The sequence below is a fragment of the Erinaceus europaeus genome, chromosome 16 (genome assembly GCF_950295315.1).
Source record: "Erinaceus europaeus chromosome 16, mEriEur2.1, whole genome shotgun sequence".
Taxonomy (NCBI): Eukaryota; Metazoa; Chordata; class Mammalia; order Eulipotyphla; family Erinaceidae; genus Erinaceus; species Erinaceus europaeus.
In genome coordinates, this window is record NC_080177.1 from 57,823,044 (window position 1) to 57,955,938 (window position 132,895).

General features: G+C 43.3%; 2 protein-coding genes, 1 long non-coding RNA gene and 7 other non-coding genes across 15 annotated transcripts; 4 read left to right on the plus strand and 6 right to left on the minus strand.

The window, feature by feature from the left end:
• The first annotated feature begins 5,688 nt into the window (after positions 1–5,688).
• LOC132533667 (U1 spliceosomal RNA) lies at positions 5,689–5,852 on the plus strand. The gene has a single exon (XR_009545517.1). It is a non-coding gene; the product is annotated as a U1 spliceosomal RNA (small nuclear RNA).
• Positions 5,853–8,550: 2,698 nt separating this feature from the next.
• Positions 8,551–8,714, plus strand: LOC132533668 (U1 spliceosomal RNA). The gene has a single exon (XR_009545518.1). It is a non-coding gene; the product is annotated as a U1 spliceosomal RNA (small nuclear RNA).
• A 9,500-nt stretch (positions 8,715–18,214) lies between these two features.
• LOC132533669 (U1 spliceosomal RNA) lies at positions 18,215–18,378 on the minus strand. The gene has a single exon (XR_009545519.1). It is a non-coding gene; the product is annotated as a U1 spliceosomal RNA (small nuclear RNA).
• Positions 18,379–23,219: 4,841 nt separating this feature from the next.
• On the plus strand, positions 23,220–23,383 carry LOC132533670 (U1 spliceosomal RNA). The gene has a single exon (XR_009545520.1). It is a non-coding gene; the product is annotated as a U1 spliceosomal RNA (small nuclear RNA).
• A 9,520-nt stretch (positions 23,384–32,903) lies between these two features.
• Positions 32,904–33,067, minus strand: LOC132533671 (U1 spliceosomal RNA). The gene has a single exon (XR_009545521.1). It is a non-coding gene; the product is annotated as a U1 spliceosomal RNA (small nuclear RNA).
• A 2,468-nt stretch (positions 33,068–35,535) lies between these two features.
• LOC132533383 (large ribosomal subunit protein eL39-like) lies at positions 35,536–42,610 on the minus strand. Its single transcript, XM_060174191.1, has 2 exons — positions 42,403–42,610; positions 35,536–35,546 (listed from the first exon to the last, which is right to left on the minus strand). Exons 1-2 carry the CDS (start codon positions 42,578–42,580, stop codon positions 35,536–35,538), a joined length of 189 nt encoding a protein of 62 aa, XP_060030174.1. The 5' UTR covers positions 42,581–42,610.
• Positions 35,766–35,929, minus strand: LOC132533672 (U1 spliceosomal RNA). The gene has a single exon (XR_009545522.1). It is a non-coding gene; the product is annotated as a U1 spliceosomal RNA (small nuclear RNA).
• A 3,667-nt stretch (positions 42,611–46,277) lies between the features above and the next one.
• LOC132533673 (U1 spliceosomal RNA) lies at positions 46,278–46,441 on the minus strand. The gene has a single exon (XR_009545523.1). It is a non-coding gene; the product is annotated as a U1 spliceosomal RNA (small nuclear RNA).
• Positions 46,442–51,902: 5,461 nt separating this feature from the next.
• Positions 51,903–87,194, plus strand: EAPP (E2F associated phosphoprotein). 6 transcript variants are annotated; one of them, XM_016194187.2, is made up of 7 exons: positions 51,903–52,124; positions 55,713–55,894; positions 57,424–57,519; positions 60,650–60,767; positions 78,931–79,041; positions 84,429–84,746; positions 86,452–87,194. In XM_016194187.2, exons 1-6 carry the CDS (start codon positions 52,051–52,053, stop codon positions 84,703–84,705), a joined length of 858 nt encoding a protein of 285 aa, XP_016049673.1. In that variant the 5' UTR covers positions 51,903–52,050; the 3' UTR covers positions 84,706–84,746; positions 86,452–87,194. The 6 variants fall into 6 exon arrangements, with proteins under 6 accessions (XP_016049673.1, XP_060031172.1, XP_060031173.1 ...); XM_060175189.1 differs by having other exon boundaries at positions 86,860–87,194; XM_060175190.1 differs by having other exon boundaries at positions 86,937–87,194.
• A 7,578-nt stretch (positions 87,195–94,772) lies between these two features.
• Positions 94,773–115,813, minus strand: LOC132533461 (uncharacterized). Its single transcript, XR_009545353.1, has 2 exons — positions 115,580–115,813; positions 94,773–95,007 (listed from the first exon to the last, which is right to left on the minus strand). It is a non-coding gene; the product is annotated as an uncharacterized LOC132533461 (long non-coding RNA).
• Between the last annotated feature and the right edge of the window lie 17,082 nt (positions 115,814–132,895).

Genomic DNA, 132,895 nt, shown 5'->3' on the forward strand with positions numbered 1-132,895 from the left:
TCCCCCATATCAAAGCTGCTCCATGTTTCACCCTTACCTAAAAAAAATTTAAAAGGTGGGGTGGGCGGTAGAGCAGTGGGTTAAGCTCACATGGCATGAAATACAAGGACCAGCATAAGGATCCCAGTTTGAGACCCACCTGCGGGGGGGGGGGGGGGGGGTCACTTCACAGGCACTGAAGCAGGTCTGCAGGTGTCTATCTTTCTCTCCCCCTCTCTGTCTTCACCTCCTCTCTCTATTTCTCTCTGTCCTATCCAACAACAGCAATAGCAAAAATAACAATAACAACAACAACAAGGACAAGGGCAACAAAAATGGAAAAAAAAAAAAATGGCCTCCAGGAGCAGTGGATTCATGACATAGGCACTGAGCCCCAGCAATAACCCTGAAGGCAAAACAAACAAACAAAAACACGGGGGTGGGGGCAGGTGGTGGCACACCTGGCTAAGCACTCACATTACAATGTGCAAGGACCCAGCTTCAAGCCCCTTTTTCCCCACCTGCAGGGGGAAAGCTTCATGAGTGGTGAAGCAGGGCTGCAGGTGTGTCTCTGTCTCTCTTCCTCTCTACTCCCCCTCCCCTCTCACTTTCTGTATCTATCTGACCAGAGAGATATCAAGTAGGTCCTGCCTGCCACACACATAGCCCACATTCAATTCCTGACACCACATAGGAAGTGCTGTAGCACAAGAGAAAGCTCAGGTGCTGGGGGGTCCCGCTGTCTATCTATCTGTGTCTATCTAAAGGAAACAGCCTGGAGCAGTAAAAAAAAAAAAAAGAAAAACAACCATGAAGAGGAGCCAAATCTGCTCAAATACAATTGTAAATACACACACACACACACACACACACACACACACACACACACACACACAGTAAAAAGAAATGGAGGGGGAGACGGGCTTTAGTGCAGAGGGATAAGCGCATGTGGCACAAAGCTCAAGGACCAGCTTAAGGATCCCGGTTCAAGCTCCGGGCTCCTCACCTGCAGGGGAGTCACTTCACAAGTATTGAAACAGGACTGCAGGTGTCTATCTTTCTCTCCTTCTCTCTGTCTTCCCCTCCTCTCTCCATTTCTCTCTGTCCTATCCAACAACAAGGACATCAATAACAACAATAATAATAACTAAAACAACAAGGGAAATAAAAAGTATCAAAAAAAGAAGAAGAAGAAGAAATGGAAGAAGGAGGGAAGGAAAGGGGCAGCATAGGTCATCTGGATGGTGTGTTACTCTGTCATGTGCAAGACTCAGGGTCTAGACTGACTCCCACTGCACTAAAGGAAGCTTCAGTGCACTGATTTCATTTGAGCTCTCTGTCTCTGGAAAGGAAGAAAGGAAGGGAGGAAGGAAGGGGAAGAAAGGAAGGAAGGAAGGCAGGCAGGCAGGCAGGCAGGCAGACAGTTGGAGGCTAGGTAGCATATTGGTTATGCAAACATACTCTCATACCTGAGGCTCCAAAGTCCCAGGTTCAGTCCCCGCACCACCATTAGCCAGAGCTGAACATTGCTCTGGTAAAAAAAAAAAAAAAAAAAAAGGGGGGGGGCCTCCGGGAGGTGGCACAGTGGTAAAGTTTTGGACTCTCAAGCATGAGGACCTGAGTTTGATCCCGGCAGCACATGTACCAGAGTGATGTCTGGTTCTTTCTCTCTCCTCCTATCTTTCTCATTAATAAATAATGGGCGGTGGGTAGATAGCATAATGGTTATGCAAACAGACTCTCATGCCTGAGTCTCCAGAGTCCCAGGTTCAATCCCCTGCACCACCATAAGCCAGAGCTAAGCAGTGCTCTGGTTAACAGATAAATAAATAAAAATATAAATAAATAAATAAATAAATAATAAATAAAATCTTTTTTAAAGAAGGGGGGGAGTCGGGTGGTAGTGCAGTGGGTTAAGCGCATGTGGCACAAAGCACTAGGACAGGCCTAAGGATCCCAGTTCGAGCCCCCAGCTCCCCACTTGCCGGGGAGTCGCTTCACAGGCGGTGAAGCAGGTGTGCAGGTGTCTGTCTTTCTCTCCCCCTCTCTGTCTTCCCCTCCCCTCTCCATTTCTCTCTGTCCTATCCAACAACGACGACATCAACAACAATAAAAACAACAAGGGCAACAAACAGGAAATAAATAAATAAATAAATACTGAAAAAAGGGGGGAGTGTGATAGATAATATAATGGTTATGCAAAGACACTCTAATGCCTGAGGCTCCAAAGTTCCAGGTTCAATTCCCCCACCTCACCATGAGCCAGAGCAAAATAAAATCAAAATAACAACATTAATAATAATAAAGGAAGAAAAAGTCGTTTATTAGATAGATACAGCCAGAAATCAAGAGAGAGAGGGAGATAGAGAAGAAGAAGGGGATGGGTGGTGGCACACCTAAGCACACATGTTACAGTGTGCATGGTGCTGGGTTCAAGCCCCCAGTCCCCACTGCAGAGGGAAAGCGTCACAAGTGGTGTCTCTCTGTCTCTCTCCCTATGTGGCGACCCCAGCAGGAGTTTGGGACTATTGGCATACAAATGCCCTCACCCTGAGGAGGTGCTTCAGAGAAGGGAATGTATAAAAGCAAGGGACTGTGAGCAAGCACATGAGCTCTCTTTGGCTGTGGCTTCTTCTCCTGGTCAGAAGCACCTCAGCAGAGGTGCTCCAAGCATCCATCCGCCGTGTCTACTGCTCCTGGGAACTGAACATGTGTGACTCTGCTAGCCGGTAAACTTTTAGACTCCTCTACAGCCATGAGCAACCTTTACCAGATCTAGTAATTGTTTATCTTGTGGGACTAAACCTTTGATAACTATATTTAGACCATATGGACCTGGCGTACTCTTAACCTTTGATGGTAAGTGCTTATTTTGCCTTTTACCTGTTTCACCCTGATAAACCTTGTATTGTTTAAACCAGTTCCCAGCTCCCGGCTGTGAGTCCTTGTACACGCCGCAAGCAGCCCCAACCCCCTTTTTAAGTTCATTTACAACATCCCTATATCCCCATTCCTCTCAATTTCTGGCTGTCTCTGTCCAATAAAAATAAAGATAATAAAAGAATTTTTTTTAAGAGAAGAAAAGAGACAGACAGACACCTGCATCCCTGCTTCACCACTCTTAAAGCATTCTCCCTGCAGGTGCGGGACCAGGGGATCAAACCTGGGTCCTTGAGACTTGCGACATGTGTGTGAGGGCCACTGTTACTCCATATTGTCTAAGGCAGCCAAGTAAAACCGCATAATCCAACAGCTGCAGTGCAGCTACACTTGACCCTTGAAAAACTAGTCTCAACGTTTTTACTTATCAGCAGTTGTTCTGTAGACGGAGGTCATGATAGCCCCGAAACCCAAAATTTGTTTAACCGACAAAAACTGCCAGGGACTGTGGTCAAAATTCCCTGACAAACAGGTCTGAACTTTAAGTGACTCCCCCCCACCACACCCCCCCCAAGTGTATAAAAAGAATCTGTCTGTGTCTCTTCGGAGCTCACAAGCCACTGTTGGGAAAGTGCTTGTAGCCCAGGCTTCAGCTTGTTTCAGTAAAGGCTCTTGTTTTTGCATGTGACTCTGGCCTCCTCTCTGAGGGAACAGGACCTAAAACCCCAGGCATAACAATGTGTACTTAAACAAATGTGCCAACACACACACACACACACACACACACACACACACACACACACACACACCAGAAAATGTGTAAAAATAAAAATTGATCTAAATTTTTAGATTCCCTTTTCAGTCTTCCACCACTGCCTTGTCAGCTAAAACTGCAGGCTCAGCCTCAATTAATCATTAACCATCTAGGGGCTGCCTGATGGCGCAATTGCTTGAGCACACACACATGACCATGCACAAGGACCCAGGTTCAAGTTCCCAACCCCCACGTGCAGGGGAGAAGCTTCCGGAGTGATGAAGCAGTGCTGCAGGCTCTTGTCTTTCTCTCTCCCCATCTCTCTCTCTCCTGCCATAGATAGATAGATAGATAGATAGATAGATAGATTAGATAGATAGATAGATAGATAGATAGATAGATAGATAGAATAAGAGAGGCCAGAGCATCAACTCTAGCTTAGGCAGTGCCAGGGATCAAAACCAGGACCACTTGTTTGGAAGTTCAGAGGATCCCAGGGACTTACTTACCTGCAGGAGTTCCAAACTCTTGAACAACTGGCATTGCTAATTTCTGCCCCTGCAGGGCTGGGGAGACATCATAATATATACATATATTCTGCCCCTGTCCGGCACTGTCCTGTTCCTTTGTCTCCTGCAAATATGTACTTGAACACCACCCTACTTTCTCCAGGCAGATCTCTTAAAAATAGGCATGAATCTCGGGGTGGGGCTGACACTTTGATGAGACCATTGTCTATAGTATGTAGAGAAAGTTGGCCTGGGAGAGGTGGTATTACACACACATGAGGCCCCAAGCCAGATTAAAGAAACAGCCATGTGAAAACACAGATTTAAGACAGCACAAATGGACAGACAATAAAGCATGGCATTGCTACAAATATGCCCAAGTATTGTATCATTTATTTATTACCACAGAAATACTCACCACTGTGTGTGGTGGTGGTGGTGATTAAAGCTGTGACTTCGGAGATGCAGGCAGAAAGCCTTTTGCAAAGCCTTTATGCTTATCACTCTGCACTTCAAGTATTTTTTTTATATAATACTTGGTTTACCGACACTAGATGCTAAACTCCACACCACTGCACAACTTGAGCAGTAAATGAAGTTCTAATTTGCCCCGATATTCTTCTAGGTTAGAATCTTGAATGTTGTTTGGCTTTGTCTTTCTTCCTTCCTTCCTTCCTTTCTTTCTTTCTTTCTTTCTTTCTTTCTTTCTTTCTTTCTTTCTTTCTTTCTTTCTTTCTTTCTTTCTTTCTTCATGATAACATTTGTGGAATACGTTGAGCCAGCTCGTGTGTGGATGAGGCTTTTGAAGCTCACTGTGATCTTCACACTTAACCGATTGTTATGCTGGCTGCGGGAAGTTTAGACTAAGGGAGATGGGAGATGGGAGGTGTGGCTTGCGGGATACCTCACCTGGATAACAGTGCACCTGCTTTAGCTTGGCAGGACCCTAGTTCCAGCCCCGTCCACACTGCGCGGGAGGAAGCTGCAGGATTGTTGGCCTGGATTGGTGGAGCCACAGAGACGAAAAATGAAAAAATGAATAAGGGGAAGGGGACCCCACCGTAATAACGTCCGACGAAATGAGTGAAAAGTGGGCTATTTTCCACTTCCCGAGAAGATGACCTCAAAGTCAAACCACTGCTCTGCGGTGTAGAGGGCTAGACTCAGGCGCCCCAAAACATCTGATCCGTTCAGACTCCTCGCTGCATCGCCTCAAAACCAACCGCTCTGCGCCGCTTGGGACACTTAGGGATGAGTAGTGAGATTTAGGCTTAGTGCTCCAGAGAGACTGAGACCTGGACAAGAGAAACACGATGACGTCCTGGAGGCGGGGCGTATGCAGATGACAGCGCCGCAGAGGAGGCTGGTCGGGCTAATCTCGGGGGTGCAGGGTGGACACGTGGGGAGAGAGAGGAATCGGCGTGAGTGGGATCCCAGCAGGAAGAGTGTGTGGGGAGCGGGCACTGGTGGGGAGGAGGGTGAAGACGGTGGGTGGCTGAGCAAAGTGAGCGTTTGTTGAGAGTGAGGCGGCGGTGCTGTGGTGTTTGCGGGCGGGCTGCGCAACTCATACTTACCTGGCAGGGGAGATACCATGATCACGAAGGTGGTTTTCCCAGGGCGAGGCTTATCCATTGCACTCCGGATGTGCTGACCCCTGCGATTTCCCCAAATGTGGGAAACTCGACTGCATAATTTGTGGTAGTGGGGGACTGCGTTCGCGCTCTCCCCTGGGGACTGTTGGTCAAAGGGAGAAAAAGTTTTTCGTTTGCATAGGCTCTACTGTGAAATACAGCGCAAGGCGGCTTATTACATTTTACTACCTATAAGAAACACAGCTCCCCTGTGGTTCTGCAGCAAGAATTTTTCTAAGTTTGCTTTGCTTTTTATGGCAACTGTAAAAACATTGTTGAAAGTCTTACAAAGGTGTAATTCCGCTTCCTGATTTACAGATCGAAACTAAACTCCTTGCAACTTAACTATCCCATTAAGGGATGTTTTGGTTTCCCCTCTCTCTTTACCATTGTGATGGAGTCAAGAGATTAAACATATATGAAGCGGGGAGACTGGCATATTGCCCACTGGAATACTGTGCACTGTGGGCCTTACTTAGTAAAGTGGTCACTGCTAATAGTCACCTGGAGAGAGGTTTGCCATGTGCACAGAACACAAGTGATTCTAGGTTGCCCGCAAGCAGCAGAACCTAATGTGAAAAAGCACAGGCCTGAGGGCTCCGCAAATAACAAAGCCAAATGATAGGCACTTGCTTTCACCTCCAATTATGTCAGCGGGTGCTGGGAGGAGGAGCTGAGGAGGGGCTAAGGGGGCCGGCGAGGCTTCAAGAGTGACAGGGCAGCAACGCCATGTCACTACCTACATTAGCTCTCTCCCTTAAAAAAAAAAAAAAAAAAATTAGATATGGGGGGGGGTGTCGGGAGGTACCGCAGAGGGTTAAGCGCACATGGCACAAAGCACAAGGACCGGCGTAAGGATCCGGGTTGGAGCCCCCGGCTCCCCACCTGCAAGGGAGTCGCTTCACAGGCGGTGAAGCAGGTCTGCAGGTGTCTCTCTTTCTCTCCCCCTCTCTGTCTTCCCCTTCTCTCTCCATTTCTCTCTGTCCTATCCAACAAAGAATGACATCATCAACAACAATAATAACCACAGCAAGGCTACGACAACAAGGGCAACAAGAGGGGGTGGGGGGATGGCCTCCAGGAGCAGTGGATTCACGGTGTAGGCACTGAGCCCCAGCAATAACCCTGGAGGCCAAAGGGGGGAAAAAATAGATACGGGAGTCGGAAGATAGCGCAGCGGGTTAAGCGCAGGTGGCACAAAGCTCAAGGACCGGCGTAAGGTTCCCAGTTTGAGCCCCCAGCTCCCCACCTGCAGGGGAGTCGCTTCACAAGCGGTGAAGCAGGTGTGCAGGTATTTCTCTCCCTCACTCTTGTCTTCCCTTCCTACTCCATTTCTCCCTGTCCTATCCAACAACCACCACAACAATAATAACTACAACAATAAAATACCAGGGGCAACAAAAGGGGATATTATTAAAAATTAGATATATCATAGTTATATAACATGATTTATATAACTATGATATATCTATATATCTATATAGATATATATCTATATAGATATATATATCTATATATATATATATCATAGATATATATCATATATCTATGATGTATCATAATACATAACTATATATCATCTATATTAAGGATTTATTTATTCATTAAGGGGGGGGCAGGGAACCAGAGCATCACTCTAGTAAATGCCATTGTCCAAGTCAGGACTTCATGCTCGAGTCCAATGTACAGCCTCCCAGGTCATGTTTGTTTATTTTCATATTTATTCACTAATGAGAGAGAAAAAGAGGAAAGCAGAATATCACTCTGGTACAGGTGATGTTGAGATCAAATCAAACTCAGGACCTTCTTCTTCTTCTAGCGTTTGCCCTTCTTCTGTAGCCAGTCAACAGCGTCAGGTTGAAAGCTGTCAGGAGCTGCTTGTTGCTGGCTTTGAAAGTGACTGGGATCCATGTGGATTCAGTCGGCTAGGAAGGATCCTCAGTTTCCCCAATGAATGGGTACTCACGGGATGCACCACGAGAAGGTCGATCCAATGCATCCCACTCAGGACCCGATCCTTGGGAATTCAGTACTGTCTATTTCCAACCTCAAAGACTGTCCCTTCTTTCAACCTGTAACAACAAGACTGCCCTGGGTAGAGGAATCCTGCCGGAATGAAATCTTAGGGAAGCCTTGCTAGAGAAGGGGGAAAAGGGGCTGGGTGGTGGCACACCGGTTACAATGCTCAAGGACTCAGGTTCAAGCTCCCAGTCCCACAGCTGCAGGGGGAAAGCTTTGCAAGTGGTGAAGCAGTGCTGCAGGTGTCTCTCTTTCTGCCCCCCTCTCTATCTCGCCCTTATCTCTTGATTTCTGGCTATCTCTGTCCAATAAATAGAGATGATAATAATAATAATGTCACAATTGGAGAGTCCTCATGTAACCCCCAGGGTCCTCAATAACTGGTCGCCCCTTGCGACGGAGCCGTGAACGTGCCCAGGTTCTAGTGATACTAGAAACCCGGGGGTTGACAGTGGAAGAGATTCCATAAGGAGATCAGTGAGGAGGAGAATGGGTGAGTGACGATGGAGGAACTGGGACACCACAGCGTCATCTGAAAGGCGGGGTCTAGGCAGACGAGGGCGCCGCAGAGGAGGCTGGTCGGGCTAATCTCGGGAGTGCAGGGTGGGCACGTGGGGAGAGAGAGGAATCAGCGTGGGTGGGATCCCAGCAGGAAGAGTGTGTGGGGAGTGGGTACTTGTGGGGAGGAGGGTGAAGACGGTGGGTGGCTGAGCAAAGTGAGCGTTTGTTGAGAGTGAGGCGGCGGTGCTGTGGTGTTTGCGGGCGGGCTGCGCAACTCATACTTACCTGGCAGGGGAGATACCATGATCACGAAGGTGGTTTTCCCAGGGCGAGGCTTATCCATTGCACTCCGGATGTGCTGACCCCTGCGATTTCCCCAAATGTGGGAAACTCGACTGCATAATTTGTGGTAGTGGGGGACTGCGTTCGCGCTCTCCCCTGTTTAACTAGTTCACAAAGACAGGGTGTCTTTTAAGTTCTTCTGTTAGTGGTGCACATTTCCAGCGTTGGTGGTTGGCTTTACAATGTCTGAGCAGGCAAGAAGTGACTTCTTCTTCTAGCGTTTGCCCTTCTTCTAGCGTTAGCCAGTCAACAGCATCAGATTGAGCCTGATGTAAAGTTTCGAGACCTCCTTTGAATCTGGACAGGTGGCAGTCGTTGACTATGTGGGTCATAGTCTGTCTGGAGCCGCAGGGCCAGTTCGGGTCGTCTCTGGCTCCCCAGCCATGGAACATAGCGGCACACCGGCCATGGCCTGTTCCATAGCGATTGAGGAGGGCCCAATCATAACGTGCTAGGTCAAAGCCAGGTTGACGCTTGCTTGCAGGGGTCTGTGATGAGGTGTTTGTTCTTTACCTCAGCTGACTGCCAACTCTGTTTCCAAGAGACTGGAACAGAGAAGTTCAGTGTAGGCGTAGGGGACCAGATTGGGTGACGAGACGTCAAGCGTTGGGCAGGGTGGGCAAAGATATCCGCGTATATTGGCAGGTCCGGTCGAGCGTAGACGTGGGAAATGAACTTAGATGATGCCGCATCCCGACGAATATCTGGCGGGGCGATGTTGCGAAGAACTGGCAGCCATGGAACTGGGGTGGAACGGATGGTTCCAGAAATTATCCTCATGCAGGAATATAATTTGGAATCGACCAAGTGGACATGGGGGCTACGGAACCATACTGGGGCACAGTATTCTGCAGTGGAATAGCGTAATGCCAGAGATGATGATCGCAGTGTGGAAGCGCTCGCGCCCCATGAGGAGCTGGCCAGTCTTGCAATGATGTGATTCCTCGCGCCCACCTTTGCTGCAGTTTTTATGAGATGTTTGTGAAATGACAGAGTGTGATCGAGAGTAACGCCAAGATAGACTGGCTGGGCTTCATGCCGGATTCTCGTATCGCCAAGCTGCACATTAAGCTCACGTGAGGCCAAGCAAGGCATGGTGTAGATGGAAAACAGATGATACCGTTTTTGCAGTGCTAGGGATTAGTCGCCATTTTTTACAGTAATCAGATATCAGAGACATGTCTTTCGTGAGTGTTTCCTCGAGGATGTCGAACTTGGATGCCTGAGTTGCACAGCAGATGTCATCGGCGTAGATGAACTTCCTTGAAGAAGTTTCTGGGAGGTCATTGATGTAAATATTAAATAGCGTAGGAGCCAGAACAGAGCCCTGGGGGAGGCCACTTGAGACAAGTCTCCATCTGCTAGACTTGTCACCCAGATGCACCCGGAATCTTCTGTTTTGGAGAAGAAACGATATAGTGTTGGCCACCCATGGAGGCAGGCATCTTGAGATCTTGACTAGGAGACCACGGTGCCAGACCGTGTCATAGGCTGCTGTGAGATCAACAAAGACAGCACCCGTCTTTAAATTCTTCTGGAATCCATTTTCAATGTAAGTTGAGAGGGCCAGGGCTTGTTCGCAGGTAGATCTTCCTGGGCGGAAACCAGCCTGGGCGGGTGATAGGAATTTCTCTGTAAGATGAGAAATACGTGAAGAAGTGACTGTTACATATCATTCATGTTTTTCCTGCCGTTCTTGCCTCTCTACACCTCAATTCAGTCTGCACCTACAGTTTGTTGGCTGTGAGGTTTTTCCTCTTTTTGCTCTGTATAACCTTTGTTGTTCATAGTCGGTTACGTGATTATTATAAGGCTCCAATGTACAGGACCGTTTCTGCCTCTCTACACCTCAATTCAGTCTGCACCTACACTGTTTGTTGGCTGTGAGGTTTTTCCTCTTTTTGCTCTGTATAACCTTTGTTGTTCATAGTCGGTTACGTGATTATTATAAGACTCCAATGTACAGTACCGTGGTTGACTTTTTTTTTTTTTCAGTCGTATACTAAATTCACTATATTTCACATATGAGTGAAACCCTTTCTACCACTGTTGTTATATATTGAGGGCAATGTCCTGTAGAGCCATACGGGCTTTTATGATGTTGTTCCTGATGGATATGCCCCAGTGATGGAGAGAGCAATCTGCTAGAGGTCTAGGCCCGATCTCTATGTGAGGATCCAAGGATTACCTGACTAGGGGCCCCGATGATGGAGTGGCCTGGTGGCCATCACTACCAGGGCCATTATTAAAGTTTGCTAGTCTCAAGGCAAGTATAAACCTATGGGACTACATCAAATTAAAAAGCTTCTTCACAGCAAAAGAAACCACTACCCAAACCAAGAGACCCCTCACAGAATGGGAGAAGATCTTTACATGCCATACATCAGATAAGAGTTTAATAACCAACATATATAAAGAGCTTGTCAGACTCAACAACAAGACAACAAATAACCCCATCCAAAAATGGGGGGAAGACTTGGACAGAATATTCACCACAGAAGAGATCCAAAAGGCCGAGAAACACATGAAAAAAAAAAAAATGCTCCAAGTCTCTGATTGTCAGAGAAATGCAAATAAAGACAACAATGAGATATCACTTCATTCCTGTGAGAATGTCATACATCAGAAAAGGTAATAGCAGCAAATGCTGGAGAGGGTGTGGGGTCAAAGGAACCCTCCTGCACTGCTGGTGGGAATGTCAATTGGTCCAACCTCTGTGGAGAACAGTCTGGAGAACTCTCCGAAGGCTAGAAATGGACCTACCCTATGACCCTGCAATTCCTCTCCTGGGGATATATCCTAAGGAACCCAACACATCCATCCAAAAAAGATCTGTGTACACATATGTTCTTGGCAGCACAATTTGTAATAGCCAAAACCTGGAAGCAACCCAGGTGTCCAACAACAGATGAGTTGCTGAGCAAGTTGTGGTCCATATACACAATGGAATACTAACTCAGCTGTACAAAATGGTGACTTCACCATTTTCAGCTGGTCTTGGATGGACCTTGAAAAAATCATGTTGAGTGAAATAAGTCAGAAACAGAAGGATGAATACGGGATGATCTCACTCTCAGGCCGAAGTTGAAAAACAAGATTAGAAAAGAAAACACAAGTCGAACCTGAAATGGAATTGGAGTATTACACCAAAGTAAAAGACTCTGGGGTGGGTGGGTGGGTGGGTGGGGAGAATACAGGTCCATGAAAAATGATGAATGAAATAGTGGGGGTTGTATTGCTAAATGGGAATCTGGGGAATGTTATGCATGTAAAAAAAAAAAAAAAAAAGAAGTAGAAACGCAAAGCAGAAATTGACTGAGTTTGGAGTATGGCACCAAAGTAAGAAAGCAGAAGTATACTAGAGTTAGCAGTGAGTACCTCCCTAATACTTCCTCTCCACTTTTCCAAGCTTTGGGTCCATGATTGCTCAACAATTTGTTTGGCTTTGTATGTTAACTCTCTTTTCAGTCACCAGGTTCCAGGTGTCATCAGGATGCCGGCCAGACTTCCCTGGATTGAAGACACCACCAATGTGTCCTGGAGCTCAGCTTCCCCAGAGACCCATCCTACTAGGGAAAGAGAGAGGCAGACTGGGAGTATGGACCGACCAGTCAACACCCATGTTCAGCGAGGAAGCAATTACAGAAGCGAGACCTTCTACCTTCTGCAACCCTCAATGACCCTGGGTCCATGCTCCCAGAGGGATAGAGAATGGGAAAGCTATCGGGGGAGGGGGTGGGATATGGAGATTGGGTGGTGGGAATTGTGTGGAGTTGTACCCCTCCTACCCTATGGTTTTGTTAATTAATCCTTTCTTAAATAAAAATAAATAAATAAATAAATAAAAGAATTATAAAAAAAAAAAAGAAAGAAAAGAAAACACAAGTCGAACCTGAAATGGAATTGGAGTATTACACCAAAGTAAAAGACTCTGGGGTGGGTGGGTGGGTGGGGAGAATACAGGTCCATGAAAAATGATGAATGAAATAGTGGGGGTTGTATTGTTAAATGGGAATCTGGGGAATGTTATGCATGTAAAAAAAAAAAAAAAAGAAGAAGAAGAAGTAGAAACGCAAAGCAGAAATTGACTGAGTTTGGAGTATGGCACCAAAGTAAGAAAGCAGAAGTACACTAGAGTTTGCAGTGAGTACCTCCCTAATACTTCCTCTCCACTTTTCCAAGCTTTGGGTCCATGATTGCTCAACAATTTGTTTGGCTTTGTATGTTAACTCTCTTTTCAGTCACCAGGTTCCAGGTGTCATCAGGATGCCGGCCAGATTTCCCTGGATTGAAGACCCCACCAATATGTCCTGGAGCTCAGCTTCCCCAGAGACCCACCCTACTAGGGAAAGAGAGAGGCAGACTGGGAGTATGGACCGACCAGTCAACGCCCATGTTCAGCGGGGAAACAATTACAGAAGCCAGACCTTCTACCTTCTGCAACCCACAATGACCCTGGGTCCATGCTCCCAGAGGGATAGAGAATGGGAAAGCTATCGGGGGAGGGGTGGGATATGGAGATTGGGCGGTGGGAATTGTGTGGAGTTGTACCCCCTCCTACCCTATGGTTTTGTTAATTAATCCTTTCTTAAATAAAAAAATATATAAAAAAAAAAGAAACAGAAGGATGAATATGGGATGATCTCACTCTCAAGCTGAAGTTGAAAAACAAGATCAGAAAAGAAAACACAAGTAGAACCTGAAATGGAATTGGCGTTACTGCACCAAAGTAAAAGACTCTGGGGTGGGGAGAATACAGGTCCATGAAGGATGATAAATGACATAGTGGGGGTTGTATTGTTAAATGGGAATCTGGGGAATGTTATGCATGTACAAACTATTGTATTTACTGTTGAATGTAAAACATTAATTCCCCAATAAAGAAATAAATTTAAAAAAAAAAGTTTGCTAGTCTCTTGCCCTTATCCAGCTTTTCTAGTCCTTACTGTATCTGACACGGTTAGACTGAGAGTAATTGAGGGAAGTGGCATAGAGAGCAGGTGAAGAGGGTATCTAGGTTTAAGTAGAAAATATTTGATTAAGTACCTTATGGTGTCTTTTTTAGGTCTTTCTACTTGATTGCTGCACTTACTGAGTCACTGTAGACTATGCACACTTTCACTTTAAGATTATATATATATATATGTGTGTAAACATATATAATATATATTATATATAAGTATAGAAATTATATATATATATATATATATATATATATATATATATATATATATATATATATATATGGCTTACCCCCAACTTATGGATACATGCCAACACCAATTGTTAGAGAAACTTTCTTATCCCCATGAGCGGTGTTAGCCCCTTTACTGTATGCAATGAGCCTGTACATGTGTGGGTTTCGTTCTGGGCTCTCTATCCTGTTCCATTGGTCCATGTGTTCATTTTTGTTCCAATTATCACACTGTTTTACCTACGATTGCTTTGTAATATAAACTGAAGTCAGGATTTTTTTTTTTTTTTCTTTTTTTACCAGAGCAGTGCTCAGCTCTGCCTTATGGTGGTGCACGGGATTGATTGAACCTAGGAATTTGGAGCCTCAGGCATGAGAGACTCTTTGCATAACCATTATGCTATCTATCCTCTGCCCTGAAGTCAGGAATTGTGATGCCTCTCTCCATTGTTCTTTTTCCTCAGGAGAGCTTTTGCTATTCGTGTTTGTTTTAGTTCCATATGAATATTTTGAGGGGAATCTGTAGGTAGCGCAGTGGGCTAAAGCGCATGTGGCGCAAAGTGCAAGGACCAGCCTAAGGATCCCAGTTCGAGCCCCCGGCTCCCCACCTGCAGGGGGGGGGGTCGATTCACAGGTGGTGAAGCAGGTCTGCAGGTGTCTTTCTCTCCCCCCTCTCTCTGTCTTCCCCTCTTCTCTCCATTTCTTTCTGTCCCATCTGACGACAGCATCAATAACAATAATAACTACAACAAGATTTTTTAAAAAAAGGGCAACAAAAAGGAATATATATAAAGAGATAGATAGGGAATATTTTGGGTAAATTGTTGAATTTCCTTGAAATATGTCATTGGGATTTTAATAGGGATTGCATTGAATCTATGATGGCTTTGGGCAGGATTGCCATTTTAAGGATATTTATTCTTCCAACCCACAACCCAGGAACAGGGGTATTTTGTTTGTTGCTTTTTGTTTTTACCAGAGCACTGCTCAGCTGTGGTTTAGGGTGGTGCAGGGGAGGGAACCTGGGATTTTGGAGCCTCAGGCACTGGAGTCTCTGTATAACCATAATGCTATCTACCCCCACCCCATGTGCTTCCATTTCTTTGCATCATCCTCTCTTTCTTTTAACAATGTCTGATAGTTTTCATTGAAAGGGTCCTTCACCTCCTTTGTTAGATTTACTCCTAGGTATTTTATCTTTTGGGATTTAACTGTAAATGGGATTGCTTCCTTGAGTCCTTGAGTTCCCTTTCTTCTAGCCCATCTTTTTTTTTTAATATATATAAAGAAAATGTCACAGAGGGGCCAGGTAGCGGTGCACAAGATTAAGCGCACACATTACAGTGTGCAAGGACATGGGTTCAAGGCCCTTGTCCCCACCCGCAGGGGGAAAGCTTCACGAGTGGTGAAGCAGGACTGCAGCTGTTTACTCTGTCTCCTTTCTCTCTCTCTCTCTCTCTCTCTCTCTGTCTCTCTCTCTGTCTCTCTTCCCCTCCCCTCTCAATTTCTGTCTCTGATCCAATAATAAATAAATAAATAATTTAAAAATGTTAAAAAAGAAAGAAAGAAATGCCACAGATACATGTGGGTATAGATTTTGTAACCTGCTACTTTACTGAATGTATGGATGATTTTTTTCTTTTTTGGACAGTTTCTGGGGGTCCTCAAGGTATAACAGCATATATCATCTACCAATAATGATAATTTAACTCCATCCTTTCCCATCTGAATTCCTGTAAGATCTCTTTCTTGCCTGATTGCGATGGTGAGGACTTCCAGGACTACACTGAATTGAAGTGAGAGGCTTGACCTTTGTATTCCCAGGGAGCTGTCCTCCCAGCTACTTACTATGCCTCACTGGACAGAGCTGTGCTGTGTGGCCACCTCTAGCTGCCCAGAAAATGGCCTGTTTTAGCTGAGCGTGTGGGAACTCTGGACAAAAGCAGCTTCTGTTAGAAAGGAGTGGCTGCTGGACACTGAGCGATCTGTGGAAACCTCCTTCCAGACTGCATGAGGACTGAGACCTTGAGAATGAGTACAGCCCACGCCAGAAGCCCTGCAGCCCCTCATCACCAGCCAGGGCTGGAGATGAGCTTGCCTGGGACTTACTGAGACCTTTGTTTTTCCCATCGCAAAGTGAATACAATGAGGGGGCCGCAGGCTGAGGAGAGTCCTAACAGACAGATAGGAACAGGTGTAGGAGGGTGGTGATCAATGACCATCCCTGAGTGATCAATGACCATCCCTGAGTCAGTGAACTTGGGAGACCTCGATAATAGACAGATACTCAGCATGGTGAAACGCAGTATCATCAGTGAAGGAAAGGCCCTTGCTGGCATGCTGGCCTCTATTTAGTCATTATCATTATTGCTGTTAAACACAGGATCAGGAACAAGGAGAGAGAACCAGAGCATCCCTTGACAAGTGTGATGCAGGGAATCAGTCAGGTCCTCTAGCTTTTCAGTGCCAAACTCAAGCCACCACACAGCAGGAGGCAGCCCCTGTCCCTGGTCTTAAAATATATGGCAGAGCGAACCTCTTGTGTATTCCTTGGGACTATTCCTGTAGGCCATGAGAGCCAGCGTCGTGATTGCTGACCCTAAGTCCTTTAGAGGACAAGAGTTGATGGGGCCAGGCGGTGGTGCAACTGGTTAAGCACACCCATGACAGTGTGCAAAGATCCAGGTTCAAGCCCCTGGTCCCCACACTGCAGGGGGGGGAATGCTTCACAAGTGCTGAAGCAGGGATGCAGGCCGTCCTCTCTCACTCTGAATTTCTCTCTGTCCATATCCAATAATAAATAGGGACGGGGGGAAGAAAAGGAAACTTTAATGTTTGAGGAGAGCCTTATGGCAGCCTGGCCTTCACTGTATGCGTAGTGGGAAGCCAAACCCATGCCAGAAACAGTGCTTCTGCAGCGGGTTGTAGCAAGTGGACTAACCCATATTGGTGGTATGGTATGGTATGGTATGGTATGGTATGGTATGGTATGGTATGGTACCTACATGTCTCTGTCTGTCCTGAAATCTCTTCAATTTCACAGCTGAGAGCCTCTAAAACACACTCAGCCGCTCCCAGCTGCTTCTAAAGTCGCCAAGCTATCGACATTACAGCTCAACACGCTAACAGTCCTTGTGCTAGAGCCCAGCACAAAGCACGATGCAGAAACGGATTCTCTTTTTTTTTTTTTCAAATTTTTTTTTTCAAAAAATTTTTTTTTTAATTTAAGAAAGGATTAATTAACAAAACCATAGGGTAGGAGGGGTACAACTCCACACAATTCCCACCGCCCAATCTCCATATCCCACCCCCTCCCCCGATAGCTTTCCCATTCTCTATCCCTCTGGGAGCATGGACCCAGGGTCATTGTGGGTTGCAGAAGGTAGAAGGTCTCGCTTCTGTAATTGCTTCTTCGCTGAACATGGGCGTTGACTGGTCGGTCCATACTCCCAGTCTGCCTCTCTCTTTCCCTAGTAGGATGGGTCTCTGGGGAAGCTGAGCTCCAGGACACATTGGTGGTGTCTTCAATCCAGGGAAGTCTGGAGTATTACACCAAAGTAAAAGACTCTGGGGTGGGTGGGTGGGTGGGGAGAATACAGGTCCATGAAAAATGATGAATGAAATAGTGGGGGTTGTATTGCTAAATGGGAATCTGGGGAATGTTATGCATGTAAAAAAAAAAAAAAAAAAAAAAAAGAAGTAGAAACGCAAAGCAGAAATTGACTGAGTTTGGAGTATGGCACCAAAGTAAGAAAGCAGAAGTATACTAGAGTTAGCAGTGAGTACCTCCCTAATACTTCCTCTCCACTTTTCCAAGCTTTGGGTCCATGATTGCTCAACAATTTGTTTGGCTTTGTATGTTAACTCTCTTTTCAGTCACCAGGTTCCAGGTGTCATCAGGATGCCGGCCAGACTTCCCTGGATTGAAGACACCACCAATGTGTCCTGGAGCTCAGCTTCCCCAGAGACCCATCCTACTAGGGAAAGAGAGAGGCAGACTGGGAGGACCGACCAGTCAACGCCCATGTTCAGCGAGGAAGCAATTACAGAAGCGAGACCTTCTACCTTCTGCAACCCACAATGACCCTGGGTCCATGCTCCCAGAGGGATAGAGAATGGGAAAGCTATCGGGGGAGGGGGTGGGATATGGAGATTGGGTGGTGGGAATTGTGTGGAATTGTACCTTCCTACCCTATGGTTTTGTTAATTAATCCTTTCTTAAATAAAAATAAATAAATAAATAAAAAGAAAAAGGAGGGGAAAACAGGGGGAGAGAAAAAAAAAATAAAAAATTTGTTTGGCTTTGTATGTTAACTCTCTTTTCAGTCACCAGGTGTCATTCAGGATGCCGGCCAGACTTCCCTGGATTGAAGACGGATTCTCTTTTCTTTGAGAACAAGCTTATCAGGGGAGAGCGCGAACGCAGTCCCCCACTACCACAAATTATGCAGTCGAGTTTCCCACATTTGGGGAAATCGCAGGGGTCAGCACATCCGGAGTGCAATGGATAAGCCTCGCCCTGGGAAAACCACCTTCGTGATCATGGTATCTCCCCTGCCAGGTAAGTATGAGTTGCACAGCCCGCCCGCAAACACCACAGCACCGCCGCCTCACTCTCAACAAACGCTCACTTTGCTCAGCCACCGTCTCACCCTCCTCCCCACCAGTGCCCGCTCCCCACACACTCTGCGTAGGAGGCCTTTGTCGCCCGGGGGATGCTCCCGTCTCCACGTGCACGCACCACACCGCCCCCTACCCCCGTGGAGCTGGACCAGCCTCCTCTGCGCGCCTTCATCTGCATAAGGACGCGCCTCCCCCCCCACCCCCAACCCCCGACAACCGGGTGCTCCAGCCTTTCTGCCTCGGCCCACACCGGCGCGCTGATAGCAAAGCCTCCCAGCGCGCCGCCCCTGGTGCGGCCTCCGGGCTACTGCAAGCCGGCAACTGAGTGCCTGTCCTGCTCCCCAGCAGTAGATTCAGGACTGCTGCTGCTTCCTCCTCACTGAATAATCTCAATGCACTGTTACTGGAGGAGGGAGGGAAAAAGCACCGAGAAACCGAACGCACACTGACAGCATCTGCCTCACCAGTTGTCATCGACAACAGCTGTTTGAACAACTTGTGTCCTTTCCTCTTTTTCAAATTGATTTTCTATTTTAAAGATCTATTTTAAAGATCCTGTGTGCAAGGACCCAGGCTCAAGCCCTTGGTCCTCATCTGCAGGGAAAAAGCTTCATAAGTGGTGAAGCACGGCTGCAGGTTACCAGCCACTTCATCTATCCTTAGGCTCCTCTCTGTCCATGAGCCACACATGTTTGCACTTACCAGTATTTCAGTGGGTTCCTGAAGTCTTTCCAGTCCTGCCTTGTAGCATCCCAAGTGATCTCCTTTGGTATTCCTAGTTGACCCAGGAGAGGAGAGGATAGGAGAGAAATACAGCTGCTGCTGCTCCGTAGCCCTGCTCTGGAAGTCTAAATAAATCTTTATAAGAAAAAAAGTGGGGGGAGTTGGGCGGTTAAGCGCAGGTGGCGCAAAGTCCAAGGACTGGCATAAAGGAACCGGTTCAGGCCCCTGGCTCCTCTGTCTTCCCCTCCTCTCTCCATTTCTCTCTGTCTTATCCAACAACAACGATATCAATAACAACAACAATAAAACAAGGGCAACAAAAGGGTATATAAATAAATAAATAAATATTAAAAAGTAAGTAAATAAAGAAAAAAAGTGGGGTAGGTCATGGTGCACCTGGTTAAGTGTACACATTACAGTGTGAAAGGATGCAGGTATAAGCAACTGGTCCTCGTGTGTAGGAGGAAATCTTCCTGAGAAGTGAAGATGAGTCTGAGAAGATAGTGAAGTCTATGTATAGGAAACCTATAGCCAACATCATACTCAATGGTGAAAAACTGGAAGCATTTCCCCTCATATCAGGTACTAGACAAGGCTGCCCACTGTCACCATTACTATTCAACATAGTGTTGGAAGTTCTTGCCATAGCAATCAGGCAAGAGCAAGGAATTAAAGGGATACAGATTGGAAGAGAAGAAGTCAAACTCTCCCTATTTGCAGATGACATGATAGTATACATAGAAAAAAACTAAAGAATCCAACAAGAAGCTTTTGGAAATCATCAGGAAATACAGTAAGGTGTCAGGCTACAAATTTAACATTCAAAAGTCAGTGGCATTCCTCTATGCAAACACTAAGAAGAACATGAAATCCAGAAATCAATTCCTTTTTACTATAGCAACAAGAACAATAAAATATCTAGGAATAAACCTAACCAAACAAGTGCAAGACTTGTATACTGAAACTTATAAGTCATGACTCAAGGAAATAGAAAAAGACACAAAGAAGTGGAAAGATATTCCATGTTTGTTGTTTTTGACAGGCTGGCTTCAGGGGCGGGTAACAGATGACCTGGGACTCATGGCTGGGTTGTATGCAGTATCTCTTTATTCATGCAGGACGCAGCGCAATCTAAGCCGAGCTAAGCTAAACTAAAAACTACAATCTTGTCCTTATAAATATACTAACCCAGTAGGGTGGGAAAAGGATGTGACGCAGAGAGGGTGGAGAGAAAAGTGACTGGTGAAAATCAGGGTATGACAAGGAGAGGGGGCGGAGCAGGCAAGAATTCTACCACTAAACCACCAATGTCCTGGAGGGAGTGTGGTGCTTGTTAACAGTGGTTATGTAAATAGAATGAAGTGGTTATGTAAATAGAATAGTGTTAAGCAGGGGGGATTAAACTAATGAAACAGAAGGGGTTTTTAGAAGCATACCAACAATTCCCCCTTTCTTTTTAACTAATGGCCATAGTATCAGGATTGTGGGGTGAACAGAAACCTATATCATACAGGCGTTTTCAAAAGAACTGGCATAAGACATGGAAAACAAAATAGGCGAGCAGCAATAACCAGTGTGATGCCAAGGGGAATGTTTCTTGCCTCAAAGGGCAAGGCCTAGCAGGCGAAAGGGCATTTCTTGCCTCTGAGAGCGCTTCATGCCTCTGGGGGCATCTTTTGCCTCAAAGGGCGTTTCCTGCCTCTGTGGGCATAACCTAATTAAGAGGGGGAGTTTTCTACCTCTGGGGACAGAGCCTGCAGGCAAGGGGACATGGTCTATAAAGTCTCAAGGCAATTGGCTGAAGTTAGTCTTTGAGAAACACAGCAGCGTGTACCAGTAAGTCCGATGGAGGTGTCAGTCCAAAGTAGATGACCATGGAGGAAAATGCCAAGGGATGAAACGCTGCATGTCTGTCTCGATGGGGAATGTCAGCCACCAGAATTCTGCTTTTCTGTAGAGAGTGGTCTTTGGAGTCTGTGAATCTGTTTCTTCAGGTCGTGTCAGGTCACATCATTGGTTTCTGGGGGTGTGTTGTAGTCATTCCATCTTGTGGGCAATGTCAGAGAACAGGATCCAAATGGATTTCCAGGAATTCCATTTGAGTAGATGCTTTTTCATGTGAAGGCTTGACAGCTGAAATTCACTTACTTGTCAAACAAAACTTGTAGCAGATTAGAAGTTTACTATAATTGATAACTCCATTATAATTGGAAGTCCTTTCTAGTATGATTTTAAGGTTGTTTAAACAGTTTAAACTCAATAAAATGTGGAAAGGTAAACAGAAGAATCAAGGTTAAAAGCCTCAGGCATGAGAATAATTAACATAATCATTGCACTATCTGCCCCGCCCATAACTCATACCATTTCAGGATTAAACGTTTCAGATTTATGCCAAGACAAAAAAGAAATCAAAGGAGGGAAAAAACAATTTTTTGGATTGTTTCTGGATGTCTCTAGAAATCATGGCTGTGTCCAGCATTTTTTTTTTAAGTCAATGTCAAACAAAATTTAGTAATTTAAATCACTCTCTTACGAAACAGATCTCACCAAGTAGTATCATGAGTCCCCGGAGGGCGTCCTAGTCCAAAAAGCTCTTCAAAATTCCATTTAGGGTGCTTCTGACTGTTCATGCTGTATTGCTATGGCAAGAACTTCCAACACTATGTTGAATAGTAATGGTGACAGTGGGCAGCCTTGTCTAGTACCTGATATGAGGGGAAATGCTTCCAGTTTTTCACCATTGAGTATGATGTTGGCTATAGGTTTCCTATACATAGACTTCACTATCTTCTCAGACTCATCTTCACTTCTCAGGAAGATTTCCTCCTACACACGAGGACCAGTTGCTTATACCTGCATCCTTTCACACTGTAATGTGTACACTTAACCAGGTGCACCATGACCTACCCCACTTTTTTTCTTTATTTACTTACTTTTTAATATTTATTTATTTATTTATATACCCTTTTGTTGCCCTTGTTTTATTGTTGTTGTTATTGATATCGTTGTTGTTGGATAAGACAGAGAGAAATGGAGAGAGGAGGGGAAGACAGAGGAGCCAGGGGCCTGAACCGGTTCCTTTATGCCAGTCCTTGGACTTTGCGCCACCTGCGCTTAACCGCCCAACTCCCCCCACTTTTTTTCTTATAAAGATTTATTTAGACTTCCAGAGCAGGGCTACGGAGCAGCAGCAGCTGTATTTCTCTCCTATCCTCTCCTCTCCTGGGTCAACTAGGAATACCAAAGGAGATCACTTGGGATGCTACAAGGCAGGACTGGAAAGACTTCAGGAACCCACTGAAATACTGGTAAGTGCAAACATGTGTGGCTCATGGACAGAGAGGAGCCTAAGGATAGATGAAGTGGCTGGTAACCTGCAGCCGTGCTTCACCACTTATGAAGCTTTTTCCCTGCAGATGAGGACCAAGGGCTTGAGCCTGGGTCCTTGCACACAGGATCTTTAAAATAGATCTTTAAAATAGAAAATCAATTTGAAAAAGAGGAAAGGACACAAGTTGTTCAAACAGCTGTTGTCGATGACAACTGGTGAGGCAGATGCTGTCAGTGTGCGTTCGGTTTCTCGGTGCTTTTTCCCTCCCTCCTCCAGTAACAGTGCATTGAGATTATTCAGTGAGGAGGAAGCAGCAGCAGTCCTGAATCTACTGCTGGGGAGCAGGACAGGCACTCAGTTGCCGGCTTGCAGTAGCCCGGAGGCCGCACCAGGGGCGGCGCGCTGGGAGGCTTTGCTATCAGCGCGCCGGTGTGGGCCGAGGCAGAAAGGCTGGAGCACCCGGTTGTCGGGGGTTGGGGGTGGGGGGGGAGGCGCGTCCTTATGCAGATGAAGGCGCGCAGAGGAGGCTGGTCCAGCTCCACGGGGGTAGGGGGCGGTGTGGTGCGTGCACGTGGAGACGGGAGCATCCCCCGGGCGACAAAGGCCTCCTACGCAGAGTGTGTGGGGAGCGGGCACTGGTGGGGAGGAGGGTGAGACGGTGGCTGAGCAAAGTGAGCGTTTGTTGAGAGTGAGGCGGCGGTGCTGTGGTGTTTGCGGGCGGGCTGTGCAACTCATACTTACCTGGCAGGGGAGATACCATGATCACGAAGGTGGTTTTCCCAGGGCGAGGCTTATCCATTGCACTCCGGATGTGCTGACCCCTGCGATTTCCCCAAATGTGGGAAACTCGACTGCATAATTTGTGGTAGTGGGGGACTGCGTTCGCGCTCTCCCCTGATAAGCTTGTTCTCAAAGAAAAGAGAATCCGTCTTCAATCCAGGGAAGTCTGGCCGGCATCCTGATGACACCTGGTGACTGAAAAGAGAGTTAACATACAAAGCCAAACAAATTTTTTATTTTTTTTTTCTCTCCCCCTGTTTTCCCCTCCTTTTTCTTTTTATTTATTTATTTATTTTTATTTAAGAAAGGATTAATTAACAAAACCATAGGGTAGGAAGGTACAATTCCACACAATTCCCACCACCCAATCTCCATATCCCACCCCCTCCCCCGATAGCTTTCCCATTCTCTATCCCTCTGGGAGCATGGACCCAGGGTCATTGTGGGTTGCAGAAGGTAGAAGGTCTCGCTTCTGTAATTGCTTCCTCGCTGAACATGGGCGTTGACTGGTCGGTCCTCCCAGTCTGCCTCTCTCTTTCCCTAGTAGGATGGGTCTCTGGGGAAGCTGAGCTCCAGGACACATTGGTGGTGTCTTCAATCCAGGGAAGTCTGGCCGGCATCCTGATGACACCTGGAACCTGGTGACTGAAAAGAGAGTTAACATACAAAGCCAAACAAATTGTTGAGCAATCATGGACCCAAAGCTTGGAAAAGTGGAGAGGAAGTATTAGGGAGGTACTCACTGCTAACTCTAGTATACTTCTGCTTTCTTACTTTGGTGCCATACTCCAAACTCAGTCAATTTCTGCTTTGCGTTTCTACTTCTTTTTTTTTTTTTTTTTTTTTTTACATGCATAACATTCCCCAGATTCCCATTTAGCAATACAACCCCCACTATTTCATTCATCATTTTTCATGGACCTGTATTCTCCCCACCCACCCACCCACCCCAGAGTCTTTTACTTTGGTGTAATACTCCAGACTTCCCTGGATTGAAGACACCACCAATGTGTCCTGGAGCTCAGCTTCCCCAGAGACCCATCCTACTAGGGAAAGAGAGAGGCAGACTGGGAGTATGGACCGACCAGTCAACGCCCATGTTCAGCGAAGAAGCAATTACAGAAGCGAGACCTTCTACCTTCTGCAACCCACAATGACCCTGGGTCCATGCTCCCAGAGGGATAGAGAATGGGAAAGCTATCGGGGGAGGGGGTGGGATATGGAGATTGGGCGGTGGGAATTGTGTGGAGTTGTACCCCTCCTACCCTATGGTTTTGTTAATTAATCCTTTCTTAAATTAAAAAAAAAATTTTTTGAAAAAAAAAATTTGAAAAAAAAAAAAAGAGAATCCGTTTCTGCATCGTGCTTTGTGCTGGGCTCTAGCACAAGGACTGTTAGCGTGTTGAGCTGTAATGTCGATAGCTTGGCGACTTTAGAAGCAGCTGGGAGCGGCTGAGTGTGTTTTAGAGGCTCTCAGCTGTGAAATTGAAGAGATTTCAGGACAGACAGAGACATGTAGGTACCATACCATACCATACCATACCATACCATACCATACCATACCATACCATACCATACCATACCATACCACCAATATGGGTTAGTCCACTTGCTACAACCCGCTGCAGAAGCACTGTTTCTGGCATGGGTTTGGCTTCCCACTACGCATACAGTGAAGGCCAGGCTGCCATAAGGCTCTCCTCAAACATTAAAGTTTCCTTTTCTTCCCCCCGTCCCTATTTATTATTGGATATGGACAGAGAGAAATTCAGAGTGAGAGAGGACGGCCTGCATCCCTGCTTCAGCACTTGTGAAGCATTCCCCCCCCTGCAGTGTGGGGACCAGGGGCTTGAACCTGGATCTTTGCACACTGTCATGGGTGTGCTTAACCAGTTGCACCACCGCCTGGCCCCATCAACTCTTGTCCTCTAAAGGACTTAGGGTCAGCAATCACGACGCTGGCTCTCATGGCCTACAGGAATAGTCCCAAGGAATACACAAGAGGTTCGCTCTGCCATATATTTTAAGACCAGGGACAGGGGCTGCCTCCTGCTGTGTGGTGGCTTGAGTTTGGCACTGAAAAGCTAGAGGACCTGACTGATTCCCTGCATCACACTTGTCAAGGGATGCTCTGGTTCTCTCTCCTTGTTCCTGATCCTGTGTTTAACAGCAATAATGATAATGACTAAATAGAGGCCAGCATGCCAGCAAGGGCCTTTCCTTCACTGATGATACTGCGTTTCACCATGCTGAGTATCTGTCTATTATCGAGGTCTCCCAAGTTCACTGACTCAGGGATGGTCATTGATCACTCAGGGATGGTCATTGATCACCACCCTCCTACACCTGTTCCTATCTGTCTGTTAGGACTCTCCTCAGCCTGCGGCCCCCTCATTGTATTCACTTTGCGATGGGAAAAACAAAGGTCTCAGTAAGTCCCAGGCAAGCTCATCTCCAGCCCTGGCTGGTGATGAGGGGCTGCAGGGCTTCTGGCGTGGGCTGTACTCATTCTCAAGGTCTCAGTCCTCATGCAGTCTGGAAGGAGGTTTCCACAGATCGCTCAGTGTCCAGCAGCCACTCCTTTCTAACAGAAGCTGCTTTTGTCCAGAGTTCCCACACGCTCAGCTAAAACAGGCCATTTTCTGGGCAGCTAGAGGTGGCCACACAGCACAGCTCTGTCCAGTGAGGCATAGTAAGTAGCTGGGAGGACAGCTCCCTGGGAATACAAAGGTCAAGCCTCTCACTTCAATTCAGTGTAGTCCTGGAAGTCCTCACCATCGCAATCAGGCAAGAAAGAGATCTTACAGGAATTCAGATGGGAAAGGATGGAGTTAAATTATCATTATTGGTAGATGATATATGCTGTTATACCTTGAGGACCCCCAGAAACTGTCCAAAAAAGAAAAAAATCATCCATACATTCAGTAAAGTAGCAGGTTACAAAATCTATACCCACATGTATCTGTGGCATTTCTTTCTTTCTTTTTTAACATTTTTAAATTATTTATTTATTTATTATTGGATCAGAGACAGAAATTGAGAGGGGAGGGGAAGAGAGACAGAGAGAGAGACAGAGAGAGAGAGAGAGAGAGAGAGAGAAAGGAGACAGAGTAAACAGCTGCAGTCCTGCTTCACCACTCGTGAAGCTTTCCCCCTGCGGGTGGGGACAAGGGCCTTGAACCCATGTCCTTGCACACTGTAATGTGTGCGCTTAATCTTGTGCACCGCTACCTGGCCCCTCTGTGACATTTTCTTTATATATATTAAAAAAAAAAGATGGGCTAGAAGAAAGGGAACTCAAGGACTCAAGGAAGCAATCCCATTTACAGTTAAATCCCAAAAGATAAAATACCTAGGAGTAAATCTAACAAAGGAGGTGAAGGACCCTTTCAATGAAAACTATCAGACATTGTTAAAAGAAAGAGAGGATGATGCAAAGAAATGGAAGCACATGGGGTGGGGGTAGATAGCATTATGGTTATACAGAGACTCCAGTGCCTGAGGCTCCAAAATCCCAGGTTCCCTCCCCTGCACCACCCTAAACCACAGCTGAGCAGTGCTCTGGTAAAAACAAAAAGCAACAAACAAAATACCCCTGTTCCTGGGTTGTGGGTTGGAAGAATAAATATCCTTAAAATGGCAATCCTGCCCAAAGCCATCATAGATTCAATGCAATCCCTATTAAAATCCCAATGACATATTTCAAGGAAATTCAACAATTTACCCAAAATATTCCCTATCTATCTCTTTATATATATTCCTTTTTGTTGCCCTTTTTTTAAAAAATCTTGTTGTAGTTATTATTGTTATTGATGCTGTCGTCAGATGGGACAGAAAGAAATGGAGAGAAGAGGGGAAGACAGAGAGAGGGGGGAGAGAAAGACACCTGCAGACCTGCTTCACCACCTGTGAATCGACCCCCCCCCCTGCAGGTGGGGAGCCGGGGGCTCGAACTGGGATCCTTAGGCCGGTCCTTGCACTTTGCGCCACATGCGCTTTAGCCCACTGCGCTACCTACAGATTCCCCTCAAAATATTCATATGGAACTAAAACAAACACGAATAGCAAAAGCTCTCCTGAGGAAAAAGAACAATGGAGAGAGGCATCACAATTCCTGACTTCAGGGCAGAGGATAGATAGCATAATGGTTATGCAAAGAGTCTCTCATGCCTGAGGCTCCAAATTCCTAGGTTCAATCAATCCCGTGCACCACCATAAGGCAGAGCTGAGCACTGCTCTGGTAAAAAAAGAAAAAAAAAAAAAAATCCTGACTTCAGTTTATATTACAAAGCAATCGTAGGTAAAACAGTGTGATAATTGGAACAAAAATGAACACATGGACCAATGGAACAGGATAGAGAGCCCAGAACGAAACCCACACATGTACAGGCTCATTGCATACAGTAAAGGGGCTAACACCGCTCATGGGGATAAGAAAGTTTCTCTAACAATTGGTGTTGGCATGTATCCATAAGTTGGGGGTAAGCCATATATATATATATATATATATATATATATATATATATATATATATATATATATAATTTCTATACTTATATATAATATATATTATATATGTTTACACACATATATATATATATAATCTTAAAGTGAAAGTGTGCATAGTCTACAGTGACTCAGTAAGTGCAGCAATCAAGTAGAAAGACCTAAAAAAGACACCATAAGGTACTTAATCAAATATTTTCTACTTAAACCTAGATACCCTCTTCACCTGCTCTCTATGCCACTTCCCTCAATTACTCTCAGTCTAACCGTGTCAGATACAGTAAGGACTAGAAAAGCTGGATAAGGGCAAGAGACTAGCAAACTTTTTTTTTTAAATTTATTTCTTTATTGGGGAATTAATGTTTTACATTCAACAGTAAATACAATAGTTTGTACATGCATAACATTCCCCAGATTCCCATTTAACAATACAACCCCCACTATGTCATTTATCATCCTTCATGGACCTGTATTCTCCCCACCCCAGAGTCTTTTACTTTGGTGCAGTAACGCCAATTCCATTTCAGGTTCTACTTGTGTTTTCTTTTCTGATCTTGTTTTTCAACTTCAGCTTGAGAGTGAGATCATCCCATATTCATCCTTCTGTTTCTTTTTTTTTTATATATTTTTTTATTTAAGAAAGGATTAATTAACAAAACCATAGGGTAGGAGGGGGTACAACTCCACACAATTCCCACCGCCCAATCTCCATATCCCACCCCTCCCCCGATAGCTTTCCCATTCTCTATCCCTCTGGGAGCATGGACCCAGGGTCATTGTGGGTTGCAGAAGGTAGAAGGTCTGGCTTCTGTAATTGTTTCCCCGCTGAACATGGGCGTTGACTGGTCGGTCCATACTCCCAGTCTGCCTCTCTCTTTCCCTAGTAGGGTGGGTCTCTGGGGAAGCTGAGCTCCAGGACATATTGGTGGGGTCTTCAATCCAGGGAAATCTGGCCGGCATCCTGATGACACCTGGAACCTGGTGACTGAAAAGAGAGTTAACATACAAAGCCAAACAAATTGTTGAGCAATCATGGACCCAAAGCTTGGAAAAGTGGAGAGGAAGTATTAGGGAGGTACTCACTGCAAACTCTAGTGTACTTCTGCTTTCTTACTTTGGTGCCATACTCCAAACTCAGTCAATTTCTGCTTTGCGTTTCTACTTCTTCTTCTTCTTTTTTTTTTTTTTTTACATGCATAACATTCCCCAGATTCCCATTTAACAATACAACCCCCACTATTTCATTCATCATTTTTCATGGACCTGTATTCTCCCCACCCACCCACCCACCCCAGAGTCTTTTACTTTGGTGTAATACTCCAATTCCATTTCAGGTTCGACTTGTGTTTTCTTTTCTTTCTTTTTTTTTTTTATAATTCTTTTATTTATTTATTTATTTATTTATTTTTATTTAAGAAAGGATTAATTAACAAAACCATAGGGTAGGAGGGGTACAACTCCACACAATTCCCACCACCCAATCTCCATATCCCACCCCCTCCCCCGATAGCTTTCCCATTCTCTATCCCTCTGGGAGCATGGACCCAGGGTCATTGAGGGTTGCAGAAGGTAGAAGGTCTCGCTTCTGTAATTGCTTCCTCGCTGAACATGGGTGTTGACTGGTCGGTCCATACTCCCAGTCTGCCTCTCTCTTTCCCTAGTAGGATGGGTCTCTGGGGAAGCTGAGCTCCAGGACACATTGGTGGTGTCTTCAATCCAGGGAAGTCTGGCCGGCATCCTGATGACACCTGGAACCTGGTGACTGAAAAGAGAGTTAACATACAAAGCCAAACAAATTGTTGAGCAATCATGGACCCAAAGCTTGGAAAAGTGGAGAGGAAGTATTAGGGAGGTACTCACTGCTAACTCTAGTATACTTCTGCTTTCTTACTTTGGTGCCATACTCCAAACTCAGTCAATTTCTGCTTTGCGTTTCTACTTCTTTTTTTTTTTTTTTTTTACATGCATAACATTCCCCAGATTCCCATTTAGCAATACAACCCCCACTATTTCATTCATCATTTTTCATGGACCTGTATTCTCCCCACCCACCCACCCACCCACCCCAGAGTCTTTTACTTTGGTGTAATACTCCAATTCCATTTCAGGTTCGACTTGTGTTTTCTTTTCTAATCTTGTTTTTCAACTTCGGCCTGAGAGTGAGATCATCCCGTATTCATCCTTCTGTTTCTGACTTATTTCACTCAACATGATTTTTTCAAGGTCCATCCAAGACCAGCTGAAAATGGTGAAGTCACCATTTTGTACAGCTGAGTTAGTATTCCATTGTGTATATGGACCACAACTTGCTCAGCAACTCATCTGTTGTTGGACACCTGGGTTGCTTCCAGGTTTTGGCTATTACAAATTGTGCTGCCAAGAACATATGTGTACACAGATCTTTTTTGGATGGATGTGTTGGGTTCCTTAGGATATATCCCCAGGAGAGGAATTGCAGGGTCATAGGGTAGGTCCATTTCTAGCCTTCGGAGAGTTCTCCAGACTGTTCTCCACAGAGGTTGGACCAATTGACATTCCCACCAGCAGTGCAGGAGGGTTCCTTTGACCCCACACCCTCTCCAGCATTTGCTGCTATTACCTTTTCTGATGTATGACATTCTCACAGGAATGAAGTGATATCTCATTGTTGTCTTTATTTGCATTTCTCTGACAATCAGAGACTTGGAGCATTTTTTTTTTTTTCATGTGTTTCTCGGCCTTTTGGATCTCTTCTGTGGTGAATATTCTGTCCAAGTCTTCCCCCCATTTTTGGATGGGGTTATTTGTTGTCTTGTTGTTGAGTCTGACAAGCTCTTTATATATGTTGGTTATTAAACTCTTATCTGATGTATGGCATGTAAAGATCTTCTCCCATTCTGTGAGGGGTCTCTTGGTTTGGGTAGTGGTTTCTTTTGCTGTGAAGAAGCTTTTTAATTTGATGTAGTCCCATAGGTTTATACTTGCCTTGAGACTAGCAAACTTTAATAATGGCCCTGGTAGTGATGGCCACCAGGCCACTCCATCATCGGGGCCCCTAGTCAGGTAATCCTTGGATCCTCACATAGAGATCGGGCCTAGACCTCTAGCAGATTGCTCTCTCCATCACTGGGGCATATCCATCAGGAACAACATCATAAAAGCCCGTATGGCTCTACAGGACATTGCCCTCAATATATAACAACAGTGGTAGAAAGGGTTTCACTCATATGTGAAATATAGTGAATTTAGTATACGACTGAAAAAAAAAAAAAGTCAACCACGGTACTGTACATTGGAGTCTTATAATAATCACGTAACCGACTATGAACAACAAAGGTTATACAGAGCAAAAAGAGGAAAAACCTCACAGCCAACAAACAGTGTAGGTGCAGACTGAATTGAGGTGTAGAGAGGCAGAAACGGTCCTGTACATTGGAGCCTTATAATAATCACGTAACCGACTATGAACAACAAAGGTTATACAGAGCAAAAAGAGGAAAAACCTCACAGCCAACAAACTGTAGGTGCAGACTGAATTGAGGTGTAGAGAGGCAAGAACGGCAGGAAAAACATGAATGATATGTAACAGTCACTTCTTCACGTATTTCTCATCTTACAGAGAAATTCCTATCACCCGCCCAGGCTGGTTTCCGCCCAGGAAGATCTACCTGCGAACAAGCCCTGGCCCTCTCAACTTACATTGAAAATGGATTCCAGAAGAATTTAAAGACGGGTGCTGTCTTTGTTGATCTCACAGCAGCCTATGACACGGTCTGGCACCGTGGTCTCCTAGTCAAGATCTCAAGATGCCTGCCTCCATGGGTGGCCAACACTATATCGTTTCTTCTCCAAAACAGAAGATTCCGGGTGCATCTGGGTGACAAGTCTAGCAGATGGAGACTTGTCTCAAGTGGCCTCCCCCAGGGCTCTGTTCTGGCTCCTACGCTATTTAATATTTACATCAATGACCTCCCAGAAACTTCTTCAAGGAAGTTCATCTACGCCGATGACATCTGCTGTGCAACTCAGGCATCCAAGTTCGACATCCTCGAGGAAACACTCACGAAAGACATGTCTCTGATATCTGATTACTGTAAAAAATGGCGACTAATCCCTAGCACTGCAAAAACGGTATCATCTGTTTTCCATCTACACCATGCCTTGCTTGGCCTCACGTGAGCTTAATGTGCAGCTTGGCGATACGAGAATCCGGCATGAAGCCCAGCCAGTCTATCTTGGCGTTACTCTCGATCACACTCTGTCATTTCACAAACATCTCATAAAAACTGCAGCAAAGGTGGGCGCGAGGAATCACATCATTGCAAGACTGGCCAGCTCCTCATGGGGCGCGAGCGCTTCCACACTGCGATCATCATCTCTGGCATTACGCTATTCCACTGCAGAATACTGTGCCCCAGTATGGTTCCGTAGCCCCCATGTCCACTTGGTCGATTCCAAATTATATTCCTGCATGAGGATAATTTCTGGAACCATCCGTTCCACCCCAGTTCCATGGCTGCCAGTTCTTCGCAACATCGCCCCGCCAGATATTCGTCGGGATGCGGCATCATCTAAGTTCATTTCCCACGTCTACGCTCGACCGGACCTGCCAATATACGCGGATATCTTTGCCCACCCTGCCCAACGCTTGACGTCTCGTCACCCAATCTGGTCCCCTACGCCTACACTGAACTTCTCTGTTCCAGTCTCTTGGAAACAGAGTTGGCAGTCAGCTGAGGTAAAGAACAAACACCTCATCACAGACCCCTGCAAGCAAGCGTCAACCTGGCTTTGACCTAGCACGTTATGATTGGGCCCTCCTCAATCGCTATGGAACAGGCCATGGCCGGTGTGCCGCTATGTTCCATGGCTGGGGAGCCAGAGACGACCCGAACTGGCCCTGCGGCTCCAGACAGACTATGACCCACATAGTCAACGACTGCCACCTGTCCAGATTCAAAGGAGGTCTCGAAACTTTACATCAGGCTCAACCTGATGCTGTTGACTGGCTAACGCTAGAAGAAGGGCAAACGCTAGAAGAAGAAGTCACTTCTTGCCTGCTCAGACATTGTAAAGCCAACCACCAACGCTGGAAATGTGCACCACTAACAGAAGAACTTAAAAGACACCCTGTCTTTGTGAACTAGTTAAACAGGGGAGAGCGCGAACGCAGTCCCCCACTACCACAAATTATGCAGTCGAGTTTCCCACATTTGGGGAAATCGCAGGGGTCAGCACATCCGGAGTGCAATGGATAAGCCTCGCCCTGGGAAAACCACCTTCGTGATCATGGTATCTCCCCTGCCAGGTAAGTATGAGTTGCGCAGCCCGCCCGCAAACACCACAGCACCGCCGCCTCACTCTCAACAAACGCTCACTTTGCTCAGCCACCCACCGTCTTCACCCTCCTCCCCACAAGTACCCACTCCCCACACACTCTTCCTGCTGGGATCCCACCCACGCTGATTCCTCTCTCTCCCCACGTGCCCACCCTGCACTCCCGAGATTAGCCCGACCAGCCTCCTCTGCGGCGCCCTCGTCTGCCTAGACCCCGCCTTTCAGATGACGCTGTGGTGTCCCAGTTCCTCCATCGTCACTCACCCATTCTCCTCCTCACTGATCTCCTTATGGAATCTCTTCCACTGTCAACCCCCGGGTTTCTAGTATCACTAGAACCTGGGCACGTTCACGGCTCCGTCGCAAGGGGCGACCAGTTATTGAGGACCCTGGGGGTTACATGAGGACTCTCCAATTGTGACATTATTATTATTATCATCTCTATTTATTGGACAGAGATAGCCAGAAATCAAGAGATAAGGGCGAGATAGAGAGGGGGGCAGAAAGAGAGACACCTGCAGCACTGCTTCACCACTTGCAAAGCTTTCCCCCTGCAGCTGTGGGACTGGGAGCTTGAACCTGAGTCCTTGAGCATTGTAACCGGTGTGCCACCACCCAGCCCCTTTTCCCCCTTCTCTAGCAAGGCTTCCCTAAGATTTCATTCCGGCAGGATTCCTCTACCCAGGGCAGTCTTGTTGTTACAGGTTGAAAGAAGGGACAGTCTTTGAGGTTGGAAATAGACAGTACTGAATTCCCAAGGATCGGGTCCTGAGTGGGATGCATTGGATCGACCTTCTCGTGGTGCATCCCGTGAGTACCCATTCATTGGGGAAACTGAGGATCCTTCCTAGCCGACTGAATCCACATGGATCCCAGTCACTTTCAAAGCCAGCAACAAGCAGCTCCTGACAGCTTTCAACCTGACGCTGTTGACTGGCTACAGAAGAAGGGCAAACGCTAGAAGAAGAAGAAGGTCCTGAGTTTGATTTGATCTCAACATCACCTGTACCAGAGTGATATTCTGCTTTCCTCTTTTTCTCTCTCATTAGTGAATAAATATGAAAATAAACAAACATGACCTGGGAGGCTGTACATTGGACTCGAGCATGAAGTCCTGACTTGGACAATGGCATTTACTAGAGTGATGCTCTGGTTCCCTGCCCCCCCCTTAATGAATAAATAAATCCTTAATATAGATGATATATAGTTATGTATTATGATACATCATAGATATATGATATATATCTATGATATATATATATATAGATATATATATCTATATAGATATATATCTATATAGATATATAGATATATCATAGTTATATAAATCATGTTATATAACTATGATATATCTAATTTTTAATAATATCCCCTTTTGTTGCCCCTGGTATTTTATTGTTGTAGTTATTATTGTTGTGGTGGTTGTTGGATAGGACAGGGAGAAATGGAGTAGGAAGGGAAGACAAGAGTGAGGGAGAGAAATACCTGCACACCTGCTTCACCGCTTGTGAAGCGACTCCCCTGCAGGTGGGGAGCTGGGGGCTCAAACTGGGAACCTTACGCCGGTCCTTGAGCTTTGTGCCACCTGCGCTTAACCCGCTGCGCTATCTTCCGACTCCCGTATCTATTTTTTCCCCCCTTTGGCCTCCAGGGTTATTGCTGGGGCTCAGTGCCTACACCGTGAATCCACTGCTCCTGGAGGCCATCCCCCCACCCCCTCTTGTTGCCCTTGTTGTCGTAGCCTTGCTGTGGTTATTATTGTTGTTGATGATGTCATTCTTTGTTGGATAGGACAGAGAGAAATGGAGAGAGAAGGGGAAGACAGAGAGGGGGAGAGAAAGAGAGACACCTGCAGACCTGCTTCACCGCCTGTGAAGCGACTCCCTTGCAGGTGGGGAGCCGGGGGCTCCAACCCGGATCCTTACGCCGGTCCTTGTGCTTTGTGCCATGTGCGCTTAACCCTCTGCGGTACCTCCCGACACCCCCCCCCATATCTAATTTTTTTTTTTTTTTTTTTAAGGGAGAGAGCTAATGTAGGTAGTGACATGGCGTTGCTGCCCTGTCACTCTTGAAGCCTCGCCGGCCCCCTTAGCCCCTCCTCAGCTCCTCCTCCCAGCACCCGCTGACATAATTGGAGGTGAAAGCAAGTGCCTATCATTTGGCTTTGTTATTTGCGGAGCCCTCAGGCCTGTGCTTTTTCACATTAGGTTCTGCTGCTTGCGGGCAACCTAGAATCACTTGTGTTCTGTGCACATGGCAAACCTCTCTCCAGGTGACTATTAGCAGTGACCACTTTACTAAGTAAGGCCCACAGTGCACAGTATTCCAGTGGGCAATATGCCAGTCTCCCCGCTTCATATATGTTTAATCTCTTGACTCCATCACAATGGTAAAGAGAGAGGGGAAACCAAAACATCCCTTAATGGGATAGTTAAGTTGCAAGGAGTTTAGTTTCGATCTGTAAATCAGGAAGCGGAATTACACCTTTGTAAGACTTTCAACAATGTTTTTACAGTTGCCATAAAAAGCAAAGCAAACTTAGAAAAATTCTTGCTGCAGAACCACAGGGGAGCTGTGTTTCTTATAGGTAGTAAAATGTAATAAGCCGCCTTGCGCTGTATTTCACAGTAGAGCCTATGCAAACGAAAAACTTTTTCTCCCTTTGACCAACAGTCCCCAGGGGAGAGCGCGAACGCAGTCCCCCACTACCACAAATTATGCAGTCGAGTTTCCCACATTTGGGGAAATCGCAGGGGTCAGCACATCCGGAGTGCAATGGATAAGCCTCGCCCTGGGAAAACCACCTTCGTGATCATGGTATCTCCCCTGCCAGGTAAGTATGAGTTGCGCAGCCCGCCCGCAAACACCACAGCACCGCCGCCTCACTCTCAACAAACGCTCACTTTGCTCAGCCACCCACCGTCTTCACCCTCCTCCCCACCAGTGCCCGCTCCCCACACACTCTTCCTGCTGGGATCCCACTCACGCCGATTCCTCTCTCTCCCCACGTGTCCACCCTGCACCCCCGAGATTAGCCCGACCAGCCTCCTCTGCGGCGCTGTCATCTGCATACGCCCCGCCTCCAGGACGTCATCGTGTTTCTCTTGTCCAGGTCTCAGTCTCTCTGGAGCACTAAGCCTAAATCTCACTACTCATCCCTAAGTGTCCCAAGCGGCGCAGAGCGGTTGGTTTTGAGGCGATGCAGCGAGGAGTCTGAACGGATCAGATGTTTTGGGGCGCCTGAGTCTAGCCCTCTACACCGCAGAGCAGTGGTTTGACTTTGAGGTCATCTTCTCGGGAAGTGGAAAATAGCCCACTTTTCACTCATTTCGTCGGACGTTATTACGGTGGGGTCCCCTTCCCCTTATTCATTTTTTCATTTTTCGTCTCTGTGGCTCCACCAATCCAGGCCAACAATCCTGCAGCTTCCTCCCGCGCAGTGTGGACGGGGCTGGAACTAGGGTCCTGCCAAGCTAAAGCAGGTGCACTGTTATCCAGGTGAGGTATCCCGCAAGCCACACCTCCCATCTCCCATCTCCCTTAGTCTAAACTTCCCGCAGCCAGCATAACAATCGGTTAAGTGTGAAGATCACAGTGAGCTTCAAAAGCCTCATCCACACACGAGCTGGCTCAACGTATTCCACAAATGTTATCATGAAGAAAGAAAGAAAGAAAGAAAGAAAGAAAGAAAGAAAGAAAGAAAGAAAGAAAGAAAGAAAGAAAGAAAGAAAGAAGAAGAAGAAGGAAGGAAGGAAGGAAGAGCAAAGCCAAACAACATTCAAGATTCTAACCTAGAAGAATATCGGGGCAAATTAGAACTTCATTTACTGCTCAAGTTGTGCAGTGGTGTGGAGTTTAGCATCTAGTGTCGGTAAACCAAGTATTATATAAAAAAAATACTTGAAGTGCAGAGTGATAAGCATAAAGGCTTTGCAAAAGGCTTTCTGCCTGCATCTCCGAAGTCACAGCTTTAATCACCACCACCACCACACACAGTGGTGAGTATTTCTGTGGTAATAAATAAATGATACAATACTTGGGCATATTTGTAGCAATGCCATGCTTTATTGTCTGTCCATTTGTGCTGTCTTAAATCTGTGTTTTCACATGGCTGTTTCTTTAATCTGGCTTGGGGCCTCATGTGTGTGTAATACCACCTCTCCCAGGCCAACTTTCTCTACATACTATAGACAATGGTCTCATCAAAGTGTCAGCCCCACCCCGAGATTCATGCCTATTTTTAAGAGATCTGCCTGGAGAAAGTAGGGTGGTGTTCAAGTACATATTTGCAGGAGACAAAGGAACAGGACAGTGCCGGACAGGGGCAGAATATATGTATATATTATGATGTCTCCCCAGCCCTGCAGGGGCAGAAATTAGCAATGCCAGTTGTTCAAGAGTTTGGAACTCCTGCAGGTAAGTAAGTCCCTGGGATCCTCTGAACTTCCAAACAAGTGGTCCTGGTTTTGATCCCTGGCACTGCCTAAGCTAGAGTTGATGCTCTGGCCTCTCTTATTCTATTATCTATCTATCTATCTATCTATCTATCTATCTATCTAATCTATCTATCTATCTATCTATCTATCTATCTATGGCAGGAGAGAGAGAGATGGGGAGAGAGAAAGACAAGAGCCTGCAGCACTGCTTCATCACTCCGGAAGCTTCTCCCCTGCACGTGGGGGTTGGGAACTTGAACCTGGGTCCTTGTGCATGGTCATGTGTGTGTGCTCAAGCAATTGCGCCATCAGGCAGCCCCTAGATGGTTAATGATTAATTGAGGCTGAGCCTGCAGTTTTAGCTGACAAGGCAGTGGTGGAAGACTGAAAAGGGAATCTAAAAATTTAGATCAATTTTTATTTTTACACATTTTCTGGTGTGTGTGTGTGTGTGTGTGTGTGTGTGTGTGTGTGTGTGTGTGTGTTGGCACATTTGTTTAAGTACACATTGTTATGCCTGGGGTTTTAGGTCCTGTTCCCTCAGAGAGGAGGCCAGAGTCACATGCAAAAACAAGAGCCTTTACTGAAACAAGCTGAAGCCTGGGCTACAAGCACTTTCCCAACAGTGGCTTGTGAGCTCCGAAGAGACACAGACAGATTCTTTTTATACACTTGGGGGGGGTGTGGTGGGGGGGAGTCACTTAAAGTTCAGACCTGTTTGTCAGGGAATTTTGACCACAGTCCCTGGCAGTTTTTGTCGGTTAAACAAATTTTGGGTTTCGGGGCTATCATGACCTCCGTCTACAGAACAACTGCTGATAAGTAAAAACGTTGAGACTAGTTTTTCAAGGGTCAAGTGTAGCTGCACTGCAGCTGTTGGATTATGCGGTTTTACTTGGCTGCCTTAGACAATATGGAGTAACAGTGGCCCTCACACACATGTCGCAAGTCTCAAGGACCCAGGTTTGATCCCCTGGTCCCGCACCTGCAGGGAGAATGCTTTAAGAGTGGTGAAGCAGGGATGCAGGTGTCTGTCTGTCTCTTTTCTTCTCTTAAAAAAAATTCTTTTATTATCTTTATTTTTATTGGACAGAGACAGCCAGAAATTGAGAGGAATGGGGATATAGGGATGTTGTAAATGAACTTAAAAAGGGGGTTGGGGCTGCTTGCGGCGTGTACAAGGACTCACAGCCGGGAGCTGGGAACTGGTTTAAACAATACAAGGTTTATCAGGGTGAAACAGGTAAAAGGCAAAATAAGCACTTACCATCAAAGGTTAAGAGTACGCCAGGTCCATATGGTCTAAATATAGTTATCAAAGGTTTAGTCCCACAAGATAAACAATTACTAGATCTGGTAAAGGTTGCTCATGGCTGTAGAGGAGTCTAAAAGTTTACCGGCTAGCAGAGTCACACATGTTCAGTTCCCAGGAGCAGTAGACACGGCGGATGGATGCTTGGAGCACCTCTGCTGAGGTGCTTCTGACCAGGAGAAGAAGCCACAGCCAAAGAGAGCTCATGTGCTTGCTCACAGTCCCTTGCTTTTATACATTCCCTTCTCTGAAGCACCTCCTCAGGGTGAGGGCATTTGTATGCCAATAGTCCCAAACTCCTGCTGGGGTCGCCACATAGGGAGAGAGACAGAGAGACACCACTTGTGACGCTTTCCCTCTGCAGTGGGGACTGGGGGCTTGAACCCAGCACCATGCACACTGTAACATGTGTGCTTAGGTGTGCCACCACCCATCCCCTTCTTCTTCTCTATCTCCCTCTCTCTCTTGATTTCTGGCTGTATCTATCTAATAAACGACTTTTTCTTCCTTTATTATTATTAATGTTGTTATTTTGATTTTATTTTGCTCTGGCTCATGGTGAGGTGGGGGAATTGAACCTGGAACTTTGGAGCCTCAGGCATTAGAGTGTCTTTGCATAACCATTATATTATCTATCACACTCCCCCCTTTTTTCAGTATTTATTTATTTATTTATTTCCTGTTTGTTGCCCTTGTTGTTTTTATTGTTGTTGATGTCGTCGTTGTTGGATAGGACAGAGAGAAATGGAGAGGGGAGGGGAAGACAGAGAGGGGGAGAGAAAGACAGACACCTGCACACCTGCTTCACCGCCTGTGAAGCGACTCCCCGGCAAGTGGGGAGCTGGGGGCTCGAACTGGGATCCTTAGGCCTGTCCTAGTGCTTTGTGCCACATGCGCTTAACCCACTGCACTACCACCCGACTCCCCCCCTTCTTTAAAAAAGATTTTATTTATTATTTATTTATTTATTTATTTATATTTTTATTTATTTATCTGTTAACCAGAGCACTGCTTAGCTCTGGCTTATGGTGGTGCAGGGGATTGAACCTGGGACTCTGGAGACTCAGGCATGAGAGTCTGTTTGCATAACCATTATGCTATCTACCCACCGCCCATTATTTATTAATGAGAAAGATAGGAGGAGAGAGAAAGAACCAGACATCACTCTGGTACATGTGCTGCCGGGATCAAACTCAGGTCCTCATGCTTGAGAGTCCAAAACTTTACCACTGTGCCACCTCCCGGAGGCCCCCCCCCTTTTTTTTTTTTTTTTTTTTTACCAGAGCAATGTTCAGCTCTGGCTAATGGTGGTGCGGGGACTGAACCTGGGACTTTGGAGCCTCAGGTATGAGAGTATGTTTGCATAACCAATATGCTACCTAGCCTCCAACTGTCTGCCTGCCTGCCTGCCTGCCTGCCTTCCTTCCTTCCTTTCTTCCCCTTCCTTCCTCCCTTCCTTTCTTCCTTTCCAGAGACAGAGAGCTCAAATGAAATCAGTGCACTGAAGCTTCCTTTAGTGCAGTGGGAGTCAGTCTAGACCCTGAGTCTTGCACATGACAGAGTAACACACCATCCAGATGACCTATGCTGCCCCTTTCCTTCCCTCCTTCTTCCATTTCTTCTTCTTCTTCTTTTTTTGATACTTTTTATTTCCCTTGTTGTTTTAGTTATTATTATTGTTGTTATTGATGTCCTTGTTGTTGGATAGGACAGAGAGAAATGGAGAGAGGAGGGGAAGACAGAGAGAAGGAGAGAAAGATAGACACCTGCAGTCCTGTTTCAATACTTGTGAAGTGACTCCCCTGCAGGTGAGGAGCCCGGAGCTTGAACCGGGATCCTTAAGCTGGTCCTTGAGCTTTGTGCCACATGCGCTTATCCCTCTGCACTAAAGCCCGTCTCCCCCTCCATTTCTTTTTACTGTGTGTGTGTGTGTGTGTGTGTGTGTGTGTGTGTGTGTGTGTGTGTGTATTTACAATTGTATTTGAGCAGATTTGGCTCCTCTTCATGGTTGTTTTTCTTTTTTTTTTTTTTACTGCTCCAGGCTGTTTCCTTTAGATAGACACAGATAGATAGACAGCGGGACCCCCCAGCACCTGAGCTTTCTCTTGTGCTACAGCACTTCCTATGTGGTGTCAGGAATTGAATGTGGGCTATGTGTGTGGCAGGCAGGACCTACTTGATATCTCTCTGGTCAGATAGATACAGAAAGTGAGAGGGGAGGGGGAGTAGAGAGGAAGAGAGACAGAGACACACCTGCAGCCCTGCTTCACCACTCATGAAGCTTTCCCCCTGCAGGTGGGGAAAAAGGGGCTTGAAGCTGGGTCCTTGCACATTGTAATGTGAGTGCTTAGCCAGGTGTGCCACCACCTGCCCCCACCCCCGTGTTTTTGTTTGTTTGTTTTGCCTTCAGGGTTATTGCTGGGGCTCAGTGCCTATGTCATGAATCCACTGCTCCTGGAGGCCATTTTTTTTTTTTTCCATTTTTGTTGCCCTTGTCCTTGTTGTTGTTGTTATTGTTATTTTTGCTATTGCTGTTGTTGGATAGGACAGAGAGAAATAGAGAGAGGAGGTGAAGACAGAGAGGGGGAGAGAAAGATAGACACCTGCAGACCTGCTTCAGTGCCTGTGAAGTGACCCCCCCCCCCCCCCCCCGCAGGTGGGTCTCAAACTGGGATCCTTATGCTGGTCCTTGTATTTCATGCCATGTGAGCTTAACCCACTGCTCTACCGCCCACCCCACCTTTTAAATTTTTTTTAGGTAAGGGTGAAACATGGAGCAGCTTTGATATGGGGGAGTGGACAGTACTGGATTCTCAAGCATGAGGTCCTGAGTGTGATTTGATCCAACATCACTTGTACCAGAGTGATATTCCACTTTCTCTTTAATTAGTAAATAAATAAATTTACTTCATTTAGTTTTTTTTTTTTAAGATTTTATTTATTTATGAGAAAGATAGTAGGAGGAGAGAGAAAGAACCAGACATCACTCTGGCACATGTGCTGCCAGGGGTCGAACTTGGGACCTCATGCTTGAAAGTCCAAAACGTTACCATTGTGCCACTTCCCGGACCACTAATTATTATTTTTTTTCAAATAGCTCACATATTTATTGTTCTTGAGTCAGGTAACAGGAAGAGCTACAAGGCCGAGTGGGGTCCTAATCAAGTGTGCAAGACAACAGTGCTTCACTCAAAATACTAGCAGTCTATTCCAGCATAAACATGTGTGCATCCTAGAGGAATCTTTTTTTTTTAAAAGAAGTATTAATTTATTCCCTTTTGTTGCCCTTGTTTTTTTTTTAAATTAATTTCTTTATTGGGGACCGTTGTTTTTTATTGTTGTAGTTATTATTATTGTTGTTATTGATGTTGTCATTGTTGGATAGGACAGAGAGAAATGGAGAGAGGAGGGGAAGACAGAGAGGAGGAGAGAAAGAGAGACACCTGCAGACCTGCTTCAGCGGTTGTGAAGCGACTCCCCTGCAGGTGGGGAGCTGGGGGCTCCAACCGGGATCCTTATGCCGGTCCTTGCGCTTCACACCAAGTGCACTTAACCTGTCGCGCTACCGCCCGACTCCCAGAGAAATCTTTGTAGACCCAGCTTTGTTCTTCTCCAGTGTCCTCTCTTGGAGTTGTACCTGATTTTATTACCAGTTTTCATCCAAATCCACTGAGGAACAGGGCGGTTCTGCTTTTGCTTCTTAGCCAGGAAGCGCTTGATTCTGAAAGTCTTGTGGGAAGACATGGCAAGGTCAAGTCAGCCCGCCACCACGATGGTGGAAAAAAGGAGAGAAAAAGCAATAAATAAATTTATAAACAAAGAAACAAACATGTCCTGGGATACTGTACACTGAATGAAACATTGGACTCTTGAGCATGTAGTCCTGAGTTGGATTCTGGCATCAAATGTGCTAGAGTCATGCTCTGGTGTTGTCCCTCCACTCCACTCACTAATGAATAAATACATCCTTACAAAAAGAAATACCTTGGGGAGAATACAGATCCAAGAAGGATGACAGAGGACCTAATGGGGGTTGTATTGTTATAATGGAAAACTGGGAGATGTTATGCATGTATAAACTATTGTATTTACTGTTGAATGTAAAACATTAATTCCCCAATAAAGAAATTAAAGAGAGAAAAAACAAACAAACAAACAAAAAGAAATACCTATAACATTTGGGGAGAAAAGACATTGTTTTCTGAGGGGCCAGGCAGTAGCAAACATGGGAAAACTTATGTATCACAGTGCACAAGGCTCCATGTTCAAGCTCCTGATCCTCACCCGCAAGGGGGAAGCTTCACAAGTGGTGAAAGAATGTTGTGGGAGTGTGTTTTTCTCTCTCTCTCTCTCTCTCTCTCCATTCCTTCTCAACTTCTCTGTCTCTACCAAAAATAAATGAATAAATGAACTAAAGTAAATAAATAAATAAAATTCTAAAAAGAGGAAAAAAAATACATCTTTTTTTTTTTTTTTTTAGAGGTAGGGAGTGAGCAGACTTTTTTTTTTTTTGTATCTCTGTCTAACCCTCTATTAAATTTAAAAAAGGCTGCTGGGAGCTGTAGCGTCATCATGCAAGCACTGAACCCCAGGAATAACCTGGTGGTAAAAAAAAAAAAAAAAGGAGGAGGGAGGATAAGGAGGAGGAGGAGGAGGAGGAGGAGGAGGAGGAGGAGGGCAATGATGATGACAAAGTGGAAAGAGGAGGAAAAGGGAAGAAGGAGAAGGAAGAGATAAATTAGTTCTCCTCCCCACAGGAAGCCAAAGAATTAGGAGAGTGGTTTAAGTACAAACTGGCCAAGTGTTGGCCACTTAACCTCTTTCAGACTGACACAACCAATGATAACACTATTAATAAGAGCCATTTTATAGATAAGAAAATTGAGACTCAATTGTACAAAGTTTGTTAAATCTGTGGGAGTGAGCAGACTTTTAAAGCTACTCCCATGCAGTTGAGTAGTTGGGTGGAGTAATCTTTCTACTTGGGTTCATCTGATTTATTCTTAATTTTAATTTTGTCATTTCCTTCACTTCACTGCTCTGAATTGACTTTATGTATTTTAATTTAAAAAAATTATTTTTATTTGATAGAGACAGCCAGATATTGAGAGGGAAGGGGGTGACAGAGAGGGAGGGGGACAGAGAGATACCTGCAACACTGCTTCACCACTTGCAAAGCTTCCCCCTGCAGGTGGGGACCAAGGCCTCAAACCTCAGTCCTTGTGCTTTGTAATATGTGTGCTATCCAGCCCCTGAATTGACTTTAATTATTTATTTTGAGAGAGAGATAGAGAGTGGTGTATTGCACCAATGTAAAAGACTCTGGGGTGGGTGGGGGTGGGGAGAGTACAGGTCCAAAATGGATGACAGAGGATCTGGTGGGGGTTGAATTGTCATGTGGAAAAGTGAGAAATGTTATGCATGTACAAACTATTGTATTTACTGTTGAATGTAAAACATTAATCCCCCAAGAAAGAAATTTAAGAAAATTAAAAGAGAGAGAGAGAGAGAGAGACAGACAGACAGACCAGACAGAGATATACAGAGAAAAAGCCAAAGCTGAGCAGTGCTCTGGCACTGCTCAGCTCTGGCTTATGGTGGTGTTAGGGATTGAACCTGGGACCTCAGAATTTCAAGCATTAGAGTCTTTTGCATAACCATTATGCTGCCTTTCCTGCGCAGAATCAACTTTTATCACATAGAAAGAGAGAGCCAGAGGGAAAGACACCACAGCACCAAATCTTCCTCCAATGAAGTGTGGGCTGGAACTTGGGTCACACACATAGCAAAGCAGGCACACTATACAGGTGAGCTATCTCGCCACCCCATGGAGTCATCTACACAGGGGGGAAAAAAAAGGCACACAGAAGTATCAATGAAACAGAAATATGAATGCCATCATTTTATCATGAGTTGCACAAAAAAAACTGTTTTAATCTTTCCTAATTTACATTAGTCATTTAAACTTGCTGTCTCACAGTCCCAAATTTCTTTTTTTTTTTAAATTTTTTAAAAAAACTTGTTATTGGATAGAGACAGGGAGAAATTGAGAGAAGGGGGAGATAGAGAGGAAGAGAGAGAGAGAGAGAAGCCTGCAGACCTGCTTCACCGCCTGTGAAGTGATTCCCCTGCAGGTGGGGAGCCAGGGGCTCAAACCGGGATCCTAACAGGTCCTTGCGCTTTGCGCCACGTGCACTTAACCCACTGCGCTACCGCCCAACTCCCTTAGTCTCAAATTTCTCTCTGCAGTTAGAATGAGGGCCACAGGGCAGCACGGTGGACTGCAAGAGCTTACACCTAACATGCAGAACCAAGAAGGAGAGTCTCCAGTTGATAGCTGCATTCCCCCTCCAAGCCTCCACTGACATTCCCTGGACGTGAGACATAATGAAGGCAGTGGTCATCAGGTTTTGTTTTTTGCAGAGTCCTCAAGTCTGTGCCTTTTCGAAATTCAGACAGATGGAGAGTGTGACAGAAGGCATTTACTCTTCGGTGGGCCCACAGCACCTGTTGGCTGGAACTCAGACCTGACTTTGCACATGGCAAGCCTCTCCATGTGGTTATTAGCAGCAATAAACTTTTAAGACGTGCATTGTACAGTGTTAAAGTGGAAGGTAGGCCATCCACTTGCATATTATATAGATTTCTTGTTATGTTTCTTAAAGAGCCACCAAACTATGAAGGAGGTTGGAAAGGGAGAGATCATTTCAGTACTGTTATATCCTTATCGGTAACAAAACAAGCTAATAAAAGAATGTACATTTGGGGGTTGGGCGCACTGCGGGTTAAGAGCACATGGCAGGAAGTGCAAGGACCTGCATAAGGATGGAAGGACCTGCATGAAGATCCAGGTTCGAGCCCCCAGCTCTTCACCTTCAGAGGTATAGCTTCAGGAGTTGTGAAACGTCTTCAGGTATTTACCTTTCTCTCCCTTTCCTTTCTACTTTTCTCTGTCCTAGCCAACAAAAATGACATAAGCAACCATAGTAAACCACAGCGCCAATAAAAGAGCAAGGGCAACGGTAGGACAGTTAGTTTATGGTACAAGCGATACTACGGTAAGGGAAATAAGATGTAAGCTTTCACATGTAACAAGATCTAACATGAATAGGCTAAAATTTGCTAGGAAGAGCGCAGCGCGGTCAACCTAGGATCACTTGCGTTCTGTGCACATGGCAAGTCTCTAGGTGATACTTACGCGAGGCCCACAGTACATAAGTTTTCCAGTGGGCTGTATGTCAATTTAATGTGACAAGCAAGGACTTTAGTTGGCAGCTGTATGTTAAAGACAGAAAACATCTTGTAAAACTTCATAAATGACTTGTTAGGAAAACACAGCATCTAACCTCATAAAGCAAGGTTAGAAAAGCTTACACCTTACAGAGTTTTGGGACCTGTAGCTATATTTAAGAGCTCCTCTACTATTTGACAGGTAACATATCAGGGGAGAGCGCGAACGCAGTCCCCCACTACCACAAATTATGCAGTCGAGTTTCCCACATTTGGGGAAATCGCAGGGGTCAGCACATCCGGAGTGCAATGGATAAGCCTCGCCCTGGGAAAACCACCTTCGTGATCATGGTATCTCCCCTGCCAGGTAAGTATGGGTTGCGCAGCCCGCCCGCAAACACCACAGCACCGCCGCCTCACTCTCAACAAACGCTCACTTTGCTCAGCCACCTTCTCACCCTCCTCCCCACCAGTGCCCGCTCCTCACGCACTCTGCGTAGGAGGCCTTTGCCTCCCCGGGGAAGCTCCCGTCTCCACGTGCACACACCACACCGCCCCCTACCCCCGTGGAGCTGGACCAGCCTCCTCTGCGCGCCCTCATCTGCCTAGACCCCGCCTTTCAGATGACGCTATGGTGTCCCATTTCCTACATCGTCACTATCTCCATCCTCACTCTTCCGCATATAGTCACTTCATTGTCAACAGGTGTCTAGGCTACCACTGGCACCTGGGACATGTCCGCGTCCTGGTGGAGAAAGGTTCCTAATTGCTGAGGACCCTGGGGGTTGCATCCGGACTATGGGATTATGACACTTTGTTTAGTTTTTGTTTTTTTGCACCAAGCTTTTCCCAGGGGCTTCATTCTGGCACGATTCCTCTATCCCAACCCCACCTCACACAGGTTTTTTTTTTTTTTTTTTTTTTCCTTAATTCGGTATTATCTTTATTTATTTATTGGGTAAGTGTAGCCAGAAATCAAGAGGGAAGAGGGTGATGAAGAGGGAGAGAGACAGAGAGACACTTCTTCTCTCCTGCACGTGGAGGTTGGGAACTTGAACCTGGGTCCTTGTGCATGGTCATGTGTGTGTGCTCAAGCAATTGTGCCATCAGGCAGCCCCTAGACGGTTCATGATTAATTGAGGCTGAGCCTGCAGTTTTAGCTGGCAAGGCAGTGGTGGAAGACTGCGAAGTGAATCTAAAAATTTTAGATCAAATTTTATTTTAGATTTTTTTGTGTGTGTGCGTGTGTGGTGGCTTATTTAAGCACGCATGTCGCAAGCCTCAAGGACCCAGGTCGATCCCTTGGTCCCCACCTGCAGGGGGAAAGCTTTGAGAGTGGTGAAGCAGAGCTGCAGGTATCTCTCTTTTCTTCTCTTTAAAATATATATTTTTTATGATATTTATTTTTATTGGATAGAGACAGCTAGAAATGGAGAGGAATGGGGATATAGGGAGAGAGACAGAGAGACACCACTTGTGACGCTTTCCCTCTGCAGTGGGGACTGGGGGCTTGAACCCAGCACCATGCACACTGTAACATGTGTGCTTAGCCAGGTGTGCCACCACCCATCCCCTTCTTCTTCTCTATCTCCCTCTCTCTCTTGATTTCTGGCTGTATCTATCTAATAAACGACTTTTTCTTCCTTCCTTTATTATTATTATTGTTATTTTAATTTTATTTATTTTTAATTTTTTAAAAACTATTTATTTCCTTTGTTGCCCATGTTGTTTTATTGTTGTAGTTATTATTGTTGTTGATGTCGTCATTGTTGTTGGATAGGACAGAGAGAAATGGAGAGAGGAGGGGAGACAGTGGGGGAGAGAATGACAGACACCTGCAGACCTGCTTCACTGCTTGTGAAGCGACTCCCCTGCAGTTGGGGAGCCGGGGGTTTGAACTGTGATCCTTATATTGGTCCTTGGGCTTTGTGCCACCTGTGCTTAACCTGCTGTGCTACCGCCCAACTCCCTATTTAAAAATTTGTATTGTCTTTATTTATTGGATAGAGACAGCCAGAAATCAAGAGGGAAGGGGGTGATTGAGATGGAGAGAGACAGAGAGACTCCTGCAGCCCTGCTTCACCACTCGTAAAGCTTTCCTACTGCAGGTGGGGGACAGGGGCTTGAACCCAGGTCCTTGTGCATTGTAATACATGTGCTTAACCAGGTGTGCCACTACTCAGCCCCTTTAATTTTATTTTTACCAGAGCACTGCTCAACTCTGGCTTATTATGGGGTGGGCAATTAAACCTGGGGACTTTGGAGCCTCAGGCATTAGAATGTTTTTGCATAATCATTATGGTATCTACCGTACTTCCCCCTCCTTTCTTTTCTTTTCTTTCTTTTTTTTTTTTTTTTTTTTACCAGAGCACTGTTCAGCTCTGGCTAACGGTGGTTCGGGGAATTGAACCTGGGACTTTGGAGCCTCAGGTATGAAAGTATGTTTACATAACCATTATGCTACCTACCCTCTGACTGCCTTCCTTCCTTCCTTTTTTTCTTTTCTTCCTTTCTTTCCTTCTTTCCTTTCTTCCTTCCTTCCTTTCCAGAGACAGAGAGCTCAAATGAAATCACAGCACTGAAGCTTCCTTCAGTTTAGTGGGAGTCAGTCTAGACCCTGAGTCTTGCACATGACAGAGTAACACACCGTCCAGATGACCTATGCTGCCCCTTTCCTTCCCTCCTTCATTTCTTTTTACTTTGTGTGTGTGTGTGTGTGTGTGTGTGTGTGTGTGTGCATGTGTGTGTTTACAATTGTATTTGAACAGATTTGGCTGCTCTTCATGGTTGTTTTATTTTTTTTACTCGTGTTTTTATTTTTTTAATATAGATTTTTAAAATATTTATTTTATTTATTTATTCCCTTTTGTTGCCCTTGTTGTTTTATTGTTGTAGTTATTGTTGTCACTGTTGGATAGGACAGAGAGAAGTGGAGAGAGGAGGGGAAGACAGAGAGGGGGAGAGAAAGACAGACATCTGCAGACCTGCTTCACCGCCTGTGAAACGACTCCCCTGCAGGTGGGGAGCCGGGGTTCGAACCGGGATCCTTATGCCGGTCCTTGTGCTTTGCGCCACCTGCGCTTAACCCGCTGTGCTACAGCCCGACTCCCTTATTATTATTTTTTTTGACTGCTCCAGGCTGTTTCCTTCAGATAGACACAGGGAGTAAGACAGCGGGACATCACAGCACCTGAGCTTTCTTTCGTGCTATAGCACTTCCTGTGGTGTCAGGAAATGAATCTGGGCTATGTGTGTGGCAAGATCTACTTGATATCTCTCTGGTCTGAGTTTCTATTTTTAATTAAATAATTGTTATCATCATCATCATCATCATCATTATTCCAAGAGCATTGCTCATCTCTGGTTCATAGTGGTGCAGGGTTGAACCTGGGACCTGGAGCCTCAGGCCTATGAATCTGTTTGAATAACCATTATTCTATCTCCCCTACCCCTGAATTCTTATATTTTTAAATTTTTCCTTTTTAAATTTATATTTATTTATTATCAGATAGATACAGAATTGAGAGGGGAGGTGAGATAGAGACAAGAGACTGAGACACACCTGCAGCCCTACTTTACCACTCATTAAGCTTTCCCCCGCAGGTGGGGAAAAAGGGTCTTGAACTTGGGTCCTTGCACATTGTAATGTGAGTGTTTAACCAAGTGTGCCACCACCTAGCCCCCCTGTGTTCTTATTTTTTAAAAAAAGATTTATTTATTAACATAGGCAACAAAGAGTATGAGAGAGAACTATTGTGTCACCCTGGTATATATGATGCTGGAGATCAAACTAGGAAGTGTCTCAGTCTTCCAAGGCCAATGCTTTAGCCACAGCAAAATGTTCTAGCCACCCAAATGTTCACTTCTTTTTTTTTTTTTTTTTTTTTTAAGATTTTATTTATTTTATGAGAAAGATAGGAAGAGAGAGAGAGAACCAGACATCACTCTGACACATGTGCTGCTGGGGATTGAACTTGGAACCTCATGCTTGAGAGTCCATAGCTTTATCACTGCGCCACTTTCCGGACCACAAATGTTCACTTCTTGACAACTATATGACTTATCTCCTGTTTTCCTTCCTAACCTAACTTTGCCTGCCTCATAATTAACCTTCAGGTATGCACCTGTATAAAAATCTCTTCAACAAGACTCAGGATGAAACCACATGAGCTTTCATTTGCCCAGTACTGCCTAGTACTACAGAAAGCCAACTATTTTTTTCACATCATCTTTTTCTTTCAAGAGATTTGTTTATTTAGTGGCCCAGCATGTGGCACAGTGGATCACCCAGCTCAAACCTGGGACCTCATGCTTGAAGCTTCAACACTTTGTCCTCTGTGACACTTTCCAGGCCACTGTCACCCCATCTTTAGCATGAAAGGAGAAATGCTTGGTTATTGCTGCTTGACTTGCAGGAGAGTCTGTCTCTTCTTTTGGGGTACATTTATACAGTTAGAAGGGTGAGGGGGAAGTTTGGGAAACCAGGATCTGGGGTTCAGGGTCGTCAGGGTGAACTTGAACCTGGGTCCATCAAATCTCTGTGCCTCCTGAATGATGCAGATCTTCTAAGAATTTCTCCTAAAACATATATTTTTTTAACTTTATTTTTCCCTTCCCCCCCTCCCCCAGTTTCCCATATAACAATACAACCCCCACTAGGTCCTCTGAATCCTTCTTGGACCTAAAACAGATCTTGTAACGGATATTAGCTGTTCTTCATTATTTTGAAAGGGCAAGGGAGCAAGAACTACGTGAGGGATGTGAGTCCTTGATATTGTTTTACTTTATTTGAGATAGAACTAGAGCATCATTCTGACAAATTTTCTGCTAGGGATCAAACTCAAGACTTCATGCTTGAGGGTCCAACATGACCAAGAGGGGGAGAGAGGGAGAAAGGGAGAGAGGGAGAAAATGAGAGAGAGATCACAGCACTGAAGCTTCCTTCAATGTATGGAAGGACAAGCTCAAACCTGGGTCAAGCATGTAGGAAAGCTTCACATTATCCAAGTGAACTATTTAGCAGGTTTTATTTATTTTAAAAGTTGTGTTTATATATTTATTTAGGAAAGAGGAGAGTGAAACAAGTCACTCTGGCAAATTCAATGCAGGGCAGTGAGCACTTAAAGCCCATTATGCTTTAAGGTCCAACACTTGATCCACTGCACCACCTACTGGGCCACCAGCAGGTGCTTTGTTCCCGAATTCTGTGTTATCACACAAAGTACTAGCAGAAGATGGAGAGTTACCATCTTCCTTCATCCCAATTTGTCACACCTCAGGTCACCCTTTCCCCCTAGGCTCAGACATAACTGTCCTTCTAGGGCTGTGGTTTCAAAAGCTATCTTCCCAGAGCAATCTGGCGAGTGTCCCAGGGTTCCTACTGGGTTAGGGCTTGATTATTTGACTCAAACCTGAAATTTGTGCCTCTCTCGTCTCAGTCAACACTTAAGACTGAGAAGAGACCAGAAAAATGAAAATAGCGACTTTGCAGTGGATCCGGGGTTAGAGGTCTGACCAGAGTAGAAAGAGTGAAGGGGGTAGTCAGGTGGTAAAAGGAGTCAGAGGACCTGAGGGGTGGAGACTGGGGGACGCTGGTGCCTGGCTCCCACCGCCGGGCTCTCATCCGACCCGCGCTCCAGAATCATGTTTACTTCTTCATATCACTTAGGTGACAAGAGACAAATGACTTAGAGAGACAGCCACTAAATAAAAGACAGCCTGCTACTATTTCGGAAATAAGGCGGAGGAGTCTAAGTAAACGGAAGTTACGGAAGGCAGGGGCGGGACCCTGGAGATCGGCCCCTTCTGCCAGTTCCCCTCCCACCGCACCCCGGAAGATCTTCGCGGCTGTGCTGGGAATGGGCGAGGTGCGGGCGGAAGTGGAGCAGGGGAGTCTTTTAGGCGACCGACCAGCAGCGTAAACACACCAGCGTCTAGACAGATGTCCTCCGGGCGGTAGGCGCTGTCGCAGCCTCTCGGCCACCATGAATCCTCTGCAGAATGACGATGACCCCTATGCAGTTGAAGAGCCTAGCGACGAGGAGCCGGCTCTGAGCAGGTGAGCCCCAGAGTCCTCCTGAGCCTGGAGGCCTTGCCTCCTGAGCTCTCCGCTGCCTTGTCGGCCTTAGGGGCCGCCGCGGCCCGCCGCCTCGGGAGAGGGACTTCCGGGGAGGCGGGGTCTGGGGGCGGGGCCACACCTGCGGGGAAGGCGGTGTTTTGGGGTCCCCAGCAAATTTTCTTTCTTTTTCTTTTATTGGGGATTTAATGGTTTACAGTCCAATAGGTTGTACATGCGTAACATTTCTCAGTTTTCCACATAACAGCTCAACCCCCACTAGGTCCTCCTCTGCCATCATGTTCCAGGACCTGAGTCTTTTAATTTGGTGTAATACACCAAACCCAGTCCAAGTTCTGCTTAGTGTTTTCCCTTCTGTTATTTCTCAACTTCTGTGAGTGGGATCTTCCCATATCCAGCCTTCTCTTTCTGACTTATCTCACATAAAATGATTCCTTCAAGTTTCATCCAAGATGAGGTGAAGAAGGTGAATTTTCAAACACCTAGAGCTCAAATTGCGCCTTTGCTTAGCAGTGGCCAAAGGTGAGTCGTGTGTCCTGGGTTCTGTGTAGAAAGGAGATCTGTTGCGATCTGTTGGAAGTCTGCTCTCAGCACTGGGCTCCTCTCTTGTCCCTGCCTCCTCCCCTCCTTAGGGGATGCGAGCGCTTGGCGGTCCAGTGGTGCTTGAGTGCTTCACAGATTATTATTATTTTCTTTGGTTATTATTATTATTAAAAAATTTTATTCCCTTTTGTTGCCCTTGTTGTTTTGATTGTTGTGTAGTTATTATTGTTGTTGTTATTGTTGTCGTCATTGTTGGATAGGGCAGAGAGAAATGGAGAGAGGAGGGGAAGACAGAGGGGGAGAGAAAGACACCTGCAGACCTGCTTCACCGCCTGTGAAGCGACTCCCCTGCAGGTGGGGAGCCAGGGGCTCGAACCGGGATCTTTAAGCCGGTCCTGGGCTTTGCCACCTGCGCTACTGCCCGACTCCCAGATTATTATTATTTTTAAAAAATAAATGTAAGTACCATGTCGGGAGATTCACAGAACATACTATGAAATGACAGTCTTGAACACTTAACTATCATAATCAGAAAGAACGTATCATTTAACTTTTTTTTTTCTTCAGAGAGGAGACACCATAACAGGGAAACCCAAAGCTTCCTCCAGTGCCCTGTGGGCTAGACTGGAACCTATGTCCCTCACATAGCAAAGCAACAAATTGAGGGAGCTGTTTTGCTACTAGTCCAACAGATTTTTAAAAAATCTTGTTATATATTATGTCTAGACTAAAGAGGCTGATTTTTAAATTTTCTTTTAGCAGTTTACAAAAATTATAAAATAACAGGGTTACAATTCCACACCAGTCTCACCACCAGAGATCTGTGTCCCCACTCCCTCCACTGGAAACTGCAGTGGTTCTCCCAAGACCATAGATATGGGTTAACTATGGTTTCTATGTCTGTTTGTCTTATCTAATTTTTGGCCATTTTTTCTATGGTCCTGCCCTCTCTTCGTAAGTCACATCTACACTTATTTCTACTTCTGAATGCCCTTCCTCTTCCTCTTCCTCCTCTCTCTGGGTTCTTATGGAGTTGGAGTTCAAAGCCCTCTGGTCATCTTCCCCTAACATTTCTCCCCCTCTGAGGGTATGGACCAGAATTCTTTTTGGGATGCAGAAGGTAGGAGTTCTGACTTTTGTATTTACTTCTCCACTGCACATGGGCATTGGCAGGTTGATCCATACCCTCAGCCTATTTCTGTCTTTCCCTAGCAGGGTAGGGCTCTGGAGTGGTGAGGTTCCAGGAAGCATTGGTGAGGTCTTCTGCCCAGGGAGGTCAGGATGGAATTGTAGTAGCATCTATAACTTGATGGCTTAAAGGGAGGACAAAATGTTTAATAAAGAGAAATCCAAAAGTAGGAAGAGAACAGATGAGAATAGGGACTTTAGATTGTAAGAAGCTAGGAAGTCTTATTTTAGGTATGTACCGAGGGCCCGTGACTTCAGTCACTTTTACTTGAGCTTGATAGCTAACATGGAGGTGGACTAGAAAATATTGTCAGAGCTGGGAATAAAACCAGAAAGCTGGATTAGTGCAGAGAGTAGCTCTGAAATTTGAAGAAAATATATAATTACAATGAACTGTTTACCACATCAATCTGACTCAGGACCCATATATATATATTCATATTTAGCACAGGAGCCTATATAGCCCTCTTAGTCTGAGCTCTGAGTCCATGGTCACAGCTGGAAACATTCTAGGCTGTACTCATTTCGAGAACCATCTTCCTTGAGTGGTAGAGTAGGATGACCCAGCCTCCCTTTGGAAAGTAGGGCAATCCGTGTTGTTGCTACTTTATAGTGAGGGCAAGGTCCTGGAGAAGCCCATATAGGGCTTATGATGATATTCCTGATGGAAGTGACCAGTGATGGTGAAGAGAGGGATCTATTAGAAGTCTAGGCCCATCATATCTATGTGGGAATCCAAGGATTCCCTGACTAGAGCCCCAGATGATGGGGTAGCCTGGTAGTGACCAAAAAGGCCATCATTAAGTGAGCACTTTCTTTATCTGATAAGCTTGGACTTTCAGTTAAAATGTTGAGTGTCATTTGTTGTATAATTTTATTTTCTTTTTAAAATCTTTTTTTTTAAATTTTATTTATTTATTCCCTTTTGTTGCCCTTGTTGTTTTATTGTTGTAGTTATTGTTGTTGTCATTGTTGGATAGGACAGAGAGAAATGGAGAGAGGAGGGGAAGACAGAGAGGAGGAGAGAAAGATAGACACCTGCAGACCTGCTTCACCACCTGTGAAGTGACTCCCCTGCAGGTGGGGAGCCGGGGTTCCAACCGGGACCCTTATGCCGGTCCTTGTGCTTTGTGCCACCTGCGCTTAACCCGCTGCGCTACAGCCCGACTCCCTAAAATCTTTTATTTACAGGAGTCAGGCTGTAGCGCAGCGGGTTAAACGCAGGTGGTGCAAAGCGCAAGGACCTGTGCAAGGATCCTGGTTCAAGCCCCCAGCTCCCCACCTGTAGGGGAGTCACTTCACAAGCGGTGAAGCAGGTCTGCAGGTGTCTCTCTTTCTCTCCCCCTCTCTGTCTTCCCCTCCCCTCTCCATTTCTCTCTGTCCTATCCAACAACAACGACATCAATGATGACTACAACAATAAAACAGCAAGGGCAACAAAAGGGAGTAAATAAATAATAATAAAAAATATTTTTAAAAATCTTTTATTTACTTATTTTTGGATAGAGATAGAGAAAAACAGAGGGGAGGGGGAGCTAGGGAAAGAGACAGAGATACCTGCAGCCCTATTTTACCACTCATGAAGCTTTCACCCTGCAGGTGGGACTAGGGGCTTCCTGAGTCTGGGTCCTTGTGTATTGTAATGTGTGCACTTAATCAGGTGCACCACTGCCTGTCCCCCTATGATTTTATTTTTTACGAGAGCACTGCACAACTCTGATTTAGGATAGTGCTGGGGATTGGACCTGGGCAATTAGCCTCAGGCATGAAAGTCTGTTGCATAACTACTGTGATATCTCCCTGGCCCAGTATTCATAGTCTTTATGATTTATTTACTAGTTCTGAAGATGAAGTGGATATACTTCTACATGGAACACCTGACCAAAAACGAAAACTAATTAGGGAATGTCTTACTGGTGAAAGTGAATCATCTAGTGAAGATGAGTTTGAAAAAGAGATGGAAGCTGAATTAAACTCTACTATAAAAACAATGGAAAACAAGTTAACCTCTCTGAAAACAGGTAAACTTTAATTTTTAAGTTAATTGGACAAAAACGTTATTTGTGCTTTCTTTTTTCCCTGCATTTTCACTCGTTGCCTCATAAACATTTATTAAATGTTTGGAAGCCTGAGCCATACTATTATTGTTATCTCTGGGGCTTTACCTTTCTTGGCTAATATTTTCAGATAGAGAGGGAGGAAGAGACAATAGCACCAAAGCTGAGTATTTTGGATAACCACCAAGTTATTTTCATGTCCCTCCTTCCCTGCATGCTTATAGTATTATTTTTAATTAATTAGTTAATTTATTTTCCCTTCTGTTTCCCTTGTTTTTTATTGTTGTTGTAGTTATTGTTGTTGTTATTGATGTTGTCGTTGTTTGATAGGACTGAGAGAAATGGAGGGAGGAGGGGAAGACAGAGAGGGGGAGAGAAAGATAGACACCTGCAGACCTGCTTCACTGCCTATGAAGTGACTCCCCTGCAGGTGGGGAGCCGGAGCTCTAACCGGGATCCTTACGCAGGTCCTTTTGCCACATGTGCTTAACCTGCTGTGCTACCACCGGATGCCCAGTCTTTTCTTTCTTTTTTTCAATTTAACAGAGCATTGTTTAGCTCTGGTGTATAGTCCTGCTAGGGAATGAACCTTGGACTCTGGAGCCTCAGGCATGAGAGTCTCTGTGTTTTTTTTTTTTGCCTCCAGGGTTATTGCTGGGGCTTGGTGCCTGCACTACGAATCCACTGCTCCTGGAGGCCATTTTTTCCCTTTTTTTTTTTTTTTTTTGCCCTTGTTGTTTTATCTTAGTTGTGGTTATTATTGTTGTTATTGATGTTGTTGTTTTTTGATAGAACAGAGAGAAATGGAGAGAGGAAGGGAAGACAGAGAGTGGGTGAGAAAGACACCTGCAGACCTGCTTTACCTCCTGTGAAGTGACTTCCCTATGGGTGGGGAGCCAGGAGCTCTAACCAGTATCCTTGTTCTGGTCCTTGTGCTGCGTGCCATGTGCACTTAACCCTCTGCGCTACCGCCCGACTACCTGTATATAGTTTTCTTATCCTCTTTTCTATAAAGTCCCTTAACACTAAATACTTATTTCATTTAGCCACGGTATTTGGAGCATAGTATTACATATATTGGTGGTTATTTAGTTAGATTTGTGGGAAGGTAGAGAGACTAATTTAGTTTTTTTTTTTTAAGAGTTTATTTATTAATGAGAAAGGAGGAGGGAGAGAAAGAACCAGATATCACTCTGGCACATTTGCTGCCAGGGATTGAACTTGGGACCTCTTGCTTTTAGTGTCCAATGCTTTATCCACTGCACCATTTCCCAGACCACAGAGACTTAATTTCATTTTGTCATGAATTAGAATATTTGATCAAAGAAGGACAGGAGGGTACAGAAATCCAGTAAGTCATTGATATGAAATATTTTTCTATAGATATCAGAAATGAGTTGATATTATTTCAGAGTGATAATAGAGTATCTGAGAGTTTTTCCTCTTGTGATTTATGTGTGATTTTAATCAGTAGACTTTTATGCTACAAATAGGATCTTCCTCTGGAAGTGGAAAAGTTGGAACAGCTCTGACAAAGTACTATGATGATATATATTTTGATTCTGATTCTGAAGATGAAGACAAAGCAAGTAAGTATCTTGTTCATCAGGGTCCGTAGTTACATTTTATGAAAAGGGATTACCTAGAAAGTATTTTGATTTAGTATTTCTTTTTTTTATTATTTTTTTATTTTTTTTTTATTTAAGAAAGGATTAATTAACAAAACCATAGGGTAGGAGGGGTACAACTCCACACAATTCCCACCACCCAATATCCATATCCCACCCCCTCCCCTGATAGCTTTCCCATTCTCTATCCCTCTGGGAGCATGGACCCAGGGTCATTGTGGGTTGCAGAAGGTAGAAGGTCTGGCTTCTGTAATTGCTTCCCCGTAGTATTTCTTTTATGAGTTTTATTCTATTTATTTATTTTATTTTTCCCTTTTGTTGCCCTTGTTGTTTTTCTTTTATTGTTGTTGATGATGTCGTTATTAGGACAGAATGAAATGGAGAGAGAGAGAAAGATAGACACCTGAAGACCTGCTTCACCACCTGTGAAGTGATTCCCCTGCAGGTGGGGAGCTGGGGGCTCCAACCGGGATCCTTATTCTGGTCCTTGCGCTTTGCACCATGTGCGCTTAACCCGCTGCGCTACCTCCCGACTCCCGAGTTTTATTCTTTAAAGAATTGCAGGCTAGTGATATGAAAACAAAGGCAAGATTGCTGAGCTGAAATAGATGGGAATTAGTATCTTGTGTTTGAGGCTCTGAGATCCCAGATGTGACCCTTGGTATTACCATAAGCCAGTGCTGGTGAGAAGAAAAATGATGAGGGTGTGCACGTAGAAAGTTGTGTGGCCTCTAGCTGGACAGGAGAGGCATACCTAGAGTGAGGAGAATCTGTGTAGCTCAGCACCTCCTTCCTCAGGGCTTCTGACTTTCCCCCTTTTCCAGAAATCTTAGAGCAGCACCGGCAGATACTTTCTTTTTTTTCCCTTTTATTTATTTATTTATTTATTTATTTATTTATTTATTTATTTTTAATATTTATTTAATTTATTTATTTCCTTTTGTTGCCCTTGTTGTTTTATTGTTGTAGTTATTATTGTTGTTGTCGTTGTAGGATAGGACAGAGAGAAATGGAGGGAGGAGGGGAAGACAGAGAGGAGGAGAGAAAGATAGACACCTGCAGACCTGCTTCACCGCCTGTGAAGCGACTGCCCTGCAGGTGGGGAGCCGGGGTTTGAACCGGGATCCTTATGCCGGTCCTTGTGCTTTGCGCCACCTGCGCTTAACCCACTGCGCTACAGCCCGATTCCCAGGCAGATACTTTCTATGTCTTCATCTTTCTGCAGACTTTTCCCTAACTTTAAAAAAAAAATTAAAATATTTATTTTCCTTTTTGTTGCCCTTGTTTTTTTTATTGTTGTTGTAGTTATTGTTATTGTTGTCATTATTGATGTCATCATTGTTGGATAGGACAGAGAGAAATGGAGAGAGGAGGGGAAGACAGAGACGGGGAGAGAAAGATAGACACCTGCAGACCTGCTTCACCGCCTGGGAAGCGACTCCCCTGCAGGTGGGAAGCTGGGGGCTCGAACCCGGATCCTTATGCTGGTCCTTGAGCTTTGTGCCATGTTCGATTAAACCGCTGTGCTACAGCCCGATTCCCTTAACTTTTTTCCCTCAGCTTTTCTGTTCTTTAGAATTCATTTTATAACATAAAAAGTATAAAATATGGGCAAAGGTAAACATGACAATAGTTGAAACTAATTTAATTCACTTCATAATTAGACTAAACTACATGTGGAATTTATGTAGAGAAAAAATTTCATATTTTTATATGTTATTACTTAAGTATTGACCTACTCAAGTATATTAAAAAAAAAGTCTAGTGTGGGGGCTGGGCAGTGACCTTGTTGAGTGTACACATTATAGTGTACAAGGATCAGGATCAAGCCCCTTCTCCCTCCCTACCTGTACAGAGGACACTTCACAGCAATGAAGCAAGTCTGCAGGTGTCCGTTTTTTTCTCCCTTCTCTCTAACTCCTTCTCTTTGTCCTATCAAAATGAAATAAAAAAAAAAAAAAGGTCTTGGGAGTGATAGATTCATAATGTTGGCATTGAGCCTTGGTGATAATCCAGGTGACAATAAAAACAAACAAATATATAAGCAAAAAAATAAATGGGAGCTTAAGGGAGAATTTAGAAATCAGAATAGTTCTTAACTTGCTTAGTGAGACTTAATTCTCACTAAGTTGTTAAGCTACCCATTGCTAGTGAAGAAATAAGTTTTTAAAATTATTTTTTAACTTTATTTATTTATTATTGGATAGAGACAGAGAGAAATTGAGGGGAAGGGAAGATAGAGAGGGAGAGAGACAGAGAGATACCTGCAGCCCTGCTTCACCACTCGTGAAGCTTTCCCCCTGCAGGTGGGGACCAGGGGCTTGAACCTGGGTCTTTGCGCACTGTAGTGTGTGTGTGCTTAACCAGGTGTGCCACCTCTTGGCCCCTGAAGAAATAATTTTTGATTCCTCTGTCATCTTTATTTCATTTTATTTTTTTGTTAATTGGATAAGAACTTTTATTTGGATGACTAGTTAAAACATTTTAAAATTATTTTAAATAGAGCACTGTTCTTCTCTGGCTTATGGTGCTATTAAGGATTGAACCTGGGATATGGGAGCCTCAGGCATGAAAGTCTTTTTGTATTACCATTTTGCTATCTCCCTAACACCAAGTTAAGCATTTTTAAAGGGAAAAAACAGAAAAAAATATGAGACTTAGGAGTGGGCTTCTTCACTGTGTATATATATATATATGTATATATATATATATATATATATATATAGTTTTTTAAAATATTTATTTCCTTTTTGTTGCCCTTGTTGTTTTTATTGTTGTTGTAGTTACTATTGTTGTTGATGTCATTGTTGTTGGATAGGACAGAGAGATACGGAGAGAGGAGGGGAAGACAGAGAGGGGGAGAGAAAGATAGACACCAGCAGACCTGCTTTACCGCCTGTGAAGCGACTCCCCTGTAGGTGGGGAGCTGGGGGCTTGAACTGGGATCCTTATGCCTGTCCCTGTCCCTGCACTTTGCACCTCATGCGCTTAATCCACTGCGCTACCGCCCGACTCCTTCTTCACTGTATATTAAGAAAATGTGAAGTTAACATGTGATGCTTGACCATATCTTTAACATTTTTAAAATTAGCAAAGGTGACCAAGAAAAAAAAGAAGCAGCAACGCAGGATTCCAACAAATGATGAATTATTATATGATCCTGAAAAGGATAACAGAGATCAGGCCTGGGTTGATGCACAGAGAAGAGGGTAAGAGCTTTACTTTTAATACTTCTTTTTGTTTGTTTGTGTCGGGTTGTGTCCTGGGGGAGAGAACTCGACCGAGCCAACCTGGGCTGTTGCTTACTCAGGGACGACACAGGAGAGGAACCAGGAATTTGTGGCTGAGTGGGAACGCAATGCCTCTATTGATCAGAGAAAAATGCCTTTATATCTTCTGAAACGGAAGTGGCAGGTTGGAAAAGGAAATGGCTAGGAGAGTGGGTGGAGAGAAAAAAATGAGCAAAGGTAGCAAGCTTCCATCTAACCAGTTAGAGATTAAACCAATGCCCTGCAGGCAGGGCGGGTCTCAGGCAAAACAATGATTATGTAAATAGACCACAGCATCGAGCAATGCAGCATGGAGCAGGGGGGAGCTGGCGTAATGCCCAACAGTTTGTTTTTATTTATTTATTATTGGACAGAAACAGAGAGGGATTGAGAGGGAAGGGGAGACAGAGAGGGAGAGAGACAGAGATACCTGCAGCCCAGCTCTACTGCTCTTGAAGCTGTCCCTTTTGCAGGTGGGGACCAGGAGCTTGAACACTGCAGTGTGTGCACTTAACAAGGTATGCCACTGCCTGGCCCCAGTACTTCTTTTTTAATATGACATATATTTATTGGCTAGAGACAGGGAAATTATGAGGGAAAGGGGAGATAGAGATGGAGAAAGGAAAGAGAGGCACCTGCACCATTACTTCACTGCTTGTGTAGCTTTCCCCCTGTAGGTGCAGACCAAAGACTTGAACCTGGAAGTTTGGGCATTATAACATGTCTGCTCTACTGCATGCACTACCACCTTGCCCTTGAATTTTACTATTTTAAATCTTTAGAAAATAAAGATTTAGAAAATAAAGGGCTGGGGGGAGTCGGGCTGTAGCGCAGCGGGATAAGCGCAGGTGGCGCAAAGCACAAGGACCGGCATAAGGATCCCGGTTCAAACCCCGGCTCCCCACCTGCAGGGCAGTCGCTTCACAAGCGATGAAGCAGGTCTGCAGGTGTCTATCTTTCTCTCCTCCTCTCTGTCTTCCCCTCCTCTCTCCATTTCTCTCTGTCCTATCCTACAACGACAACAACAATAATAACTACAACAATAAAACAACAAGGGCAACAAAAGGGAATAAATAAATAAAATAAATATTAAAAAAAAAAGAAAATAGGGCTGGGGAGACAGCATAACGGTTATGCAAAGGAATTTCATGCCTGCAGCTTCATGTTCTTCAAATCCCCAGTGCCACCATAAGCCAGAGCTGAGCAGTACTCTAGTGTTTCTGTGTCTTTCTCTCTGTACCTACTCATTAAAATAAAATAAATAAAAATATATTTTAAAAAATCTTTAGAAAATAATGACTAAAAGGTGATTTTAAATACGTTTTATATTTTGTATACCCGTTGAATAGTTTACTTAGAAAATAAGCAAATTTAAGTCAGAAAATTACTTGATAAAAACAAAAAGGGAGTTGGGTGGTAGCGCAATTGGTTAAGCGTGCGTGACGCGAAGCACAGGGACCAATGTAAGGATCCTGGTTCAAGCTTCTGGCTCCCCACCTGCAGGGCAGTTGCTTCATAGGCGGTGAAGCAGGTCTGCAGGTGTCTGTCTTTCTCCCCCTCTCTGTCTTCCCCTCCTCTCTCCATTTCTCTCTGTCCTATCCAACAATAACAACAATAATAACTACAACAATAAAACAACAAGGGCAACAAAAGGGAATAAATAAATATAAAAAAAATTTTAAAAAAAAAGAGGGAGAAATAGGCAAATGCAGCACTGCTTCACCACTCATGAAGTTTCCTCCCTGTGGGTGGGGACCAGGCTTGTGTTCTTGAGCATGGTAACACGTGCATTCAAGCAGGTATGCCACCACCCACCCCTACTGTTATTCCTTTAAAGACAGAGACTGAAAAGGCAGAGAGAATGAGAAAGAGATCACAGCACCAAAGCTGCCTTCAATATGATAGGGGAAGGCTTAAACTAAATCTTGAAAATAGCTGATTTTAGAGCCAGAAAGATAGTTCATCAGATAAGGTTCATGTTTTTGTCACACATACAGCCCAGGTTTGAGCCCTGGCACCACATGGCTGTGCTACAGCAGCAAAGGAAGCTTGCTGAGCTCTCTCTACCATATGTACCAGCTCTCTCTGACATATACGTACACACACACTCACTCCCTCACTCACTCATGCTCCCTCCCCTCTCTGTTATATATGGGCACTATATATAATACCTATTCTTTATCTTCATGAATGCTTCTTCTGAAATTAATTTAAAACTATGCTTATTTGAGTGGGGGCTAGATAGCATAATGGTTATGGAAAGAAACTCTCAGGCCTGATGCTCCAAGGTCCCAGGTTCAGTCCCCTGTACCACCATAAACCAGAGCTGAGCAGTGCTCTGGGAATGGGGGGAGGTGGGATATATAAACATATACACATACACATACATATACATACACAGAGAGACATATATATGCTTATTTGAGAAAAGTCATTTTTGTTCCTGAAATTGAAATTTTGACAAAAGAAGCTTGTATTTAAAAGGTTTTTTTTATCTTTTTATTTATTTTCCCTTTTGTTGCCCTTGTTTTTTATTGTTGTTGTAGTTATTTTTGTTGTTGTTATTGATGTCGTTGTTGTCGTTAGAGAGAAATGGAGAGAGATGGGGAAGGCAGAGAGGGAGAGAGAAAGATATATACCTGCAGACCTGCTTCATCGCCTGTGAAGCGACTTCCCTGCAGGTGGGGAGCCAGAGACTTGAACCAGGATCCTTATGCCGGTCCTTGTGCTTTGTGCCACCTGCTCTTAACCCACTGCGCTACTGCCTGACTCCCTTCTCCCTCTTTTTATCCCCACTCTCCCACCTTAATTTCTCTGTGTCTTATCAGATAAAAAAGAGAGAAAGAGAAATGGCTACTGGGAGTGGTGGATTCATCCGGCAGATACCAAGTCCTGGTGATAACCTAGGTGCCAAATAGACAAACAAAAACAACAAAAATAAAGATTTATTTAAGACTGGTGAGGTAGCACCATTTCTTTCAGTTTACTGTTGGATTTCTTTATTTATATTCTTGTCACCAGTGTTATCGCTGGGTCTCAGTGCCTACACAGTGAATCCCCTGCTTCTGGCAACCATTTCCCCCCCTCCCTTCCCCTCTCCTTTTCTCTTTCTTTTTTACTTGCTAAGGCATAGAAGAATTGAGAGAATATAGTGAGATGGAGAGGGAGAGAAAAAGACACCTGCAGACCTACTTCACTGCTTATGAAACTTCCCTCCAGTCTGTGGGGAGCAGGGGCTTGAACCCAGATCTGCTTAATTGGTTGTACCACTGCCTGGCCTCCCACTATTGGATTTAATTTAATTTATTTTTTTTTTTGTTTAGCCACTAGGGTGCCACCATTTCTTCCAAGATCAGACATGTTCATGGTGGTTTGGCTGTAGACGAGTCCACCATTTCTGTTGGATTTTTTTTTTTTCTTTTAAGATAGAATGAGAGGAGAGGGGAGGAGGGGGAGAGAGAGGGGGAGATAGAGGAGAGGAGAGAGAGATTGAGAGATCGAGAGAGAGATCTGTAGCACTTCACCACTAGTGAAATTTCTCCCCTGCAGGTAGGGTCCTCATGCCTGGTAATGTGTGTGCCACTGTCCAGCCCTGACTGTTGGACTCCTTTTTTCTTTTAATTATGTATTAATTTAATTTGATAGAACAGAAATTGAGACTAGAAGAGGACACACACACACACACACACACACACACACACACACTATTTCACTACTAGTTAAGCTTTCCTTCTGCAAGTGGGGACTGGGTGCTTGAACCTGGGTCCTTGTGTACGGTAATGTGTGCATAGCCAACTGCGATATCACTCAGTCTGCTGGATTTCTTTTTCTTTTTTTTCCCCTAGTACACTACTCAGTTTACGAAGGTGCAGATTAAAACTGAAAGCTCGGGAGTCGGGGGGTAGCGCAGCGGGTTAAGCGCACGTGGCACAAACACAAGGACCGCACAAGGATTTCAGTTTGAGCCCCCGGCTCCCCACCTGCAGCGCAGTCATTTCACAGTTGGTGAAGCAGGTCTGCAGGTGTCTATCTTTCTTTCCCCCTTTCTGTCTTCCCCTCCTCTCTCCATTTCTCTCTGTCCTGTCTAACACCGACGGCATCAGTAACAACAATAACTACAACAATAAAACAAACGCAATAGAAAGGAATAAATAAATAAATAAAACTGAAAGCTCAGAGCCTTAGGCATTACAGTGATTCTGTGTATCCAGTATGCTGTCTCCCCAGCCCATAGACTGTTGAATTTCTTTAATAAAAATTTTCTGATAAATTATTCAATATGAAGTGAGCATTTTCAGTGATATTGGAATAGTTCAAGGATTTTATAATATTTTGATTTTGGTAACAAAGTTTGTTAATAAAGTCAGTTAAATTTTTTTATTTACTTATTTATTTTATCAAAGCACTGCTCAGTTCTAGTTTATGGTAGTGCTGAGAATTGAATTTGGGACTTTGAAGCTTCAGGCATGAGAGTCCTTTTGCATAACCATTATGCTATCTTCCTTGCCTTCAGATGAATGTATTTTTATTGTTGCATAATTTTGAAAAAAGTAACATTTAGTGACTTACATTCCTGTATAAGTACCGCGTGCTAACCGATTGTGCCACTGGAGCTCCATGACTCCGCGTGCTAACCGATTGCACCACTGGAGCTCCATGACTTACATTCCTATATAAAACAGTAATTGCATTTTTTCTTCTTAGATATTCAATACTTACTGCATGTTAAAAGAATAAAACTCCAGATACATTGAGTTAAATAAGATGTTATTAAAATAAAAATAAATATGGGGCCAGGTGGTGGCACACCCAGTTGAGTGCACGTTACAGAGTGCAATGACCTTGGGTTCAAACCCTCAGTCCCTGCCTACATGCAGGGGAAAAGCTTCACAAGTGGTGAAGCAGTGCTATAGGGGTCTCTCTCTCTCTTTAATTTTATTAGTAATTTTACATTAATTTACAAAATTACATGTCAACAGGGGTATAATTATACACTATTTCCACCACAAGAGTTCTGAATCTCCAGTCCTTCCATTGCATGCCACAGCAGTTCTCCTAAGGTTGCAGATATGAGTTAACTATCATCTCTACAGCAGTCTACATTTGTACGTAATTGCCCCCTTTTCCATCCAGGCCCAGTCCTCTTCCCCTCCATGTCACTCATGATCCTAGCATTATATCCAAATGTCCTTCCCTTCTTCCTCCTTTCTCTCTGGGTGCTGATGGAGCTGGAGTTCAGAACCCTCTTACCCTCTTCCTCCTATCACTTTTGCCTCACTGGAAGTATGGATCAAAATTGTTTTGGGGTTGCAGAGGGTAGGAGTTCTGGCTTCTGTAATTGCTTCTGTACTGGACATGGGATTTGGCAAGTCAATCCATACCTCCAGTCTGTTTCTCTCTTTTCCTAGTGGGGTAGAGCTCAGGAGAGGTCAGGTTCCAGGACACATTGGTTATTGCATGAACACGTAGACCCATTTAATTTAAGATTAAACCAATAAGGGATTTATTTAGAAAGTCACAATAATCATGAATAAATGATTCTAGTGGAGCTCCAGTAACGCAATCGGTTAGCGTGCGGTACTTATACAGAAATGATTCTAGTTAAGATAACAGGCAGTCTAAAATCTGCAATCAAATCACCCAAGACCACCCTGTGTGAGGATAAGTCCGAAATCCACACCAACAGGAGCGTGCTGTGGTGAAGGTGACTCAGCCAAGAGGTGCTGCACGCTGCTCTGAGCCCCTCCTTTTATGCATTCCCCTCATTGTGTCCTCCTCAGGCTGATGGTGCGTCACTCATATGCTAATAGTCCCAAACTCCTGTTGGGGTCACAACAATTGGTGAGGTTGTCTGCCCAGAGAAGTCAGGGTGGAATCATGGTCATGTCTGCAACTTGGTGTCTGAAAGGCGGCAGGACATAAAGTAAGACAAAATGGTTAATGAACAGGAACCAAAAAATAGGATCAGAACAGCTGATAAAGATTAGGGATCTTAGGGTGGAAGAAAGCTCGGAAATCAATTTTTGGTATGTTTCTAGGGGTCTATGACTATGGTAGTTTTTGGTTGAGTTTGATAGCTAAGATGAAGTTGGATAAAAATATTGTCTGAGAAAATGGTGTCAGAGTACAGAAAAGAGCTAGAAAGTTGGACTAGGACAGAGAGTAGCTTCCATTCTTGAAAAAATTTTATGGATAAAATTAACGATCTACGTCTATCTGACCCAGGGCATATATATATATATACATACACGTGGAGCAAAGCACAAGGACTGGCGTAAGGATCCCAGTTTGAGCCCCTGGCTCCCCACCTCACAAGTGGTGAAACAGGTCTGCAGGCGTCTATCTTTCTCTCCCCCTCTCTATCTTCCCCTCCTCTCGCCATTTCTCTCTGTCCTATTCAACAATGACGACATTAGTAACTACAACAATAAAACAACAAGGACAACAAAAGGGAATAAATATTTTTTAAAAAAGATTAAGAACTATATTCATCTATATATTTCTTAATTAAAGAAAGCCACCATGTCAATCTGGCATATGTTAAGCTGGGGAGCAAGTTCTGCATTATACCAGAGTCATCTTTGCGGGGGCCCAGCCCCAGCCAAGTTATTAGGGTCCCTGAAGGAGAGGGGAGTCAGCGGATGAATCAAGTGAGTGACATGTCAGCTGCTTCAAGTGCAGGAGAGAAGTGTCTCTGGTTTTCTTTTTTTTTTTTTTTTTGGAGTTTTAAAAAGTATTTTATTTATGTATTTATTTATTTATTAGCTAGATATAAAGAGAAATAAAGAGGGAAGGAAGAGATAGAAAGGGATAGAGAAAGAGAGACACCTGCTGTACTGCTTCACCACTTGTGAAAATTTCCCTCTACAGGTGGAGACCAGGAGCTCTGGTTTTCTTTCTGCAAAGATTTAAACACTTCTCACCTGGATACAATTGACATTATGCAAGACTATTTTTATTAACATTAAAAGTAACTCCAGGGGCCGGGTGGTGGCATACCTGATTGAGTGCACCTGTTACAATGCACAAGGACCCAGGTTCAAGCCCCCGGTCCCCACATGCAGAGGGAGAGCTTCACAAGTGGTGAAGTAATGCTGCAGGTGTCTCTCTGTCTCTCTCCCTATCTCCCCCTTCCCTCTCAAATTATGACGGTCTCTATCAAATAAATAAATAAATAAAGATAATTAAAACATTAAAAAAATAACTCCAGACATTATTATCATTATAGGCATGTTCTCCTTGAAAGTTCCCTTGGTCTGAGACAGCCTGCCCTCCCTTAGGTTTTGACCATCTGTGTGGCCTTGGTGTGGCTAAAATAACTTCAAACATTACCTTCTTTGTTTTGGCTGTCTGTGTTAGGTTAGCATATCTTTTCTGGAGCTCAATTTAATAGCTTTTCTTCTTAACCCATTCTTGGATGGGTCTAACTAACACTTTTATTATCTAGCAAATTGTCTACCTAAAGAAATCTTCTGTTGTAAAGTAAGCACACACCATGGGGGTTCTCTTCTGGATAACTTTTGTATGTATGAGAGTTTACTAACTTTTACCCACATGAAAGTTTACTAACTTTTACCCATTTATCTTTATATTAGCTATTTAACTACATAACCTCTCTCTCTCTTTCTCCATATATATATATCATAGATACCTGTAAGGGAAGGGGGGGATCTGTAGGTGGAGGTAATTGGTAATCGGTAGGGCCTTTTTATATTTAGGTGGAAACCACAGTCTGCCACTTATTCTATAAGCCACCCATAGTTCTGGCTTTTGGACTGAGTCCAGCTAATTGAGAAGCTGTAGGGGTGACAAATCGCTTTTTTTCTGAAAGCCTTTTAATGGGTAAAGCAGCTTCTGCTCCTAGGCCATTTTTAGTCTTGTTACACTCACTGCCATAATTGTTGTTACTGTGTACTTCCCCTGGGGATCTCTTTTTATTGTCCCCAGGTAATATTTGTGCATTTTCTTTCTTTTTTTAAAATTTATTTTGTATTATCTTCATTTATTTTTTATTTATTTTTTTCATTTTTTATTTCTTTATTGGGGAATTAATGTTTTACATTCAACAGTAAATACAATAGTTTGTACATGCATAACATTCCCCAGTTTCCCATATAACAATACAACCCCACTAGGTCCTCTCTCATCCTACTTGAATCTGTATTCTACCCACCCACCCCCATCCCAGAGTCTTACTTTGGTGCGATAACGCCAATTCCATTTCAGGTTCTACTTGTGTTTTCTTTTCTGATCTTGTTTTTCAACTTCTGCCTGAGGGTGAGATCATCCTATATTCATCCTTCTGTTCTGACTTATTTCACTCAACATGATTTTTTCAAGGTCCATCCAAGATCGGCTGAAAACGGTGAAGTCACCATTTTTTACAGCTGAGTAGTATTCCTTTTTTTTTTTTTTTTATTTAAGAAAGGATTAATTAACAAAACCATAGGGTAGGAGGGGTACAATTCCACACAATTCCCACCACCCAATCTCCATATCCCACCCCCTCCCCAGTAGCTTTCCCATTCTCTATCCCTCTGGGAGCATGGACCCAGGGTCATTGAGGGTTGCAGAAGGTAGATGGTCTAGCTTCTGTAATTGCTTCCTTGCTGAACATGGGCGTTGACTGGTCGGTCCATACTCCCAGCCTGCCTCTCTCTTTCCCTAGTAGGGTGGGTCTCTGGGGAAGTGGAGCTCCAGGACACATTGGTGGGGTCTTCAGTCCAGGGAAGCCTGGCCGGCATCCTGATGACACCTGGAACCTGGTGACTGAAAAGAGAGTTAACATACAAAGCCAAACAAATTGTTGAGCAATCATGGACCCAAAGCTTGGAATAGTGGAGAGGAAGTGTTAGGGAGGGTACTCACTGCAAACTCTAGTGTATTACTTTCTTACTTTGGTGCCATACTCCAAATTCAGTCAATTTCTGCTTTGCGTTCCTACTTCTTTTTTTTTTTTACATGCATAACATTCCTCAGATTCCCATTTAACAATACAACCCCCACTATTTCATTCATCATTTTTCTTTTTTTTTTTTTTTCTTTTTTATTTAAGAAAGGATTAATTAACAAAACTATAGGGTAGGAGGGGTACAACTCCACACAATTCCCACCCCCCGATCTCCATATCCCACCCCCTCCCCCGATAGCTTTCCCATTCTCTATCCCTCTGGGAGCATGGACCCAGGGTCATTGAGGGTTGCAGAAGGTAGAAGGTCTGGCTTCTGTAATTGCTTCCTCGCTGAACATGGGCGTTGACTGGTCGGTCCATACTCCCAGTCTGCCTCTCTCTTTCCCTAGTAGGGTGGGTCTCTGGGGAAGCTGAGCTCCAGGACACATTGGTGGTGTCTTCAATCCAGGGAAGTCTGGCCGGCATCCTGATGACACCTGGAACCTGGTGACTGAAAGGAGAGTTAACATACAAAGCCAAACAAATTGTTGAGCAATCATGGACCCAAAGCTTGGAAAAGTGGAGAGGAAGTATTAGGGAGGTACTCACTGCAGACTCTAGTATACTTCTGCTTTCTTACTTTGGTGCCATACTCCAAACTCAGTCAATTTCTGCTTTGCGTTTCTACTTCTTTTTTTTTTTTTTTTTACATGCATAACATTCCCCAGATTCCCATTTAGCAATACAACCCCCACTATTTCATTCATCATTTTTCATGGACCTGTATTCTCCCCACCCACCCACCAACCCCAGAGTCTTTTACTTTGGTGTAATACGCCAATTCCATTTCAGGTTCGACTTGTGTTTTCTTTTCTAATCTTGTTTTTCAACTTCGGCCTGAGAGTGAGATCATCCCATATTCATCCTTCTGTTTCTGACTTATTTCACTCAACATGATTTTTTCAAGGTCCATCCAAGATCGGCTGAAAACAGTGAAGTCACCATTTTTTACAGCTGAGTAGTATTCCACTGTGTATATATACCACAACTTGCTCAGCCACTCATCTGTTGTTGGACACCTGGGTTGCTTCCAGGTTTTGGCTATTACAAATTGTGCTGCTAAGAACATATGTGTACACAAATCTTTTTGGATGGATATGTTGGGTTCCTTAGGATATATCCCCAGGAGAGGAATTGCAGGATCATAGGGTAGGTCCATTTGTAGCCTTCTGAGAATTCTCCAGACTGCTCTTCACAGAGGCTGGACCAATTCCCACCAGCAGTGTAGGAGGGTTCCTTTGACCCCACACCATCTCCAGCATTTGCTGCTGTTACCTTTTCTGATGTATGACATTCTCACAGGAGTGAAGTGGTATCTCGTTGTTGTCTTGATTTGCATTTCTCTGACAATCAGAGACTTGGAGCATTTTTTCATGTGTTTCTCGGCCTTTTGGATCTCTTCTGTGGTGAATATTCTGTCCATGTCCTCCCTCCATTTTTGGATTGGGTTATTTGTTGTCTTGTTGTGCATTTTCAATATAGCCAGTAAGTCCTCAGATTACCAATGTAATTGAAAACAAAAGGATGAATAGGTTCAGTTTAGTCTAGGACTTCCCACTTTGCAGTTGGCCCTGGCCTGCTCTGTACTTTGTCAGCCGGCAGACTTGACTTCACCTTCGCCACATCTCCCCAGCTCTTCCTGTTTTATTTATTTTCTTATTATTGCATAGAGACAGAGAAATTGAGAGGGGAGAGGGAAAGAGACAGAAAAACCTGCAGCCTTGCTTATAACTTAAGAAGCCTTATGGGTTTGAAGCTGGGCCCTTATGCCTCATATATGTAATATGTGTTTAACTGTGTGCATCACTGCCTGGCCCCCCACAAGCTCTTCTTAAGAATGTGTACTGTGGTGGGTGGAGTGGTAGCGCGGGGCAGTAGCACAGTGCTTCAAGCGCACATGGCATGAAGCTCAAGGACCAGCATAAGAAACCTGGTTTGAGCCCCCAGCTGCCCACCTGCAGGAGGGTCGCTTCACAAGTGGTGAAACAACTCTGTAGGTGTCTGTCTTTCTCTCTTCCTCTCTGTCTTCCTCTCCTCTCTCCATTTCTCTCTGTCCTATCCAACAACAACAACATCAGTAACAACAACAGTAAAACAACAGCAAGGGCAACAAACAGGGAAAATAAAAAGCCTCCAGGAGCAGTGGCATTTGGCGCAGGCGCTGAGCCCCAGCAAGAACCCTGGAGGCAAAAAAGAAAAAAAAGAATGTGTACTTTGGAGTTCCAAGTGGTGGTGCACCTGGTTGAGTGCACATTACAATGTGCCAGGACCCAGGCTTGAGTCTCTAGTCTCCACCTGCAGGGGGAAAACTTTGCAGGTGGAGACTACTCTGCAGGGTTGCAGGTATCTTTGTCTCATTTCCTCTTTATCTCCCCTTTCCCTCTGATTTCTGGCTGTCTCTATCCAATAAATAAATAAAGATAAGTTTTTTTTTAAAAGAATGTGTACTTTTGAAAAAAAAAAAAGAATATATACTTTGGGTCAACAAGATAAGCTCACCTGGTTAGTGCACATTTGTTTATGTGCATGGCTCCGGTTCAAGCCCAGTCACCACTGCACTGAGGGAAGCTTCAGTACTGTGATGTCTTTCTTTCTTCTCCCTTTGTCTCTCTGAAAAAGTTCAGCCCACAGCCAGTGAAATAGTTCACTTGCACTTTGACGTGCATGCAACCCAGGTTCAAGGAAGCTTCAGTGTTGTGATCTCTCTTTCACACAGACACTCTCTCTGGCTTCCTGCCCGACCCCCTCTTTAAATCAGCCTAAAGTGGGAAAGCCCCAGAAATGAAAGAAGAAAAAGTACTTTCAGTGGTCGGTAACACAGTCGCTAGTGTTGGATGTACAAGCTTGAGGTCCCAAGTTCAATCCCTATCATTGCATATGCCAGAGCAATGTTCTGGGTCCTTATCTTTCTCTCTGTTTTTAGAAATAAGTGAATTGTGGCCTGGGAAATGCTCTTTCTTTAGTAAATAAATAGATATTTTTTAAAAAGTAATTAAAAAAGGGGGGCTAGGTGGTGGTGCACCTGGTTGAGCACACATGTTATAATGCGCAAGGACCCAGGTTCAAGTTCCCGGTCCCTACCTGCAGGGGGAAAGCTTTGCGAATGGTGAAGCAGTGCTTGTAGGTGTCTCTCTTTCTCTTTCCCTCTCTACTTCCCCCATCCTTCTTTATTTATGGCTGTCTCTATCCAATAAAGGTAATAAAAAAATTGTTAAAAAAGGGAGTCGGGCAGTAGCGCAGCGGGTTAAGCGTGGCTGGCGCAAAGCGCGAGGACCGGCTATAGGATCCCGGTTCAAGTGGTGAAGCAGGTCTGCAGGTGTCTATCTTTCTCTCCCCCTCTCTGTCTTCCCCTCCTCTCTCCATTTCTCTCTGTCCTATCCAACAACAATGACATCAGTACCAACAACAAATAATAACTGCAACAATAAAACAAGGGCAACAAAAGGGAATAAATAAATATAATAATAATAATAATAATAATAATAAAAAGAAAGCCTGGAGTTAACCATATAACCCAGCTAAAAAACAATTATTTAAAAAAGGGAATATGTACTTCCATATTTCAGTGCTTTCATACTATTTTCTTTATTTCAGTCAATTTATACTTATTGAACACTTTTTAAAATTAATTTATTGGCTAATGACAGAGAAACAGAAGTGGGGAGAGACAAGGAGAGAGAAAGGACAGCTGCAGCACTGCTTCACCACTTGTGAAGCTCACCCCCTGCAGGTATGAATCTGGGACTTGAACCCAGGTCTTTGAGCATGGTGGCATGTGTGCTGAACTCAATGCACCTTCCTCACCCCCTTATTGAGCACTTATTAATATGCTAGACACTCTTCTAGATCATTGAAACATGGTGTGGAAGGGGGGTTGCCTGCAAGGGAGGGGGTCGCCTCAGGTGTCTTTCTTCCTCTCCCCCTCTCTGTCTTCCCCTCTTCTCACCATTTCTCTCTGTCCTATCTGACGTCGGCATCAATAACAACAACAATAATAACTACAACAACAATTTTAAATAAAACAAAGGGCAACAAAAGGGGAAAAGGTAGCCTCTAGGAGCAGTGGATTTGTGTTGCAGTGATAACCCTCGAGGCACAAAAAAAGAAGAAGAAGAAGAAGAAATATAGTATGAAACAAACAAAATAAGCAAAAATGTTTAGTCATTAAAGATTGTATTTTAAATGCAGTTCCACTGTGAATAGGGGGTAGTTTTATTTATTTATTGAAAGACATCATTATTTATTTATTTATTTCTGGGACTTAGCAACTGAATGATTCTATCACTCCTGGTAGACTTTTTGTTGTTGTTGTTGTTCTTCAGATAGAGAGTGAGAGGCAGAAGAAGAGAGAATGAAGGAGAGCTGCTACGGCTGCTGCACCACTTATAGCTCCCATTTGTTTGCTGCTCACACGGTGTAGCTGGAGGCTCAAACTAAGGTTCTCAAATATGGTAAAGTGTGTGCTTTACCTGGTGAGCTCTCTCCAGGTCCTGATAGAATTTGTCTTTTAAAACAATGTATTTTTCAATTTTCATGTATTTTTTAAAATTGATGATTTGATAGTGGTATACACGATTATAAGATTATAGGATATGGTTTCACAATGCCCCCACCACTAGAGTTCTGTTCCCCCACCCAGCCAGTGAGATTAGAACAGTTTGAGATCTACAGAAAAAATTGCACAGGTAAGCTTCCATATAGCCACACCCCTCAAAACACACACACAGTTTACCCTTTTGTTAACATATTAGTATGGTAATTTTGTCACAGTTAGTGAGCCAGTGTTAATATATAATTGTTAAAAATATATAATTGTATAAAAGTTCATAGTTTATTCCGATTTTCTTTTTTTTTTTAGTTAATTAATTAATTTTAAAGATTTTTTTTTATTTTATTAGAAAGGAGGAATATTCGCTGCCGGGGATTGAACTCAGGACTTCATGGTTGAGAGTCCAATGCTTTATCCACTGTGCCACCTCCCGGATCACAATTGATTTATTTATTATAGTTGGATAGAAACAGGGAAATTGAGAGAGGAGAGAGAAACACCTGCAGCCCAGCTTTACCACTCATGAAGCTTTCCCCCTATAGGTGGGGACCAGGGGCTTGAACCCAGGTCCTTGCTCACTGAAATGTGTGCGCTTAACCAGGTGTGCCACTGCCTGGCCCCTTGGATTTTCTTAGTTTTAACTTAATGCCCATTTAACCTAAGAGCCCATCCAGGATAGCATTTCAACTTTAGTCATAGTATCTTCCCTGTATCTATGTATCTATTTTTTAAAAATATTTATTTTATTTTTTAAACTTGTTTTTTTATTTTTAAGTATTTTATTTATTTATTTATTTATTTAATTTTATTTTTGCGATAGATGAAGAGAGAAAGACAGAGAGAAACACCAGAGCACTGCTCAGCTCTGGCTTATGGTGGTGCAGGGGATTAAACCTGGGGCTTCGGAGTCTCAAGCATGAGAGTCTCGTTGCATAGCCAGTAAGCTATCTACCCCCGCCCATCTGTTTGGTTTTTTGTTTTTTTTTCCTCTGATAGAGACAGGCAGAAAGAAATAGGGAAAACAGCACCAAAACTTCCTTCACCATGGTGGGTTGAAACCTGGGTTTCACAGATGAGGGTTGTTGGAAAAACTACCATGTGTTTTTCTTTTTCTTTTCTTTCTTTCTTTCTTTCTTTCTTTTTTTTTTTCTTTTTGCCTCCAGGGTTATTGCTGGGGCTCGGTGCCTGCATCATGAATCCACTGCTCCTGGAGGCCCTTTTTTTTTTTTCTTTTTTGCGCTTGCTGGTTTATTGTTTTTTTGTGGTTATTATTATTGTTGTTGTTATCGATATCATTGTCGTTGGATAGGACAGAGAGAAATGGAGAGAGGAGGGGAAGACAGAGAGGGGGAGCGAAAGACAGACACCTGCAGACCTGCTTCACTGCTTGTGAAGTGACCCCCTGCAGGTGGGGATCCAGGGGATCGAACCAGGATCCTTATGCTGGTCCTTGCACTTTGTGCTATGTGCGCTTAACCCACTGCACTACCACCCGGCCCACAACCTTATTTAAAAAAAAAAAAAATTCATCTCCCCCCTCAAAGCCCATTTATTTATTTATTTATTTTTTCCTCCTCCAGGGTTATTGCTGGGCTCGGTGCCTGCACCATGAATCCACTGCTCCTGGAGGCCATTTCCCCCCCCCCTTTTGTTGCCCTTGTTGTAGCTTCGTTGTGGTTATTATTATTGCCCTTGTTGACGCAATTCGTTGTTGGATAGGACAGAGAGAAATGGAGAGAGGAGGGGAAGACAGAGAGGGGGAGAGAAAGACAGACACCTGCAGACCTGCTTCACCGCCTGTGAAGCGACTCCCCTGCAGGTGGGGAGCCGGGGGCTTGAACCGGGATCCTTACTGGGGTCTTTGTGCTTTGCGCCATGTGCACTTAACCCACTACTACTGCCCAGCTTCCTTCTTATTTTTGCCTCCACTGTTATCTCTGGGGCTTGATACCTGCACTACAAATCCACTGCTCCAGGAGTCCATTTTTTCACATTTTGTTGCCCTTGTTATTGTTACCATTGATGTTGTTATTGTTGGATAGGACAGAGAGAAATCGAGAAGGAGGAGAGGCAGAGGGGGAGAGAAAAATAGACACCTGTAGACTTGCTTCACTGCTTGTGAAGGGACCCCCCCCTGCAGATGGGGAGCCGAGGGCTCGAACAGAGATCCTTAGCTCTGGTCCTTGCACTTTGCACCATGTGCAGTTACTTAACCCACTGCACTACTGCCTGACACCCCCCATACATTTTTCTGTGCAAAAATATGTCAGTTTTTTTTGATAGCCTAGTATTTGCTGGTCCCTTAGTTTCTTTCTTTTTTATTTTATATATAAAAAGGAAACACTGACAAAACCATAGGATAAGAGGGTTACAACTCCACACAATTCCCACTACCAGAATTCCTTAACAGCTTTCCCATTCTCTATCCCTCTGGGAGCATGGACCCAGGGTCGTTGTGGGTGCAGAAGGTGTAAGGTCTGGCTTCTGGAATTGCTTCCCCGCTGAACATGGGCATTGAGGTCCCTTAGTTTCTTTTTGACTAGGATGATTTCTTAGATTTTTCTTTATTTCAATGACATTAGCAGTTTTGAGGAACACTGGTCAGATATATTGTAATTGGCCCCCTATTGGAACAGACATCTTTTCTTTTTAATAAGAATTAAAAAAATTATTTTACTTTCTCTTAATGAGAAAGATACAGAGAAAGGAAAAGAGAGGCAGACAGACAGGCAGACACACAAGAGCACTGCTCAGTTCTGGCTTATGGTGGTGCTGGAGATTGACTCTGGGACCCTAGAGCTTCAGGCATGAGAGTCTTTATTTGCGTGACCATTATGCTATTTCCCCAGCCCTGACTTATGTTATCATTAGAGTAGGATTATAGATTTTTGGGAGGAAGACCACAGAGTTAAAGCGCCATTTTTACCACGTGTTGAGGGCATATACTGTCAACAAAATTCTGACTGCTCGTGTTGACTTCAAGCATCTGACTGGGATAGTATTTGTCAGGATTCTCTGCTGAGACATTACTCTCATCCCTCCCACTTACCATCCACCTCCTTCCATGCTGTCATCTTTGGAAGGAGGTCACTATGTATAGCCAACACATAGTGTAAGGGGTTACTTATTTTATTTTTTTTAAATATTAATTTATTCCCTTTTGTTGCTCTTGTTGTTTTATTGTTGTAGTTATTATTATTGTTGTCGTTGTTGTTGGATAGGACAGAGAGAAATGGAGAGAGATGGGGGAAGACAAAGAGGGTGGGAGAAAGATAGACACCTGCAGACCTGCTTCACCGCTTGTGAAGCCACTCCCCTGCAGGTGGGGAGCCAGGGCTCAAACCGGGATTCTTAAGCCGGTCCTTGCATTTTGCGCCACCTGTGCTTACCCCGCTGGACTACAGCCTGACTCCCACTTATTTCTTTGTTTTACTAGAGCTTATGGTAGTGTGGGGAAATTGAACCTAGGACCCCAGAGCCTTAGGCATGAGAGTCTTTTTGCATAACCATTATACTGTCAACTCCACCCCAAGTAGGGAATTTTTATATGTTCATCTTTTTGGTATGAGAATATCTTCACAAATTATTTCTAGTTCTCTGGTATTTGTTGTTTGGTATTTATTTATTTTTCTTAGCATTTACTCATAAGTATTTTATACTTTAAATTGTAATCCAATGCAATTTTGTCTTGTTGCTTAAGTTGTTTGAACCCAGGCCATTAGGAGCTTTTTCAGTCAGTTTCATTACTTCTTTGATACACCTAATTTATTTATTTATTTATTTATTTTTTAATTTTTATATTTATTTTTCCTTTTGTTGCCCTTGTTGTAGTCATTATTGTTGTTGTTACTGATGTCACCGTTGTTGGATAGGACAGAGAGAAATGGAGAGAAGAGGGGAAGACAGAGAGGGGGAGAGAAAGATAGACACCTGCAGACCTGCTTCACTGCTTGTGAAGCGACTCCCCTGCAAGTGGGGAGCCGGGGCTCGAACCGGGATCCATAAACCTGTCCTTGTGCTTCACGCCACATGCGCTTAACTCACTGCACTACTGCCCGACTCCCCGACCTAATTTATTTTTTAAAAAATGTTTTTGAGCACATCTTTACTTTCTGACACGGTAGGGTGTTCTGAGGATTTATATATTTTTGTTTTATGATTATAATTTTACCAGAGCATTGCTCAGTTCTGGCTTATGGTGGTGGTTGGGGGTGGGAGGAGGTTGAACCTGGGACTTTGGAGCCTCAGGGATGAGTCTCTTTGCATCACCATTGTGCTGTTTCTCCCACACTCTGAGGACATCTGGTTGCTTTTATAGTAGAAAGGCATTCGAAGCCAAGATCATGGGGCCAGGTGGTGGCACACCTGTGTGAGTGCGCACATTACAATGTATAAGGATTTGGTTCAAACCCCTGGTCCCTACCTGCGGGGGAGAAGCTTCACAGCTGGTAGAGCAGTGCTGCAAGTCTCTCTCTTTTTTTCTCTCCCTCTCACTCTCCTTCCTCCTCTCCTTCTCTGCCTCCCCCTTAACTCTCAGTTTCTCTCTGAAGAAACCAAGATCTGACTTTAATATATTCACCCCCCCTTTTCTCTTTCTATTATAGATATCATAATATTGGAATACAGAGGCCACATCAACAACAGCCTGTTCCAAATAGTGATGCTGTCTTGAATTGCCCTGCCTGCATGACCACACTGTGTCTTGACTGCCAAAGGTAATAAAGGGTAACAGCATGCATGCACACACACTCGTGTTTTTCACCTGAGCACTGATCAGCTCTGGTTCATGGTAGTGTGAGGGATTGAACCTGGGACTTTGGAGTCTCAAGCATGAGAGTCTCTTTGCATAACTAATATGCTATCTACCCCTGCCCCTTGCACACACACACTTTATCTGGGACTTTGTGCCTATCTGATTCCACTGCTCCCAGAGGAATTCCCCACCCCCACCCCCCAGATAAAGGGTGAAAGCAGAGGGAGAGAAGGAAGAAGAGCTATCATAGCATTGTTTTGCTGCTCATAAAATTACCCCTCTTACGTGGTGCTTCTATGTTGTCTCAAACCCATATATATACTCATGGTAAAGTGACTTCTCTACCTGGTTAGCTATTTTCTGGTCCCAGCATCCTATATATATATATATATATACTAAAAAAAATTTTATCTTTATTTATTGGATAGAGACAGCCAGAAATCGAGAGGATAGGGATAGAGAAGGAGAGAGACAGAGAAACACCTGTAGCCTTACTTCACCACTTGCAAAACTGTCCTCCTGCAGGTGGGGATGGGGGGCTTGAACTGGGGTCCTTGAACAATGTAGCATGCACTCAACCAGCTGTTCCACCACCTGGCCCTTTGCTTTTTTAAGAATGTATATATTTTTATTTTTTATTTTTTTAATTAAAAATTTTTAAAAATTTATTCATTCCCTTTTGTTGCTCTTGTTGTTTTATTGTTGTAGTTATTGTTGTTGTTGATGTCGTCGTTGTTAGATAGGACAGAGAGAAATGGAGAGAGGAGGGGAAGACAGAGAGGGGGAGAGAAAGATAGACACCTGCAGTCCTGCTTCACCGCCTGTGAAGCGATTCCCCTGTAGGTGGGGAGCCGGGGGCTCAAACCAGCATCCTTACACAGGTCCTTGGGCTTTGCGCCACCTGTGCTTAACCTGCTGTGCTACCGCCCGGCTCCCATATTTTTATTTTTTAAGATGTATTTATTTATTTGGGGAGAGAGGGAGGAAGAGAGAGAATTAGAACATCATTCTGGCACATGAGTTGCCAGGGATTGACCATAGGAAATCATGCCTAAGAGGTCAACACTTTATCAATTGCACCACCTCTCCAGCCAGTATTTTCTTGTGTTTATTCTTTTAACTACCTGTTCATGACACAGGTCATTACCTATCTTGGTCTTTTATTAAATTGATTATTTTAAAATCTTTTTTTAATATTTATTTATCCCCTTTTGTTGCCCTTGTTTTATTGTTGTAGTTATTGTTGTTGTCGTTGGATAGGACAGAGAGAAATGGAGAGAGGAGGGGAAGACAGGGGGAGAGAAAGATAGACACCTGCAGACCTGCTTCACCGCCTGTGAAGAGACTCCCCTGCAGGTGGGGAGCTAGGGGCTTGAACCGGGATCCTTACGCCGGTCCTTGTGTTTTGCACCACCTGCGCTTAACCCGCTGTGCTACCACCCGACTCCCTTAAATTGATTAAAAAAAAAAAAATTGGGTAGAGACAGAAATCAAGACGGGAGTGAGGAGATAGAGAGAGAGAGACAGAGAGATACCTGCAGCCCTGCTTTATCACTTGTGAAGCTTTTCACCTACAGGTGGGGCCCAGGGGCTTGAACCTGGGTCCTTGGGCATTGTAGCATGTGCACTCAACCAAGTGCACCACCACCTGGCCCCTAAATTTAATTTTTTTAGTACCACCAGGTTTGGTGCCTACAAGACAGACCTGCCATTCCTGACAGCCTCTTTCTTTCTTCTTTTTGATAGAGACTGAGATAAATTGAGAGGGAGTGGGGAGATATAGAGGGGGTGAGAAGCAAAGACACCTGCAGCACTGTTACACTATTTGTAAAGCTTTCCTCCTATAGGTAGAGACTGGAGACTTAAACCCAGGTCCTTGCATATGGTAATGTGTGTGTACTCTACTGGGTGAACTACTGTCTGGCTCTGCCATCTTGACCTTTTTTTTTCCCCCTTTTGTTGCCCTTGTTGTTTGGCCTTTTTTTTTTTTTTTTTAATAATAATAATATTGCAGTAGTTTTTTGTGTGTGAGTCCACAGAGTTGAAGTGCCATATCATCCATCACACATGTCAAGGGCACAAATTGTAAACATGCTTCATACTGTAATGTTGACCCTGATCATCTGATTTAGGAGTAGGTGCAGAAATCTCTCTGATACAGTGACTTTATTCCCTCAGATATATCCAGAAGTAGGATTGCTGGACTATATGATAGTTCTAGTTATAATTTTCTGAGGAACCTCTATACTGTTTTTTTAAAATATTTATTTATTTAATTTTTTCCCTTTTATTGTCCTTGTTGTTTTATTGTTGTTGTTGTTGTTGTTGTCATCGTTGTTGGATAGGATGGAGAGAAATGGAGAGAGCAGGGGAAGACAGAGGGGGAGAGAAAGATAGACACCTGCAGACCTGATTCACCTGCCTGTGAAGTGACTCCCCTGCAGTTGGGGAGCCGGGGGCTTGAACCGGGATCCTTAAGCCATTCCTTGCGCTTTGTGCCACACACACTTAGCCTGCTGCGCTACTGCCTGACTCCCTCTATACTGTTTTTTATAGAGGCTGTACTGATTTAGTTTTTTCATTAATAATGTGGAAGACTTCAAGTTTTTTAACTTTTTTTGCCACAAAGGTTATAGCTGGGATTCAGTATCTATACATTAATTCCATGATACCTAGTGGCTATTTATTTGATGTAAGGGTGAGACAGAGTTAGAAAAGGAGAGATAGTGAAAAGTTGGGGGGGGTATAGAGGAGAGATACCTGCAGCTCTTGTCCACCACTGGTGAAGTTTCCACAGATAGGCAAGGCCCCCCCCACCCTACTCAGTGAGTTGTCTCTCTCTGGTTTTGTGTTGAAGGGGAGAGGGAAGAAGGACTTACACATTTAATTTTTATTACTGAGACCAGAGCACCATTCAGCTTAGGCACATGCAGTGATAAAACCTGGGGCGTGAATCTGTGACCTCATGCATGCGCTCCCATGATGGGTGTACTGTTACTCCATCTCTTGAATCTTTGGTGCCCTTGTTTTTATTGTTGTTTTAGTTATTGTTGTTGTTGATGTCGTCGTTGTTAGGTAGAACAGAGAGAGATGGAGAGAGGAGGGGAAGACAGAGAGAGGGAGAGAAAGATAGACACCTGCAGACCTGCTTCACCACCTGTGAAGCAACTCTCCTGCAGGTGGGGAGCCGGGGGCTCGAACCAGGATCCTTAATGCCAGTCTTTGCACTTTGTGTCATGTGCGTTTAACCTGCTGCGCTACCGCCCGACCCTCCTCTAGAATCTTCGTTTTGTTTTTGTATCCTACAATTTTTCTGAATTGCTTTATTTATTTTGCAAACAGAATATTGAAGCATTTATTACTAGAAAAAAAGTTCAGTGCATTCTGCTCAATGAACATGTTTATTCTTTTTAAAAAATAATTTATTTTCCATTTGTTGCCCTTGTTGCTTTTTTATTGTTGTTATTAATGTCGTTTTTGTTGGATAGGGCAGAGAGAAATGGAGAGAGGAAGGGAAGACAGAGAGGGGAAGAGAGAGACAGACACCTGCAGACCTGCTTCACTACCTGTGAAGCGACTCCCTTGCAGATGGGGAGCCTGGGGCTCGAACCAGGATCCTTACGCCAGTGTGTGCGCTTTGTGCTATGTGCGCTTAACCCACTGTACTACCGCCCGACTCCCAGACATTTTTATTGTTATAGATACCTAAAGCTAATTCTCCATGAATACTTTACTAATAGTTTTTTGTTTGTGTCTGTGTAATCTTTAGAACTTTCATGTAGAGGACTGTGTCATCTGTAAACAAAGATCATTTTACTTTTTTCTAGTTTGGACAATGGTTCTGATTTCAGTTTTTGACATTACATATGCCAAATTGATGCTATGATTCTCTGTCTCAAATAAGTTTTTAAAAAGAAACCTGAGGGCCAACAAAATAGACTACTGGAATAGTGTTCATTTTGCCAGCTGCAACCGTGGTTCAAACCTGACCCTACAGCACTGAAGGAAGCTTCAGTGCTATGGTTTCTCAGCTCTCACCCTCCCTACAATCCCCTACTAGCTCTTTCTGTTTGAAAATGTAAGCCTAGAGTGGTGAAGCTCTGGAGAGCAAAACAAAAGGATTGGGAGGTAGTATTGATATAATGATTGTGCAAAAGACTTTCATGCCTGAGGCTCCTATATCCCAGGTTCAATCTTTGGCACTACCATAAATCAGAGCCAGAGCACTGCTCTGGTAAAAAGCAAAACAAAAGGTCTGCTAAATTAGTTCTCAGTCGTCATTTGTTATGTATGATGTGGGCAGAGATCAACCTTTGGGACTAATGAGGACATAACTTGAGTTGATTGCTCTTTGTCTATTTTTTGCCGGAGTACTGCTTAGCTCTGGTTTAAGATGGTCCAGGGGATTGAGTTTGGGAGCCTCAGGCATGAAGTCTGTTTGCATAATCATTATGCTATCTCCCTGTCTGAGTTCATTGCTTTTTTTTTTTTAATATTTATTTATTTATTCCCTTTTGTTGCCCTTGGTTTATTGTTGTAGTTATTATTGTTGTTGTTATTGATGTCATCATTGTTCTTGGATAGGACAGAGAGAAATGAAGAGAGGAGGAGAAGACAGAGAGGGGGAGAGATAGACACTTGCAGACCTGCTTCACTGCCTGTGAAGTGACTCCCCTGCAGGTGGGGAGCCGGGGTGGGGGTGGGGGGTTGAACTGGGATCCTTATGCGGGTCCTTGTGCTTTGTGCCACCTACGCTTAATCCACTGTGCTACTGTCCGACTCCAGTTCATTGCTTTTAACCTGATTGATTCCCTCTCTCCCTCTCTTCCTCTCTCCCTTCCTTCCTTCCTTCCTTCCTTCCTTCCTTCCTTCCTTCCTTCCTTCCTTCCTTCTTTCCTACTCTTCTGGTCGTTTTTGGTTTATAGTGGTCTCAGGCAGGTGGCCCACTATAGTTATGCTTTTTACTATTACAAATTCCCTTTGTAATTGAAATGTACCCATGCTGTAAAATCCGATAATGCTGGGGGGTCATTCCTTTGTTCGAGGAAGAGAACTTCCTGGAGCTATCCTGATCTCTTGCCCATCGGTGTATTAAAACTCCTCTTTTCACCACACCTGGCTCTGGTCTTGTGTTTGGGGATAATTTCTACAATACCTCTAGTCTCTCTTTGTCTCTATGTATCTCTCATAAAAATAAGTAAATATTTAAAAAAAAACAACTAAAGTTTTCCTGTTTCCTTCTTATGTATTTACTTTGGTTAGTATTTCAGTAAGTGTTTGGTGTTCTCAAATTTAAAGAGGTAACTTAGACTTGGACATAAATTCAAATTCTGTGTTTTTCCTTCTTAGGCACGAATCATACAAAACTCAGTATAGAGCAATGTTTGTGATGAATTGCTCTGTCAACAAAGAGGAGGTTCTAAGATACAAAGTCCCAGAGAACAGGAAGAAAAGGCGAGGGCATAAGAAGCTTCGGTCTAATGATGAAGATGTTGCAGAGCAGGCAAAGACAGATGTGGAAGAAACCTATCACCCAGTGATGTGCACTGAATGTTCCACTGAAGTGGCAGTCTATGACAAGGATGAAGTCTTCCATTTTTTCAATGTTTTGGCAAGTCATTCCTAAGTATCACAGTTGGCATTTGATTGCCCAATACTGTATAAAAGGTAAATATAAACAGTAACTTTCTTCCTGTATATTCATATCAAGTGAGATTCTGAGTGCTTATTTTTTTTTCTAACTTCCTGTTTAGTATTTTTAAAAATTTATTTATTTATAAAATGGAAACACTGACAAGACCATAGGATAAGAGGGGTGCAACTCCACACAATTCCCACCACCAGAACTCCATATCTCATCCCCTCCCCTGATAGCTTTCCAATTCTTTAACCCTCTGGGAGTATGGACCCAAGGTCATTGTGGGATGCAGAAGGTGTAAGGTCTGGCTTCTGGAATTGCTTCCCCTCTGAACATGGGTGTTGGCAGGTCGATCCATACTCCCAGTCTGTCTCTCTCTTTCCCTAGTGGGACAGGGCTCTGGGGAGGTGGGGCTCCAGGTCACATTGGTGGGGTTGTTTGCCCTGGGAAGTTCAGTTGGCATCATGGTAGCATCTGGAACCTGGTAGCTGAAAAAGAGTTAACATATAAAGCCATACAAATTGTTGAATAATCATGAACCTAAAGGGTGGAATATTGTAGATGAAGATTTGGGGTCTCTGTTTTGGAAATAGCTAGTAGGTCTATTTTAAGGTATATTCCAAAGGGCCCATCTGAGTGCTTATTTAAGGAAACATTTTCTTTTCTTTTTTGAAAGAGAATAATTGGACTGGGGGTGGGGGGCTGGGTGGTGGCACACCTGATTAAGTGCACATAGTATGGAGCATAAGAACTCACAAAAAGGTCCAGGTTTGAGCCCCCTCATCTCCACTTGTAGGCGGGGGTGGGGTGTCACTTCACAAGCAGTGAAGCAGGTCTGCAGGTATCTGTTTTTTCTCCCACTCTCTTCTCAATTTCTCTTTCCTAGCTAATAAAATGGGAAAAAATGGCTGCCACAATCTGTGGCTCTGTAGTGCTGGCACTGAGCCCCAGCAATAACCCTGAGGGGGTGGGGGAAGAGGGAAAATGATTAGACTTGGGGGACAGCATAATGGTTATGCAAAAGATTCTCATGCCTGAGGCTCTAAGGTCCCTAGACCCACCATAAACCAGAGTAGAGCAGTGCTCTGGTCTTTCTGTGTTTTTCTTTCTGTATCTCTCTCTCATTTATTTATTTATTTTATTTTTCTTTTGTTTACCAGAACACTGTTCAACTCTGGCTTGTGGTGGTGCAGGTGATTGAACCTGGGACTTTAGGGCCTCAGACATGAGAGTCTCTTTGCATGCATAACTATTAAGCTATCCAGCCCCCCCTTTCTCTCTCTCTCTCATTGAAATAAAGTAAAGAGAGAAAGAATGATCAACAAGCTTCAGCCTCCTGTCATTTTTTATTTTGTTTCATTTTTTTTCAGTTCTGATGGGACTGCTTATTCATTCTTTTTTTGATGGACATTTGGAAACTGAGGGCTTTTAAAAAATTAAAGCCCTTTAGAATTAAAATGTTCTAGTTATAAGTAGTCTTTGTTTCCGAGTGTAACCTACTATTTTGGATATGCCATTGATGTGATTAACCTAGCAACTGTTTCTAGAACTGGGAGATGGCTCATCCAATTGCATGAACACTTTGCTATGCAGGATGATCCAGGTTAAAGTTTCTGGAACCACATGGGAGTTCCATGCATAATATCAAGGGACGTTCCATGAATGGTGATGTGATGCTGTGGTGTCTCTCCTTTCTCTCTGTCTTTCTTTGATTTTTTTTTTTTTTGCTTCCAGAGTTATTGCTGGGACTCGGTGCCTGCACTACAAAGCCACTACTCCTGGAGGCCATTTTTTTCCTTTTGTTGCCCTTGTTGTTTATCGATGTTGTTATTGCTGTTGTTGTTGTTGGATAGGATAGAGAGAAATCAAGAGAGGAGTGGAAGACAGAGAGGGGAAGAGAAATCGAGACACCTGCAGACCTGCTTTACTGCCTGTGAAGTGACCCCCTGCAGGTGGGGAACCGGAGGCTCCAACTGGGATCCTTAAGCCAGTCCTTGCGCTTTTCGCCATGTGCGCTTAACCTGCTGCACCACTGCCCAGCCCCCCCTTTCTATCTGAGATTAAAAGGGAGAGACAAAGAGGGAGAAGTTCTGCTAGGAGTAGTGGAATTGCTCATGCTGACTTTATTCCCCCACTCCATAGGATGGTGTGACAGCATCACTGCATGTTGATTTATAGGAATATTTTGTCACAAGGGCACATTTCCACATTTCTCCAAGGTGATGGTTATGATTATATGAAGTATTATGGGATGCCTTGAGGAATATAAGTTCTTTCTGTATTACACCAAAGCAGAGGACACTGGGAAAAGAAGTGGAGAGGGCATTGGAGCCCTCGTGCATGGTAGTGGAAAAGGACCAATGTTGCGTGTGAAGAGTGTTTTTGCAGACGACTGTCATGAGATTGTAGCAATACTTCAACTACTATACTGTAAACCATTATCCCCCACACACAATAAAATGATTTGAAAGAAGAGATATCGTTTTTTCCCTGAAAAAGGCTTGTTTCTCTACTTAGTGACTTAATGTAGTCTATTATTTTGTTGAGGAAAAAGCAACCTAACTCTGACTTGCTACTTGAAAATCTGTCGCTGCCTCTTGTGCTGACGAGTTAGACAACAGAATTCTTTTTGTTGTTAGCAGTCAACTATTTTTTTTCTCCCTTGCTGCCAGGACTTTATAGACCCTGTGCCTGCACCATTCCACTGCCCTGGTCAAACTCCTTTTTTCTCCTTTTCTAGACAGAATGTGGAAGGTGAACATGGAGAGAGACAGAGAAGAGCTATTATACCAACACTTTACTTTTCCTCCCTCCCCAGTGCAGCTATGTGGTGAACCAGGAGCTCACAAACTCTGGTTGGGGATGGCAAAGTATGCACTTTACTGGGTGAACCAGCTCTCTTTTTATCTTGTTAATAATATAATAATCATTATTTGGGGGCCAGGTAGTGGCACAACCAGTAAAACATGCAAGTTATCATGCTAGAGGATGAGGACCTGGGTTCTAGCCCCTGGCCCTCACCTGAAGGGGTGAGGTGGTGGAACAGGCTACAGGGATCTCCCCATCTCTTGTCCTTTTTCCTCTTTGTAACTATTTTTTTTCTTTTTTTTTTAATAAATTTATTTATTTATTCCATTTGTTGCCCTTGTTGTTTTATTATTGTAGTTATTATTGTTATTATTGTTGTTGTTGGATAGGACAGAAATGGAGAGAGGAGGGGAAGACAGAGGGGGAGAGAAAGATAGACACCTGCAGACCTGCTTCACTGCCTGTGAAGCGACTCCCTTGCAGGTGGGGAGCCAGGGGCTTGAACCAGGATCCTTATGCTGGTTCTTGTGCTTTGCGCCACCTGCGCTTACTCTGTGCTACCGCCTGACTCCCCTCTTTGTAACTATTATGAAAAGAAGAAAAAAGGACCACTGGGAGCCGTGGATTCGTTATTCACTCAGCCCCAGTGATAGCCCTGGTGGCCAAGAAAATGCACTTATTTTGCCAAAAAATAAAATCATTAGTGATTCTCATGCCTGAGGCTTCAAAGTCCCCAGGTTCAATCCTCTGCACCACCATGAACCAGAGCTGAGAAAAAGAAATCATTAGTGGGTGGCTTAGAAGGTTGTACAGTGGATGAAACAGTGACCATGCAGCCATACAGTCCAGAATTTGACTTCTGGTTTCACTGTACCAGAATCAGTGATGCTCATTTTCTCCTTAGTAAATAAATCTTAGGAAAAAAAAATCCTTTGTCCTTACATGCAAGGGTGGGAGGAGCTTCATGTGTGATAAAGCAGTGCTGCAGGTGTGTCTCATTTCCTCTTTACCTCTCTCTCTCTTTTAATTTATTTTAATTTTTTGAGAGAGATGTCTCAAAAAGACATCTCTCTAGAGAGAGACACACACACACACACACACAAGAGAGAGAAACACCAGAGCACTGTTCAGCTCTGGTTTATGATGGTGCGGGGGATTGAACCTGGGATTTAGGAGCCTCAGGCATGAGAGTCTGTTTGCATAACCATTATGCCTTCTCCCCTGGCCCCTCTCTACCTCGATCAGTCTCTGTCTTTATACTTAAATCATTTATGGAAGCCTGGAAAAAAAATTGCAAATTTTTTGGTATCCACTCATTTATTTTTGTTTATTTTTGTTGTTGTTGTTTGCTTTTTGCCTTCAGGGTTATCTCTGGGGCTTGATGCCTACACTTCGAACTCTCTGCTCCTGAAGGCAAGGCCATTTTTTTCCTTTTTTTTTTTTTTTTTTTTAATAGGATAGGACTGAGAGAAATTGAGAAAGGAGGGGGAGGTGGAGAGGGAGAGGGAGAGAGAAAGATAGGCACCTGTAGACCTGCTTCACTACTTGTGAAGTGGCTCCCCTACAGGTGGGGAGCGGGAGTCTTGAACCTGGATCCTAGCATGGGTCCTTGGGCTTCATACTATGTGTGCTTAACCTGGTTCGCTACCGCTCAGCCCCCTACATTTAACTTTTTATAGAATGGTATTATTGAATTCTTTCCAAAACAACATTAGGAAGCTCACAGTCTTTTTGTTATTCCAATAAAGATGTGATAGGAAAGAAGTGAATAAATACTCGTTAGCTCAAACTGTACCATCTTAATTTTAGGCAAGTCTCTCCCTTTAAGCTGTTTTTATTATTTTTTAAATTACCTTTATTGGATAGAGACAGCCAGAAATCGAGAGGGTAGAGGGAAATAGAGAGAAAGACACCTGCAGTACTGCTTCACCTCTCACAAAATTTTCCCTCTGCAAGTGGGAGCCAGGGCTCAAACCCCTGTCCTGGCACATTGAAACATGTGCACTCAACCAGGTGGTACCAGCCCTGAGCTATTTTTCTTATGTCTATATGTATGTATCTCCCTGAGTATTTAAAGTATGATTTATTGAGTTGTGAGAAAAGTGATGATGTATTTTTCTGTTTTTCAAAGGTCATTAATTTGTATAAAGAGCAAAGTTTAATCAATGATATATTGTCAGTTTTGTTCAATCACCTTTTTCTATCTTTCATGAGCTATAAGATAATAAGAGGTATAATTTCGTAACATTGCCATCACTGGAGTTCTGTGTCCTCTTTTCCTCCATAGGTAGTTTTCCCGTGGTCACAGATACGGATTGACTTTATAACTATATCTAGCTAGCTATCATCTGTCTGTTTTTTTGCTCATTTTTCCTGTGTTCTGGCCTTCACTTCCTAAGCCACACCTACACCTATTACTACTTCCAAATGGAAGGACCTGTCTTCATTGGTGAAAAACTAAACAAGGTGCTGATTTATAACCTCATCTGAATTGAACTCCACACAAGGAGTTTTGAAGAGACTGAAACAAGTGGAAGTCTGCCACAGGTAGACCAGGTGAGTATGGTGGCTGTGGCAACACATCCTATCCTGGCTCCAGTAATTTTTGATAGGATATTTTAATAGTAAATTTTGATAGCTTGTGTGTGGTCTTGCATTGTGGTGGGACACAATTCCTTTATAACTAACAAACTCTGGATGTTTCTGGATGATGGATTCATTCAAATGGTACAGTTGTCAATAGTGTATTCAAACTGATTGTTTGGTCCTTTGGTAAGCGCTCGAAAAAAAAAACATAATACCAGCCATCATTCTGGTACATGTGCTGCTGGGGATTGAACTCAGACCACATGCTTGAGAGTCCAATTTATCCACTGCACCACCTCCTGGACCACTCTATATACAATTTAAAAATGGTATCACTGATCTCAGAAATAGCAATACTGGAATCTTTTATGTAGTTTCAAGTTGTGCTTACTACTCTCTTAAGTGTGCAAGAAACATACAATCTTGCTGTTAGTGTGAATTTCAGACTGAAAGAACATGCAGTTCTTTGCAGGAAACTAAAAGTCTAATAACCTTATAATATGGGCAGTTTCAAACAATTATGGTAGATGACCACACACATATACACAAAGACAATTTAAAATACTTGATTCTAGAGTAATATAAAAATAATCTTAAGGGGGAGTCAGGCGGTAGCGTAGCAGGTTAAGCACATGTGGCGCAAAGTGCAAGGACTGGCTTAAAGATCCTGGTTGGAGCCCCTTGGCTCCCCACCTGCAGGGGGGTTGCTTCACAAGCGGTGAAGCAGGTCTGCAGGTGTTTGTCTCTCTCTCCCCCCTCTGTCTTCCCCTCCTCTCTCCATTTCTCTCTGTCCTATCCAACAACAACATCAATAACAACAATAAAAAACAACAAGGGCAACAAAAGAGAAAATAAATAAGTAAATAAATAAATATAACCTTTAGAACTTACCAATAGAGAAAAAATGGCAGGCAACTCCAGCATTCCATCTAACTTTAAGGACAGACTGCTTGGGCACTACCAACTTTTTTTAAAAATGACAATTCTATTTATGCCAGGGGCCAGCCCCAGCAGGTTATTACGGTTAGCCTAGAGGAGGAGGGGCTTCGGCGAAAAATGAAGAATGAGAGACGTGAGTTGATGCTGAGTCAAGCTCAAGCAGACATCTCTGTCTTACTTAAGCAGAACTTTATTTTTATAGTCTCAAAAGGCTTAGATCATTCAAACAAAAATCACCAAGGTATTGACTATTAAAACAAAAATCACCAAGGCTTTGATTATTGAAACAAAAATCACCAAGTAAGAACAGCATAGGTAGGGAACACTTCCTGCTTTGTGGAAGAACATTTACATTCCAGGGGCACTTTCCGCCCTAGAGATCACATCACTGTTTCTGAGCTTTTTGTTTTTCCTATACCTGTGTGCTAGGCAAATGGCCTATTGATTAAGATTAATATTCTACCTTTTTTTTTTTTAAAGATTTTATTTATTTATTTATGAGAAAGATAGGGGAGAGAGAGAAAGAACCAGACATCACTCTGGTACATGTGCTGCCAGGGATTGAACTCAGGACCTCATGCTTGAGAGTCTAGTGCCTTAGCCACTGTGCCACCTACTAGACCACAATATTCTACCTTTTATGCCATTTTCTTGGCCCTATGCATCAGAAGACAATGGTTTATAGAAAGTTCAAGCTTGCTATGTTTTTAGGGGCCTTAAACAAATTGAGCAGCCCATTTTTCACAAAATCTGTTCCATTGTTTGATCAAGGAGTTTTGTTCTGTTCCAAGTTAAACTCTAGCTAGAATCCATCTTCTGTGTATGCTCACTATGTGACCTAGGTTCTTGTGTACTATTCCTGCATAAGGAGGTGGGAGCATAGTGGTGGATGGTAGATTAAAAGGCCCATTGTACCTAGGCAGGTACCATAACTTTCCACTAATTATTTATGTTATATAAGGTGGCCCCTCCACTGTGGGAACCACCAGTCTTTCTCTATATTTTAGAATACTAAAGGAAGTGGTGTAGATAAAGGGGAAAACATTTTTTCCTATTGGGGCCTCCTGAAAAATTCTGCATTACTGCTATTGCTTGTTCCATTATGATCAATCTTACAGAGTGCAGTGCAGGTTTTGTCATTATTTTTGTCATTTGGTCAGGCTCTGAGCCTGGCCATAGGCAAATATCACCAAGACCACACAGAGCTTAATCATGGCAAAAGGCGAGATGGTTTCAGTTTGGCCTGGAGAGTCCAGCCATGCTGAACTTCCTGCGAAGCTGGTACTGTGTCAAGCAGCTCGCATGGCGGCGCCTGCGTCATATTTATTTATTATTTATCTCCTCTCTTCTCAATTTCTCTTTGGCTCATTTTTTCTCTTAAATATTGTTTACTTATTTATTTATTTATTTATTTATTAGAAAGGAGGAGTGAGAGACAGAACCAGACATCACTCTGGTACATGTGTTGCCAAGGATTGAACTCAGAACCTCATGCTTGAGAGTCCAGTGCTTAATCCACTGTGCCACCTCCCAGGCCACACTCTCTTTGTCTCTACTCCTTACCCCCCCCCAAAAAAAAAAAAAAAGAGCCAGAGTATCATATTGGCACATGTGATGCTGGGCATCAAACAGGATCTTGTGCTTGAGAATCTAATACTCCCTTCGTATCATCTCCCAGGGTTTGGGTTCTGTGTCTCTAAAACATTACTGTAAACCTACCTGACTATAAGCTGTGTGTGTGTGTGTGTGTGTGTGTGTGAGAGAGAGAGAGAGAGAGAGAGAGAGAGATAGTGTAAGATTGTATCTATGTAAGAAAAGAGAGAGCTGGGTAAATACCACAGCAATTTATGCAACAGATTTTCATGCCTGAGATAACAAGAGGTCCCACAACCACCGTAATCAGGAGCTGAGCAGTACTCTAGTGAGAGAAAGAGGAAGCACCAGAGGTTGAACTCAGGTCCTCATACTCTTCCTGCTATGCCACCTCCCAAACTGTGATGTTTGTGTGTGCTTTAGTATAACTTCCAAATGATACATTAAAGAATAACACTACTAGTCAGGTTGTTTGTTTGTTTGTGTTTTGTTTTGTTTCCAGGGTTATTGCTGTGGTTCAGTGCCTGCACTACAAATCCACTGCTCCTGGAGGTCATTTTTTTTGCCCTTGTTTATCATTTTTGTTGTTATTATTGTAGTTGTTATTGCTGTCATTGTTGCTGGATAGGACAGAGAAATGGAGAGAGGGGGAGAGAAAGATTGACACCTGCAGACCTGCTTCACTACCTGTGGAGCAACCCCCCTGCAGGTGGGGAGCCTGGGGCTCGAGCCGGGATTCTCATGCCCATCTTTGCGCTTTGCGCCATGTGTGCTTAACCCGCTGTGCTACTGCTCAGCCCTCGTTTGTTTCTTATACTCCATTCCCTCTCTCCCTCTCCCTCCCACCCTGTGACTTATAAGATTATAAAAAATGGGCATATAATTCCACACCACTCCCTTCACCAAAGTTCTGTGTCCCTCTCCCCTGGCAGTAATCGCCATAGTTCTCCCAAGGTAATAGATATGGGTGTTTCCTCTCTCCATATCTACCTGTCTGCCTATCTATCACTATCTATCTATCTATTTTTTTCAGCTCATTTTTATTCAATTCTACTATATACCTTCACTTCCTTTCTAAGCCACACCTACATCTTTCACAACGTCTGGGTGTCTTTCCTTTTTCCTCTTCGTCTCAGAGAAACAGCGCCTGACTTGTTCAGGTAGTCTCCAGGTTCTCTTCCCTCTCAGTGATGGTGTAAAAACAGATTCCTAGTCACAAACTGGGGTTCAGAGCCCTCTGGTCATCTTCCCCTAACATTTCCTCCTTTCTGGGAGTATGAATAAAAAATTTTTTTCAGGTGCAGAAGGAAGGAGTTCTGGCTTCCGTAATTACTTCTCTGCTGCACATGGACATTGGGTGGGCAATCCATACCCCCAGCCTGTCTCTATCTTTCTGTAGTGAAGTAGGGTTCTGGGGAGTTGATCTTCTGGGACACATTGATATGGTCATCTGCTAAAGGAGGTCAGGATGGGATTATAGTATCTTTTGGAACTTGGTCACTGAAAGGTAGTAAAATATAAAGCAAGGCAAAATGTTTAATAAACAGGAACCAAAGAGCAGGAATAGAGCAAATGAAAACATGGACCTTAGGGTGAAAAGGAGCGAGGATGTCTATTTTAGGTAAGTTCTTAGGACCCCAGGACTTTAGTAATCTGAGTTAACATGGAAGTTGACTAGAAATATTGTTTGGAAGAATGGTGGTCAGAGTAAAGAACTGAACTTGAAAACTGGGGTAGGGTAGAGATTGGTTCCCAAACTTGGAAAACAAAAACCAAAAACCCCCAGTCTGCCCAATCCCATTTTAAATGCAGCATACTTTTATTTTTACTTTTGGATGAGTCAGGCTCATGTGCATGGGTGTTTTCACCACTTTTACTTTTTCATTCAGGCAGAGAGATAAGGTGAGTGAGATATTCAGAGGGACTTCACAACTCCAAAGCTCCCTCTGTTGCCATAGCACCTCCCAAGTGCCGCTGGGACTTAAACCTGGACCAGACACACGTCAAGATATGCTAGCTCTCAGGTCTGAAATGTAATTTTTAAAATATTTAAATGAGGTTTAAATAGCCACATGACCTGGAGCTACCATTAGGCTGGTCCCACTGGAACTAATCTTATACCTGATTACCTTGGTTCACTATATTCACTTTTATTGCTGGGTAGCAAATGAACACAAAGTTAGTGACATAAAGTGACGCATTTATCATTGATAGATTTTGTGGGGGAAATTGTGAATCTGACTGCACAGAGTCAGAGTGTAAGAGAGTTGCAATCATGTCCATTGCCAGGTTGCATTGTCATCTGGAGACTTTACTGGGGAAGATTCCACCTCCATATTCCTTCAGGTTGCTGCCAAACTTTACCTAATGATAAAAGAATTGAGGTTGTTATTTTCTTTTTCCATTATATATTTATTTACTTTGGTGTTGGTATGCTTCTAAATCCTGCTTATAAGACCTTCTGTTTTGATCATCACATTAAGTATTACTTTAGGTTCGCTTGTATTCTATTTACATAACCACTGTTAACTAAGCACCCCCCTCCAGGACATTGGTTTAATCCTCACTGGTCTGGGCCTTTCCCTTCTCCCTGCCCCCTATCCTACGTACTTCCTTGTTCTTGACTCTTCCGCCTCAGGAGAGATGCAGGACAGATTTTTTTTTTTTAATTTATTTCTTTATTGGGGAATTAATGTTTTACATTCAACAGTAAATACAATAGTTTGTACATGCATAACATTCCCCAGTTTCCCATTTAACAATACAACCCCCACTATGTCATTTATCATCCTTCATGGACCTGTATTCTCCCCACCCACCCACCCCTGAGTCTTTTACTTGGGTGCAATATGCCAATTCTATTTCAGGTTCTACTTGTGTTTTCTTTTCTGATCTTGTTTTTCAACTTCTGCCTGAGAGTGAGATCATCCCGTATTCATCCTTCTGTTTCTGACTTATTTCACTCAACATGATTTTTTCAAGGTCCATCCAAGATCGGCTGAAAACGTTGAAGTCACCATCAGGACAGAATTGTGTTGTGATTAGAAGAGATTAGATTATTGAACCGCATCCCCGCTCATCAATAAAGAGATACTGCTTCCCAGCTCAGCCATGAGTCCCTGGTCATCTCTCTTTCCTGCCCGTGAAGCAAGCGTGACAATTTGGCTGCTATTTTCTTGCTGGATGTAAGCCAGAACAGCACTTAGCTCCTAATGACTACCTGCCTCTAGGTTTGGAAATACACTCTTGGGGGTCAGGCAGTAGCATAGTGGGTTAAGTGCACATGGTGTGAAGCACAAGGACCAGCTCAGTGATCCCGGTTTGAACCCCCCACTCCCCACCTGCAGGGGGGTTGCTTCTCAGGCAGTGAAGCAGGCCTGCAGGTGTCTAACTTTCTCTCCCCCTCTGTCTTCCACATCTCTCTCCATTTCTCTCTGTCCTATGCAACAGTGACATCAGTAATAATAACAACAATGATAAACAAAAGGAAAAAATGGCCAAGCCCCAGCAATAATCCTGGAGACCAAAATAAATAAATAAATAAATAAAATAAAAAATTAAGAATAAATAGAAACTTTGTTGTCATAACTTCTAGCATTGCTTTTCATGAGTCACTTTTTATATTTAAAAATATACTAATTTATAATTTATTTTTCATCAGAACACTGTTCTGCTCTGACATATAATGAGTTGTCGTAAGTGAATATTTTTCATATGTGTTAAACAACAGCCACACTTTTTTTTTTTTTGGTATGTGTGGAGATTAAAGCTGAGGCCACTGGTGCCTCAGGCATGAAAGTCTTTTTGCATAACTAGTATACATCTCTCTCTCTCTCTCTCTCATATAAAGATTTATCACATACAAAAATAAGTATAACAAAAATGCTCCTTTTAAAAGATATTTATTGTGGTCTGGGAGGTGGCACAGTGGATAAAGCACTGGATTCTCAACCATGAAGTCCTGAGTTCGATCCCCAGCAGCACATGTACCAGAGTGATGTCTGGTTCTTTCTCTCCTCCTGTCTCTCTCATGAATAAATAAATTCTTTTAAAAAATATTTATTTTAGTGAGAGGTACAGAGAGAAAGATACAGAAAAAGAGAGACCAGAACACCGCTCAGCTCTAGTTTATGGTGATGCAGGGGATTGAACCTGGAACCTCTGAGCCTCAGGCGTGAAAGTCTTTTGTATAGTCATTACGCCAAAATAATAATAATAGTTTTTTTCCATGTTATACTTTTTTCTTTTTTGATATTTATTCCTTTTTGTTGCCTTTGTCTTATTGTTGTAGTTATTGATGTTGTTGTTGTTGGATAGGACAGAGAGAAATGGAGAGAGGAAGGGAAGACGGGGAGAGAAAAATAGACATCTGCAGACCTGCTTCATAGGGAGCCAGGGCTCAAACCGGGATCCTTATGCCCATCCTTGCACTTTGCACCACCTGGACTTAACCTGCTGCGCTACCTCCTGACTCCCCAATTACAGTTTTTTTTTTTTTAAAATAAGAAATAACAGCCTTTTCATTTAAAGGGAGTTTCTGTTCAGACACTTGCTAGTAAGCACATAGACTTTATAAGAGCAAATCTCTTGTTTACTTTTGGCCTCCAGATGTTAAGGAAACCCTAGTGTGGGAATCTGATTTCAAGCACCTCTCCATAATAAAGACACACCACAGGTTAGGTCTCTAACTCTCCTCCCCTGCCCTTTCACATCTCCCTTCAGCCAACCATGGGTGAGATTGCGAACCCTCAAAAAAGAATAAAAGGTCATTTATGCCTAAAGGATAAAAGACCAGACAAACTGCCTATCAGGGGACGTCAGTTTGCTGAATTTTCAGCACGTCTGGATGACCCCCTCTTCTGTGCAAAAGAGATTAAAGCTTTACTAAACCAATAACTCACACTCTGTGCCTTTTTATTTCAGGTGAATTTGGCCAATCGGTCAGTATTTTCTTGTGACTAATAGATTACAGGATTGTAAGATTACAGTGTATAGTTGCACTTTACACCCACCACCAAAGTTCTGTAGCCCCACTCTCCCGCCTCCCATAACCACCATAGTTCTCACAATTCTTAGAAATAGTTTGCTTCCTTCTGCTTTTTTTTTCAAGTTCATGTTCATGTGTATGATTCCACATACAAATCAAACCTTATGATAGTTGTCTTTGATCTCTTTTCTTATTTCGCTAAGCATAATCACCTCCAGTTCCATGCATTTTGTCTCAAAGGACAACAGTATTATCTTTTTTGATTACAGAGTAATATTCCCTGGAACATATACCCCATTACTTCTTTGACCAATTATCTTGTTGATTGACATTTAGGCTGCTCCAATTTTTGGCTATTGTGAATAATGCAGCTATGAACATAGGGGTGTATATGTCCCTTTGAATTAATGTATGAGTTGGACAAATGCCTAAGAGTATTATTACTGGATCATAAAGTAATTTAATTTTTATTTGTTTAAGGACTGTCCATACAGTCTTCTCCTTTTTTAAAATATTTATTTATTATTTATTTTCCCTTTCATTGCCCTTGTTGTTTTTTATTGTTGTAGTTATTATTACTGTTGTTGTTGTCATAGTTGTTGGATAGGACAGAGAGAAATGGAGAGAGGAGGGGAAGACAGGGGGGAAGAAAAATAGACACCTACAGGCCTGCTTCAACGCTTGTGAAGCAACTCCCCTGCACGTGGGGAGCCGGGGGCTCAAACCTGGATACTTATGCCGGTCCTTGCCCTTCGCGCCATGTGCGCTTAACCCACTGCGCTACTGCCCAACTCCCCATACAGTCTTCTAAAGGGGCTGTACCAGTTTGCATTCCCCACCAGCAGTTTAGCAGAGTTCCTTTTTCTCTGCAACCTTGCCGACACACCTGTCATTTATGATTTATTGATCCCTTTTGATTTGACTTTGTGGTACGGTGTTAGGTGGTGGTCTGGTTTCACTTTTCTACATGTGGCTGTCCAGTTTCCCCAGCACCATTCATTGACAAGACCTTCTTTATCCCATTGAATGGTTTTGGCCCCTTGGCCATATATTAGGTGGTTGTATATGTGTGGGCTCATTTCTGGACTCTCAGTTCTGCTCCATTCATCCAGGTGTCCATGCTTATTCCAGTACTGTGCTATTTTGATTACTGTTGCTTTGTAGTATAAACTGAAGTTGAGAGCATTATAACTCCATGTTTTTCCATTTTCCTCAGAAGTACTTTGGCTATTTGTAGCTTTTTGTGGGTCCACACAAATTTTTGGACAAGTTGTTCAATGGCTTGAAAAATGTCATTGGAATATTGATAGGGTTGGATTGAAATTGTAGATTGCTTTTGGTAGAATGGCCATTTTAATAATGTTTATTTTTTCCAGTCCAGGAATAAGGAATGTTCTTCCACTTCTGTGTATCCTTTTCTGTTTCTTTTTCTTTTTTCTTTTTTTTTTTTCTTTTTGCTTCCTGGGTTATCGCTGGAGCTCAGTGCCCGTACCACGAATCCACTGCTCCTGGAGGCCATCTTTCCCATTTTGTTGCCCTTGTTGTAGTTGTTATTGTTGTTATAGCTATTGTTGTTATTGGACAAGACAGAGAGGTATCAATAGAGGAGGGGAAGACAGAGAGGAGGAGAGAAAGACACCTGTAGACCTGCTCATCACTTGTGAAGTGACCCCCCCCTGCAGGTGGGGAACTGGGGGCTTGAACCAGGATCCTTAGGCCGGTCCTTGTGCCTTGTACCGTGTGTGCTCAACCCACTGAGCCGCCACCCAGCCCCAGTCTCTTTCTCTATTTCTTTTAGCAATGTCTTATAGTTTTCATTGTAAAGGTCCTACATCTCCTTCATGAGATTTACCCCAAGGTATTTTATCTTTTTGGGTTCAATTGTAAATGGGATTGCCTTTTCTTTCCCTTTCCTTTCACTCCTTGTTTGTGTACAGAAATGGCATAGATTTATGTGTATTGATTTTGTATCCTGCTTTTTTACTGAATTTATTAATTATTTCAAGTAGTTCTTTGGTGGAAACTTTGAGGTTCTCTAGATATATTATCATATTATCAGCAAATAGTGATTGTTTGATTTCTTCCTTTCCTATCTAGCTACCTTTGATGTCTCTTTCTTGTCTGATTGCAGTAGTGAGGACATTAAGGACTGTGGGAACACGCTCCACTGGTCCTTGACACTGAAATCTTTACTCAGGCTAACTCAAACAAAGTTACTCAAACAGGAAAAACATTCTAAGACTTAAGTTTATTCTTAGAAAGGCCGATATGGCAAACACCCTTCTGTCTGAGGGAGACAGAAAAAGTGTGCTTTCTAACTAGAATAGTCTATCCTTTTAAATGTTTGTAACAAATTCCACAGAAAGCTTACAGCAGCAAAAAGCATAATGGGTACATCTGGAGAAGAGTTATGGGGTCACAGCAGAGATATAGATTACATAGGGTAGGGCAGGGGTAGATAGCATAATGGTTATGCAAAGAAACTCTCATGCCTGAGGCTGCAAAGTCCCAGGTTCAATCCCTTGCACCACCATAAACCAGAGTTGAGCAGTGCTCTGGTTTAAAAAAAAAAAAAAGGAAAAAAAATTACATTGGGTAAATATTGAATGGCAGGTACATCAATTTTCTCAGGGCAAGTATTATATTTTCACAATTCTGCTAACTAACCTCATATGGTATCAGGCTAGGTAATGTTTCTGAAGATTAGCAGGTCACAAAGTTTCCAGTTAGTTCTTGGGTGATTTAGTGGAAAGGAAAGGCTTTGGCCTCTCCCAACACCCACTAACTTCTGGAAATCCATGAGTTTCAGCATTACAGAGTGACTAAAATCATAGTTTGTGCTAATCTGAAACTGGCATAAAGCCAGAATATCAAGATGTATATATTGTATTAGATGTTCCTGAACAGAGGACGATGTTGGGGGGAAGACTTTTAGCTTTTACCTGTTGAGAATGATATTAGCTGAGGGTTTGCTGTAAATGGACTTTATTCTGTTGTGGAATTGTTCTTCTGTTTCCAACTTCTGGTGGATCTTTGTCTTTAGTGGGTATTAGATCTTGTCAAATGTTTTTTTCTGCATCAGTTGATAGGACCATGTGATCTTTATCTTTCTTTTTGATGACATGATGAATTATATTGATTGATTTTTAAAAATATTTATTTATTCCCTTTGTTGACCTTGTTGTTTTATTGTTGTAGTTATTATTGATGTCGTCATTGTTGGATAGGACAGAGAGAAATGGAGAGAGGAGGGAAAGACAGAGGAGGAGAGAAAGATAGACACCTGCAGACCTGCTTCACTACTTGTGAAGTGCCACCCCTACAGGTGGGGAGCCAGGGGCTCGAACTGGGATCCTTATGCCGGTCCTTGTGCTTCGTGCCATGTGTGCTTAACCCGCTGTGCTACCGCCTGATTCCCATTTGTGATATGTGGATTTGTGGATGCTGAACTATCCCTGTTTTCCAGTGATGATCCTACTTGGTCTTGGTAAATTATTCTATTGATATGTTATTGGATTCTATTTGCCAAAATCTTGTTCAGGATCTTTGCATCTATGTTGATCATGGATATAGTGCTATAGTGTTCTTTTTTTGGTAGTCTTTTCATGCTTTAAAAGTGTTTTTATTGAGGTGATTAATGGTTTACAGGAAATACAGTTGTTGATATATGTGTAAAATTTCTCAATTTTCTGCAAAACACTCTTACCCTAGCCTGGGTCCTTTTCCCCCATCATGCACCAAGACCTGAAAGCACCCTCCTCCACCCTTCATAGTTCTTTGCTTTTGTGTAATGCACCAAACCCAGCCAGTCCCATTCTGTATAGCAGCAAAAAACAGTAAAATATGTAGGAAGAAACCTAACAAAAAAGTGAAAGAGCTTGTATACTGAAAATTATGAGTCATTAATTAAGGAAATAAGCACAAAGCACAAGGGCCAGCGTAAGGATCCCGGTTCAAGCCCCTGGTTCCCCACCTGCCGGGAAGTCGCTTCACAAGCGGTGAAGCAGGTCTGCAGGTGTCTATCTTTCTCTCCCCTTCTCTGTCTTCCCCTCCTCTCACCATTTCTCTCTCTCCTAACAACAGCGACATCAATAGCAACAACAATAATAACTACAACAACAATAAAAGAACAACAAGGGCAACAAAAAGGAAAATAGAAAAATATAAAAAATTTACAAAAAAAAAAAAGTACTGTTAAAAAAACAACAACAACCTAATGGTTCTTGCTCTGTATGTCAGTTTCTTTCTTTCCAAGCAGCCTGCAGTGATTTTTGTCTTCTCCTGGCTTTTGGGTAGTTTTACTATGATTTATCTTGTGTTCCATTTTGGCTTCAGAAATTTGTTTCTCCCTCTATTAAAAAAGAAGAAGAAGAAGGAGAAGAGAAGAAGAAGAAGAAAGGAAGAGGAGGAAGAAGGCTGCTCAGAAGTGGTGGTGCACTTGAGGTTCCAGAACCTCAGAAAAACAAAAACAGACAAACAAAAACATAACAAACGAATTAGGTAGCTTCAATAAAATGTAGGGTGTAATACTGCTGCACAAATACTTCAAGCCTTCTTTCTTCCTGCTCAAGATCTCTATTTGCTTCTCTTCAAGGACTTCTTCACTGAAAGAAGACAGAATCATCAAGAGATTTTGTTTTATGTTTCACTCAGGTCCACACCCACTCTTAGTACTACAGAGCAAAGGTTCTTAAAGTATGGATCCCACACCCAGGGCATGAGAATTACCCAGACATTTGTTAAAATACAGACCATCGTGCTCCAGGAGGTGGCACAGTGGATAAAGCACTGGGTTCTGAAGCATGAGGTCCCGAGTTCAATCCCCGTCAGCACATGTACCAGAGTGATGTCTGGTTCTTTCTCTCTCTCCTCCTATCTTTCTCATTAATTAATAAATAAAATCTTAAAAAAAAATACAGACCATCAAGTCTTACTCTAGTTGAACCAAACACTCTGGAGGCAGATTTCAGCAAACTTTTAATATATGCTGAACTCAGAGAAGACTGTTTGCCTGTTTCTTTTCTTTCTTTTTTTTTTTTTTTATGTTCTAGGCTTTTTTTTTTTAATTTAAGAAAGGATTAATTAACAAAACCATAGGGTAGGAGGGGTACAACTCCACACAATTCCCACCGCCCAATCCCCATATCCCACCCCCTCCCCCGATAGCTTTCCCATTGTCTATCCCTCTGGGAGCATGGACCCAGGGTCATTGTGGGTTGCAGAAGGTAGAAGGTATGGCTTCTGTAATTGCTTCCCTGCTGAACATGGGCGTTGACTGGTCGGTCCATACTCCCAGTCTGCCTCTCTCTTTCCCTAGTAGGGTGGGTCTCTGGGGAAGCTGAGCTCCAGGACATATTGGTGGGGTCTTCAATCCAGGGAAGTCTGGCCGGCATCCTGATGACACCTGGAACCTGGTGACTGAAAAGAGAGTTAACATACAAAGCCAAACAAATTGTTGAGCAATCCTGGACCCAAAGCTTGGAAAAGTGGAGAGGAAGTATTAGGGAGGTACTCACTGCAAACTCTAGTGTACTTCTGCTTTCTTACTTTGGTGCCATACTCCAAACTCAGTCAATTTCTGCTTTGCGTTTCTACTTCTTTTTTTTTTTTTTTACATGCATAACATTCCCCAGATTCCCATTTAACAATACAACCCCCACTATTTCATTCATCATTTTTCATGGACCTGTATTCTCCCCACCCACCCACCCACCCCAGAGTCTTTTACTTTGGTGTAATACTCCAATTCCATTTCAGGTTTGACTTGTGTTTTCTTTTCTGGTCTTGTTTTTCAACTTCGGCCTGAGAGTGAGATCATCCCATATTCATCCTTCAGTTTCTGACTTATTTCACTCAACATGATTTTTTCAAGGTCCATCCAAGATCGGCTGAAAACGGTGAAGTCACCATTTTTTACAGCTGAGTGGTATTCCATTGTGTCTATATACCACAACTTGCTCAGCCACTCATCTGTTGTTGGACACCTGGGTTGCTTCCAGGTTTTGGCTATTACAAATTGTGCTGCCAAGAACATATGTGTACACAGATCTTTTTGGATGGATGTGTTGGGTTCCTTAGGATATATCCTCAGGAGGGGAATTGCAGGGTCATAGGGTAGATCCATTTCTAGCCTTCTGAGAGTTCTCCAGACTGTTCTCCACAGAGGCTGGACCAATTGACATTCCCACCAGCAGTGCAGGAGGGTTCCTTTGACCCCACACCATCTCCAGCATTTGCTGCTGTTACCTTTTCTGATGTATGACATTCTCACAGGAGTGAAGTGATATCTCACTATTGTCTTGATTTGCATTTCTCTGACAATTAGAGACTTGGAGCATTTTTTTATGTGTTTCTCGGCCTTTTGGATCTCTTCTGTGGTGAATATTCTGTCCAAGTCCTCCCCCCATTTTTGGATGGGGTTATTTGTTGTCTTGTTGTTGAGTCTGGCAAGCTCTTTATATATGTTGGTTATTAAACTCTTATCTGATGTATGGCATGTAAAGATCTTCTCCCATTCTGTGAGGGGTCTCTTGGTTTGGGTAGTGGTTTCTTTTGCTGTGAAGAAGCTTTTTAATTTGATGTAGTCCCATAGGTTTATACTTGCCTTAGTCTTCTTTGTAATTGGATTCGTTTCATTGAAAATGTCTTTAAAATTTATGCGGAAAAAAGTTCTTCCAATATTTTCCTCTAAGTATCTGATAGTTTCTGGTTTAACATCCAAGTCCTTGATCCACTTGGAATTTACTTTTGTATTTGGTGAAATACAGTGATTCAGTTTCATTCTTCTGCATGTTTCAACCCATTGTTTCCAACACCATTTGTTGAAGAGACTCTGCTTCCCCCATATAATAGTATAGGCCCCTTTGTCAAAGATTAGATGTCCATACATGTGGGGCCTCATTTCTGGGCTCTCAATTCTATTCCACTGGTCAGTGTGTCTGTTCATGTTCCAGTACCAAGCAGTTTTGATGACAATGGCCCTATAATACAGTTTGAGATCTGGGAGTGTGATGCCTCCGGTTCTGTTCTTTTTTCTCAAGATTGTTTTGGCAATTCTAGGTCTTTTCTGGTTCCAGATAAACATTTGTAGCATTTTTTCTATTCTCCTAAAAAATGTGCTTGGGATCTTGATGGGGACAGCATTAAATTTGTAGATGGCTCTGGGTAATATATTCATTTTGATGATGTTAATTCTTCCAACCCATGAACATGGAATATCTTTCCACTTCTTTGTGTCTTTTTCAATTTCTTTGAGTAGTGACTCATAATTTTCAGTATACAAGTCTTTCACTTCTTTGGTTAGGTTTATTCCTAGATATTTTATTGTTTTTGTTGCTATAGAAAAAGGAACTGATTTCTGGATTTCAATTTCTTCTAACTTAGTGTTTGCATAGAGGAATGCCACTGACTTTTGAATGTTAATTTTATAGCCTGACACATTACTGTATTGCCTGATGATTTCCAAAAGCTTCTTGCTGGATTCCTTAGGTTTTTCCATGTATACTATCATGTCATCTGCAAATAAGGAGAGTTTGACTTCTTCTCTTCCAATCTGTATGCCTTTAATTCCTTGCTCCTGCCTGATTGCTATGGCAAGAACTTCCAACACTATGTTGAATAGTAATGGTGATAGTGGGCAGCCCTGTCTAGTACCTCATCTGAGGGGAAATGCTTCCAGTTTTTCACCATTGAGTATGATGTTGGCTGTAGGTTTGCTATATATAGACTCCACTATCTACAGGAATTTTCCATCTATTCCTATTTTTTGTAGTGTTTTGATCATAAAGGGATGTTGTATTTTGTCAAAGGTTTTCTCTGCATCTATTGATATGACCATGTGGTTTTTGGTCTTGCTTTTGTTGATATGGTACGTCACATTGATTGATTTACGTATATTAAACCAACCTTGCATGCCTGGGATAAACCCCACTTGGTCATGATGAACAATTTTTTTGATATACTGCTGTATCCGGTTGGCTAGAATTTTGTTCAATATTTTCGCATCTATGTTCATCAGAGATATTGGTCTGTAGTTTTCTTTTTTGGTTGTGTCCCTGTCTGATGTTGGCTTCATAGAAGCTGGCAGGGAGTATTCCAGTGTCTTCAATCTTCTGGAAGACTTTTAAAAGTAGAGGTATTAGTTCTTCTTTGAAAGTTTTGTAGAATTCATTTGTAAAACCATCTGGTCCAGGACTTTTATTTTTGGGAAGATTTTTGATAACTGTTTCAATTTCATTAGCTGTGATGGGCCTGTTCATGTTATCCACTTCCTCTTTACTTAGTTTTGGAAGTTGGTAGGTATCTAGGAAATCATTCATTTCTTCCAGGTTCTCTAGCTTGGTGGCATATAGTTGTTCATAGAAGCCTCGCATGATATGTTGAATTTCTGCAGTGTCTGTTGTGATTTTTCCTCTTTCATTTACTATCCGATTTATTTGGGTCTTCTCCCTTTTTTGTTTTGTGAGTCTGGCTAAAGGTTTTTCGATTTTGTTTACTCTTTCGAAGAACCAACATTTACTTTCATTGATCTTTTGTATGGTTTTCCTATTCTCAATGTTATTTATTTCTGCCCTAACTTTAGTAATTTCTGTCCTTCTGGTTGCTTTAGGATTCCTTTGTTGTTCTTCTTCTAGGTCTTTAAGATGTGCAATCAGGCTGTTTATTTGTGCCTTTTCTTGTTTCCTAATGTGTGCTTGTATAGCTATGAACTTCCCTCTTAGGACTGCTTTAGCTGTGTCCCAAATATTTTGATAGCTTGTGTCTTCATTTTCATTGAACTCTCGAAACATTTTGATTTCTTCCTTGATTTCCTCTTTGACCCAGAAGTTGTTAAGAAGTGTACTGTTGAGCTTCCACATTTTGGCACTGTTACTAATCTTTTGTTGATTGTTAAGTGTTAGTTTAATTCCACTGTGGTCTGAGAAGATGCTTGGGATGATTTCAGTGCTCTTGAATTGGCTGATGCTGTCTTTGTGGCCTAACATATGGTCTATCCTTGAGAATGATCCATGTAGATTTGAGTAAAATGTGTATTACAGTTTCTTGTGATGAATGACTCTGAAAATGTCCAATAGTTCTAGTTATCTATCTCTTCATTTAGCTTCCTTATGTCTTTACTGATTTTCTGCCTGGATGATCTGTCAAGTTGAGATAGTGGGGTGTTGAAGTCCCCTACTATGATTGTGTTACTGTTAATATATTGCTGTAGCTCTTTCAGTAGAAGTTTGATGTATTTAGATGGCTTCTCATTGGGTGCATAGATATTAATAATTGTTAAGTCCTCTTGATTGACTGATCCTCTGAGCCTTAAGTAGTGTCCATTCCTATCTTTTTTAATCTTATCTATTTTAAAGTCTATCATGTCAGATATGAGCATAGCTGTTCCTGCCCTTTTTTGTGGGCCATTGGCTTGAATGATAGTTTTCCATCCTTTCACTTTAAGTCTGTGTTTGTCTTGTTGCGTTAGGTGAGTTTCCTGTAGACAACATATTGTTGGGTTGTGTTTTCTGATCCATCTTCCTACTCTGTGTCTTTTAATAGGTGAATTCAGGCCATTGACATTTATTGATATCAAAGATTGAAGATATTTTAACGCCATTCTTGTAGAGTTTTAGAGTGTTTTGATATATGTCCTATTTGTGGTGGTCTGGTTGTTTATAGGAGACCTTTCAGAACTTCTTTCAGGACAGGCTTGGTGATGGTTGCTTCCTTCAACTGTTGCTTGTCTGAGAAGGTTTTGATGCTTCCATCTAGTCTGAATGACAGTCTAGCAGGATATAGTATTCTTGGCTGAAAGCCTTTCTCATTGGGTACTCGATAGATATCTTGCCATTCTCTTCTGGCCTGTAGTGTTTGTATGGAGAAGTCTGCTGCTAATCTTATGGGTTTTCCTTTGTAGGTGACTCTTTGTTTTTCTCTTGCAGCCTTGAGGATCCTTTCTTTATCCTTATTCCTTTCCAATCTAAGTATGACATGTCTTGGTGTCTTTAGGTCTGGGTTAATTCTGTTTGGGACCCTCTGGGCTTCTTGAATCTTTATGTCTTTGGTGTTGTCTAGACTAGAGAAATTTTCAGCTATTATGGCCTGGAGAACGCTTTCTTCCTCTCCTTCTCTTTCTTCCTCTGGTAAGCCAATAATGCGTATATTGTTTCTTTTGAAGTCATCCCATAAGACTCTGTTGTTGTTTTCAGCATCTCTTAATCTCTTTTTGAGATCTCTTACTTCTTTTTTAGTTGTCTCTAATTCATCCTCAATCTTGCTAATTCTGTCTTCAGCCTCATAGATTCTATTCTCTCTGCCCTCTACTGCTTTCTGGAGTTCATCTATTTTGTTGCCCTGCTCTGATACTGTTTTAGCTTGTTCAGCTAGTTGCCTTCTTAGCTCAGCGATTTCAGCTTTCAGCTCTCTAATAACCATGAGATAATTAGAATTTTCTTCCATATTCTCATTTGTTGTTCCTGTATTTCTGATTACAATTTTTTCAAATTCTTTACTCACTCCTGTTATTATTTCCTTAGCTAATGTTTGGATGTTGAACTCGTTGTTTTGTGCTTCACCCTCTGGAGGACTTTTAGCTGGACTCTTGTCCTGGTTCGAGTCTCCAATATTTTTTCTTGTTGTTTTAACCATTTTATATAAGTTAACAGTTTTTTCAATCCCTGAGTTGGAGTTCAGTGGTGTAAAAGCCTTTTTTTTTTTCCCCTGTAGGCTATGGGAGCCTGAGGGCTTTTAAACTATCAATAGGCTTCTTGGCTTAATCACTGACTCCTGACCAAGAGATAAAGCAGGGTGTGGCAGAGATAATCCAGTGGTTATGCAAAGAGACTTTCACAGCCCCTCAGCTATGCCACCGAGGTATAAGTCTTCTCCTGAGTTTCCCGGTTAGATCTCTGTGCCCTGGTGTCCCTCCCTGTTGCTGCTCCAGATTCTGAGGGTAGTAGCAATGGAGACTCAGAGTTGCACTTGGTGAGTCTCTGGGGAGTCCTTTCCTCCCTTCAGCTGTCCCCTTGTTGGTGGAGCAGACTGGAGGTGGTGTCTCCACTGACAAACTGTTGAACTGTTAGCAGTCCCTTAATCTCTCCTTAGGTCCCTCTCTCCTCTCTGTCACCAGCCATGCGTGTTTGTACTCACGGGTGATTTACTGGGTTTCTGTGGTCATTCTAGTCCTGTCTTGTTTCGGTCCGGGTGGTCTCCTTTGGTATTCCTAATTGATCCGGGAGAGGAGAGGAGAGGAGAGGAGAGAAAGCGATCTGCTGCTTGTAGCTCCGCCTCCGGAAGTCGAATCTGTTTGCCTGTTTCAAGTCTATCTATGATCAGTGTTGTGATTGCATCAGTCATGGTTCTTACTGTGTTTGTAAGATGTCTTTCAGAAATAACTGTGGGGGATTAGATGGTTCACTAGATAGTGCACCTACATTTCCGTGTGTCCCAGGTTTGAGCCCTAGTACCAGGTAGGAGGTGCCATGACACTAGAGGAATCTCTGATGCTGTGGTCTCTGAATGAACCTCTTTGTCTGAGTGAGAAATAAGCAGAGAGTGGTGAACTCATGTATGTGCAAAGGCCCAACACTCTCCCCTTATGTCCCCCCTCCAAAAACAAACAAACAAAAAAAACTACTGGACCTCAGATTATACAATATAGTTCGTGATGCATCAAGGTTGTAGGAGGACAATTAGGGCCTGGGGCTTTGCTAATACTGAGGTTGGGAGTAAAATCTTAGGTCTTCACACACTTACTATTAGTGAATTCAAACCAAGAGTAGGAATTTAAAGTATGAGAAGAGAGAGAGAGAAAAAAAACTACTCAAATGTCTAATGGCCAGCTATCTAAATCAATCAAAACTTGTAAATCAAAGGCACCTTATGGTGGGAGAATTGGCCTGACACTTATTTAGTCATGTGACAGCTGGTGTGTTTGGGAGTACCCTCTTAGAAGTAGATGCCTGGACATAAAAATTTATCAGCAAGGCTTGGGAGATAGCATAATGATTATCCAAAGAGATTTTCATGCCTGGGGCTCCATGGTCTCATGTTCAATAACCAATACCATAGCAAGTGCTATAGTAAAAATAAAAGAAATATATATTCAAGCATTTGCATTGCAAAATGAAAAAACAATTGTTAGGATTTACATAATAGGAAGTTGGATGGTAGCACAGTGGGTTAAGCGCACGTGATGAAAAGCTCAAGGACCCGTGTAAGGATCCCGGTTTGAGCCCCCGACTCCCAGAGAGCCACTTCACAGGTGGTGAAGCAGTTCTGCAGGTGTCTTTCTCTTCCCCTCTCTGTCTTCCCCTCCTCTCTCCAGTTCTCTTTGTCCTATCCAATAACAACAACAATAATAACTACAACAATAAAATAATAAGGGCAACAAAAGGGAATAAATATAAAAATATTAAAAAAAGATTTACATTATATATATAGTTTTTTTTCCAAACCAGAGTACTGCTCAGCTCTTGCTTCTGGGGATTGAACCTGAGACTTTGGAACCTCATACATGAGAGTCTTTTTGTTTTTTATGTTTGTTTGTTTGTTTGTTTTTTATCAACAATCCTAGCCCCAAACACAATGATAGAGTGGAATTTTGGCTTTTGGTTTGTCAGTTCGCGGCTTGTTAATCATGGAATAAAATTGTCCTTTTCTCTGGACCTTATTTCTCAGCCTGGACTGACTGCTAACTGTATTAGGAGGAATTGTGAATGGATATAGAATGTGAAAATTTTCAGTGTGGATTTGCCCACAGAGAGATTGTGGAGGTCACTGAGAAATACTTACACTATTCATCTTTGTAGGGAATGGGAGTCTCTTGACTCCCATGAATGGGGAATTGGAACATAACAATCCAAATATATTGATGGTGTCTGCTATAAGACAGGTTTAACACCCAGTACCACCAGAGTACAGAAGGGGAAAATTTAAGGTCAGCTTTCAAGGGGAGGGGAGGTATTGTTTGAGCTGAGTCTTACAGAATTAGGAATTGAGTTCCCCAAAGTTAACTATTTTTTTCTGCCTATCAGGGTTAGTTCAGCTTCTCTCTCTCAGTATCTTTTTTTTTTTTTTTTTTTTTGCCTCCAGGGTTATTGCTGGGGCTTGGTGCCTGCACTATGAATCCACTGCTCCTGGAGGCCATCTTTTCCCCATTTTGTTGCCTTTGTTACCCTTGTTGTCCTCATTATTATTGTTGTTGTCATTGCTATTGTAGGATAGGACAGAGAGAAATGGAGAGAGGAGGGGAAGACAGAGAGGGGGAGAGAAAGATAGACACCTGCAGACTTGCTTCACCACTTGTGAAGCGACCCCCCTGCAGGTAGGGAGCCGGGGGGCTCGAACCAGGATCCTTATGCGGGTACTTGTGCTTTGTGCCATGTGTGCTTAACCTGTTGTGTTACTGCCCGACCTCCTCTCTTAATATTTATTTATTTATTATTATCACTATCATTTTTTAACCAGACCAGAGCACTGCTCAGCTCTGGCTTATGGTAGTTGGGAGGATTGAACCTGGAACTGCTTCACCATCTGTGAAGCTTCTGTGCGTGTGCTCCATTGTGGAGGCTGGAAACTCGAACCCAGGTCCCTGTACATGACAAAGTATGTGCTCTACTAGGTGAACCATCTTCTAGCCCATCAGTTGTTAACTCTTTGACTAAAGTTTTATTTGGGGAGACTCCTTCCGTCCTTCTTTTCCTTCTTATTGTCGCTAGAGTTACCATTGGGGTTCGGCGCCTGCATAAAGAATCTATCTTTCAAATAACTTTCTTTTTTTACTTTTTGTTTGTTTGTTTTGTTTTTGCTAGATACAATGAGAAATGGAGAGGGGAGGGGGATAGAGAGGGAAAGAGGGTGCCAGGAGGTAGCATGGTGGGTGTGAAATGCACATGGCACGAAGTGCAAGGACCAGCATAAGGATCCAGGTTCGAGCACCCGGTTCCCCACCTGCAGGCGGGCGGGGGTCGCTACACCAGCCAAGAAGCAGGTCTGCAGGTGTCTATCTTTCTCTCCCCCTCTCTATCTTCCCATCCTCTCTCGATTTCTCTCTGTCCTGTCCAACAACAACAATAGCAACAATAACAACAACAACAGGGCAACAAAATGGAAAGAATGACCTCTAGGAGCAGTAGATTCATGGTGCGGGTACCGAGCCCCAGAGATAACCCTGAGGGCAAAAAAAAAAGAGGGAAAGAAAAGCATTGTGTTCCGGTAAGTGACACAGTGGATAAAGCATTAGACTCTCATGCGTGAAAGTGTGAGGTCCTGAGTTCAACCCCTGGCAGCCCATGTACGAGAGTGATGTCTGGTTCTCTCTCTCTCTCTCGCTCTTTTCCCATCTTTCTCACTAATAAATAAAATAGATAGCGGGGCGCCAGGTAGTAGTGCAGCCGGTTAAGCGGTTCTAGCCCCTGGCTCCCCGCCTGCAGGGGGCGTCGCTACACAAGGTGTGAAGTGGGTCTGCAGGTGTCTATCTTTCCCTCCCCCTCTGTTTCCCCTTCTCTCTCAATTTCTTTCTGTCCTATTTAACAACAATAGCAATGGCAACAACAAGGGCAACAAAATGGGGAAAATGGCCTCCAGGAGCAGTGAAAAGAGAGAGGGAGAGAGAGAGAGAGTTGAGGTAGATAGCATAATGGTTATGCAAATAGACTCTCATGCCTGAGGCTCCAATGTCTCAGGTTCAATACCCCACACCACTATATGCCAGAGCTGAGCAGTGCTCTGGCTGTAAAAAAGAAAGAAAGAAACACACACACACACACACACACACACACACACACACACACACACACACACACACAGAGGGAGACAGAGAGAGAGAGAATATAGAGACACCTGCAACACACTGCTTTACTGCTTTTGAATATTTCCTGCTGTAGGTAAAAACCACGGGCTTGAATCCATGCTGATGTGTGTACACTATAGAGTGTGCCACCCCTTGGCCCTCCTCCTTTCCTTCCTCCCCCTCCTTTTTTTATATTTTACATTTTTTGGTTTCTCTTTAGAAATCTTTTTTCTCTGAATGCAAATTTCCTATGTGTGTTTTACTTTATTATTCTTTTTTGGGTGAATGATGCCAGACATCAAACCTTATATATCTTATATTTTTATAGTAGACTCTAAGAATCTTAAAGTGCTCCATGGGCAGATGCCTCACCAGTGTGTCCCAGAACCTCACCTTTCCAGAGCCTTGCCCCACTAGGGGAAGATAGAAATAGACTGGGAGTATGGATCGATCTGCCAGTGCCCATGTCCAGCAGAGAAGTAATTATAGAAGCCAACACTCCCACCTCCTGCACCCCTGAAAGAAGTTCTGTCCACACTCTCAGTGGGGGGAGACATGCTGGGAGAAGATGACCAGAGGGCTCTGAATCCACATTTAACCAGGACTCAGAGAAGAAAGAGGGGGAAAAAAGGATAGTCAGAAGTAGTAATAGATGTAGGTGTGACTTAGAAAGGAAGAGAAGGCAGGACCACAGAAAAAAATGGGCAAAGATATATATGCAAATATAGATATAGAAATAATAGCCAACACATGCCTGTGACCTTGGGAGAACTACTGCAGTTTCCAATGGAGAGAATGGGGACACAGACTCTGGTGGTGGAATGGTGTGGAATTGTACCTTTGTTATTTTATTGTAAATCAATATTGTAAATTGTAAATTAATATTGTAAATCAATATTAAATAACCAATAAAAAATCATTAAATGCTGTTTTCACATTTCAATAATAAATGGACTCAAACTCTAGATTTACTAAGAAACTAAACCTCGGGAGTCGGGAGGTAGTGCAGCGGGTTAAGCGCACATGGCACAAAGCACAAGTTCTGGCGTAAGGATCCCGGTTTGAGCTCCCGGCTCCCCACCTGCAGGGGAGTCGCTTTCTAGGTGGTGAAGCAGGTCTGCAGGTGTCTGTCTTTATCTCCCCCTCTCTGTCTTCTCCTCTTCTCTCCATTTCTCTTTGTCCTATCTAACAACTTTGACATCAATAACAACAACAATAACTACAACAACAATAAAAAGGGCAACAAAAGGGAAAATAAATAAATATATATATATATAAACTAAACCTCAGGAATAGATATCTTAAATTTCCCCCTTGCTACATCTGTATAGTCATATCTTATATGCTGAGATATATAGATTGATAGAACAGATTTTGGTGTTTAATAGATTTGGTTCTCATAGAGTGGGATGCTGTCCTAGCCCATCCACAGATCTGTAGTCAAAGTCAGGTGTTTTTTAAAAAAATTTTATTATTCCCTTTTGTTGCCCTCGTTTTACTGTTGTAGTTATTATTGTTGTTGTTGTTATTGATGTTGTTGTTGTTGGATAGGACAGAGAGAAATGGAGAGAGGAGGGGAAGACAGAGAGGGGAGAGAAAGAGAGACACCTGCAGACCTGCTTCACCACTTGTGAAGCGACTCTCCTGCAGGTGGGGAGCTGGGGCTGGAACCGGGATCCTTATTCCTGGTCCTTGCTTTGCACCAAGTGTGCTTAACCTGCTGCACTACCACCCGACTCCCAAAGTCAAGTTTATTTACTCATTGCACTGAGGCAGGCTACACACCAGAGGAGAAAATGAATAGAGGTAATTTAGTAATTAGGGTGAGATAAAATTTAAAAGAAGCAGTATTCAAGGCCGCATGTAAATGGGTCAATGTCAAGTCTAAATTGTGTAGTCCCAAAATACTGTTTCTTTGGAAAATGACAGTTTTAGACATGGAATGCTGTGTCTAAAACTTTTTCTGTAACTTCAGGGCAGGGATAGATAGCATAATGGTTATGCAAAGAGACTCTCATACCTAAGGCTCCAAAGTCCCAAATTCAATCCCATGCAACCTCCATAAACCAGAGTTAAGCAGTGCTCTGGTTAAAAAAAAAAAAAAAAAGTAACTTCGTACCTGGATTGTAAATTAAACTACTTTTTAAAAGTGATTTGGATTCTCCATTCAGAAATTAAATATATCATTTGTGTTTATATAATTTCAAAGTTTCTGATAAGCCGATTTCAGAGAATTCCAGTGAATAAAAAAGCCACTGAAAGAAGGGAGTGGCTTTGCTACTTTATGATGGAAGGTATTATTGAGAAAGCTTTTTCTGTTATTTTGCAGTCACCTGATTTGTGTCTGTTATCCAAGCAAATCTCTACTTTCCTTGGTCCTGCCAACTTGGCTTTTTCAGTGTTCACTTTAAATAAAGCTGAATTTCTAGACAAAGGGCATAGTCTGATAATAGTGAATGCACCTCACTTCTCTGGACGACATCCAGTTACCGCTGCAGTGGTAATGAAATTTTATGGAATCATCTGTAATGTATCTGGACTGTGAACTTCTTGGGGAACTGCACCTTTCAAAGACTTCCTTTGTACTGTCAGTGAATTCACAGATGAGTCATCAGCGTTGCTTACCCTTAGTTTCTCTTAGAATGTAACTCCTTCAGCTTCTTCACAGTGAAGGTAGCAAGGACCATCTGTCCCCAGACCAGTGTGTCTCCAGAGTCCCAAGGAAAGTTAAGGTACTGAGCGAGGGTAGATAGCAGCATAGTGGTTATGCAAAGAGTCTCATGGCTGAGGCTACAAAGTCCCAGGTTTAATCCCCCCACACCATAAGCCAGAGCTGAGCAGTGATCTGGTAAAAAAAGAGGATGAGGGGAGTCGGGCGGCACAGCGGGTTAAGCGCACTTGGCACAAAGCACAAGGACCAGTGTAAGGATGCCAGTTCGAGCTCCCCACCTTCAGGGGAGTTGCTTCTCAGGCGGTGAAGCAGGTCTGCAGGTGTCTGTCTTTCTCTCCCCCTCTCTGTCTTTCCCTCCTCTCTCCATTTCTCTCTGTTCAATCCAACAACAACGACATCAATAACTACAACAATAAAAAAAAACAATAAATAAACAATTAAAAAAAGGAGGATGAGGAGAAGAAAAAGAAGAAGAAAGTTAAGATACTTAACTTCCTGTTGTTACCTGTTCAGTGAAGAATGGTGGGCAGAGTCATCTGCATGTGTCAGAATCAGCTAACATGAGTTTTTGTGTAGAACCATTAATCATGTTCTGAGTGTCTTGTGAAATCTTTGGCCCAACCTTCAAAGGTAAAGCCTTTAGTCATGGAGGCGTAGCACCAGTACTCCCTTCCTTCACATGCTACCATGGGAAATTTTGATAATGTTCCAGAACACCTTTAAATAAAATGCAGTCAGGTAAGCAATAGTCATAGATTTTCCAAGTCAGAGTCTAAAAGAAATAGCACTCTAGAATGCTTAGCTTCTTTCCCTTTTTTTCCCTCTCTTTTGAAATTTTTTTTGGTATTATCTTTATTTTTTTATTTATTTAATAGAGACAGCCAGAAACCAAAAAGGGAAGGGGGTGATAGAGAGAGAGAGAGGGAGCCGAGCAGTAGACCACGGGTTAAGTGTACATGGTGCTAAGTACAAGAACAGGCATAAGGATGCCCGCTTCCCACGTCACTTCACAAGCGGTAAAACAGGTCTGAAGATGTCTGTCTTTCACTCCCCTTCTTTGCCTTACCCTCCTCTCTCAATTTCTCTCTGTCCTATGCAATAACAACAACAACAACAATAATAACACCAACAAAGGCAACAAAAATGGGGGGAAAATGACCTCCAGGAGTAGTGCATTCCTAGTGTAGGCACCTCGCCCCAGTGATAAGCCTGGAGACAAAAATGAAAATGAAATAAAGTAAAATGAGGGAGAGACAGAGAGACACCTGCAGCACTGCTTCACTGCTCACAAAGCTTCCCCCTGCATGTGACTTGAACCACCCAGCCCTATCTTCTTGATCTCTTTAGATTTATTTCATTTATTTCATATGTGAGTTTCATATGAGGCAGAGGGGAAGAGAGAGACAAACTAGAGTACTACTTCAGTTTACATGGTGCCAGGGATCAAACTGGGAACCTCAGGCATGAAAATCTGATAATCTACCAGCTAAGCTTTTTCCCCCAAACAGAACTCTTAGTTTCTTTTCTCTCTTTCTTTTTCATATTTATTGGAGACAGAAAGAAATTGAGAGGGGAGGAGATAGAGAGGGAGAGACACACCTGCAGCACTGCTTCATCACTTGTGGTGGCTTGAATCCGGGTCCTTATGATTTATAACACATGAACTCAAACCAGTGTGCCATAGTCTGGTCCCAGAATTCTTAGTTTCTTTACATTACTTTCTTTCTTTCTCTCTCTCTTTTTTCCTTCCTTCCTTTTTTTTTTTTTTTTTGCCTTCACGGTTATTGCTGGGGCTCAGTGCCTGCACTACAAATCCATTGTTCCTGGAGGCCATTTTCCCCATATTATTGTCTTTGTTGTTGCCCTTGTTGCTATGGCTGTTGTTGTTGGATAGGACAGAGAGAAATGGAGAGAGGAGGGGAAAGAGGGGCAGAGAAAAACACCTGCAGACCTGTTTCACCGCCTATGAAATGACACCCCTGTAGGTGGGGAGCCGGGGCTCGAACCAGGATCCCTGAGCTGATTCCTGTGCTTTGTGCCATGTGCACTTAACCTGCTGCACTACTGCGGGACCCCCAACTCTTAGTTTCTTAAACTGCCTTCAACTGTGGTGGTGTAAGACTAGCATGAGCCACTTTAAAGGCTCTGAAGTCAAATTACTTGTTTCTGGGTTTTTAATTGCCACACAGGGTGTGCTTCACTCAGAATTCCTGTGTATATACAGAAAAGTCAGCTTTTGCAGGGCATTATGTATGAGGGCCAGAATGATCAAGCTCATTTACAAAGTAACTTCAGCTTTTAAGTCTTTAGCTTCTGACTTAGAATTGTGTTATTGAATCAAACAGCGGTCTCTGCTTATTAACCATCTTCTTCTTCTTCTGGTGTTTGCCCTTCTTCCATAGCCAGTCAACAGCGTCAGGTTGAGCCTGATGTAAAGTTTCAAGACCTCCTTTGAATCTGGAGAGGTGGCAGTCGTTGACTATGTGGGTCATTGTCTGTCTGGAGCCGCAGGGGCAGTTCGGGTCGTCTCTGGCTCCCCAGCGATGGAACATAGCGGCGCACCGGCCATGGCCTGTTCGATAGCGATTGAGGAGGGCCCAATCATAACGTGCTAGGTCAAAGCCGGGTTGACGCTTGCAGGGGTCTGTGATGAGGTGTTTGTTCTTTACCTCAGCTGACTGCCAGCTCTGTTTCCAAGAGTCTGGAACAGAGAAGTTCAGTGTAGGCATAGGGGACCAGATTGGGTGACAAGACGTCAAGCGTTGGACAGGGTGGGCAAAGATATCCGTGTATATTGGCAGGTCCGGTCGAGCGTAGACGTGGGAAATGAACTTAGATGATGCCGCATCCCGACGAATATCTGGCGGGGCGATGTTGCTAAGAACTGGCAGCCATGGAACTGGGGTGGAACGGATGGTTCCAGAAATTATCCTCATGGAGGAATATAATTTGGAATCGACCAAGTGGACATGGGGGCTACGGAACCATACTGGGGCACAGTATTCTGCAGTGGAATAGCATAATGCCAGAGATGATGATCGTAGTGTGGAAGCGCTCGCGCCCCATGAGGAGCTGGCCAGTCTTGCAATGATGTGATTCCTCGCGCCCACCTTTGCTGCAGTTTTTATGAGATGTTCGTGAAGTGACAGAGTGCGATCGAGAGTAACGCCAAGATAGACTGGCTGGGCTTCATGCCGGATTCTCGTATCGCCAAGCTGCACATTAAGCTCACGCGAGGCCGAGCGAGGCATGGTGTAGATGGAAAACAGATGATACCGTTTTTGTAGTGCTAGGGATTAGTCACCATTTTTTACAGTAATCAGATATCAGAGACATGTCTTTCGTGAGTGTTTCCTCGAGGATGTTGAACTTGGATGCCTGAGTTGCACAGCAGATGTCATTGGCGTAGAAGAACTTCCTTGAAGAAGTTTCTGGGAGGTCATTGATGTAAATATTAAATAGCGTAGGAGCCAGAACAGAGCCCTGGGGGAGGCCACTTGAGACAAGTCTTCATCTGCTAGACTTGTCACCCAGATGCACCCGGAATCTTCTGTTTTGGAGAAGAAACGATATAGTGTTGGCCACCCATGGAGGCAGACATCTTGAGAACCATCTGAACCATGATGTAACTTCAATATACCAGTTGTCAAGGCAGTTTTACTTATTTTGTTATATTTTTTTTTATTAAGACTTTGTTACAAGCTTGTAAGATTACAATGTATAGTTCCACACCACACCCACTACCAAAGTTCTGTTTCCCCATACTTGCCAAGGCAGTTTTTGCTATGTAACAAAGAAAAAAAATTAATAAGAAGAATTCTGTCAAAATATGCTTCATGCCTCTAGTAGCTTTAATCTGGAGATCTCAAAGAATTTGACATAGGTGGTCCAGATTTGCATGGACTATGCTCTTTGCCAGTGTGTCTTGAATTAAAAAAAAAAAAAAAAAAAGGCCGGGAGCCCTGCAGTAGCGGGTTGGCACAAAGCACAAGGACCTGCATAAGGATACTGGTTCGAGCCACCGGCTCCCCACCTGCAGGGGAGTCACTTCACAAGTGGTGAAGCAGGTCTGCAGGTGTTTATCTTTCTCTCCCCCTCTCTGTCTTCCCCTCTTCTCTCCATTTCTCTCTGGCCTATGGAACAACAACAATAATAACTACAACAACAATGAAAAACAAGGGCAATGAAAGAGAAAATAAATAAATATAAAAAAATTTTAAAAAGCTCTTTGTGGCAAGTAGATGGTTTACATGGTAGAGTGCATACTGTATGCAAGGCCCAGACTTAAGTTCTGTTCTGGTGCCATGGCAGTGATGTTGTGGTTTTTATGTATGTGAAACAAAAAAAAAAAAAAAAGAGAGAGAGAAAGAAAAGAAAAAGTCTACCAGGGAGCGTAGACTTGTGCCTGGGTGAGGAGGTCCTGATGTTGAAAATAAACAGACAAAAAACTTGTTTTATTGATACATAAAATTTTGTCCTTTTTCACTTGCAATGAGTAGTTTTAAAATTTTTCTTTTTCTCTCCATCCTTCCCTTCCTTCCTCTATCTTAAAAAAAAAAAAATCCTAGTGTGTTGGTCTAATGTATATCCTGTATGTACTTGGAGCAGTACCTGTAAATCAGACACTTTTTTGACATTGAACATTTAAAAATATTTTGAAAATTACTAATTAATTTTTATCAGAACACTGCTCAGCTCTGGTTTCTGCTTGTGCTGGGACCTTGGAGCCTCAGGCTGGCAAGTCTTTTTGCATAACCTTTATGTTGTATCCTCTGAGACCCTGAGAGCTTCCCCCCCCCCCCATGTGTCTTTCACCAGAGCACTGCTTATCTCTGCTTTTGGTGGTGTGAGGGAGTGAATCTGGGACTTTGGAGCCTCAGGCATGAGAGAGTCTCTTTGCATAACCATTACCCTGCCTTTAAATTTTTTATTTTTTTTTAGTGATTTAATATTGATTTACAAAATTACATGTCAACAGGGGTATAACTCCTACCCATCTACATTTGTACATAATCACCCCTCTTTTTTTCCAGGTCCAGTCCTCTCTTCCCTTTTCCCCCAAGCCACTTATGACACTATTACTACATCCAAATGTCCCTCCATTTTCCCTCCTCTCTCTAGGTCCTGATGGAGTTGGAGTTCAGAGTCCTCTTATCCTCTTCCTCCTATCACTTTTCCTCCACTGGGAATATGAATCAAAATAGTTTTTGGGGTGCAGAAGGTAGGAGATCTGGCTTCTGTAATTGCTTCTCTGCTGAACATTCTACCCTTGCCCTTAATAGCAATTCCATGCTACTTATCAGATTTTCCTATTTTTATTTAAGAATTCTCCATCTCCTCCACCTCCTCCTCCTTCTTCATAATCATCTCCTCCTCCTCTTCCTCCTGCTCCTCATCCTGCTCCTCCTCCTTCTTCATAATCATCTCCTCCTCCTCTTCCTCCTGCTCCTCATCCTGCTCCTCCTTCTTCTTCATAATCATCTCCTCCTCCTCCTTCTTAATATATTTTCACTTTTTTTCAAGTTATTTTTATTTATTTATTGGATAGAGACAGCCAGAAATTGAGAGGAGGGGGAAGACAGAGAGAGAGAGAGAGACAGAGAGAGACGCTTGCAGCCTTGCTTCACCACTCATGAAGCTTTCCCCCTGCAGTTGGAGACCAGGGGCTTGAACCCGGGTTCTTGCACACTGTAATGTGTGCACTCAACCAGGTGTGCTACCACTGGGCCCCACCTACATTTCTTTCTTTCTTTATATGATAGGACAGAGAGAAAGTGAGAAGGAAGGGATATAGACAAGGGAGAGACAGAGAGACCCCTGCACATGGGACCTGGGGATTTGAACCTGGGTTCTTGTGCACGGGATCATATGCACTTAACCAGGTGTGCCACTGCCTGGCCCTTTTTAGTTATCAGATTTTCATACCTCTGACTGCTATCTTTATCTCAGCCTGGAAACAGGAAGTGAAGGTGGTAATTTCTGATATAATTAGTCTAGACTACTAGGTGTTAAAGTATGACACATTAAACATATATTTTTTTTAATTGGTGGATGATACCACTGCAATATTTGTGTCTTAAGAAGCATGACTTTTCCCTTGTAACAGCCAGTGTTAGTAAAGCATTTAAAAACAGACACCAGACCTAGGTTCAACCCCCCAACCCTCATCTACAAGGGGGGAAAGCATAGGTGGTGCAGCAGCCTTCTCTTTCTATCTCCCCCTTCCTTCTTAACTTTTTTTTGCCTCTTCCCTACATAAATAAATATAAAAATTAAAAATATCTTAGAGGTATCATTAAAAACAAACAAACACACAACAAACCAGATAGCTTGGGCCAGTAAAGATAGCTCATTGGACTTGGCTTTGCCAAGTGTGCTATCAATTTTTTAGCCCAACCAGTGTTGTGGTATGTTATCCTCTCCCTGCCTCTCTCTAACTGAAAAAGTCAGCTTGGAGTGACAACATAACAAAATCTCAGATAGGGCCTAGGAGGTAGTACAGTGAGTAGGGTGCTGGACTTGGAAACATGATGTCCCAAGTTCAATCCTGGCATCCCATGTGCCAGAGTGATGCTGTAGTTCTCCCCCTATCTTTATCCCCACCATGTTTTAATAAATGAATAAAGTTAACAAGGAAACCAACAGACAGAAATAGGCAACTCTTCTTGTTTCCTTTATTTGTGAGGAATAGTGGGACTACAAAACTGTGAGATGAATGAGTGTAGTTCCACATAGCGCCAACCACCAAAGTTCTATATCTTCACCTTCCCAGCTCCCAAAGATAACCACCATAGTTCTTACAAAGTCTTAGAAGCAGTTTGTTTACTTCCATTTCTCCTTTTTTTTCTCTTTCTTTCTTTTTTCTTTCTTTCTCCCTCTTTCTTTCACAAGTTCATATGTATCAGTTCTCTAGGTTCCACATATGAGTGAAACCATCTAGTAGTTATCTTTGTTTCTTAAAAAGTATATTTGTAAACCTGGAAGCAACCCAGGTGTCCAACAACAGATGAATGGCTGAGCAAGTTGTGGTCTATATACACAATGGAATACTACTCAGCTGTAAAAAATGGTGACTTCACCGTTTTCAGCCGATCTTGGATGGACCTTGAAAAAATCACGTTGAGTGAAATAAGTCAAAAACAGAAGGATGAATATGGGATGATCTCACTCTCAGGCCGAAGTTGAAAAACGAGATTAGAAAAGAAAACACAAGTCGAACCTGAAATGGAATTGGAGTATTACACCAAAGTAAATACAGGTCCATGAAAGATGATGAATGACATAGTGGGGGTTGTATTGTTAAATGGGAATCTGGGGAATGTTATGCATGTACAAACTATTGTATTTACTGTTGAATGTAAAACATTAATTCCCCAATAAAGAAATAAATTATTTTTAAAAAAAAGTATATTTGTTGGGGCCAGGTGGTGGTGCACCTGGTTGAGTACACGTTACAATGCACAAGGACCCTAGTTTGAGCCCCCAGTCCCCATCTGCAGGGGGAAAGCTTTGCAAGTGGTGAAGCAGTGTTGCAGGTCTCTCTCTCTCTTTCTCCCTCTCTATCACCCCTTCCCTCTTTATTTCTGGCTGTCTCTATCCAATAAGTAAATAAAGATAATTAAATTTTTTTTTAAAAACTTAAAAAAATAAAAACATGTATTCATCTGCAATATTCCAGCCTTTAGGTTCATGATTAGTCAACAATTTGTTTAGCTTTATATATTAACTCTTCTTTCAGCCACCAGGTTCCACATGCTACCATGATGCCAACCAGACTTCCCTGGATAGATGACCCCACCATCTATGTGTCAGGGAGCCCCACTTCCTTAGAGCCCTGCCCCACTAGGGAAAGGGAGAGACAGGCTGGGAGTATGGATTGACCTGTCAATGCCCATGTTCAGCAGGGAAGCAATTCCAGAAGCCAGACCTTCTACTTTTTGCACCCCATAATGACCCTGGGGCCATACGCCCACGGGGTTAAAAAATAGGAAAACTATCAGGGGAGGGGATGGGATATGGAGTTCTGGTGGTGGGAACTGTGTGGAGTTGTACCCTTCTTATCCTATGGTTTTTGTCAGTGTTTCCTTTTTATAAATAAATAATTATATATATATATATATATATATATATATATATATATATATATATATATATATATATATATTGTTTGGGGCAGGTGGTAGCGCAGCAGATTAAGCACACTTGGAGAGAAGCTAAAGGACCAGCTTAAGGATTCCGGTTGAAGCCTCCCACTCCCCACCTGCAGGGGAGTCGCTTCACAGATGGTGAAGCAGGTGTGCAGGTGTCTTTTTCTCCCCCTCTCTGTCTTACCCTCCTCTCTTGATTTCTCTCTGTCCTATGCAACAACAATAACAACAGAAACAATAACAACAACAACAAGGGCAACAAAATGGGAAAATTGGCCTCCAGGAGCAGTGGATTCATAGTGCAGACACTGAGCCCCAGTGATAACCCTGGAGGCAAATATATATATTTGTTTTTTTGTTGTTGTTATTTTAATTTTTAATTACCTTTATTATTTGATAGAAATCAAGAGGAAAAGGGAGATAGAGAAGAAGAGAGACAGAGAGAAACCTGCAGCACTGCCTCACCACTTGAGGAGCTTTCCCCCTGCAGGTGACTAGGGGCTCGAACCAGGATCCTTGTGCATTGTAGCATGTACACTCAACCAGGTGCACCACCATCCAGCCCCTGGTAATAATTATGTTTCATCTCTTATTTTACTAAGCATAATCACCCCCAGTTCTGGTCATTTTGTCTCACAGAATACAATAGTCTTTTTTGATAGCAGAGTAGTAGTCCATGGAGTTTATATCTCGTAACTTCTTTAGCTAGTCAACTGTGGATGGGCATTTAGGTTTAGGTTTCTTCCACTCTTTGCCTAGTGTGAACATGGGAGTGCATGTGTCCCTTTAAAGTAGTGTTTGCATTTCCTTTGTATAAACACCAGGCAATTCTTGAGAGGGTGTGTGCTTTGCCATTGCAGATGGCCTACATTTCAGCCATAGCACCAACACAGAAGCTACCAGAGTTCTGGCAGAATTTCTGATACTGTGTCTTTCTCTCTCTGAATAAAAAATATTGGCCCAGGAATGATGAAATCATATGTGGAAGGTTGAAGTAATGTATAAAAATATTTGCAAATATTTTACCAAGATTTCAGAACATCTATAAATTCCAAATCTCCCTCCATCTTCTGGCAGCTTTAACACTTTTATTACCTCTACCCATCTCTTAGTCCTTTTATTTTTATTTATTTATTTATTTATTTATTTTAGATAGGACAGAGAGAAATGGAGAGAAGATGGGAAAACAGAGAGGGGGAGAGAAAGATAGACACCTGTAGACCTGTTTCACCACCTGTAAAGTGACTCCCCTGCAGGTGGGGAGCCAAGGACTCAAACCCCAATCCTTTAGCCAGTCCTTGTGCTTCGCGCCACGTGTGCTTAACCCGCTGCGCTACCACCCGACTCCCTCTTAGTCCTTTTATACTTAACTGTGAATCGTTAGCCAACCTTTCTTTGTGTATAAAAAAGAAATTCTTCTGAGAGTAGGGGCCTAGAAGTTGTAGTATGAGGTAATTCTGGGTCGGTGCCAATAAACCCTTTACCTGCACTCCAGGTGTCAGAGCTTTTGTTTGGACTTCCCCTGATATGCCAAAGATATTGTGTCTATACATGTTCACAGAATAATTAAATTTATTATTTTTTTAATATTTTCCCTTTTCTTGCCCTTGTTGTTTTTTATTGCTGTAGTTATTATTGTTGCTGTTATTGATGTCGTCGTTGTTGGATAGGACAGAGAGAAATGGAGAGAGGAGGGGAAGACAGAGAAGGGGAAATAAAGACAGACACCTGTAGACCTGCTTCACCGCCTGTGAGGCGACTACTCTGCAGGTGGGGAGCCAGGGGCTCGAACCAGGATCCTTACTCTGGTCCTTGTGCTTTGCACCACATGCACTTAACCTGCTGTGCTACTGCCCGACTCTCAAATTTATTCTTAAGTAATAGTGGTTTGGGGAAACTTTATGCCCATTTCTGATGCTAGTTTTGCTAAAAAAAAAAAAAAAGCCTAAGAGCTTTCCATTCTTTTATTCTTTCTACATTTATTTGTTGAGAATCTATTTTGTCATTAGTGCTGTAGAGAACATTAAAATGAAAAGGCCCAGGGGAGGCAGCTTAATGGTACAGCACATGTGCAAAGCACGAGGTTTTGATCTCTGACACAGCACAAAATGCCAGAGCATTTCTGAGAAAACCCTCCTACTTTAAATTTTCCTAGCTAGTTGTGAAGTTGAACAAGAGGCTTGCTGCTTGGTGTGCCAGAAAGTCAAACACTGTCACACCAACTTTTGGAGAAAGGAAAAAAAAAAAAAGGGTGGATTGGGGAGGGGGGTTGCAATGGCATACTCAGTTTGTTGCACAGGGGCTGCAGGGGAGATACTCCCTGAGTGCACTCCTGCACTTTCCCCCCTCCCCTCCCTTTTCAATTTCTCTCTGTCGTGTGTGTGTGTGTGTGTGTGTGTGTGTGTGTGTGTGTGTGTGTGTGTGTGTGTATAAAAGCCACAGGGAGTGATAGAGTCATTGTGCAGACATCAAAGCCCCAGTGATAATCCTGGTGGGGGAGGGGAAGAAAAAAACAAAGGAGAGAGTTGTTAAGGCAAATAAAGAGTTACCTGACTAACTTCCTGTAGAAAACCCAAATGTACAGAAGAGAAGGAAGCCCCAGACAAGTCTGGCCAGATAATAGTCTTTGAGGAAGGTCTCCTGACAAGTTATAAAACTCCCAAATCCTCCTCATCTCCAAGGCAGCCACTGAGTGCTACAGGACTCCAGCCTCCTTAAAGTGATGTGTCTGTAAGTCTAGAAGCTGATCTTTTCCCAGACAAAGCTATGCAGAAAAAGATAACAGTAAGACAACCAGACCCTGAGCAGTAGGCTGAAGATTCCCACCCCCTTATCCTTGCTGCATCAGTTTCTGTGACGATGCTTTTTGCTCCCATCCCTGCAGCCCCCCCCCCCCCCCATATAAGCTATACCTTCCCTTTGGCCCAGGCCCAGAATTCTTTAAGAGCATGAGCTCTTTCTGTGTCCTGTTAATGTTAATGTTAATAAACTGTTCTCACATTCCTGGAATATCTCTTGAATTCTGCTGAAGGTAACTGTTTCTGCTGTAACATTTTTCTGCAAGAGAGAAGGGCTGCTCTTTATTGCAGTCTGGAGTTCAGTGAAAGCAGGAAGGAATAATGTTCAACTCTGTCTTCTTTTCCCATTGTTTGAGAGGATATTTATGCCAGAGGCTAAAAACCAACTTCTTCCTCTTCTTCTTCCTAACTTGCATATACCCTCCCCCCATCCCCATCCTCTTCCTACTTTAAAAGGAATTGGTTTATGGGAGTTGGGCGGTAGTGCAGCGGGTTAAGCTCACTTGGCGCAAAGCGCAAGGACCCGCGAAAGGATCCGGGTTCCAGCCCCCGGCTCCCCACCTGAGGGGAGCCGCTTCACAAGTGGCGAAGCAGGTCTGCAGGTGTCTTTCCGCCTCTCTGCCTTCCCCTCCTCTCTCCATTTTTCTCTGTCCTATCCAACAACAATGACATCAATAACAACAACAATGATAACTACAACAACAATAAAAAGACAAGGGCAACAAAAGGGAAAATAAATAAATATATTTAAAAAATTAGAATAAAAGGAATTGGTTTAAATAGGATAGGACCTTGAAGCTATCAGGTAAACCTGGCTTTGAGATTATGATGGGTTTTCCATTTTTCCATGCATTTCTTTTTTACAATAGGTATTAAACACTGTTACTTGCCATAGAGATGAGAGATAAGCAGGTTGTGGCACACCTGGTTAAAGGCATAGGTTACCACGTGCAAGAAGCAGTATTTGGGGGGGGGGGGTAGTCTGGCGGTAGCGCAACGGGTTAAGCGCCCATGGCCCGAAGAGTAAAAAAACTGGCGTGAGGATACCGGTTGGAACCCCAGGCTCCCCACCTGCAGGGGCGTCGTTTCACAGGCGGTGAAGCAGGTCTGCAGGTGTCTTTCTCTCCCCCTCTGTCTTTCCCATCTCTCTCCATTTCTCTCTGTCCTATCTAACAATGATGACATCAGTAACAGCAACAATAATAACTACAACAATAAAAGAAGGGCAACAAAAGGGAAAAAAAGCAAAATTAAAAAAAATATATATATGAACTAGTATTTGAGTCCCTGCTCCCCACCCGCAGTACTTAATACACTACTCATGAGGATTCCCCTCTGCAGTAATAAACCTATCCAATAATAAGAAAAGATTATATATATATATATATATATATATATATATATATATATATATATATATATATGTATCCCCTGCAGGTGGGGATCTGGGAGGGGTGTGTGTTCCAACAAGGATCCTTACGCTGGTCCTTGTGCTTCAGGCCATGTGTGCTTAACACGGTGCGCTTAAATAAAATATTTTTAAAAAATGAAAAAGAGGGGGCCGGGCAGTAGCACACCTGGTTAAGCATAAATAGTGCGAAGCTCAAGGAGGGGCGCGAGGATCCCGGTTCAAGCCCTTGGCTCTCAACCTGCAGGGGGGTCGCTTCACAAGCAGTGAAGCAGATCTGCGGGTGTCTTTCTCTCCCCTTTTCTATCTTCCCCTCCTTTCTCGATTTCTCTCTGTCCTATCCAACAATAATAGCAACACAATAACAAATGGAAAAAAATGGCCGCCAGGATCATAGTTCAGGCACCAAGCCTGAGCGATAAGCCTGGTGGGGAAAAAAAAAAAAAGTAAAAGGGAGAAAGAAAGGTATAAAGGGGACCAACAAAATAACACTTTGGATAGTGCACTTTTTTGCCATGATTATGGTTCACTTAAAGTGAGGCCCCCACCAAGTTGAAGGAAACTGCCACCTCCTCCTCCTGCATCTTCATCTTCTCTCTCTTTCTGTCTCAATGTCACTTTTTTCCTTCCGAAATCATTTTATTGCGGGTGGAGGGGATAATGGTTTACAGGACAGCTGTTGACATATGCATCACTGCTTAACTACTTGTGAAGCTTCCTAGCTTGAATCCTGTTTGAACCCAGACCCTTGAGCATGGTTAACATGTGTGTTCAACCAGGTGTGCCAACCACCCACCCCCTCCCATTTTTTAAATTAGTGATTTAAGATCATAAGATGACAGGGATATAATGCCACACCACACTTAGCACCAAAGTTCTGTGAAACCCCACCCTACCCCCAACACACACATACCTCACACAATATTGAACCGCTAAAGCTCTCACAAAGTCTTAGCAATAGATTGGTTACTCCCCCCTCCTTTTATTTGCCAGTTCATGTGTTTCAGTTCTCCGTATTCCACATATGAATGAAACCATCTGCTAGCTGTCTTTCATTTCCTTATTTTATTAGGCACAGTCACCTCCAGTTTATCTTTTCTATCCTAAAGGACATAATATTGTCCCCCCCTTTTTTTTTCCCCTCCAGGGTTATTTCTGGGGCTCAGTGCCTGCACTACAAATCCACTGCTCCTGGAGGCTATTTTTTCCCTTTTGTTGCCCTTGTTGTTTATCATTGTTGTTGTTATTGTTGTTCTTTCTTTCTTTCTTTCTTTCTTTCTTCCTTTTCTTTTGTTGCCCTTGTTTTATTGTTGTATTTATTATTGATATTATTGTTGTTGGATAGGACAGAGAGAAATGGAGGAAGGGAAGACAGAGAAGGGGAGAGAAAGACAGACACCTGCAGACCTGCTTCACCGCTTATGAAGTGACTCCCCTGCAGGTGGGGAGCCAGGGGCTTGAACCAGGATCCTTATGCCAGTCCTTGCACTTAGCGCCATGTGCTCTTAACCTGCTGTGCCCAGCCCCAGTATTGTCCTTTTTAAATTCCAGAGTTAAAATTCAACACTTTGCTCACTCCTAATATGAAAGAAATTGAGCCTGCTAACTTACCCTTCAACATTTATGTTCATCTGACACCACCTTTCCGTCCTTCCCCTCTTGGGAAGAGATTGACCAGCTTGTTCATTAAGAACATTAGATCTGTTCCTTAGATCTGGTACAGCCACCACCACCATCTATCTTCAAGTATACACATTTGCTCACAGTTTTTCATCTCAATGTTGAACCAAAAATAAATCTTACTGTCATCCTGTCTCTGTTTCTCTTCACAGGCAACCTTCCTGTAAAGATAAGTCTGATTTCTCTCTTCTCTCTCTGCCTCCCTCCATTTTTTTAACCTCCCCCCCCACCCCCCCCACCCCCGCCTTTATCACTGCACAAAGAAAAGGTGAGTCATTAGTTGAGCCCTATGTGGACAAAACAGATTGACACTTTCCTTTCTCATTCTGCTTATCCTCCATGAATCATGTGAATGATTTATTTTTTCTTTTTCCTTTAGCATCTCTGTCTCTTCTCTTAGCTATTAAATCTCATTTAGTTCCTTCTGAGTATCCTTTATTGGTTTCCTTTGAACTCTCATTCCTTGCCTTCCTTCCCTGCCCCCCATCCCAGGTCCAGAGTCCCTGGGTATATTCTATGATCTGCCCTTCCTGTCCTATGTACTTTCCTTGGATGACCTTATCTGTAATGATGGTTTCAATTAGCAGGGACGTACTGATAATAATATGCCTCAAGATTTTGTTCAGTCTTCTCTTCTGAGTTCTAGACTCATAAACCAAACTATTATCTGGACACAACCATTTAAATGTCCCTACCACCTGTATCTCAGACTTGTCCTGAGAGAATACATAATATTTTCAGTCAAATTTCTCTCCCCTGGGTTTATCTTTTTACATTTCTTCCTTTTTGTCTTTCTAAATATAGTCATATAGGACCCTAGCCTCCCTTTCTCCCTCCCTTTCTCTCTCTCCCTTTCTTCCTTCCTTTTTCCCTGCCACCAGGGTTATTGCTAGGGCTCAGTGCCTACATGATGACTCAGCTATAGAGGGCATTTCCCCCCCTCAATTTTTCCTTTGATATGTGTGAGAAATAGAGGGAGAAGGAAATAGAGAGATACCTGAAGCACTGCTCCACTACTCATGAAGCTTCCTCCACTATTGGTGGGAATCAAGGGTTTAAACCCAGGTCTTTGTGCATAGACTGCGTGCACTCTAGTGGGTGCACCACCACCTGGCCCTCCCTGCTCTCCTCCCCATATATACATATGAATCATTTATTTATTGCATAGAGACAGAAATCGACAGGATAGGGAGAGTTAGAAAAAGAGACACCTGCAGTACTGTTTCACCACTCATGAAGCTTTTCCCCTGAAGGTGGGGACCCAGGGTTTGAACCCAGGCCTTTGTACATTGTAACATGTGTACTCTGTCAAATACACTGCTGACTGCTACCCCTGCCCCATATTCCTAATCAGCCATGAACTCTAGAGTAAGATGGAGGGATTTTTTGTTTACTTGAAGTCTAGGCAAACTGAGGAACATAGTCTGGTTGGGCAGGGCAGCTCTCCTGGGGAGATGCAGTGCGTGGGTGGGGTGCAATGTCCAGTGGGAAGGACAGTATGATAGGAATGGAATTTAGGGAACTGGCCCACTGAGGGAAAGAAAGCTATGGGTGATACGTCCACAATGTGTATGCTCTACTGCTGTGCTACTACCCAAGTGCTGAAGTAGTTCTTTCTTTCTTTCTTTCTTTCTTTCTTTCTTTCTTTCTTTCTTTTTTTTTTTTTTTTGACAAAAGGCACAGAGATTTCTTTGCTAAAACCAATATGAAAAGAAATAGCTCAGAGTTGTGATCTGGTAGTAAAGTGGATGGAATACTGGACTCTCAATCATGAGATCCTGAGTGGATCCCTGGCATTGCATGTGCCAGAGTGATGCTCTAGTTCTCTCTTCTGTGCCTCATTAATGAATAAATATATAATTTTTAAAAAGAAATAACTAGAGTGGATGGGAAAATAGGCTGGTAGAGCACAGGACTCACATGTCTTGAGTTTCCCGGTAGGAGTCTAGCATTTCAAGTGGTATTATTTGTTGTTAATAGTTTGTTACAAGATATAACGTTACAATGTATAGTTCCACACCACACCCACCACCATAGAGTGGTACTCTTTCTCCTTCTCTATATGAAACTGCCTTATAAATAAAAACAAATAAAATAAATAGTTCAGAGAGTAGTAAGAACAGAGGAAAGCCTAACAGTAAGACTTGGAGGTTGGGGGTGGGGCAGGGTGGTGGTGACTCATTCAGTAGACCACACAGGCTTTCCATTTGCAAGGACCTGTATTCAAACTCCCCACCCCACCCCACCAATTCCCACCTGCAGGGGTGGGAAGCTTCACTAGCAGTGGAACAGTGCTGCAATGAAAGAGGCTGTCAAGTAGGTGCTGAAACCCATTAATAACACTGCTGACCGGAAACAACAACAACAACAAAGAAAGTGTGAAGACCAATACATTTGGATCATCTTTCTAGGGCAAAGAAACCTGGAGGGACTGTGTTACAAAGATCTTTCTTAAGGGTTCTACCTTGGTACTGTCTATATTTATTTAGATCCTTGTCTTCCTTAATAGTGTTCAGGCTACTGCCCACCCCAAAGGCTCATCCAAAAAGCAAATATCAAGCTACTGCTTCTTGTATGCTTTTGTTCTTGCATACTGAGATAAAAAGTCCCAATTCCCTCACAAAAGGTCCCTCAGGATATGAGATATGGTCCCTTGGTTTACTATCTAGCCTCATCTTCTGTTGCTACCTAAACATTCTTTTTGTTTTTAGTCAAGCAGTTCTTCTAGTCCTTTAAAGGACCAGACTTTCATATAGTGTGTTTCATATAAAATGTAACAATGTCACTCTCATTGTTAGATTTCTATTTTTCCTTTAATACTCAGACCATACACCATACACCATTTTTAGATTTTATGATTTTCTCTGGGAGTAGTGTGGAAGGCATCCTACACATGATGTAAAAATACCCAGTAATTTGTCTTGGGAGATGGTGCGAAAGATTAAGCACTGAACTTTCAGGTATGAGGTCCAAAATTCGATCCCTGGGACCTCTAATTAAAGCAAACAAACAGACAAACAATAACAAAAACACCTAGTACCATATCTCACTGTAATCAGTTAATTTGTCTCTCTTGTAGTAGACTGGTGGCAGATCTCAACTTTATTTGGCTTTCTATCTCAACCTATCTTTCTTTCTTTTTTTCTTTCTTTCCTTTTCTTTCTTCCTTTTTCTTTCTTTCTTTTTCTTTTTTTTTTTTTTTTTTTAACCAGAGCACTGCTCAGCTCTGTTCTATTGTGGTGTGGGGGATTGCACCTGAGACTTCAGAGCCTGAGGCATGAGAATCTCTTTGCATAACTATTATGCTATCTACCCCCCCCCCCCCGACTTGATTTTTCTAAATGAAAATCTACCACCATGAAAGTTTTAAAGCTTAAGTAGTAGACTAACCTGGAAACGTTAAGTATGTAAATAGCAGGTTTGTGTAGTCTCACATGATAATCTTGCATTGTGCTTCTGAAGGTGATGTTTGGTTTACTAACATGCTGGTCATCTACAGAGCTCACCAGATCAGCAGCCTCCCAAACTTGATTTACACAGCTCTTACAACCACAGAAGAAAGTGGTCGGGTATACATTTCTTTGGAAATCTCTATTTTGTCTTTAGATTAATAGATGTATGGGGGCATTTCGGTGTGTGTGTCGCTGCCGCCAGAGAAACCTTGGTTTCACCTGCCCGCTCTGCAGGAGTCACATTTCCTCGCAGAGTTACTAAGCCTGTGTCCCAGGCTAGACCATGTGACCACCGTAATCCTCCAGCTCAGGGGGAAACCTGAGCGCTTTTCACAA

Excerpts from the sequence above, each read along its gene's own strand:
- LOC132533383 (XM_060174191.1), bottom strand. The coding sequence starts at position 42,580 with ATGTCTTCCCACAAGACTTTCAGAATCAAGCGCTTCCTGGCTAAGAAG.
- EAPP (XM_016194187.2), top strand. The coding sequence starts at position 52,051 with ATGAATCCTCTGCAGAATGACGATGACCCCTATGCAGTTGAAGAGCCT. Across the intron at positions 52,125-55,712 it reads GAGGAGCCGGCTCTGAGCAG|TTCTGAAGATGAAGTGGATA; the intron begins GTGAGCCCCAGA and ends TTTATTTACTAG. Across the intron at positions 60,768-78,930 it reads GTTGATGCACAGAGAAGAGG|ATATCATAATATTGGAATAC; the intron begins GTAAGAGCTTTA and ends TTTCTATTATAG.